At 33.8% G+C, this 144179-nt stretch overlaps 1 long non-coding RNA gene and 1 pseudogene across 1 annotated transcript; both read right to left on the reverse strand.

Moving 5' to 3' along the window:
* Window positions 1-22555: 22555 nt before the first annotated feature.
* LOC101726591 (spindle and kinetochore-associated protein 3-like) lies at window positions 22556-23906 on the reverse strand (annotated as a pseudogene).
* Window positions 23907-46736: 22830 nt separating this feature from the next.
* LOC147827615 (uncharacterized) lies at window positions 46737-119267 on the reverse strand. Its single transcript, XR_015451949.1, has 4 exons — window positions 118832-119267; window positions 94658-94736; window positions 62198-62281; window positions 46737-46916 (listed from the first exon to the last, which is right to left on the reverse strand). It is a non-coding gene; the product is annotated as an uncharacterized LOC147827615 (long non-coding RNA).
* Window positions 119268-144179: the final 24912 nt, after the last annotated feature.

Genomic DNA, 144179 nt, shown 5'->3' on the forward strand with positions numbered 1-144179 from the left:
AAATGATCAATGAAATAAAGTATTGATTCAGATACACAAAAATGACAAAATTTTGGATAGCCTATGAAAGAGAGAGAGAGAATATGAATTGAAGAAGATACTTAAAGCTGAAAATACCACCCACGTTCATGGACTTGTAAAATTAATATTGTTAAAACATGCATAGTACCCAAAGAAGTCAGCAGGTTAAAAGTGATTCCAGCAAACTACCACAGAACTTCAAAAAAACTAAAATTCACATGGAAGCACAAAAATCTATAATAGTCAAAGAAATATTGAGCAAAAAGATGAAATTTGGAGATATCATGATACCTGATTTTAAGTCATAAAGACCAAAGCAACATGGTATTGACATAAAATCAATGCACAAAACAGTGGAGTGGAATATAGAAATCAGAAATAAACCTATGTATCTACAGAGAACTGATTCCTGACAATGGTGCCAAAAACTTACATTGGAAAAAGGACAGCATCTTAGATAAATAGTGTTGGGAAATTCAGACATTCTCATGAAGATTAAAATCCTATCTGTAATCTAAAAATAATAAAAAATAATCAAAATCTTAATATAAGACCAAAACTTTGACTCTACTAGAAGAAAACTTGGAGGAACACTTCAAGATACTGTTACAGGCAATAATTTTCTGGGTAAAACTCCTAAAAGCACAGGAAACAAAAGGAAAAAATGACAAATGGAAAAGCTTCTGCATAGCAAATACTCAACAGAGGGAAGAGATACTATACTGAAAGCAAGAAAATATTTGCCAGCTATTCATCTGATAAATGTATAATATTCAAAATATAAAGAACTCAAAACACTTAACAAAACAAAAATATCTAATTCAAAAAAAATGGTCAAAAGATCTGAACACTTTTCAAAAGAAGAAACACAAGTGACCAATAAATACATGAAAGTCTGCTCAGTATTATTAGTCACCATTAGCCATCAGTGAATTGCAGATCAAAACTAGAATGAGCAACTATCCTTCCTCAGTTAGAATTGCTACTTACAAAACAAAAACAAAATTAAATGTCGTCAAAGATTTGAAGTAAAGGAAGTCTTACACATTGCTGGTGGGAATGTAAATTAGTAGAGCTAGTATGAAAAATGATAGGAAGTTTCCTCACTATCTAAAAATACAACTACCGGCCAGGGATGTAGTGCCACTGCACTTGGCTGGCAAGCCCAAGGCCCTGAGTTCAATTCCTGGTACAGAAAAAATAAAAGTACAACTACCATATATCCAGCTATCCCATTCCTGATTATATATACAAAAAACGTCAGCATACAAGAGATGGCTGTTTGTCCATTTTATTGCAGGATTATTCACAATAACTTTAATCTGGAGTCAGTCTTGGGGCCCATGATCGGATGGATAAAGGGAGCGTGGTACATACACATAGTGAAGGATTTTTCAGCTGCAATGAAGAATAGGATCTTTTTGTCTGCAGCATGATGGGAGGACTGGAATTAAAGGACATCATGTTAAGCAAAATAAGCTACATGCAGAGAGACCAGTACCACAAGTTTCTTACATGTGAAAACTGACCTGAAATAAGAATAGTAATTGCAAAGGACAAGAGAAGGTGCTGAGGATGTGGTAGATGGTAGAAAATGAATGGCTGGATGGACGTGATCAATGTGCATTGGATGCATGTTCGGTAATATCACAGTGAATCTCATTAATATGTTCAAGTAATGTTAATCAAAATAGATATAAAGAGAAGTTATAAAACATAAGTAATGAAAGCTTGATGGCCATAATCTGGATTTGCAGTCCAAATTTCTATTGCACGTAACATGAATTGTTTCCCTTTGAAAAGCATGGCAGGCTGAAGATCAAGTAATAAATTCATTTAGAAGTGATTCAAATTCCTTATCTTATAAAAATTAAAACCTAAAAGAACAGGTCACATTTATTTAGTTAAATGCTTAATTGTGAGAATGATTTTAGGCAAATAAAAACCAAAAGATAGGCACTGAAATAAAAAATATAAATACTGGCAAAATTATTATTGATAATCATTATAGCCATAGCCAAGTGGGAAAGTTAATATATCTGAGTCTCAATTTTGCCATTTTAATTTAGGAATTATAAGGTACTTTAGAGTTTATAGTAAAGATCAAATGACCTAATACATATAAAATACTTAAAATATTACCTGCAACATATTAAGAACATAATAAATAATATGTATGGTATTTATATCAATAACTTGCATTTATTAATTACCCTAGTGAAAAATACTTGAGTAATAAGAAAGTGTACAAATATTAAAGAAATGATATACAAATGTTTATAAATGAACCCTGAGAGCCCCTAAAAATAAGTGTGTGGATGTTATTCTTCGTTGTTTTACACTTCTGCTTCCAGCGATCTGGATCTGATCAATTTGAATGATTCAACAAACAGCAGAGAATCTCTTTTGTCATTTATAAAAAGGCACAATAAGCAGTATCCCAGGGATTTACTAAAATTATGACAATTTCCATTGGCTCTTGGTATTTGACTGTCACTACAAAACTTAAAGTCATTAGCATAAAAGTAAAAAAACATAACAAATTGACTCACAAAGCTGTTAGTTTACAAGAGCAAAGATTCTCCAACCTTTGGAACCCATAGGTTGTCCATAGAAATCCTTCCAGCAGACTCGTTCACTTTACCAAAGAAGAAAAGATGATGAATTCTGAGGAGACTACAGACTGCCCAAAGAAAGATCACTCATTTGTCTCTCGCACAACGTTTGCTTCTGAGGAATTTGGATAAAAGAAAAGGAAAGAAGTGGCAGAGCTGGTGGAGAGGGTCATAAGCAGAAATATGCATTCCCATTATGCGCTGCAACAGTAAGAGATTTTGTGGTGATTTTGTGTAACAGTATGGAGGGAGCCGACCTTGAAGCAGTGTGCTGACTAAGCTGCTTACTACCCTCCCTACCAGGACCACTCTGGGAATTGAAAATGCTGACTCATGGAAGCATTGTACATTGTCTGATAATAAATATTTATTGAATAAACTGGTAGATGAATACATTAAATGATGACCTACTATGCATTGGTGTTGGTATTAGACACATTTATCAATCTAATGCCCTATAAACGATATGCAGCAATATCTCAATAAATAGTTTCCAATTATGAAAGTTTTTAGGTTTCTTTTCTGGAGAGCTCATTGTTAGTTGTATAGAAATGATACTTATTACTGCATTTTGATTTGTTCTCCAAGTTTATTGAATTGTTCATTATCCCTAATAGTGCTTTGGGCAGTCTTTAGGTTTTTTATATATAAGTTCATATTATCTGAAAACAAACCATTTTTGTTCTCACTTGCTCAATTTGATGCCATTGATTTGTGTCCTGCTCAATTTCTCTGGTTTGGTCTTCCAGTACTGCATCTGCAGAAGTGGTAAGATTGGGCATTCTTGTCTCTCTCATGATCTTAGAGAAAAACTTTCAGGGTTTTATCATTGAATAGTATGTTGAGGTGCATTTCTTTCATATTCTTTCATTTCTTTTATTTAGAGAAATTTTATCATAAAAGGATGATGTTGGTCAAGTACTTTTTTCTGTATATTGAGATTGTCACATGATATTTAGTCTTTATTCTGTTAATGTGGTATACAACACTTATTCATTTGCACATGTTAAATCATACCTGCATTTCAGTGGTAAATCCCACTTCATTATGATGTAAAATACTTTTAATGTGCTTTGGAATTATTAGTTTGCAGATATTTTTGAAGATTGTTATAGCTATTTTCATAAAAGATATTGGCCTGTAATATTTTTTTCAACAGTGCCATTGTCAGAATTTGGCGTGAGGTTAATGCTGGTCTAATGAAATTAATCTAGCTATATTCTTTCTTCTTCAAATTTTTGGAAGAATTTGAGAAGAATTGGGGTTAATTCTTCCTTAAATAGATGGTGGAATTCACCCACAAAGCCATCAGATCCTGGAATTTTCTTTCTTGGGAGATTTTTGACTCCTGGTTCAATTTCATTACTCATTGTTCAGATTTTTCACTTCTTTAAAAATTAGCTTTTGTAGCTTTATGATTCTAAGAATTCATTAATTTCTTCTGTTAACAAATTTAGTACACTCATCTATTTGTTTTTCATGATCCCTTTTATTTTATTAAATTGAATACCTCTTTATTTTATGATTTTATTATTTTTTTCTTAGTCTGGCTAAAGTTTTATCAATTTTATTTACCTTTTCAAAATGTGTTCCATTAGGGTTGGTCTGGAACTTGGGATTTCAAAGTCTTGGGAGGCTCTTAAGTCTGGATCCATGGGATCCGATCTGGAGCCTGGGTTTGTTGTAGATAAATTGAAGATGGTGTCTAACCAGGGTTTGGGCTGCCACTGGAGCCTGGATCCATTGAAGATGACACACAACTAGGGTCAACCAGCTGGACCTAGACGTGAGTCTGCTGAGATGTGGGGCTGCTGGGAATGCTCAGAAGACTAGGGCTGCTGAGCCTGGCTGGCCTGGAACCTAGAGGTATGAAGACCACTGGGTGTAGAGTTCCACTGGGACAGACCAAGGGCTGGGATCCACAGCTAATCAGGTTATCACTTCAGTCCCCTGCCCTATGTGAAGCATCTCTCTCTCTCTCTGAACTACATTGCCCGAGGTTGGAAGACAGATTGTATGACTACTATAAAATCATCCTACCTATCCTCATTAGTCCATCTTTTCTTATTAATGTGCCATGCACAGATTCTGTAATCTGTTACATAGATTTCTCAGCTCTTGTGAAGGTATTTTTGTGCATGGATAGTTGCTCTGATTACATTAATTTGATGATAAATTTTTTATACTTAAAAATATAAGTATCACCTCAGAGAAAAGTCTAGCTTTGAGAAGGTCATATAATTCCCTCATACTCCAAAGTCAAGTACGTAATTCAGATTTATTTTATTAAAGTGATCATATTTCTAGTTTCTATTTATCCTTTTTTGTGTCAGTAATTTCAAGATTTTTATTATGAGCATGAACGACCACACCAGATTAAACTATAATTTCTTTTAAGAAAAAAAATGCTTCATCATTTGACCTTTGGAAATCTTTTAAGAATAACGTCATTGTTCTTTTATTCTGATTTTCATTCTGATTTTTTTCATCTGCAATATATAACGAGTTTGATGAAGGAAAGTATAATACTTCTAGACCTTAGCAGCTTTTAGAAACATTCAAATTAAAATAAATGAATAGATAAAAAATAAATGCTGTACTTAAAAACCCATGTTTAGATTTGAATTCAACATTTTCACTTTTACAGGCAGTTTGTTATAAGACCTAAAGTTTTCTGAGATTTGATTGTCTGATGCATAAAAATTTTGGTTTAATATTCATTCATCTTAGCACTAAAATATAATCAAATAAACATCATTCATTTTTACCATAAACTTTAAATAATACAAGGGTATTCATCAGATATATTTCATAGCAGTGCTGAAAATATGACAATTTTGCAAGTAAAATATAATGTTGCATATAAATTATATTACTGCTTATGTTTTACTTGAAATATTCATAATATTCATTTTGTAAATATAATATACAGTACAAGAAAATGACAATATTATAATTGAAGTTCTATGAAAAATCTTGCCTCTGAAAATTTTAGATGGAATCAATCTTCTCTGAATTTTACTGGAGGTTAGGAAGGAATACTTATTTGCTTATTTTCTTTATTATTTTGAGAAGTTCATTATAGGAAATTACTGTCATTTCTTGATTTCAATTTAATCAATAACCTGGGTTAATGGAATAGCACAAATATAAACAAATATCCTCTGCCATTAACATACCTCAACACACTAAAAATATGCTCATATAAACATACATATTATAATTTTTATTAGATTGTATATATTAAAGTTGTATTCTTAATAAAGTGGTTGTTACATATTTATAAAATCTTATGCTATGTCTTCAGAACTGATGTAAGCTATAATTTTTAAGAATGTCATTGTTATATAAATATGTCTGATCATTAATTACACTGTAAAAGAATGAAAGTGTACTCATTAATCACCTTTTTGTGAATAATAGACTGAAAAGATCCTTAGAAAACAAGCATGATTATAGCAAGCTGGCCATTTAAAGGGAGTCAAATTAAACAAGATTTTCTATAACTTCTTTCTCTGCTATTAACAATTCTTCTCAGTCAGTAAAACGTGACTTTTAGGTAATAAGTATGTAAAATTTATCTATACCTGATAGTGAACAGTCTGGTAAATTCATAATTATTTTCTTGACTTAACAACTTATATGATACTAACAATACAGATGCTTTGAACTTTCTTGCAGGATACAAAATAAAATCCTTTGAAAAAACACACACAAAGAAAGTTTAAAAAATATAGAGCCAAACTATATTATTAGAATATCTTAGTAAGTTTTCAAAATTATCAATATTGTTGATGTCCATAAATTTCTAATGTATTACAACTAAAATGTCTAGGTAATTAAATTGTTCTGCTGCCAAATATTTGAACTAATTTCTCCAAATAAGTGGAAATGTTGAAAGCACCTATTAATAATGATGAATATACTGTAAGAAACTTGAAAAGTAGAGAGACAGTATATCTTGTTTAGATTTTTGAACACAATGTTTTCATAACTTATGAGTAAAAGCATTATTATAGTACTCTTTTACCAAGCCACAAAAAGTATGAAACATGAAGTTATGAAATAGGAATACTGTACCTTATAATTGGACCTGAGATTGACTATGCTTTTTGAGAACAATGAGTTTAGTACTTTCATTGAGTTTGTTACCTTGAGAAGGTAAAAATAAAAGAACAATTAGCACATGTAATAGCAAATAAGATCATGGTCCAGATTTCTAAAACCAATCTTTATTTTTGTTAAGACCTGCAGTTCAAGAAAAAAGGAAAGAGGCTAGCTGCTCCAGCCACATTACCATGCCCTATCCTCCTGCCACACTGCCACAGGGGGGAACGAAGTAGTGGCTCTGGGTCCCAGAGGAAGGCCAGTTGGTGAGCCACTACAGAATCTTCCGGGACACCCTACAACCACTGCCAGTGCAGAGGAGCAGAGCTGCCCCCAGTGCAGAGGAGGTGAACCTTCCAGGCCACCTTCCCACCACCCCCAGCACCAAGGAGGTGAGCCATGTGGGAGTCAGTAGCACACATCTCTCCCTCCCCCACTGAAATGAGAAGACACTTAAATAAGCCTCAAAACCAGACTCCTAGATCACCTAAAGTAACCCCAAAGGAAAATGAGATGGAGCACTCTGATACTCAACCACCTGGACTCCCTCAACTGGTAACAAAAGAAGATCTGGAAAAAATGAAATCAGAAATAATTTCTCAGATGACAGCAGAGACTGTGCCCATAGTGCAAGACATAATAAATAAGTCTAGAGAGGACACAGATAAAAGAATAAAGGAGCTGAGGAACATGATGGAATCCCAACATAAGAAACAAACGGAATCTATTAAATGGGTGCAAATAGATTTCCAGGAGATTAAAAAGTACATTGAAAGTTTATGCAGCAGAATGAGCCAATGTGAGGAAAGAATTTCAGATATAGAAGATAAGATTGCAATTAGTGACCAGGGAAAGAAAACTTTCTTTAAAACAATAAGGGACCATGAGAAATCAATCAAGCAGCTGCTAGATGATGCAAAGAACAATAATGTAAGACTCATTGGAGTCAATGAAAAAACAGGAGAGAGTGCAGATGACATAAAAAACCTGTTCACAGAAGTGATGGCAGAAAACTTCCCAAGCAGGGGAAAAGAACTTGACATACAGATAAGTGAGGCATATAGAACTCCAAATAGCCTTGATCAAAAAAAATCTACACATAGGCATATAATAATTAAGATTCCAGAAACTCAACAGAAGAACAAAATTCTACAAGCAGTGAGAGAAAAGGAACAAATCACACACAAAGGAAAGCCCATGAGAATCACAGCAGACTTCTCAACACAAACCCTCAAGGCAAGAAGAGCTTGAAGTGACATATTCCAGGCCCTAAAGGACAAAAGCCTCCAACCCAGATTGATGTACCCAGTAAAACCATCTTTCAAAATTGATGGAGAAATCAGATACTTTCAAGACAAAGAGCACTTTAGGAACTTCATGAATACCAAACCAGCACTCCAAATATTTTAGATAATATCCTAGATACAAACAATGAGGATCACAACCCCAGGAAACACAGCAGAATGAATCTGTTAGGTGTGACAAGAAATTAAATGTAAAGGGGGAGAATCCAAGAAAAAGAAAAGTCATGACAATGATAAGTCAGTAGGTATCAGTTATAACCATCAATGTTAATGGTCTCAATTCACCAATCAAAAGAAATAGACTGGCAGAATGGGTCAAGAAGCAAGATCCAACAATATGCTGCATACAAGAAACACACTTAATTCAAAAAGAAACTCATAGACTGAAAGTTAGAGGGTGGAAAACAATAATCCATGTGATGGGAACCCGAAAAAAAGCAGGAGGAGCTATCCTCTTTGCAGATCAACAGGATTTCAAACCAACACTGATTAAGAAAGACAAAGAAGGACACTACATCCTTGTAAAGGAGGAGATGACAATCATAAATATCTACACACCAAACACTAGTGCACCCAACTGTATAAATCAAATACTAACAGACATGAAAAATCATATGAGCACTAATACAATAGTAGTGGGTGACCTTAATACCCCACTGTCACAAATGGATAGATCAACAAGACAAAAATAAACAACAAAATGCTAGAACTCAATCAAACTCTTGAACAAATAAACTTAACAAATGTTTACAGAGTATTCCACCCCACAAAAATAGAATACACATTCTTTTCAACTGCACATGGGTCGTTTTCCAAAAAAGACCACATACTCTCTCATAGAACATATTTGGGTAAGTGCAAAGGAATTGAAGTTATCCCCTGTATATTATCAGACCATAGTATGATGAAATTGGAGATCAATAGCAAAAGAAACTGCAAGAATTTCATAAACACATGGAAACTGCACAACATACTTCTGAATAACCAAAGGGTCACAGAGGAAATTAAAGAAGAAATCAGAAAGTTCCTGCAATTAAATGACAATGACAATACAGCATATCAGAATCTATGGGACACAATGAAAGCAGTCTTACGAGGGAAATTCATAGCAGTGAATACACATATTAGGAAAACAGAACGAGCCCAATTAAAGAGCCTGATGGTGAAACTCAAGCTTCTAGAAAAAGAAGAGCAGGACAACCCCAAAACTCATACAAGGGAGGAAATGATAAAGATCAGAGGAGAAATCAATGCAATGGAGACTAAGAGAATGATACAAAAAAATCAATGAAGCCAAGAGTTGGTTCTTCAAAAGAATATACAAAATTGACAAACCCTTAGCCAACCTTATCACAAATAGGAAGGAAAGACCCCAATCCATGCAATTAGGAATGAAAAGAATAAAATTACAATGGATCCAGACGAAATCCAGAGGATCATCAATACCTACTTCCAGAAGCTATAAGCCAAAAAGATGGAAAACACTGAAGAAATAGACAGATTCCTAGATAAGTATGAATTACCAAAGTTGAACGACGCTGATCTAAAAATTCTAAACAACTCAATATCAATCAATGAAATTGAAAACATAATTAAAAACTTATCAACTAAGAAAATTCCAGGCCCTGATGGCTTCACTGCTGAATTCTACAAGACATTTAGAAAGGAACTATTGCCACTACTGTTTAAACTTGCCAATGAAATCGAAAGGAAAGCAATACTCCCAAATTAATTCCTGGAAGCAAGCATCACCTTGACCCCTAAAGCCAAGAAAGACCCAACCAAAAAGCAAAATATAGGGAATCTCACTAATGAACATATGCAAATTCCTTAATATGATACTGGCAAATCGAATGCAGATCATCAAGAAGATCATACACCCTGACCAAGTGAGATTCATCTCAGGGATGCAGGGATGGTTCAACATCCGCAAATCAATAAATGAATTACACTATATCAATAGAGGCAAGGACAAAACATTTGACAATATCCAACATGCATTTATGATAAAACCATACAAAAAATAGGAATAGACTGTCTCCACCTTAATCTGATAGAAGCCATCTATGAAAATCCAACAGTCAATATCATACTAAATGGTCAAAAACTGAAATCCCTCACATTAAAATCAGGAACAAGACAAGGATGTTCACTATCACCACTCCTATTCCATATGATTTTGGAAACATTAGCCACAGCAATTAGACAAAAGAAAGAAATAAAAGGAATAGAGATAGGAAAAGAAGAAGTCAAATTGTCATTATTTGCAGATGACATGATACTCTATTTAGAAGACCTCAAGATATCCACCAAAAGTTTTCTAGACTTAACCAAATTCAGTAAAGTACATTCATACAAGGTCAACACACAAAAGTCAATAGCTTTCCTGTACACAAACAACAGACTCACCGAGACAGAAATCGGGCAAACAATTCCTTTCACGATAGCATCCAAAAAATTGAAATAACTAGGAATCAACCTAAAGGAAGAAATCATAGAACTCTTCTCTGAAAATTATAGCACTCTGAAAAGAGAGATTGAAGAGGATATCAGAAAATTGAAAGACATCCCTTGCTCCCGGGTAGGAAGAATCAACATAGTGAAAATGGGCATATTTCCAAACCTGCTGTCTAGATTCAAAGAAATCCCAATTGAAATTCCAGCAGCATACTTCATGGACCTTGGGAAAACAATCCAAAAATTCATTTGGAACAAGAAGAGACCCAGAATAGCAAAAGCAATCCTAGGCAACAGAGACGTAGCAGGGGGTATCACAACCCTCAACTTGAAACTATACTACAAAGCTACTGTGATAAAAACAGCATGATTCTGGCAAAGAAACAGAACTGAGAACCAGTGGAACAGATTAGAAGATGCGGAAACAACTCCAAACTCACTCAGTAACCTCATCTTCGACAAAGGACCCAAACACCCTCACTGGAGGAAAGATAGCCTCTTTAATAAATGGTGCAGGAAAAATTGGGCTTCAACTTGCCAAAGACTCAAACTAGACCTATATCTCTCACCATGCACTAAACTAAAATCAAAATGGATAAAAGATCTAAATATTAAAACAGAAATGCTGAACCTGCTGGATTAGAGGTTATGTAGAACTCTTGAAGACATTGGTGTAGGAAAAGATTTTATGAAGAAAACCTCAGTTGCTTGTGAACTAGCACAAACAATCAACAAGTGGGATCTCTTCTTATTAAAAAGCTTCTGCACAGCAAGAGAAACCACCAATAGTCTGAAGAGACAACCCACAATGTTGGAAAAAATTTTTACCTGCTCTTCCTCAGACAAAGGTCTATTATCTAGAATTTATAAAGAACATAAAAAAATCAGACCTCCTAAATTTAAAAATGCAAAGCAAAAATGGGCATCTGAAATGAAAAGACATTTCTCAGACAAAGAAGTAGAAATAGCAAATAAATACATGAAAAAATGTTCAACATCACTGGTCATTTGAGAGATGCAAATTAATACAAAGTTGAGATTCCACCTCACCCCAGAAAGAATGGCTGCTATCATGAAATCAACCAATAACAAATGCTGGCAGGGGTGTGGGGAGAAAGGAACCCTTCTCCATTGTTGGTGTGAGTGTAGACTGGTGCAACCACTGTGGAAATCAGTATGGAGATAACTCAAAGAAGTAGGACTGGAAGTCCCATTTGACCCAGCTATTCGCCTGCTGGGTATCATCTCCAAAGAATTAAAAGAATCATATCACAGTGATATATGTGTACCTATGTTCATAGCAGCACAGTTTGTAATAACTAAAACTTGGAAGCAGCCCAATTGCCCATCAACTGGAGACCGTATAAAGAAACTGTGGAATTTTTAATGGAGTACTAGTCAGCCATAAAAAATGAGAAATTACAGACATTTATAGCTAAATGGATGCACATTAAGGTGATACTCTTAAATGAAATAAATAGGACACACGTGTAAATACCAAATAGTTTCTCTGGTATGAGAAACTGAAAGTAAATAAGGATTAAAAGGTATAATAGATAATGTGATATAGGAAGAAAATGTCTAAAGAGGAAGGGGAAGTGGGAGGGGTAGGAGAAAGGAAAGAGGGGAATTGAATTAATATGGGAAAATGAAAAAATGGAAACAAAGTCTTTGTAAATTGGGAGGAATGTAGGGGTTGAAGGGAGGGTGGGGGAATGGGGAAAAAATAAGTACCAAGAGAGATTATGTAAAGGTGCAGATTTCCAATGATGAATGTCATTATATTGTATACCTAAAATGTACCAATAAAATTAATTTTAAAAAAGGAAAAAGGAAAAAAATGTAAATGAACTAGATTATGGAGTGACTTCCATAATCTAGTTCCTTAATACAAAAACATTATGGGCTGTCTTTATTATACATCTGGTCTGCCTCCTAGAATTTTTAGTAGTACTCAGGTAAGAGATACACAATATGGTACTCAGTGAGAAATGGTTAATAGATTATGCAAACATATGCTGCCAAACTTTATAAAAGCTATTTTGGTTCCTTTTTCTCATTGCTAAGAAAAAATATCTGACTGGAAAAAGTTAAAGGAAGACAGATTTCTGTTGGCTCACAGTTTGGAGAGGTTTCAGTCAGTCTACAGTTGTCTGGCTCCAAGGCAGGGTGGCCTGACAGAGGGGCATTGTGGAGGAAAATTAGTTCATGGTGGAAAGGAGGCAAGCCAGCACCAAGCACCAAGCACCAAGCAATCAGCAGCAAGTGACAAGCAGGGGACCTATTCTGACCTTTATATCTTATCCAGGCTACTTTCCCTTAGGGCAGGTAGTACTCACATCCAGGGTGAAGTACCCTTAATTTTACCCAGATCTATGCCAAACCAATCAGTCAACTAATTAGTAATCAAACACCCTTGATCCCAGCATTACACACCCTAGGTCCAGCAACCTCTGAAAAATCCCCACCTATGACCACATGAGGATTTGAGGAGAGATCTAGAAACAATTGATAATGAAAGCTATTCAAAAAAAGTTCCGTACACACAACTCACATTTGAAATGTTCAAGTTTTCCAGAAAAATGCCAATGTTTTATCATTTAATTAAGAATTTAAGACTTCTTTCTTTCATTAGTAACAAATAAAATATATGCGAATTATTCATCATTTATCTTCATTCTCTTCCACTGAGAACTTTAAATAACCAAATACCCTCATATAGTTTATTATTTCTCTGACATGCACTTCTTTGCATGTAGATTAAACCAAAATTAGGCTATTGAAATTTATAGTATCATAGAATGGTAATACAAGCAAGAAATGAGCTCATTATTTGAAGCACCTTATTTTTTTAACAGATGAGAAAATACATAATAAATAAATAATGCTAATAGTGCTTATGAAAGTAAACTGGTTTACCTGTAATGAATTTGTTTTTATTTAGCTATCAAATGGAATATAAAGTACTTATTAATATAATGGAGTCTTGAAGATAAATTTAAAAATCACTCCAATCTGTCTCATATTATTATGTTAAACATTGAATTGAAGAATTTTTTTTATTGAAAAAAGAAATTGATGTGAGTGGGAAAAAAACCCTCCTATTTTTGTATACATTACATATTGCTAGCTAATGAAATCAATTTATCATATGTTTACAATACACCAAAGGCAATATAATGTTTGAACATTTATTCCTTAAAAACAAACAACACTAACAGAACTGGTCATATTTGTTAACCTAATAAGCATAGCCAAGTGCAAAATATTTTATAAATAATATGTTTACTCATATATGTGGCTGACATTTAAGAATGTTTTCAGAGGGAGTAGAATTATTGTATTAAAATATATATTAAGAAAATGACTACTTTTAATCAACAATTAATAGATGAAAATTTCACTATTATTGAATCAAAATCTTGCCATCTTATAAATTTATTCCATGTTAAAAAAACCAATTCTTTGCTTAAGAATTTCCTCTCAATTTCATAAAACACTAAGTGTTCTGGTGAGCATAGGGACCAGAAAAATAAAAGATAATAACTCTGAATTAAAAGAGTATATATTATAGTGGAACAGAAAACATTAATTAATAATTAAACTAATGAGTATAATCATTTGTAAATGTGTGTGTGTGTGTGTGTGTGTAAATTGTTAAGAAAAACATCTGCTGCCATGAAATGGTATAACAGAAGTTAAGTTTCATTATGAGGGCAGGCAAAATAGATCTAAATGAGTTTTATCAGAAAAGAAATGGAGAAGGGCAGAAGGAGTAGAATTCCTAAAGAGAGATTCACAAGTGCAAAGTCTGTGAGTTGTGAGAAACTCTTTCACATTGAAAAACATATGAATATAGTTTGTGAAATAATTTCCTACCAGAAGCATTAAAAAGTAGTAGGGGAAATGGGGAAAAAAATAAGAACTAAGATACATCATGTACAGGTACAAGCACCCAATGATAAATTTAAACGTATTGTATACCTAAAATGTACCAATAAAAGAATTTTTAAAAGCGAGGGTGGGGGTGGGAGGGGTAGAGGAGGTGGGAGTGGAAGGGGAAAGGAAAGAAGGGAAAGGAAAAATTGTGAGAAAAGAAAAAAATGGGAATGAAGTATGTAAATAGGGAAGGGAGGAGGGGGTGAAAGGCGCACAGGTAATAGAAAAAAGAAAAGAACCAAGATACATCATGTACAGGTACAACCACTCAATCATAAATGTAAACATATTGTATACCTAAAATGTACCAATAAAAGAATTTAAGGAAAAAAATAGCAGAAAAGTAACATATGTGTTTGCATTTCTAAATAAATAAGGTATTATTCACCAGGTAAACTTGCATTGATTTATTACTTCACCTTTCCAATGTTTCCCCCTTTGGTTTGTTATTTCGTATTGATATGCATCAGAGTCAGACTTTAGAAAGTTTAGTTCATAGGAGTGGAAGTAGAACCTAGCTTCTCTGATAAGTGTGAGCACATGGCCTGATTATCCAAATTCTTTCTTTACAAGATTCTAAAAAGTTTTCTTTCCTGAAAATATAGTAAAACCCAATAAATATGCACAGAATCGATAGTTACATTTTCCATTTTCTTCTCCTTTTATTCAGAAAATATTATTTTGTCAGACATGGTATTCAGAAGAAAAAAGGAGGGCTAGATTACTTAAAATTTACTGATTTAATCATAAAATATGTTGCTTTCCTGTCCTCACTCTACTGACCATAAATATTCAAAGAGGAAATGGTCTATTAATCTCTATATTCTCCAGAACACAGCATAGTAGGCTTCAGAAAGTACATACTAAGAACAAGTAGAGAGAGCTTGCTTTGGTTTGTGGTCACGCAAGTGTGAGGCCACTAAGAAGGATGGGAATGGAAATTAACAAACCCTTGCTCCTGCTCCAAGGAAGGCTCTTGGAAATACTCTTTCAAGAATACAATCCAATGTGCATTTTACTCCTCTGGGAACAGGAATATCGTACCACACCAAGTGCTGGCATTGACCTCAAATCATTGTTCTAGTATCTTCGCCCATAGGTCTCTTCAGCAACTGTATGAAGGAGAGGGATTTGAAGCATACTCTCAAGTTCTGCCACAGCCTTGTCCTGGACTCATTTGTCAAATGCTTTCTTGTAAGACATAGTTTTTATACCCAGCTTCATTCTTTCACCCCTGTTACACATATTCTGTATTTACTAAATATTCCAAGGAATGGTATATACAGTTAATATCCATGAGAAGTAGAAATCTAATGATGAATAAAGAATCATGTTAGGGGAAAGATCCCATATGAATAAAGAAAAAGAATCAAGAGAGAAAAGTAGCATGATACACATTGGTAGGCTCATTTATTTTGCAAAGATTTTTGTCAAGCATTTATAAATCAGTCTGGGCCTTAAAAAAACACAAAGAATGAGGTCCATTATTTTCGTTTAAGTGTTTCTGAGAAAGACGAAAATATAAGCAAACAATTCCAACCCAATGTGTCATTTGCTATAAAAGAATATGCCTTCTGTGATTGTTACTTTAAGTATATTATACACTCAAACTCAGTTCCTTTCAGAATTTCAAAATAATGTAATAGAGATTATTCTCTTGATTTTTTTATGTTTCTTTTAGTAATTGCCATGCCAAAACTTTGGTGCCTGTCTAAAAACTGACCATGATGGCTCCTACCATACATTTCCACAGCAATAAAGATCAGAAAGTTGACTAGTTAGTACTACAACAAGGTGATGGCATCTCAAAGGCCATACAGGACTCTCCAACAAAAAATCCCTGGGTTGCTGCCTTCCATCTCGAGATGGTTCAGAGGAATGAAGGTTCTACTATTCCACAGATAGCAGACTTCTTCCCCTAGGTGTCTCCAAATTCTCTCAAAATGGGCCTTCAGTGGGTGTGTCATGTATTGTGTTGACTACATTTTTAATATGACCTTGAAGAAAGCCAGAAATTTGCACCCATCCCTTTGATTAAATGAATTCTTTTTATTATATTTTCTGTTTGGAGGCATCAATATATAAAGTAAAATGAACTCCATTATATTCAAAGAAAAAAACATAGTAAGTGGAATCTTTTTAAAGTAGATTAGATGTAAGTGGGAGTGGGTAACTGAAGTGACAGTACATAAAAACAAATGCATTGCTTGAGGTTTCACATAACTTTATTTCTATTTGTCTGTTGCTTCCATCCCATTCACAGGAATGCTTTGTTCTTGAATTGTTAAAGAAATAATGATAAACCTTCAATTTGAAAAAAGTCTTTCTTGTGATGTAATTTTAAGTGCAAGTGTCAATTTTTTCACTTACACACTTTTCAAAACTGAACACTATTTTTCAGGAGTCTTCGACCCATTATACAATGGAATATCACATTTTGTTTAAATTCATCCTGTTTGGAAAAGATTATATAAAGAACACGTGTATTTATACCCATGAGATAACAGTATACATTAGAATAAATCAGATTCTATGTTTATATAAATAATTAAGAAATAGTCAGAAAACATAAAAATGGAGAAAGCATATTTTGTTAAATAGATTCTAAACCTCATCATTTAGAAATTCCTCTATTATGCATATTATCACCCATCTGTTTTCTACCCTAGAAGTGTTTTCTTCCTACCTCTAAATATATATGTTGATATTTTTGGAATGGATACACAGACAAACACACTAGCTTCTTCTCTGTCTGCTAAGTATGAAACATAAATTATGAGGTTTATCCTATAGGTGACATACACAGCAGTTCAAGGGAAAATAACTTTTAATAAAGTTTTGAGCCCATACTTTTTTCCCAGGCACAATATAGCTGTTATTTATAGTTTCACTGAAAAAGCTACTGAAGAATTTTCAGCATTTCATGTAACTAGCAGCCTGCTTGGGAAGTCAACATTATATTCTAAAACCAGCTAAGAATTGGTCCCTGACAGCAAGATTTTAGAAAAGAAAAAGATCTTTTTTGAGAAATCCATAGTTAAACAATAGCAGAGCTGGTGTGAAGCCAATTGTAGTTATGTCAGATAAACGTTTTTACCATGACCACTAGGAGAGCTTATTTCTTTATAGTTGTGTAATATCTAGGCAACCCTAGACAGGTAAAATCTTCAATAAAATACTTTGTTAATGGCTATATGAGTCTCCTTCAAATACCAGATGAAACAATTTTTGCACAGCAGACCCAGGATATTCAAAAGCAGTCCCCATCATTTGATTTTATTTAGAGAGATACTACACCCAATCCCTTTAACTGTATTTCAAATATTATTCATTTGCCACCTGGACTATCTTACTTTTCTTTCTGCTCACGTACCATGTATGACTTGTCTTGGTGTCTAATTGAGAAGGCACTGACTCTCTGATAGAATATTCCAATCAATCACACTTCTCCATTAATGTGTCTTAGTTTGCACATAAGTCTTTTCAAACCTACCTGCAGGAGGTATTTATCAGCTATTATTCCCAAGACTCTACCTGATAGTTCTAACCACTTACTCTTAAAAACATACTGTTCTCTCCCCTTCTCTTATAGGGAGACCCTTTCTAGATCCTCTTTCTGTTTCTAGTTTTTCTTTCATAGGCAAATGCCTTCCTTAGTTGAGATGGCAACATCTCATTTTCACAACCATTCCCTCTCAATCATCTGTATAGTTATTCCACTAAAAGGATAATTTCAAAAGTCATAAAAGATGTCTTCTAATACTCAGTATTTTCTCCCTAAACTTGTAAAAAATTCCTCTGTATATGCTCCTCCATTTCTCCATAATAATAGAATCATTTATTTCTAGCTGTATCCATGGTAACTTAAAATAAAGTCATGCTCCAATCTTCTTTTAGTTAGAAGTGAACAAAGTACTCAGACCAATAGGAGTTAATTAGAAATTCCTCGACATATTTCTAAGAACCTTCCTTCAAAGGACAAGTTTTTGCCTTCCTCACCTTTTCAACATGATGTTGGTTGTAATGTACATATAATAATTAGATTTCCGCCACAAATTTTGGAACATGACTTGAAATTTACAAAATATACAGCTATTGGCCCGGGGATTTGGCTCAGTGGTTTCGCCTCCTGCTTCTCAAGTGCAAAGACCTGAGTTCGATCCCCGGTACCAAACAAAACAAAACAAAACAAAATATACAGCTATCTAATACAAGGAGGGTCAGCCCTTGAGAACTTGCCTAACATTTTACCTTAGAAGCATTATCTTCAAACTTCTTTGACGTGAAGTTTAAAATCAACCATTTTGCCAGTCAGCCAAATCTTCTTAAAAGAGTTGATCATGGAATTGATTCTCCTCTAAACCTTTTTAGTCTGGCATGGTCACATGATTGTTCCTTCCTATGATTTTTTTCCTACAGAAAATGAAGTCAGTGCAATGAAATAGTAAACCTGACACAAACATTTTATAATTTCACATACCTTCTCTCTTCTAAAAGGATCCAGGTAGCTATCCCTAAAACATATATTTTGCTTTTCTTTTTTACAGTATGATTTATATACTTTCCTTAACTGTTCAAAGCATATTTTTTCCAACTTTCCATAAATTAGAATTTTACAAATTGTTGAAAAACCATGTGAAAGGACACTTTTTATAGCACTTATTTCTCGAAGGATAATTGCTTAATAATGTCTCTTATTGAGCAGATGCTTAATATGATACTTACCATCTCATGCTTCATGTTATGAATTACCAGTTTCTAGATCACAAATAAGAATTATGATCTCTCACACAAAAGGGACAATGTCATCTAGTATGGATGATAAAATAACTTCACAAAAAGAAAAATATGACCATAAGGAAAACGTAAAGTGAACATGCAGCTCACATCAAGAAATTAGTATTTTCATTTTAAAAAGCAGAAAATCCAGGAAGACATGGCATTTGAACAGATTGGAAAGGGCTTTTACAATAAACCATGACACAGAGAATGGAAGAAACCAAGAGAAAATACTTAAAAACCTATCGCAGAAGAGGAATTTAAAGAAGTTGTTGGAAAAACAAAGAAGTCTTAGTTCATCTCTTTTATAGGCTACATATGAGGACTTACAGAGGAAAATATGTTAAATAATACTCTTGAAGATTTTAATTCCCAATAGAGATGCTAATTCTTAATCAGATTTATACTCAGTATAAAGCTTGAAAATCTATAGATGAGGGAAAGCATGTGATTGGAGCTTTGTTGAAGGAGAATTTATGTGGCAATAATGAGTAAGAACCTCAGAAAAGACTGAGGCCAGACATAGGGGAACTACCGAGAAACCTACTAGTAGATAGTCTCCTTTTTCCATAGCTAAGTTGTAACAACCTTAAAAGCAGGTATCATATTTCTAAACTACACCTCTGTTCCCACAGTATACTAAGGGACAGGTAGTAGTATTTCAATACATTTTCATTATTGAATTGAAGGAATTTCAGAGCTAATGGATACAACCTATTTGGGAAAACAAACAGCAGGATGCCAAATCCAAAATTGTTTAACTTCACCTATTCAAGAGCAGGACTTGAGACATTTGGGGTTTACTTTCTTATTCTTTCTAAAAACCAGATACCGGTATTTATAATCAAGAAATATTTTTATATGTGTGCTTATTTAAGCATACAGTCCATGCATTGGGGAAAAGGCAACATAAGAAATAGAAAAATTCACATACTTAGGAATTTGTTGTGGCTTAAGGGTAAGCAATACAAAGGAGGTATTCACTGAACTGCAAATGGGAATAATTTACAGAGCAATTGCACAGTTCAGTAAGTAAATGAAGGAAGAAGAAAATATGCTGCAATATAAAAAATTGAAAAGAGAAAATGACTAAGAGATCTTATGAAGTAAAGTGAGTCTATTTGTTTTCTCTATATTCAACTCATCAACATTCCTCAAGAGCAGGCATTTAGTATTTTCATTTTCCAGCCACTTTGACAAATCTTTCCCATTAAAATTTTCACTTGATATGATTTCAACAGTTCTCCTTGCTCAAAACTTTCTTTTCTTACTCTGACCCAAATGCTGCCAAGTTGTTTTTTCCTGATAAACCACTGCATGAGATGTTAAATTAAGATATGACCATATTTTGCAGTTTGTCATGATTTTGCCCTGTGATTACTAACTTTATGTCCCAGTCTTATTTTCTGAAAACAAAATACTATATTTTAAAATTAAATACATCTAAAAAATTAACTCATTGCCTTTAAAATATAATTAAATCTACTCATTTTCCCATTGGTCTAATTATGTGTTATTTAGTGGTACAAGTTTTTTATATATTTTTGTATTATTCTCTTATTGGTGATAGGATTTGCAGATAGGTTTGCTTGTTTCATGGGTGACCTTTAGATTTTGTCGATTGTGTTCTTCGTTGTCCCATTTTTAAATTTTTGTTCTTGATGCCTCTGCTTTCGGAGTCAAAGAAAAAAAATGGTGAAGAGCAATATCAAGAAAGGCTGTAGGTCTGTGTCAGGGGAGAAGTGCATTGGCAGGAGGGCATGGCAGAGGAAAACTGGCCAAAGATAGCCAGGAAGGAAGAGAGCAAGAGAGCCGTAGAAGTGATTGACCCTTCAGAGGCTGCCCCAGTGAACATCCTTCCTTCCGCTGGGCCCCACATTGCAATAATCTACACAGCTAGGAATTCATAAGTGTATTAACCTATTGATGGGGTTAGTGGGAAATGATATCAGCATCTGTCAAAAGCCCATTTCTGAACATGTGATCCTATAAGGGGATAATTTTTATCCAAACCATCACAATCATATATTTGTGAGCCATTTGAGAGTGGTAAGCATTTCTAATATTATAAATTATATTATATTTTCAAAATTTCATGTCATATACCACATACATATATACTTTTATTTGCCAATAATACTTCAAAGAAACCCTCAAACTGTAGTTCCAATTTTAGTACATGTGTTTACTAAGTGAGCATACAAAACATATTCATGTGCCCCGTAATTGTCAATGGTAATATGTCTCCAGAAACATACATCTTCATAGGTAGAGAATTCACTTTAATTTGTTAAGTCCCTGGAATTTCATTGTAATTCTATACATAAGCACCATCACCAAAACTGGAAATTGGCTCTTCACATCTTTTCCCCAGGCTAATTCATATGCCCCTTTTTCATTTTCACATTTCCTGCTATGCTTTGGTCCAGTTTACTAGCCCTTCACTCTTTCCGTAACTATCTAATACTTACAAATTATTTCTGTAGCTGCTTAGGACAATTGTATGGGGAAGCATAAAATGTAAAAATTCAAAAAAAAAAAAAAAAAGGATTCACGCAGATGAAAATATCTCTGGGATACCCTCAAGAATTAATATGTAAAATTGCTTATATTTGTCCTGCGTAACTCTTACTCTGAAATTACATTATGCCAGGGAGTTTGTACATGTATTGAAACGTACAAAGTTTGGTGCTCATATTGCATCCATTGACTGTTTTTTTTTTCTTCTTCTCATTTTTCATTCCTGAGGATGGAAGGGAAATTTCACGGAAGAAAAAAAGTAAATTAAAGAATTAGTGGATGGATCCTCTCCTTTCTCTCCATAGACTTATACCCATAACTCTAATAAGTGGACCTACAATTTTATCATATATAAAGACCACAGGTTACCAACTGATTAGTGTTTTCTAAATATTTGAGGAATTCACATATTCTGTAAAATAATAGCATTTTAACAACCAGTATTAGCATATATACTAAAATTATTTAGCTTACTGAACATTTTTACATTAATAACATACAATTAAGATTGCAATTCTCTTAAAATTACTAATCTGAAAAGTAGCAAATATTGTGCATGTGGGTGCACGCACACACATACACATCAAAATACAAAGAATGTTAGAATTCTTTTAACATTTTATTTTCCTTATTTGGAGATCAAATTAAGTCATAAATTTATATTCATTCATGTTCAATTAGATATTTTAGATTAAGGTTGCAGAAAAAATGTTTTGTGTTATCTCAAGAACTAGGCTTTATTTATTTATTTATTTATTTATTTGCAGACAAGCCAATACCTAAATCTTTATTGCCATCTAAAATAACCTTTCTGATCCTTATTCCTCCGTAATGGGAAAGGAATGTAAATAACAAATCCAGCTTTGCTTCATTCTTAGTCTGTTCAGTTTCTATAATGTATGGATCCAGTAGAATTTTTTTGTCAGTTTTCTTTGTTGCCAACCTCTGGGATGTTCCATCCTTCAGTTTTGAGGAGCCCTTTTCTGGGAGGCACTGCTTTCACTGCTACTGGAGTAGCTCAGTTTGAGTTGTATTTTGACAAAATCTGGAGAACATCTTCTGGAATAGCAGTTATCTCTGGAGGTGTGGGTGTTCTGAGCAGATTCTCATAAGACAAAATTGTAGGAGAGGAGGGGTCTACAAAATTCTCCAAGCACTGATCTGAATTTAAAACTAATGAAGTACAATCTTTAACTTCAAAATCATTTGATGAGCTGTGTGTTTCCGATAATGGATAGTTTGTGGGTACCAAAGCTGTATTGTTCTTTGTAGAAGGAACTTTCAAACCAGGAGTGCAGAATGTAGGTGTCAAAGGGGAATCTGTATACTTGGTATCTCTTTTTTCCAACTGCTGCATTATGGGGCCAGGAGTGGCAAAGCTATTATCACTGATCATGGGTTCTGTTTCTACAGCCACCTCACTTTTGATAGACTTCATATTTTTCATTCCTATTGTATAATCTTCAAATAGACACATAGTATATTCAGATACCAAAATGCTCTAATTTAGGAGTTACACGCTCAAAATCATCCATCTTTAGAGCACATTTTGGAGTTTTTAGTATTTTAACTACTGGCTGTCTGGTAGGTGGAGTTTCAATTATGGGCTCTTCCTTGTGGTTGCTTACAGCTTGTGGAGGGTTTGGTAGAACCTGAGATATCATATACCGCTCCAGTCCAAAATCTGCAAGCTGTGGACTACGCAGAGGCTCCTCAGAAACTGAACCACCTGGGACAGACGGATCAGACAGGCTGTCCTTCCCATGAGGCTTTTGAACATGATCACAGCTGGCCATCTTTGGGGTAAGAATCAGCGATTTCCTGTTCAGAGACGGAATTTTCCTTGACACGTGGATTATATCCATACTTCTGGAAAAACTCTTATTTTTATGATATCCGTTGCATTTTTTTTCATCAGTAGTTTTGTTGCCTTAATAAAAACAATGCTTTCATGACTTTCCAATCTTGCTTTATCAAGAAGAATATTAACATCATCCTTCAGAGCCCGGACTTCTGAATGAAGGTCATGTAAAATCCTCATTGGATCATCTTCAAATTCGCTGTCCTCTCCGTCCAGCACTTGCTGCAACCCGGCCGTCTCGCAGTCTAGCGTGCTGGCCAGGAACCGCAGCTTCCCGCAGAAGGCCTGGATTAGGTCCATGGATGAAGGCTACCGAACCAGCGCCAGTACTCAAAAAGTGGGCTTTATATGTATCACTAAACTGAGGACAGCTTATTCTCCAGGAAAATACTCAAAATCTCATGGTACTTGAAGAGATAATGTGAGTCACACCAGTGTCATGGCACATGCTTAATAAAGTAGCTCCTGATAGCATTATTAATGATTTAAACATTCTTAGAGTTTTTTGTCTCCTCAAACACATTTCTTTTAATAATGTCTAATTCTGTTCCTTCCTGTGACTAGCAGATAATCATAGCCATTTTTATTCAGTCGGTCACTTCTTGAATTGTTCTGGGTTGCCATGAGTATAAAAAAATCATGTAGAACACAATTCTCTTCAATAAGCATTTGCTCTTTTTTCCCCTAAGAAAAATTGGTTTGTAGAAATAAACCAGTTTGACTAAAGAGGTTTTTAGTGGACTGATGGATTCCAAAATTACTCTTTAGCTGTTTTACATATGCCCTGTATTGTATGGAAAGTAGATACAATTTAGTTGATGAATTTATTGGTTTTCCTTGGTAAAATTTCACCTGAGTTGCCATAGTCTCAAGCATTACATTACATTTTATCTGGCAGACTTGTGTATTGCATTCATTCTCTCTACATAGTCACAAAGACCTGACAATTTTGATATCTATACCTCTGGTGATTTTGGTTATCTTTGTATTTGGAATTATATATGGTAAAAAGAAAACAAAAGAGGCAAAGCAAATCAGTACTCTGTACCCTAAATACACACCCGAATATCCTTAGATTGAAAAGGAAAGCCATAAACATGGATTAGAAATGGCAGATGGCCAAGATCTGGCTTTTTCAATCACTATTAGTTTTTAAAATATCATAAAAAAGAGATTATATTACTGTATTTTAAAATTTGGAAACATTCTCATATCAGCTGGAAAGTAAATATGTAGATTTTAATTCAGTCTTTATCAATGAATACTTATTATATGTCTGCTCTGCAGCTTGTAGTTTGAGACTAAATTAAAAAACAGCCCAATCTTCTTTCTTTATGAAGCTTAACTACACTCAATAATTACATAATAATAGATTGTCCTAATTTTATGATAAAGGAGTATAGAGTCTCAACTGGAGCTCTTTTATATTAAAAATGTAAAATAGTGCAACAACTTTGGAAAAGTTTGCAATCTTCTCTGAATTTAATACATAATATATGACCAATCAATCACAATTTACCCAAGAGAATGAAAACTTATTTCCACAAAAAAAGGATGTATGACTAAAATTCCTAGTAATTTCATTAATAACATGCAAAAATTGAACACAATATAAATGTTACCCAGTTTGTGAATAGAAAAAGTAGTTGTGGTACATTGATAAAAGGGGGTGTTTTTTAACATTAGTAAAGAACAGATTGCTAATACATGCGAACATGGATGCATTGCAATGTAGTATGAAAGTATCCAGAAATAAAATATCATATTTCTATAAAGTTTTAGAAGAGAGAGTGATAATCTGTGGTGACAGAATGCAGCCTCAAGGCAGGGGAAAGAGTAGTAACATTCATTTAAATGAGGCATAAGGAAATTTTCAGATAAAGTTCTATGTGTTGATTTAGTGATGATTGTACAGGTGGATAAGGCTGTCAAAACTACCAGAACTGTGCCTCTAAAATGGGCAAATTTTATAGAGCATAAACTGCCTCTCAATAAAACCTACTTTTAAAATGCTTATGATAGCGAGAAAGTAACTAACAGACATATCTTAGTTTGTAGGATCAACAGATACCTTTCAGGTGACAAAGTTGTTAAAGAAAAAGAAATATGGAGAAACAGAGCTTCAAAATGTGCAGACATAAGAGGAGGCAGAGCTACCTTGGCGTAAGTGAAGAACATGGTGTATACATGGGCTTTAATCAGTGAATCCTAGACAATATTTCAGGAATTGGAAGAAACTTATAGTTGGAATTCAAAAACTGCAGGGGAGAATGAACTGATGCAGAATCAAGTGCTACCTTGGGCATGTGTGCCACTTGGGGGATTTCAGTGCATCTGCAAAAACATTTGTTTAGAAAGCACAGAATAAAATCAGAATCCCCTTTTCTCATGATGATTTCCTTTTGATGAACTCATTATCTATTACATGTGGTGCATAGAGTTCAACATCATTGTCCATTCTTTAGTGCTTTAGAGACTCCTGTCCTGTAATTTGTGTGTGTGTGTGTGTGTATTTTTTTTGGGGGGGGTATGGGGATTGAACTCAGGACCTTGAGCTTGTGAGGCAGGCAGTGGAACCACTGAGTTAAATCTCTGGCCCTGTATATCTTCAAATATATAGTATAGGAATTTGAAAACTACCCTGTACATTTATTCAGAAGTCATTGTGAAACAAAAAGCATATCCTGTATGCCAGATAGAATTTTGGATATTTTATGCTTCTGAGTTTTTAGGATGAAATTGCTGATTTGACTTTTGTTAGAAATAAGACAAAATTCAGTAAGAGAATAATTTTTTACTATATTCTTTCTGAAACAGTCCTTTTCTGAACACATGTTCTGTTCCACGTATTGTTCCTTCAGAGGGACAGTTAAATGACAACCTCAGAAATTTTTTGACATTGGTTGAACATTCATTTCAAATTAGGAATATACAAGATTTGTAAAGACATGGCATCAAAAATCATCTTTATCTTAATCACATCTTTATCTTTGAGTACTTTGCCAGAGAGGTTTTAAATTTTACCATTCCCTGTAACTATAATGAAAATAATACCTTCCTCATGAACTAAATAAAAACCCAAAGTACCTGAATTTTGCTAATTGTAATCTTTCCCAGGTTTTATCAACACTGATGTTACTTGGCTTATATAGGTCACTTTACTTTCCTAGTGTACTTCCTGTTACTGTATTAATAGAAAATGGATATTTTTATGAAGTACAAATCTATATTTGGTATATGTATATAGCATATATTATTTATATATATTTAACTTATATCAAGTTAGTTAACGTAGGTATCACAACATACATTTTGTAGGATAAACATTTAAAAATCTACTCTTACAGCAATTTTCAAATATATATTACATATTATTAACTATAGTCCTTGTGCAGTGGATCTCAAAACTAATTCATCCACTTTAACAGAAATGTTGTACCCTTTGACCAATACCTCCCCTTTCCTCCTGCCCACCATCCAACCCCTAATAACCACCATTCCACTCTCTACTTCAGTAAGTTTGAGTTTTTTATATTCTTCACATAAGTGAAATTCTGCAGTATTCTCCTTCTGTCATTTTGAGAATGGAGTACCTGATTAAGATAGCCTAATTTTAGTTTGCCTTAATTTCATTCTGAATGGCCTCTACCTACAAAAGTTTTGATAACCTTCTTTTAGCAATCTGGCTAATGTTAGAGGCTGAAATTTAGTGATGTCCATGTTTGTGTGTCAACCTTCTTTTTGCATATTATTTGTCACGACTAGCCCATAAATATACCATGTTTTAGGAAAACTGGGCTTCCTATTTATATCTCAACATATTCCATAATTTTAGTTCTATTTCTTAGAGCTGAATGCTTGTCTATGCCCTTCTTAAATATGTCTCTTTTTCTACCCTCATCCACTCTAACTTCTGTCCTATCACTTAATTTTTAGCAATCAAACTTGCCTATCTTTTGGTCTGCTTATTTTCTAAACTAGAAACACCTAGTATTATGAAGCCTGACACTACCAGAATGTTTATAGGAATGTACGCAGTAAAGGTTGTGCTGATGAGGCTTCAGAAGTGAATAGGACTCTACTGGGAAATGGGCTATAACCTACCCTTTTCTCACTATGGCAAAAAAAATTGGGTGCATTTTGTCGGTGTCCTGAAACTTTCTAGGAGGTTAATCTTAAAGGTGATAGACTAGTTTATCTGGCAGAGAAAATTTTAAGAGGCAAAACATTCATGCAGTGGCATGGGTACTACTGGCTACTTTTAGTCTGAGTTAATAGAAGCGTAAGGGGACAAAGAAATAAAATAGAACACAAAATTAAATTTGCAATTTGTTTCAAATATTTCAAAAGAAACCCAGGGAAGTCAGGCACTGTGCTTCAGGGTCAAAGTCTCTAAAAGCACTACTTGATAGAGCAAGGTGTGAAGCTTTGAGAATGAAGCCAAAGATGTGATGGAGAACCCCAGGAAGGCAGAGACGTGAACACCTGCGGAGTGAAAATGTAGGCAGTCAACAAAACCAGCTCAACAGAATAGCAATGCAGTCTCCCACAAGCAAAGCCAAAGAACTGGTGATGTGTAAGCATTTTGCAGCCCATCTGTTTGGTCTTGGTCTTGTTTTGATCCAATTCCTCCTTCTTGTTCCTGTCTTCCTCCCTTTTAGAAGGGGAGTGAATCTCCTGTGCCTGTCTTATCACTGCTAGATATGCTTACCTTGTGTTTTGATTCCATATAAGAGCTCATAACTGTTTGTCTTTGGGTCTCAGAGGATACGTTGTGCTCAGACTTTTGAGCGATATTGAAACAGGTATGACTTTGAGGACTCTTGGGTATGGACTAAATTCTTTTTGCACCATGAGATGGAAATGACCCTTTAGGGGCCAGGAGTAGAATCCTCTTTTGGGATGTGAATGTACCCCGAAGGCCTAAGTGGTAAATACTTGTCCTGCAGAGTGGTGCTATTGGGAGGTTGTAGAACCCTTACAAGGTGGGGCTTATTGAGAGGTCTTTGAATATTGGGGTTGTGCTCCTGATAGGGGATAGCTGGACTTCAGCCTCCTTTTCTCTCTTTCTCTTCATGTCCATGACTTGAGTAATTATGGTCTGCAACCATACGCAAAAGTAAAGGAATCAACTGATCACAGGCTGAAACCTCCAAACCTGAGGCAAAATAAACTTTTTTCTCTTAGGTTATCACAGGTATTTCTTACAGGGACAGTAAGCTAACTTACACTTACTTATATGATTGTGTGTTCAGAAAAAAAAGAAACTGAAAAACTACAAATTATATAAAATTAGCAGAAATTTCAATAAAATGACTGATGTATTTGGTTGAATAGTGTTCTCTCAATGCTCATGACCACCTACAACCTTACAATGTGAGCTTATTTTGAAATAATACCTTTGCAAACCTAATTCATTGAATCATAGTGGACTATAATGAGCCCTAAATCCAATAACTATGTTGTAAGAAGGTCAAGTGAAGGCACACGTATATGGGAAAGAAGGCAATAGGATGATGAAAGCAGAGATTGGAATGGTATCTATGGGCCAGAATTGCTCAGGGTCTTGGTTGAACTTAATTGTGTTTACTTGATTGGCTGAGCAGATTAGTAATTCACACTTCTGGTTATGTCTGAGTGGTTGTGGAAGCATGACCTTGGGTACTATAACTGTTCTGTTGTACCTTCCTCTCTGGCATGACTACCCTGATCTACTTCCAGGCTGCTGTGAACTAAGGATCCTTGATCTACTATGCACTTCTGCCATGATATTTCTGCCTTGAAGCCAGTTGACCATGGACTGAATGCCTTGCAACCATGAGCCAAGTAAAACCTCTTCCCTAATAAGTTGTAGATTTCGGGTATTGTGACCCAGTTATGGGGAAAGTTGACTAATACATTCAATACTGAGGCCATGCACCTAAGCTATTAGGGAGGTAAGGAACAGATCTCCTTTAGAGCCTCCTAAAGGAATCAGATGAGTTGGCATTAATTATGAACTCCCAACCTCATGATTTATGAGAGCATATATTTATGTGCTTTAATTTTTGCAAATTTGATCTAGCACCCATAGGAAACTAATACACCTAGTTTTAATCTCAAACACAAAAATCAATGATTTTTCTACACAAATACATAAAAATAAGTACAAAGTGTAAGTAAGAATATCATTCATAACAACATTTAAAAGTTAAAGTTTAAAATACAGTCAGTCAGCCATGTTCTTGGGTTGCATTTGTGGAGATTTCATCAACTGTAGAATGAAAATATTCAGGAAAAATTGTGTCTGTGCTAAATATATATACATATTTTTTCAAGACATTGTTCCCTAAACCACATAGTATATTAAGGATTTATGTAACATTTACATTGTATTAGGTACTGTGAGTAATGTAGAGATGATTTAAAGTTGTACAGAAAGATTGCACAGGTTGGATGCAAAAAAAATATACCATTTTGTATCAGACATGAAAGTATAGAGGTTTTGATGGGTTTCCTAAAAGCAATTCTCCTCACATACTGAAAAGCAACTATAATTAACTTGATTAAGAATTTATTTAAATATGTCCAGGATATGTTTAAATAAAACTTTAAAAGACTACTGGGGAAACTACACAACACTCATATCCTCAGAAATTTATAGCCCAGTTTTGGTCAGAAAGTTACAATTAAAAGCAGAAGGTAATTCAGTATAAATTAATGTATAAATTGAGTGTGATAATAATAAAAATAATGCATTGAGTTTTAAAAGGTTGTGGGAAATAAAAAATGATGTCAAGTATTTTTGCAAAAGTGGAAATGTAGGAAAAAAATCTTGATGTAAGATTAATAATTAGGAAAGGCTATAGTTCCACATGTAAAAATACATTTTGCATTTATTAGATACCTGATCCCTGAAGAAGAAATTGTGAGAGAGAATAGAGTTGTAAGTAACCAAAATACAGTAAGTTTATTACAAAAGGGTCACTTTAAATCAATGGAAGTAATTTAGTAGATTTCTTTTGAAAGATAGAATACCTGATAATTATATATTTCATGCAAAGATACCTGAAAATTTGCAGAAGAAAACCTAGTATGGATATTAGGTACTGATGCATTGGAAGAAATCTTATATAAAGTACTGGAATGAAAAGACAGAAAATCTAATTCATCATTACCAAGACTGACAAAAGCTAATGTCTTGGACTTTCAATAAAAATATTAAAAATAGTCTACCAGAGAAACAGCCAAGTTGAGTGAAAAGAATTATAAATATTAAGAAAGCATTAGAAAAATGTCATTTCTTATAATTTAAGGAATGCAAATGAAAATATGATATTTAATTTTTACCAACTAAATATGCAAATATTTGGTAATATTCAGAGCATATGAAAAATTGGAGAAATATACAATTTCAAATACTACTGCTGCCAAGCATTTGGAAGAAAATTGGCAATATCTATCCAAACTAAAGATACATAGCACAGCTGACATAGATCCCACTGGTAGAAATCTGTTCTACGTAAGTGATATTAATGCATTTACCACCATCCACATGTAATAGTGAGTTCCAACTCTGAATAAAGAGTATTCTGGGAGCTGATCAGAACTAGGGTGAAAAGGAACATCAGGTACTTAAATATAAAAGTGTAACTAGATGAGAATTCACATTCTAGTTAGAAGATAGTGTGACATGTATAGCAATGGTTATTGACAAAAAAGCAAGGTACTCTATATGGATGATCCATCAATATAGTTTTTAATTACTTACACATCCATTCAAAGATTATTGTGCAGCCATTTGCAAAAACTCTTACAGACATTTATGCTGCTATGAATGGATGGAAATTGTATTTAAATGTAAAAAGATGTGGCATAATACACCTAGTATGATTACTTTCATGGTTATAGAAATATTTATTTGAAAGATGCACATATGCAGGTGGTTAACAATTGTCATTTAGATAAGAGATAAAATGAGGAACACTTTATTATCTTTTTTGTGTGCATATTCTTTTTTTTCTTCATTGTCTTAGTACATTTTAGATATACATAACGGTAATATTCATCATAGGGAAATTGTAGCTATACATGTTGTATCTTGCTTTTTCTTTTTTTCCCCATTTTCCACTCCTCCTGTCAACCTCTCTTTCCTTCCTTATTTAAAAAAGTTTTGTTTCCATTTTTCCTACTATTCTCTTTTCCCTTCATTCTTACCCACTTTTGCTCCCTTGTTTCCCTTCCCATTTGAAATTTTTCTGCCCATTTCTCAATATATATTATACATTTGGGTCCTTATTTACACTTTTAGTTTCTCACACCAGAGAAACAATGTGGAATTTTATCATATGTATCTCATTTATTTCACTTAAGAGTATGATCTCAAGGTGCATCCATTTGCCTAGAAATGTCTCAAGTTTATCCTTTATGGTGGAGTAGTACTCCAATGTATAGAAATACTACATCTTTATCCATTCACCCAATGATCATCATTTGGGCTGTCTCCAAAATTTAGCTATTATAAATTGTGCTGCTATAAACCTCAGTGTGCATATATTGCTGTGGTATGATGATTTTGATACTCTTGGGAAGATACAAAGAAGGAGAATAGATGGATCAAGTGGAATATCTACTCCTAGGTTTTTTGAGGAATCCCCACATTGATTTCCATAGCAGTTGCACCATTCTACACTCTCTCCAACAGTGGATAAGGCTTCCTTTTTCCCCCCACCTCCCCACCAGCATTTGTTTTTGGTTGATTTCTTAATAGTCATTCTTTCTGGGGTAAGATGAAATCTCAGTGTAGTTTTAATTTGCATCTCTCAAATGACCACTGGTGTTGAACATTTTTTTCATATATTTGTTTGTCATTTGTACTTCTTCATCTGAGAAGTGTCTATTCATTTCAGACACCCATTTCTGGATTGGGTCTTTAAATTTGCAGGCCTCATCTATTTATTTATTTATTTATTATTTTTAGTTCTTTATATATTATAGATGTTAGCCTTTTGGGGAACAGCTGGCAAAGATTTTTTTCCCACTCTTGGTTGTCTCTTCACTCTTTTGGTAGGTTTTTTTTTTCTGCACAAAAGCTCTTAATAAGAGCTTGTTGATCATTTGTATTATTTCTACAAGAAATTTAGAGAAGATCTGATTCCACTACTCCACTACTCCTCAAACTTTTTAATGAAAGTGAAAGAGAAGCAATACTCCCTAACTCATTCTTGGAAGCAAGCATTAACCAAATACCAAAACAGAGAAAGTTCTAACTGAAAGAGGGAACTACAAGCCAATCTCCCTAATGAACATAGATGCAAAAGTTCTCAATAAGATACTGGTGAACAGAATTCCGCAAATCGTCAAGAAGATTATACACCATCATCAAGGAGGATTCATCCCAATGATGCAGGGATGGTTCAACATATGCAAATCCATAAATGTAATACACTATATTAACAGAGCCAAAGACAAAACCACATGATCCTCTCAATAGATTCAGAAAAAACATTTGACAAAGGCCAACACTCATTCATAATAAAAACCCTGCAAAAAATTAGAGTAGATGGTCTTTATCTCAATCTGATAAAAGACATCTATTACAAACCATCAGGCAACAATGTTAAAGGGTCAAAAACTGAAAGCCTTCAATTTAAAATCAGGAAAAGAAAAGGATGTTCATTATCACCTCTTCTATTCAATATACACTAGAGAAAGAAATTAAAGGAATAATGATAGGAAAGGAAGAAGTTAAATTATCATTATTTGCAGATGACTTGATGCTCTGTATAGAAAACCTCAAAAACTCCACCAAAAGACTTCTAGATTTAATATCCATATTCAACAACATGGCTGGATAAATAGTCAACACTCCAAAATCATAGCATTTCTGTACACAGATAACAAACTCACTGAGAGAGAAATTAACGAAACCACCACCTTCACAATAGCATTGGAAAAAATGAAGTACTTAGGGATCAATTTAAGGAAAGAAGAAAAAGATCTTTACATTGAAAACTACAGTACTCTGTAAAAAAGAGTTTGGAGAGGATATTAAAAAATGAAATGACATCCCTTGATCTTGGGTAGAAGAATCAAAACAGTGAAAATGGCCAGACTTGTGAAATTACCATACAGATTTAATGCAATCTCAATCAAAATACCAAGAGTGTACCTCACATAATTAGAGAAAACAATCCTAAAATTCACATGAAACTCCAAGAGACTTAAAACAGCAGAAGAAATTCTTGGGAACAAAGGCAAAGTAAGGGTCATCATAATCCCTGACTTGAAATTATCCTTTTATATCTGTCTGTGAAGTCTAAATTATTAGCCATTCAAAACAAAGTTGACAGAAGTGAGGAATTTAATGAGGAATTTAAAAGTTTCTTCTTCATATGCAATTATTTTTCAGCAATTAACAAGTTTACAAAAATAGAAGAAAAAGAAGAAAAACCTTTCTGAAGATATTACTGGGTGGAGAATCCCTTTATTTTCATAGTTTGAAAGATTGTACTCTTAAGTTTATTGTAAGAAGATAATAGCTTATCTTTCCATTTTTCTTAAAAAGCTGGACACAAAAAGTACATGTTAATTGAATGTAATTAGGAATCTAAAATGAATCTATGTCATGTTGTTCTTGTAAGAAACAGAAGCAGAAGTTCTGTAACTGCTGACAGTAAGTAGACTCTTCCTGGGCTAATGAGTTGGGCTATGGTGTCTTTCCCAGAAATGGTCATTTACTTATGCATTTTCTAAATATTACCCTGTTGACAGCCTTTGCCATTTGCACTACATAAATATTAATGATAAAACATCTTATCAATACATTTTAAAATGGATTCTTCTCTGCTCACCATCTCTGTAGTTATCTGGGAGATTATTCCTGCTTTGAATTTTTCTAGAGCCTCATTCATCTGTTTTGTTACTTCCTGTGCTATCAGTTTAGGGTGTCCAGGTAGTTGATTATCAGACTTTTCCACCTCATTTCACCCAGAGTTTGCCTTTTGTGTGGTGGAAGTCTGAGTTTGTGCCTTGCTTAAATGTCTTCTCATTTTTGTTTTTGGTATTGTCCTTGGTTTAGTTCCGGGGTCAATACTTTGAAGTTGCTTATTGTAAGTATCTTTGTTGATGTATTTAGAACCCTTATGGAATGATTGCTTCTCAGAGGTGTCTTCCAGATAGAAAGAAAAGGTCCAAAGGGGTAGGGGTTGTGGGAGGGGAAGGGAAAGGAAAGAAGGGAAAGGAAAAATTATGAGAAAAGAATAAAAAATGGAAACAAAGTCTATGTAACTAGGGAAGGGTGGAGGGGGTGAAGGGTGCACAGGTAATGGGGAAAAGAATAAGAAGAAAGATACATTGTGTTCAGGTACAAACACCCAATGATAAATGTAAATGTACTGTATACCTAAAATGTACCAATAAAAGAATTTAAGGAAAAAAAAGAAGCAACAAAAACAGATTTTGAAAAAGATCACTTTAATGGTCTAGTTTCTCTAAGGCTTTAGGTACTAGAAAATGTGCAACTTGCTTTTATAAATTAATCAAGAAATATAAATAAATAAATAAAATTTATCTCTAAGGATACTCTATCAAGACATGAATTTTGGTCACATTTATGTATTTTTTTCTAAATAAGATGTTTAAAGAGCCACTATCTCTGTCCTGTAGTTCATGAAAGGCAGATGTTATCTGCATTATTCACACAGTGTGCACCTTGGTTAGAGTCTGAAGTCAAAACAGTCCTATGACTAACCTTACATCTTCCATAAAAATCATGAATTGTGTAATGTACAGATCTCTCCACAATAACATCACCATTCCTGGCAAGCTAGTCAGCTATTTTTATTAAACGTTGCTCTTCTGCCATATGGACTCCTATTTTCAAATTAATTATAAAACAAGAATGAAGACATATTATATTTGTAATGTATCTTTCCAATTAAAAATATTTAAGGAGACCACAACATATCAAATGGCTTCTACTGAGATCCACACATTAAGAGCAAGTGTTCATTTTCCTAATTATACATTAAATGACACAAACTGCTAAAATGTTTTATTCAGGTGGAGTCACAAACTGTTGGCAATATATCATCACTTAAAATCAAAAAATTTCTGAATTCTGTATTGTACAGAGTGTATAGTACATTTGATAAGTGTCATCTTTAAATGATCACTCAAATTATTAAATATTTTATAGTTTGCAAATTAGGTTTTTTATTAAGATGGTACTCGTGTGAATTTTTTTATTTTAATGAGTGCAAAAATTCATGATTCGTTGCTTTTTGAATTGCAAACACTGTACTTATTTATCTCAAACCTTTATTTTTAACTGCATATATCCTCTGAGCTAATTGCCTTTATTATGCATAATTTTTCAGCTTCTACATATCTATAATACATTCCTACATTAGAATTGAGTCCATTTCTTCCTTAGAGATTGGTATTTTTTGACAAAACAATGATGATCTTTCCTACCATCCAATCCTCATGACAATTGACCTCTTTAAATACTAATTTGACTTTATTGTTTATATAGAATTAGTTAATTGCATTTTAGGTTGGTGAAGAGGAATACTATACTAATTTTATTAACATTTGGGTTAAATATTACATCTTTTTCTACCTTTTTCAGCTTTGAGAAGCATTAAATAGGAAATAAGTTGTCTTCTTCATTCTTTAATTGCTACCAATAAAAAAATGAATTAACCTACAAAGAAAAAAACTGAAGTCAAGTGGTGATTTTTCAGATGAGTCGCAAATTTTTCGACTTATAGTTAACTAGGATCTCTACTATTAAAGTCCTGTGTCCAGTTAACTTTATGTCTTAGGAACTGATATGTTTTACTTATTTAATTTTTTCAAATCAGAAAGTATTTAGTTAGTGCTATGGTATAGAAAGCATGGTGCTCCGGCCTTTGGAAGCCCCAAAATAGAAAAGATCATTTCTTACTTTCCATGAATTCTCAGTGGAAGGGTCAGAATTATTTTTAAGAAGTAAATAAATGTAAAGTTGAATGAGATATATGCTCTAATTGTGGTCCATTGTAATCTTCTCTTACTCTTAAAAAAAATTCCAAGTCATTTAATGCCTGAGCATCAAATATATTTGATTTCCAAGTCCATTATATGTGACTTTTAAAATACCGTGTCTCAAACACTAGTGGCATAATTTTCCTCCTGATATAAACACCTCCTAAATACCTCACTTCGCAACCCTGTTTCATGGACAATTTAATTTCATCGTGAATTTTGGAGATAATGTTCAAACTTTGCATGTGTGGAATGGATATCTCCATTCCTCATTTGGCTTGGCTATGTGACTATTGCCCCATCCAATCATTGACCCCAATTAATTGATTGTGATTTCCCACAATCAATCAACCATACCAGTCAAATTATTAGCTAAACTAGCCAGGTATTTTACTTGGAAATACAGGTCAATAAAGCAACAAATGAAGCAAGTTCTAAAAATACTTGAACACTTAAATCATTCTATTTTGAAATCTGTGTCAAAATATTGGGTAACTGGACTCTTAAGTTACTTTGGAAATAAGAATATAATTATATGTGGACATTTTAGCAGGCGGAGATCTACTTCAGTCTTCACCAAATCCTAGCCAGTTATTGTTTGTTTGCACAGTGGCCACTTAGAACCAAGAAGACAGGTACCATATGTTCCCACCTGGGAATCATGTAGAAGTAAACTAACTGATGAAATGTGTTAAAAATTTTTATTACTGTGAAAAACATTAAAGCATCTTTCTACACAAAACAGTTTTAAAAACTCTTTACAGAGAAAACATTTTATGGCTGGTTGAAATGGAGAAGTATGGAATGGATGAGAATTAGCCATCCAATTCTGATTTTGTAAATTTCATTTATCACAACTTTCTGAAATATATGTCTGCATGACCATTTACTATTAGCTCTTCTTTTCCCTATCTAGTGCTAGTTGCATGAATGGAAATCCTTGTATTAGTACCATAAATAATAAAAATTGAGTTATAGGCATGGGGATTTAGCTCAGAGGTTCTGCCACCTGCCTCACAAGCACAAGGTAACAAGTTTGATCCCCAGTACCAAAAAATAAAATAAAATAAAATAAAAATAAAAATTGAGTTATAAAAAGTGTATAAATCCCAAACCACCTATAATCCAATGAAAAAGGCAAGTATGTGTTAATTTCTTTAAAACTTAGTTCTTTAGGTGCTGAGTAAAAGGGTAGCCCATTATATTTTGAATGTAAGCAAAGTAAAGCATACTTATAACTTCGGATACAGGGAAGTATATATAGAAAAGTTTAAATTTGAATTAGGATTTGGAAAATAAAAATAATTAAATCTTGTGCATAACATTTTCCTCTCAAGCAACTTATTCCTCATAATCTCATAATAAGTTGAAAGTGATTTAAAAGTAATTTGATAATGAAAATATATTTAATTCATGTGATTATATATATGCATTAATTGGGGAATCTATTAATGGAGTATAAAAGTACCCATTAATATTAAAAAATAAAGATTGGAACAAAGATCATACATATAGAGATCATTCTCTATATGTAGCATAAAAATTTCATGAAACATTTGTATGTGTGTGCTTATGTATGTAAGTGAGTCACCATGCAAACTGTTCCTTATTATTGTCTTTAAAATGTTTAATCTGTACGTATGCCATGCGGATATTATACTATATGGGATGAGCTACATCTATACTGAAATAAATCATAGGCTTTAGATAATACAGAATACATTCATTAAGTCATCTCAATAGTGTAGTTCTTTGTGTTTGCTCTGTAGTTTTTTGTTGCTATGTTTTACCACAATGAACTAATATTATTATTTTGAAGTATTGATATTCATCTTGTCATGTGCTCAATTTGAGTACATGATGAGGTTTTCCACTGAAACATTATTATCTTAAGATGTGCTGTCAGCTGTTTTTTTCCTTTTCTTCTGTCTTCTGAAAATGCTTTGTCATATTGTTATAATAGTTTCATCCAAATATAGAATAGATAAAACAGGAAACATGAAAAGGAGACTGAAGAGTTACCAAAGTGGATAACTGAGAATTTCCATATGTATCAAACATCTTTTCTCTCAGGATGATTTTTTACTCTCCCGTTGCCATTATGTACTAATTCATTTGATACAACTTTTGTAACCCTCAGAAAATGTAGGCTTAAACCACACTAATTTTATTCCACATCAGAAAAATTTCCATTTACAAAATACTCTTGAAACTTGTTAAGGACAAATTTTACTTAGCATTTTACCCAACAATTTTCAAAGGGTCATGCAATGTTTATATTAGATAATCTTTGCAATATTTGCCTGTAGTAGTAGGACCTATCCAAACTCACATTTTACTCCATAGGCATTCACACATCTTCAGACTGTTGCCCTATGGATTTTTTTAAGGGGAGAGATACAGACAGAGAAAGCCTCAGGGCATTTGTGAATTGAAGTGGACTTTTCTGTCCCTTAATTCAGATGCAAAGCCCTTTATATCAGAGACTTCTATAACCTCATAGGGCAGTTTGAGGATTTAACACTGGTCCACAGCCTGATTCCTTTTCATAAGCAACGTTATTGAATATTCACAATTATAGTCCATATTTACACGTATTTGTACTCCAGGGAGCCTCCAATTCACTTTTTTCTCTCTAGAGATTTTAAATAATGAACACAAAAACACCCAGGAAAAAACTAGCAAATTGTATAATCTATAAGATATACTGTACTTTTTATTAAATGAGAATATTTAAATATTTTATTAGTCCAATAGGAAATTCACACAAAATTTGATATGGATATGGTTTAAATGCTATCTCATACTTAGAATTCTGACAATAACAATCACTGTATTCTAAATGCATATAATTATTACTATTATTATTATTATCTTATAAAGGCAATTACTTAAAATCATTTTCAATTTCAAAGTCTCCATGATAGAAGTAGAAATAAGTCTGGAAGTAGTTTAGGATTTTTTTTCAATCCCATTAAACTAGTGTGCTGGAGTCTGAGAAACAAAAATCTTGCAATAACTATACAAATGCTATTAAGTAAAAAATCAATCCTGCAAGTCAAAAATTTATTCAATTGTTGACTTGAACTTCTAATTCTCCTTGTATTTTATTGTTTTAAAAAAAGGAATGCCTACTAGCAAGAATCTCTGAGTCTGAAACTTAATTTTTAAAATCTACTTCTAATAACTTTAGCAGTCTGGGCCTTATTTTACTCATCAGTGAATTTTAAATATTAAATTTAATAATATTTAGTATTTTATGAAATATGGTGATTTTGAGGCTATAATCATGTATTTATTCTGAGTTATTCAATTTCATCTTCCTTTTGTATTGTAAGAAATCTACTAGAAATCATATTAAGGAAATTGGTGTTCTTATATTTTAATATTGACCTTCTAATACAGTAAATGCTTATATACTATATTCTTTATGAGCTAGTGCCTGGGGGAATTTCAGTTATTTTAAGTATTATGTTGACTTATTTTTGGATAGCTCACATTTTAAGATAAATTGTGCCAAAATATATATAAAATAAGATTTATCATCACAGCCATTTTTAAATATAGAGTTTAGTAGTATTAATTGTATTCACGATGCTGTGCAACCGATTATCAGATGTTTAGCATTGTAAAAAACCGAAACCTAAATAGATTAAACAACTCCAAGTGTATCCTTTTCTTCCAGCTCTGAGCAACCTCCATTCTACTTTCTTTTTCTTTGAGTTTGACAGCTCAACATAGCTCATACAAGTAGCGGAGTCATATAGTCTTGTCTTCATGAGATGGTCTTCTTTTACTTTGCAATAATGTCCTTAAAATTCATCCATATTGTATCACATGTCGGAACCACCTTCATTTTAAGGTCAAATAACATTCCATTGTCCCTACATGCCACAGTTTTTGAATCTGTTCATTTGTCAAGTGACATTTGTATTGCTTCCACCTTCTGGATCATGTTAGTGCCTCTTTGACAATTGGTACACAAATCTCTGAGGTCCTACTTTTAACATTTTTTTGATATTTAAAAATTGAATTATCCTCTGTTTCATTCAAACTCTCATCTTTCCAATAAACTGTGGTGTTCATGATTTAAGTGGGGGTTATTCATACTTAAAGTTATGGAACTTTCTTGGCTATTATAAATATACTGAATTAAGTCAGCATAAGCAGCAATGAATAATTTGATCAATTATTTATTACTATGAAAATAAATAAACAATAGGTGATAGAAAGTAAATAAATATGGAATTTTGATAGGATGAGAGAGTCTCTCGGTAGTTAATATATGAGCAGGGGATATATGAAACTTTTTACTTGTAACTGTCATAAGTCTCTAGAGATGGGTTAGGAATGGATGTCTGAATGACTTACCATTTTTATAAATGTACTTTCTTTATTTCCTATTAATGTGAAAGAGTTTTGAATACTATTCAAGATTTATAATTTAATTAGCAATATAAAACCTGCAAAATTTGGGATTTGTTTTTCATGATTTTTTAAAATGTTGAATATGTATTTGACCAGTACTAATTTATTTTTAAAACAATCAGCAGTTCTAAAATTTTACATATCTATGATAATTTCAGAGATCACATTAGCTAAAATATAACTAAATTTTATTTTTTATCAAGCTTACCCACTAATTAAGGAAATTTCAATATAACTTTGCATATATAATATTCAGAAGTTATTGTAAAAATGAATTGACCAGCAAGTAAGCATTTAATATTACTTCACTCCTTAAACATAGTCTCTCTCTGCCTCTGTATAAAGTGGCATCATCAATTGTATGATGAAATGTCCCATTTTCAATGACTCCTTATACTAAAATCAAAAGAGGTGAATGTCTATAAAATATTTGTCCTATTTGCCCTATTAACAGGAAAAAAATGTAATCCTTGGACATAAAAAAGGAAAGTAAATTTGTGCATTAATGCATTCCTCTCTGAAATAGCTCCTAAAATATTTGTCAATTGAATATTATATTATTAACAGATTCTAAATACATAATATATTACCAAAAATAAATTAATATGTGTAAGGAAAGACAGAACTTAAGGAGAAAACAATGAACGATTTTTGTAAAATTGTGTGCATTTCAAAGGGAAGTTTGATTCAGGAGAATTTTTAAGTGTTAAAAGGGATTTTGTAATCAACAACTCTAATGTTGATTAAAATGTATTCTATCAATTTATGTTTTATGGTTTTACATATGGCTGGTTATGATTACTTATGTGTGGGTCATAAAAACACAGTGTGTTTTCCAAGCAGTCAAATTGTCTGTCAGCTGCTAAAGGGCCAGAATTAATGAGAAACTTACTTTATAGTCTAAAGAATAGCAGCTGGAGTCTGTTTTAACAAGTCCCAGGAAACATACATGCAAGGGAGTTCCTTGCAGCCAGAATTGCAGCCAGCCTCATCTCTATAAAGTTCTCCTCATTGAGTTGGTCAGACAGACAAAAACCAAGGACATAGCAACAGTGCTACACATCACTGGTTGTTGATTTTTCAGTGTGGCAGGGAGCACCATGTTGTCCTCCTGATGTACAGCTGAGCCACATTGCTCAGCCTACTTTGCACCTATATGTGACCATAAAAATTAATTCTTGCCAGGAAATGTATGCTACTTCCAGTCCTTCCTGCACCATCTTTCTTGATTGTGATTGTGGTTTTTGCTTTATTCTTAATTCATGACATTCATGAACAGAAATAAATTGGAAAACTTGACAGGAAATGAAACAATAAAATAAAAGATCTTGGAATTATCATATAGACCACCTACTTGTACCATTATGTAAATTAGAAAGATTCTATGGTGTTGTCTCTGACATTTTTGGATTTAATGTTAACAATAGCTGGATGGTTCCTGAAAATAATGTACCAATTTACTTAACATGAGAACTCACTCAATGTGAATGATATCTAATAGTTCAACCCAGTATTCTCAAAGGATGATATTTGAAAGGAAAAAATTTACTACTATTTTACATACACCTTACGGTAGAAGATGACACTTAAATTTATGTATTTTGAGAGGGTTGAAAAATTAAAAGAATTTTACTAGTAAAGCATGATTAAAAAGATTTTAGATACTTCTGATCAAAGACCTAGCTTTAGGTATAAAGTGTAAAGAATTAGAAGGATATGGCATTTTAACATTCTACCAGCTCAAGGAATCTGTAAGGACGAAACACAGGGACATTTGATAGATTCTATTTATCAAAATCGACAAATTTGTTTCAGAATGTTGCTCTGACAGAACACCACTGTGCTTTTCCTACCTCTTGGATCTGCAATGACCTTGTAACTTGCTTTTACCAATGCAATGCAGTGGAAGTGTCACCGTGTAAATTCTGATCCTCAGCCTGGACATGCTTTGCATTTTCTTTTTAGAACAGTGCTTTCGTGAGTACAAACCTATTCTATTTTCCTTGAGGATGACAGATTATGTAGAGAAAGTCACTCAGCCTTGCTAGACACCCTAGCCATTAGCACCATGGTTTCTCTATGACAGAGATGTCCCAAATGAGCAAAACATAATTGTTGAGTCATAAAAATAATTATCACTTCAGGTGATTAATTTTAGGCAACTCATTTAAGGATTTGTTATCTCACAAGAGATAACTGATATAAATATTATTATAGAAGGCAAGTATTACATAGGTAAAAGATGTAGTAAATTAGATGCTCAAAGTTTATTTTAAATAAATTTTAAAATTTGAAGAATTAATATAAATCACATTATAAAGAATTGAAATAAATACGGTCTTTCATATTTCCTTAAGAAAACTAAGGTATAATATTGCTTACCAAGAATATGGTAGTTTGAGTTATGGGTCTCATAAATTTTACATCCTCTACGCACAGTGGTATACATGGCCTCATCCTCACCAGAGTCATTGTAGCCAATGTGCACTTCCCAGCTCTATGACTTTGACATAAACTTGTTATTCTCTGTGGGCAGTAGGATTTTAACATAAGTAAAGTATATAGAGACTTAAAATGGGCTTGTGTTATTAGGCTTGTCATCTTGGGCTTCTGCCATTGTCATGAGAAAAACATCTTATTTTCAGGCTGAGTCCTAAAATAAGCCATGTGAAGAAGTGTTGTTCTGGTCTATCCAAACTTCAGCATCCTGAGCAGACCTGTATGCAAACATCCTGGGTCTGATGCAACTCCAAAACAAAAGAATAAATATAAGTTACTAAGTTTGGTGATTTTATAACTGAGTACCATAGTAATGGGAACTGACTCCTACAAAGTCTGAGAGATACATCAAAACGCCAACAATAAATTCCAACAAAATCTTACAGATTTTGAACAACAGAAAAAAATCTGTATACCTTGTGGCATTATTAATGCACCATGCTTGTTTTTTTAAAATAGAGCCAGTTTGATGAAGAATCTGATCTAAAGCAATTATATTTTTATGACATTAAAACTGCATATTCTCCTTGGTAGAAAAATCTATTTTAATGTCATTGAAGCAAAAATGTTTCTAATATAAACACTTTATTTAAGTTCTTATACAAAGAGCACGTATAACATTCTCTGTATTTACTTAGAAAAAACTTGTGGATATGTTCTCAATTCCTTTTAAACTTTTTCTCTAACTTATACGAGAGAAAAATCATAACTTCATAAATGGCAATAATCATCTGTGTATTCTATATAATGAAGAGTGCAAAGTGAATTGTCTTCTAATAAATGTCTCTAAGTCAATGTTCTGTGAATTGTGGTCTGTGGACAGATGACATGAAGATCAGTGGATGATTCCAGAGCTGTATCCCAAATGTACTGGATGAGAATCTCGGGGATTGTACATGGCATTTGCATATCAATGAGTTTCAGACACTGAACTAAATATTTTTTAACAATTCACTTATGTCCTTTGCCTTTTTATCAGAAACACTTTCTTGATACTCTTTCACTCCACATATATTTTGCATATTCTAGTAAATAAGTACAAATTCATCTTTCAATCCACCACCAGGCCTAGCCTCATAGACAGATAAATGAACATGTCCTATCATTAAGTATCAAAATTTAATAAGAATGACTCATACGATTATAATCATTTATTTTTATTAATTTTATACATTCATTCACTCAATATTATATGAAGTAATAGATATTAGTTTAATATTTTAATTGGAATTTTTTGCAATAATTCTGATTTTACATAGAATGGTAAAAATAATAGACCTTTTTTTCAGTTTCTGACAATGGTAGCAGTTTTTCAAAATTACAAAAAGTATCACAACTAAAATATTGACTGTAATGGAAGCTATAAATTTAGAATTTTCTTAGTTATATATGTACTCATGTGTATGCAGATGTGTGTGATTATGTATATTTATTTCTTTACAGTTTTATTGCATGTCTATGTTCATGTATCCACCACCCTAATAAAAATTCTGAATAGTTTCAGGACCACAGGATATATCCAGTTGTCCTTTTAGAAATAAAACTAATGCCCTCCTATCCTTATTACATCCATAAAGCCTGACAATCATGAATATGTTCTTAGTGTCAAGTATTTTGTCAATTTAAGTGAATCATACTGTATGATTGACAATTGACACTAACTGCTTTCACTCAACACAATTCACTATTGCATTGATCAGTATTCATATCTGTTTACTGTTGAGTGTCCAATGTGTTAATCATTTATTAATTCTTTTTTATTCAGAGATTTCTAGGCTGTTTGGAATTTTGGGCTATTATAATAAAACTACTATGAGCCTTTCTATATAAGTTTTTCTGTGAAAATAAGTTTTCATTTCTCTGGGACACATACAACAAGTTCACAATTACGAGGACAAATGATAATTGAAAAGTTTGCTTTTGAAGCAACAGTCAGACTGCTTTTCCAAATTAGCTACGCATTTCTCATCTGATCAGTGGTGCATGAAGGATTCAGTTTCTTTGTCTCTCTCTCTCTTTTTTTTTTTTTTGGCACTGGGGGTCGAACTCAGGACCTTGTGCTTTCGAGGCAGGTGGTGGAACCACTGAGCTAAATCCCCAGCCCAGTTTCTTTGTCTCTTAACCATCATTTTATTGTATATTGATTTTTGAGTTGTGGGAAAATCTGATATGCATGTAAAGGTATCTTATTTTAGTTCTAATTTTTATGTTGAATGAATTTTAATGTGTATATTTAACATGTGTATATCCTTTTCTGTGAAGGGCCTATTTATGGATTGTGCACATTTTGGAATTGGATCATGGATTAACTGATTTTTGAGAGTTTTTTTATATACTCTATATACTATTCCTTGTTCAGATAGGCAGTTTGTAAATATTTTATATCAATCTATTATTTCTTAAATGAGGAATATAAAATATTTTATGTAATTCTAAGAAAATACAGTAACAGTTTTAATATAATATAAAATTTGTAACAAGGAAAAGAAAAAGAAAAAATAATAAAAGAAAAAAGAATGGCAAAAATATAAAAATTAAATACCCTCAATGGAAGCAATTACATTTTCTTTTAAAGCTTAGCAGTATTTTTGAGTTTGCCTCTACAGCCCAGAAATTAACATCTCTATAAGCATCAAGGGAAGATGAGGTCAATACTGTCTCAGCCACTTGGTTCTTATCCACTGCTCTTTTGCAGTACTTAAGGAGTTAAGGAGTCAAGAATAATCAGAGAACCTTTATTTTGATGAAGGGCACACAACATTTGGGAGAAAATATTTTTGATTAGATTTTTTCATCAAAAAATTCTCAGTCAAAACAAATGGCAACTAATAGGAAAATTTTTCCATTAATTACAGTTTTTATGTTTTCCTAATACACTTTTAAGTAAGAAATTATATCAAAGGATTTTTATAATGTGCCAGGAATTTTTCTCTGAAAATACTATTAAATATTGGTTAATTTTATATTAGGTGTTATCTAAAAGTTACAAGAACAGCTGATGAATATTTGGCAGGTTATACGTAATAGAGCCCAAACACCACATTTTTTTGGGGGGGTCTGATACTTATCACTAAATGATATGATTTTAATACAGTTTAAAAAAGAAATGTTAAAATTTTATGGATCCCTCTGTATAAATTTCAGAAAACAAACCAAAATGATATTAAGTATTTAAAAAATGCACAAAAGTTGCCAAACAAAACATACTTTATTACATGATAAAATAGCTGTTATTGAACATGAATGAATAAAATTTACAAAGTCAATAGTTTTAATAGTATTGTGACCAAGAGTATTTAGTGATGAAATAGCTATGAGTCCCAGCTTTGTGATGGGGGGCAATCTTCCTAATCTCCCCATGTATGAATTTCTCATCTGTAAAATAATACAAGTTCGGTAAGTGTGATATTTCTTTATTTTTGGTAATAATGTAATTTAGAAAGAAAAGAGGGATAGATAGTCAGAGATGAGCTATTTTTTTATTATAAACAGAATATGAGCAGAGCCTTGAGGAAGAAATTAAAATGAAAGTGAAATAAAGCAATCATGGGAATCTATTAAGTACAAATGACCAACAAACACATGAAAAAATATCCAACTCCAACATTGCTGGACATTGGAGAAATACAAGTTAAAACACTGAAATTCCATTTTATACAAGGAAGAATTGCTATCATCATGAAATCAAATAATAACAAATGCTGGCAATGCCACAAGGAAAAAGGAACCCTTCTATACCGTTGCTGCAAAGGTAAACTAGTACATCCACTATGGAAACCAGTATGGCGATTCCTCAAAATCTAAAACTAGAAATTCCACTTGACCCAGCTATTTCCTTCTAGGTATCTTCCAAAAAGAGTTAAAGACAGTATATTACCGTGATACAGATACATACATGTTTACAGTAGTAAAATTCGTAATAGCTATTTCTTGGAAGTGTCTTATAAACAGGTGAATGGAGAAAATGTGATATTAATACACAGTGGAGTACTACTCTGCCATAAATAAAGATAAACAAGTCACAGGGAGGAAAATGGATGCACCTTGGGACTATAATTTTAAGCAAAATAAATCAGGCACACAAAGTTAAATATTGCATGGTTTCTCTTCTACAAGAAATTCAAAATATAAATAAAGTACAAAATCAAAGATAATAGGAAGTAGGTATCTTTTTGCAATGGGAAGGGAATCAAGACATGGAGGTGGAGGGAGATGAAGAAACAGAGATTGAGAAAGAATTGAGTAGTGTTATGTACATGTACTACTGCCCCTCAAGGAATGTAGCAGTTATGCATTGCAAACATCTACTAATAAAAAATAAAAACTGGGAGAAATATTTGGGCGGTGAGGTGTGTCCTTAAAATTTTGCATAATAATCACATAAGGGAGCGAATTAACGGAGATACTTTAGACTTAGGAGCAGAAAACAATCATGTAGGACCCTTGGATAAAAGATTTCCAGTACCAGGCTGTGTACTTGGGATTCACTGAGTAGTAAGTCTGTTCTAAACATTTTTCAACAAGTTGTTACTTAGATAAATGCAAAGCTTTGGCAATGATGTCAGCAATGGACTGAAAAACGGCAATTTAAAAAAAAAATCAGAAAACATACTGTTATATCCCAGGTCAAGAGATGTAAGGGGTTAGGAGAAGAAAGAGCAAGTTTTTACCAGTTATTTGATGGCCTTCAGAGCCAACCAAGCTCAAACTCCATGAGCTCAAAAAGTTGACTACTTGATTAAGGGCACTTTTTATCTCAATATTTAGCACTTTAGCTGACAGGAGCCAGGATTGTAAACAGCAAGTTTAGTTCTACAGGATGAGCTATATATATAGAAAATAGAATTTCTTGAAGAAAGAAAAGTTGAGATTCACACTAGACTCTGTAAGAACAAACCATTAGAGTATAAGAATTTCAACAGGAAATGGAAAGGAAAATCCTCTCAAATATGTTTATCAGCAAATGACCTGATCAGCCATGATCCATCACAGGCAGATCATGCTCTATAAATCACTATATCCTAGGAAGCAAGTTTAAATGGATTTGAGATTACAGACACTTTTTATTAAAGTTGCCTCATAACTCAGGGAAAGAAAATATAATGCCCAAAATGTTGCACCTTTTAAATCTTCATAGGTTATCTTATTTAAAACAGAAAACTTTCTTATTTTAGGCTCCTTTATAAACAGCTTAAGCTACTAAAGTTTAAAAGCAGAGCTGACAGTTTTTAAACACCCTTCTTAAGGTTGTTTGCCATTTTTAGAGCACTGGATGTTTCTTTCCTATCACAAACTTGATCGGTCTCAGGCAGCTCAAACGATAGCCTCCTCGTCTACCAGACAGATGGTGTAATACGGCCACTCAAGACAAGCGAGTCAATGAGAATCACAGCCTGAAGCACACTGAAAATATACAGAGGCCTGTAACTGTAATATTAGGAAAATACAGTTGTTTTTATAGAGTCATCAGCTTAGAAGCCTTTGTCTTCAGGCAAGGCACTTAGAAAATGATCCCAGCTTCGGGAGAAATACTCTGGCCAAGTCAAATTTCTTAATTTGCAAATCTTATTTAACCTCAGTTCTTTGAATGACCTTAAATGTGAATCTTGAATACATCGTTTTCAGTTATATTAATTAGTTTTACATACTTGAGCAGTAAATGTAAATTTATGTAAATCAATGTTCTTTGTTATATGAATATGTGTGCCCTAGATTTCTTGAAGGAAATATTATTTCAAGGTTGTGTTTTTGTTTTTGTTTTTAATTTCAGAGGAACTTTCACTTTGGTTTTTCAATAAGAGTGGGAGTAAAATCACCTTTAATACTTATAAATAATCCTATAATGACTAATTCTAGGTCCTTCAGTAATTTTCACAGGAAGCATCTTTCAGTCTATGTTTTCTCAATATTAGCCTAGAATTTGATGCTTTGTTTTTATTAACTGGCTTTGATCATCTTTCTTGCCAGGTTTGCGACAGGCAGGAAGGTGATACTAGAAAGTTCAACTAAGATCAGAGAGAGTGATTGATGCACTTGTATTTCTTTATTATCAGGGTTCTTTTAATTTTTTTCCACAGAGTCAATCTTTATTGGTATATTAAACAAAATATCTTTTTGTCCATTAAACACAATCTTTTCAAGTATTAAGAAAAAAATGAGTTCAATAAAAATGTACAAATAGTCCTTTACTAGGAAAATCCTGATTTGTGTCTAAGTACTATTTACTGTAGTAAAGTGATATCTCATATACAAACTGTATTTTTTGTTGTCATCTTAGAGATTGAACCTAGGGCCTTTTCACTGGGCTACATTCCCAGACCTTATTTATTTTGAGACAGGGTATCCCTAGACTGCTATACTGGGCTGAAATTTATAATCTTTTTGCCTCAGCCTCCTATAATCCTGGAATGACAGACAATTGTCACCATTACTTGCTAAAAACAGCTTAGAAAAACATTTTATATTTATATTACATGGCACATCTAGAATAGTGCCTTATGCTGTGTCCATAGTGGTCACTTAATTCTTTTTTTGTTGTTTAATTTTTATTTTATTGGTACATTTTAGGTATATAATATAATGACATTCATCATTGGAAATTTGCACCTTTTCATAATCTCTCTTGGTTCTTATTTTTTCCCCATATCCTGCCCTCCCTTCAACCCCTCCACCCCTCCCTATTTACAAAGACTTTGTTTCCAGTTTTTCATTTTCTCATATTAATTCCATTCCCTTCTTTCCTTTCCCCTATCCCACTTTCCCTTCCCCTTTGCCCCTTTTCTTCCTATTTCACATTATCTATTATTACACTTTCAGTTTCTCACACTAGAGAAACTATTCAGTATTTACACGTGGGTCACTTAATTCTTGATTGGAGTGGGAAATTAGAGTTTATTCAGGCTTCACTATAACTGGAAGGACTTATAATGTTCTGGCAGAAAAGTATGTTAAATGTGCACACAAACACATAAATTATAGAATGACATACAGAAATAATAGAATTTGTTTCAGTATGAAAATACATAATCTAAAGAACTGTGCAGAATAATTCAGTAGTAACAGCAATCCTCATGCCATGAGAATGCTCAGGATCATGTTGCTAATGACAATCTCTGTCCCAGTCTCTGCTGGTTGGTTTTAATCTTGTCTTGTTACATTCTTAGCAACATTTGAGTGAATATTTTGTGATATATTGACTTTGGTTCTAACTAGAAAAACTTTTGAACCTCTTATTTTGCAATTAATTTTTGTCATATTGTTACATCTCTACTATCTGTTCCAGTGGGGGTGTACAGAAAAAGAATAACACAAAATAGAATTAAAATAATGTCTGTCTCAGCCACTGTTTTAACAGTGGAAGCTTATTCCTTTAGTTTTTTGTTACTATCATTAAATATTATTTCATACTTGGAAATAAGCAAAGAGTGGAATATATTTGTAATGTTAAACTGGTGCACTCTTTTACAAGCACGGGCAGAGATGAATTCTCCAGAAGCTGTCTGAGTTTGCTCTTGTTGTTTCACTAGTACAATAGAACTCACGTGCTGTGATGTTGCATGTTAGTTTTTACATTACTATGCATTCGATAATATAATCCCAAAATTTATGATTTTAATGCTTAGTAAATGGCTTTGAAGAAGTTATTTTGTGATTTAACAACTCTTTTAACATTGCTGTATAAATACACACTTCTAATGGCTTTTTGAAACCAAGTTCTGAAAGTCTTTTAAAACCAGGTATTATATTTCTGGTTCTCATTAACTAAGAAGTTCAATAAAATAAAATATACCCACTTTATGTTATATTTTATATTTATATTTAACACCTTGTAAGTACTTTTTTACACAATAATTAATTTCTTCTAAAATGGCCCAAATTACAAATTTTAAAATACTTCATTAGTATAAGAATGAATCTACTTTTAAAGAAATTCAAATATTCTAAAAAGTTCCTATTTAAGCCTAAATCCCCCTTCTCTATACTTACCTTACCCTACTACACCAAATCATGTACCAGATGAAATTATTGCTATTAGTTTGATGTTTATCCATTGCAAAATTTTCCATACATTTACACATATCAATGTATTATGCACCTACATTAATTTAAATAGTGGTAAACTGTAAAAAATAGACTACTGTATATATCTTGAAGATCTTTCCATTTATTTCTCATTCATAAGTGCTGGAGAAGAATATGTCATAACTTGTATAAGCATTCATCTCTAAAGAGACATTTTCTTTCAATGTTTCCTAATTATAAACAGTGCTAGAATGAATATTCTTGTAAATATTTTTTTGTCCATAGTTGCGTATTTCAGATTGTAATCAAGAATTGGACTTTTAGGAGAATTTGAAATTTTAAATAAGAAAGTATATTTCTGAAATGTCTTTCAGAAAGATTGATATTTTTACATTTGCAAAGGAGTTATTTCAATAATACTGACAATAAGAATATAGAAGTTTCTCAAACTCTTCTTCAGGATAGGTCAGTGATCTGTTTTTCAAGCGTGAGTTTCAAAAGTCAACAAGGAAGAATAAAATAGTAGAAAAATACCTATAAATATGTCTGGATCTGTATGTATATCTAAAAATACATTATAAACAGTTTCATCAGTTTTGCTAAGATTTCATTTATTACTTTTAAATGTAACAGCTAATTCTTAGAAGAAAATTAAGAAAAGTATACTTTATATTGTATTTTTTTACAATAATATTTGTCAGAAACATTTTATTTTAGTCCATCCAGGTCCCGGTAACAAAATAAGATAGAAAGTGTTGGTTATACACAAGAGACATTTATTTCTCACAGTTTAAGAGATTTGGAAGTCAAAGTTCAAGGAGCTGGCTGATTCTGCCTAGGAAAGGCAAATTTACCGAGCTATAGGTGGTAGCTTCTGGCTTGTCTTCACCTGGTAAAGGTGGGAACCAGATCATTTGGGCCCATTTTTACAAGACCACTAATCTCATTCACTCAAGTTTCACTTTTATGATTTATTCAATCCAAACAGCCCCACTACCTACTATCATCACCTGAGTATGGGGATTTTAACACAAGAATCTATGGGACACATACATTTAGACTCTAGCATATGGTATCTTTTGCATCAGGCACAATCTCATTACTCTAAATGATGGGTATTTAAATTTCCTTTCTATTTTTATAAACAACTATGGAAAAACTTTGTGGAGTTTTTATATGTTAAAATTGTTTTGTGAGATTCTGTGCTTCATTCAGCAGGTTCATCTTTCTGAAATAGAAATTAGATCATATTTCTCCAATCTTTTTGTAATGGCATTTGTTACCTACCACTATGATTTAGGATCCCTGGGGAGAGATAGTGAGACAGAACACACTCACTTACATACTTGAAAAGTGAATGAATTGCTGTTAATTGAATGAGCCAAAAATGGCTGGGCTGTCACTGTTTTGTTGATGCTTTGTAAAATGTGAAATCCTTGTCGTGAAACACTGCTTGGCCACCAAGCAGTGCAGACATCTTGTGATACAGGTGTGACAAAATACCTTGCTAAGGTTTTGAAGTTTCAATTTTATGTTGTCATTTCCTGAGATTTACAGACATTTTAAAGATTATTTCAGTTGCATGAAAGTTCATGGCAACTGCCTTCTTTGGGCGTATTTTTATTTCTCTAGATATTAATTATTTCTCTTTATAGCACTTAGAGGATTTGATTTTGTACTTTTTTGGTTTTTCCCCTGTTTTATCTGAACAATTTGATTTAAAACCATGAAAACTTTTAGTAAGTAGTCGTGTAGGTCAGCTTTCCATCCCTGAAACAAATACCTGAGATAATTAATTTAAAAGGGCAAAGGTTGATTTTACCTCTGTTTTAGAGGTTTCTGTCCGTGACTTCCTGGCCATGTTGCTTTGAGCCTGCAACAAGGCATCCCATCCTTTCAGGATCCAGTGGCAGAGCCAAACCTCTCACCTCATGACCAAAATAAAGAAGGCAAAGAGAAAGGAGCTGGAGTCCTTTACCCACTTCAGACTATGCCCAGGATGATCTAAGTTTTCTTACCACATCACCACCTCCCCAGTCCCACCCTCTGGGGATGAAACCTTTAGCATATGGACTTTGAGGGACACATAAAATCCAAATTATAGCAGCATCCATAGATATTCCAGCTCATATATACTCTATGTTTCCTGTTTGACACAACTTATGGCTTACTGTTCTAATATTTCTATCTTTTGATGAAAGAATCAGATGTTCTTTGTACTTATTTTCCAATCTAGTAGTTTTAATGGAATTATCTTTTTTACCTAACTCTCCTCATATAGTCCAAAATTCATGGCATACTTATTTAACTTTCATATCTCAAATATCAAATTAGTATTTGTATAATTAATTAGTATAAACAACTGTTTGCTAACAAGACAAGATATATAGAATATTTTTACTTAGTTTGGCTAAGACCATGGTGTACATTAAGTGGGAATTTCATTTCGTATCTTTTACATTTTTTATCTTTGCAATGAACCCTTATTTACTTTATATATAGGGCCACAATCTCTTTATAACACTTTTCCAGACATTGTGTTAATGGCTTAGTATATAAATTCACTGAGGTAAATCATAGGCATTATTTTTTTCTCTCTTCTACTGCATTTTTCTGAACATATTTGAGTTTTCTTTTTTTGACTTTTTTTTGTTTTGTTTTGTTTTAGTGTTAACTACAGATATGAGGAATCTTAGTTTTTCAAAACTAAAAAAACTTGGCCATTCCACTGCTCCCAGCCCAGAGGAAGGGGTTTCCAAGCCACTGTTTCACCACTCCCAGCACAGAGGAGGTGAGCCGCGCGGGTGCCAACAGCACCCCCACCCTTGCTGAAACGAGAAGACACATAAAAAAGTCTGAAAATCAGACTTCCAGAACACCTACAGGAACCCCAAAGGGAAATGAGATGGAACACTCTGATACTCAAAGACCTGGACTCCCTGAACTGGCAACAAATGAGGATCTGGAAAAAATGAAATCAGAAATAATTTATCAGATAACAGCTGTGGGAAATTGTAGAATTCAGCTATCTAGTTGTAAGAATAGATCACAAGAAGTTTGTTAACTGAGAAAATTAAGTCATTTCCAGGAAACTTCACAAGTCTGTTTGTTAAAAGAATGCCAGAAAACTTTAAGAGACATTGTAAAAGTCTCACGGGAGAAAAATAGGTTTTGCTAGTTTTCTTATTTACCATTTCCTGGGATCAGAAGACCAGACCGGACCGCGACCCAATGACTCTATGGGTGGTAAGAGAGATACTACTCACTATGCACATCTGTGATGTTTATGGTGGGTCGGTGGGCTTGATTTTGGCTGAAATCGTCCTGCTCTCTTGATACTATCTGATAAGAAGAGGGCTGTGGTGTGCTCTTTGATGTACGGGATTGGTGAATGGAAACGGGGGACTTGTGAATTTGCCAGTAGCTTTTATGAGTCACTTAAAGTCATTTGTCACCAGAGGTTAAAATCAGAAAGACGATAGCCAGAATAACTAAGTTGCTTTCCTACATGTATAAAAGCCTTACTTCTTCCCTTTGTGATTGTCGAATAGTGCCAGAGGAATTAAACTGCTGTTCATCCCCCAGGCTGTCTCCTTTTCTTTCTTTAAAAGTCAGTGCTTTCCGGGGTCTCAGGTCTCCTTCTAGAGAGACCACCATCAACAGCAGAGATTGTGCCCATAGTGCAAGACATGATTAATAAATCTAGAGAGGACACAGATTAAAAAAATAGAGGAGCTGAGGAACATGAAGGAATCCCAACATAGGAAACAAATGGAATCCACAAAACAGATACAAACAGATTTCCAGGAGACTAAAAACTCCACTAAAAGTCTACATAGCAGAATGAGCCAATGTGAAGACAGAATTTCAGATATAGAAGATAAGATTGCAATTAATGATCAGGAAAAGAAAAATTGCTTCAAGATTGTAAGGGACCACGAGAAATCAATCTAGCAGCTGCTAGATGATGCAGAGAAGAATAACATAAGACTGATTGGAGTCTTCATCTGCATCTCTTGAATGACCAGTGATGTTAAACATTTTTTCATATATTTATTTGCTGCTTTTACTTCTTTGTCTGAGAAATTTCTGTTCATTTCAGATGCCCATTTTTGAATTGGGTCTTTAAATTTGAGGGGTCTGCTTTTTTTTCAATTCTTTACATATTCTAGGTAGCAGCCTTTTGTCTGAGTTACAGCGGCTAAAATTTTTTCCCACATTGTAGGTTGTCTGATAGCTCTGTTGGCGGTTTCTTTTGCAGGGCAAAACCTTTTTAATAAGATGAGATCCCAGTTGTTGATACTTTGTGCTAGTTGCAGTGTCACTGAGGTTTTGTTCATAAAGTCTTTTCCTATGCCAGTATCTTTAAGAGTTCTATCTAACTTTTTTTCCAGCAAGTTTAGTGTTTCTGTCTTAATATCTAGATCGCTAATCTACTTCAATCTTAGTTTAGTGTATGGTGATAGGTATGGGTCTATTTTTAATCTTTGGCAGGTTGAAATCCAGTTTTTCCAACACCATCTATTAGATAGGCCACTTTCCTCCAACGATGGTGGGTTGGCTCCATTGTCAAAGATGAGGTGGCTGAGTATGTTTGGAGTTGCTTCTGCATCTTCTAATCTATTTCACTGATTCTCAGGTCTGTTCTTTTGCCAGTACCATGTTATTTTTATCACAGATGAAAACAACCCTGAGATTCCACCTCACCCCAGATAGAATTGGTGCTATCAAGAAATCAGCCAATAACAAACGCTGGTGGGAATCTGGGGAGAAAGGAACCATTCTCCATCACTGGTGGGAGTCCAGGCTGGTGTAACCACTGTGGAAATCAGTATGGAGATAACTCAAAGAACCAGGACTAGAGGTCCCATATGACCCAGTTATTTCTCTGTTGGGTATCTTCCCAAAAGAATTAAAATAATCATACCACAAAGATATATGTCCATCCATGTTTATAGCAGCACAGTTTGTAATACTTAAAGCTTGGAAGCAGCCCAAGTGCCCATCAACAGAAAACTGGATAAAGAAGCTGTGGTTTTTTGTTTTTTTTGTTTTTTTTTTATAAAATGGAGTACTACTCAGCCATAAAGAACAAGAAACTAGAGTCATTTATAGCTAAATGGATGCAAATCAAGGCCATACTCTTAAGTGAAATAGATAGGACATACATGTGTAAATACTGAATAGTTTCTCTAGTGTGAGAAACTGAAAGTGTAAATAAGGGTTAAAATGATTAAAATGAATAATTGATAATTTGAAATAGGAAAAAATGTCCAAAGAGGTAGGGGTGAAGGAAGGGGAATGGCAAAGGAAAGAAGGGAAAGCAAAAATTATGAGAAAAGAAAAAAAATGAAAATGATGTCTATGCAAATAGGGAAGTGAGGAGGGGATGAAGGGTGCACAAGTAATGGGGAAAAAATAAGAATCAAGATACATCATGTACAGGTACAATCACCCAATGATAAATTTAAATGTATTGTATACATAAAATGTACCAATAAAAGAACTTAAGGAAAAAAAAAAAAGACTGATTGGAGTCAACGAAGAAAAAGGAGAGAGTGCAGATGACATAAAAAAACTGTTCACAGAAGTAATGGCAGAAAACTTCCAAAGCAGGGGAAAAGAACTTGACATACAGTTAAGTGAGGCATGTAGGACTCCAAATAGCCTTGAGAAAAAAAAATATACACATAGGCATATAATTGTTAAGATTCCAGAAACCTAACAGAAGAACATAATTGTACAAGCAGTTAGAGAAAAGAAACAAATCACATACAAAGAAAAGCCCATCAGAATCACAGAAGACTTCTCAATGCAAACCCTCAAGGCAAGAAGAGCTTGGAGTGACATATTCCATGCCCTAAAGGAAAAAATACCTCCAACCCAGATTGATGTACCCAGTAAAACTATCTTTCAAAATTGATGGAGAAATAAGATACTTTCAAGACAAAGAGAACCATAGGAACTTCATGAATAACAAACCAGCACTCCAAAAAATTTTAGATAATATCCTAGGTACCGACAATGAGGATCACCACCCCAGGAAACCCAGAAGAATGAATCCACTGGGCCAGAGAAGAAATTAAATGTAAAGGGGGAGAATCCAAGAAAAAGAAAAAGTCATGACAATGATAAGTCAATATGTATCAGTTATAACCATCAAAGTTAATGGTCTTAATTCACCAATCAAAAGAAATAGACTGGCAGAATGGGTCAAGAAGCAAAATCCAACAACATGATGCATACAAGAACGACACGTAAGTCAAAAAGAAGCTCATAAATTGAAAGTTAAAGGGTGGAAAACAATACTTCATGTGACGGGAACTTGAAAGAAAAGCAGGAGTAGCTATCCTCTTTGCAGTTCAAGTGTATTTCAAACCAACACTGATTAAGAAAGACAAAGAAGGACATTACATCTTTGTAAAGGGAACAATCCAAGAAGAAGAGATGATGATCAAAAATATATATGCACCAAACACCAGTATGTCCAACTAAATAAAACAAATGCCAACAGACATGAAAAGTCATATCAACACTAATACAATAGTAGTGGGGGACCTCCATACCCCACTGTCACAAATAGATCAACTAGACAAAAAATAAGTAGTGAAGTACTAGAACTCAATCAAACTGTTGAGCAAATTAATTTATCAGGTATTTACAGAGTGTTCCACCTCACTAAGTCAGAATACACATTCTTTTCAGTTGCACAGGGATCTTTTTCCAAAACAGGCCACATATTCATGCATAGAACTTGTTTAAGTAAATGCAAAGGAATTGAAGTTATCCCCTGTATATTATCAGCCCATAGAGCAATGAAATTCGAGATCAATAGGAAAAGAAACCACAAAAATTTCATGAACACACGGAAATTGAACAACACACTTCTGAATGACCAATGGGTCACAGAGGAAATTAAAGAAGAAATCACACAGTTCATTCAATTAAATGACAATGACAATACAACATATCAGAATCTATGGGACACAATGAAAGCAGTCTTATGAGGGAAATTCATAGCAGTGAATACACATATTAGGAAAACAGAATGAGCCCAATTAAACAACCTGATGCTGAACCTCAAGCTTCTAGAAAAAGAAGAGCAGGACAATCCCAAAGCTCATACAAGGGAGGCAATTAAAAAGATCAGAGGAGAAATCAATGCAATGAAGACTGAGAGAAGGATACAAAACATCAATGAAGCCAAGAGTTGGTACTTTGAAAGAATAAACAAAATTGACAAACCCTTAGTCAACCTTATAAGAAAAAAGAAAGAAAAGGTCCAAATCCATGCAATTAGGAATGAGAAGGGTGAAATTACAACAGACCCAGCAAAAATTCAGAGGATCATCAATACCTGCTTCCAGAACCTATAAGCCAATAAGATGGAAAACACAGAAGAAATGGACAGATTCCTAGATTCATATGAATTACCAAAGTTGAATGAAGAAGACCTAAAATTTCTAAAAACCCAATATCAATCAAAGAAATTGAAAATGTAATTAAAAATTTACCAACTAAGGAAAACCCAGGTCCTGATGGCTGTACCACTAAATTCTACAAGACATTTAGAGAGGAACTTCTGCTACTACTCTTTAAACTCTACAATGAAATTGAAAGGGAAGCAGTACTCCTGAATTTATTTGTGGAAGCAATATCACCTTGATCACCAAAGCAGAGATAGACCCAAGTGAAAAAGAAAACTATAGGCCAATCTCACTAATGAACATAGATGCAAAAATCGTTAAAAAGATACTGGGAAATAGAATGCAAAGGATCATCAAGAAGATCTTATACCCTGACCAAGTGGGTTTCATCCCAGGAATGCAGGGATGGTTCAACATCCATAAATCAATCAATGTAATACACTACATCAATAGAGCCAAGGACAAAAACCATATGATTATCTCCATAGATGTGGAAAATGCATTTGACAAAATACAACAGGCATTTATGATAAAAACCCTACAAAAAATTGGAATAGATGGTCTCCACCTCAATCTGATAAAAGCCATCTATGAAAAACCAACAGTCAATATCATACTAAATAGTCAAAAACTGAAATCTTCACACTAAAATCAGGAACAAGACAAGGATTTCCACTATCAACACTCTTGTTCAATATAGTTTTGGAAATATTAGCCACAGCAAATAGACAAGAGAAAGAAATCAAAGGAATAAAGATAGGAAATAAAGAAGTTAAATTGTCATTATTTTCAGATGACATGATACCCTATATAGAAGACCCCAAGAACACCACCAAAAGTCTTCTAGATTTAATAACCAAATTCAGTAAAGTAGCTAGATACAAGGAAACACAAGAAAATCAATACCTTTCCTCTACACAAACAACAGACTCACTGAGACAGAAATAGGGCAAACAATTCCTTTCACAATAGCATCAAAAAAACTGAAACACCTAGGAATCAACCTAAAAAAAGAAATCAAAGACCTCTTCTCTGAAACCTAGAGCACTCTGAAAAGAGGGATTGCATATGATATCAGAAAATGGAAAGACATCCCCTGCTCCTGGATAGGAAGGATCAATATACTGAAAATGGCCATAATTCCAAAACTGCTATATAGATTCAATGCAGTCCCAAATGAAATTCCAGCAGCATACTTCATGGGCCTTGAGAAAACAATCCAAAAATTCATTTGAAACAAGGAGAGACCCAGAACAGCAAAAGCAATTCTAGGTAACAGAGACATGGCAGGGGTATCACAATCCCCAATCTGAAGCTATACTACAAAGGTACTGTGATAAAAACAGCATGGTGCTGGCAAAGAAACAGAACTGAGGACTAGTGGAACACATTAGAAGATGCTGAAACAACTCCATACACACTCAGCCATCTCATCTTCGATAAAAAACAAGTCAAACACCCTCACTGGAGGAAAGATAGCCTCTTTAATAAATGGTGCTGGAAAAATGGGTTTCAACTTGCCAAAGATTCAAACTAGTCCTATATCTCTCGCCATCCACTAAACTAAAATTGAAATGGATGAAAGATCTAAATAGTAAAACAGAAATGCTGAATTTGCTACAACAGAGGTTAGGTAGAACTCTTGAAGACATTGGTGTAGGAAAAGATTTTGTGAACAAAACCTCAGTTGCCCATGAACTGGCACAAACAATCAAAAAGTGGGATATCTTCTTATTAAAAAGCTTCTGCACAGCAAGTGAAACCACCAGCAGTGTGAAGAGACAACCTACAATATGGGAAAAAATCTTCACCTGGTGTTCCTCAGAAAAATTCTACTATCTCAAATCCATAAAGAACTTTAAAACATCAGACCCCCAAATTTAAAGACCCAGTCTGAAAATGGGCATCTGAAATGAACAGACATTTCTCAGACAAAGAAGTAGGAATAGCAAATAAATATATGAAACAGTGCTCAACATCACTGGTCATTCAAGAGATGCAAACGAAAATAAAGCTGAGATTCCACCTCACTCCAGAAGGAATGGCTGCTATCATGAAATCAACCAATAACAAATGCTGGTGGGGTTGTAGGGAAAGAGGAACCCTGCTCCACTGCTGGTGAGAGTGTAGACTGGTGCAACCAATGTGGAAACCAGTATGGAGATACCTCAAAGAACTAGGACTGGAGGTCCCATTTGATCCAGCTGTTCCCCTGCTGCATATCTTCCCCAAAGAATTAAAAGAATCATACCACAGTGATATATGTGCACCCATGTTCATAGCAGCACAGTTTGTATATAGCTAAAACTTGGAAGCAGCCCAAGTGCCCATCAACTGGAGATTGGATAAAGAAAATACGTTTTTTAAAAAAATAAAATGGAGTATCACTCAGCCATAAAAAATGAGAAATTAGAGACATTTATAGCTAAATGGATGCACATTGAGGTGATACTCTTCAGTAACATAAACAGGACACACATGTGTAAATACTGAATAGTTTCTCTAGTGTGAGAAACTGAAAGTGTAAATAAGGACTAAAAAAGTATAACAGATAACGTGAAATAGGGAGAAGAGGGGCAAAGAGGAAACGAAAGTGGGAGGAGTAGGGAAAAGGGAAGAAGGGAATGGAATTAATATGAGAAAATGGAAAAATGGAAACAAAGTCTTTGTAAATAGGGAGGAATGGAGGGGTTGAAGGGAGGGCAGGGTAAGGGAGAAAAATAAGAACCAAGAGTGATTATGTAAAGGTGCAAATTTCCAGTGATGAATGTCATTATATTGTATACCTAAAATGTACCAATAAAATAATATTAAAAAAATCTAAAAAAACAATTGAGTCACAAATCTCTATGTGAATCTTTTTCTCTAACAGAGGTCTAAATGGCCAGAGATGTTGCACCCCTGCACAAATTAGTGTATTGCAAATTTAACAGTAGAACCTCACAGTCTCTATTGAAGACAGTTGTTTCATAGTTCATTTCAGGTCCATTTGCCTTAGAAACTAGAATAGTTTCTTTATCCAAAAATATTCTAACTTTTCTACATACATACCTTTTCTTTTGCTTTGTCCTAAGTCTGTCATCATAGGTTCAATGAAAAAAAAATTGGTTTGGGTATTTCAAGGGAAGAAATAATTAGGACTCAAAATTGTTGAAAAGAAGTGACATTATTCAGAAACTGTGGGAAACTATAGGTCCTAGTACTTACATAGGTACTCCTCTTCATTTAACAGTTATAAAATCCACATCTGTCTCCCTTGTGGGACCCTTTCAGGGTCCAAACTGGGCTTTCCTACAAAAAACAAAAAACAAAAAATAAAGTAGAAACCCCTTTGTCTTCTAATTTCATCTGAATGTCTCTTAATGACAAAATCTAAACCACAACTAAGATGGCAAAATCATCTGAGAAATGCAGTTCCTCAAATTATAGCTTCTGAAATACAGACACATTTTTTTAAAAAGTCATAAATGACCACCACAGAAAATTTTGCTTATCCAAAAAGTAGAGGACATAGTTTTTTATATCTCTTCCAGTCCTTATTTTATTTCTCCTTGCTTTCATATTAAAGGGCTCTTGTTTCATGAAGTTGAGTGCTATGTTCTTAATATTATGCAAATTCAATAATCTTTAAACTTCCTACAGTGAGATATGTATCTCATGTTTTACTTAGATTTTCTTCTACTATAATGGTTCAACTAGCTTCTTGTCTTTTCTCTCAGTACTCTGATTTGGTATGAAAAATCTTATCTCTAGCATATGATTTAAAGTGAAGATAAAAAACATGCAGATTAAACTCCTTTTGCTTTATACTTTTTTAAAGTGGGTTTACATAAAATCATTTATAATGATTCATTAAAGGAATGATTTTGTGACTTTCTCTTTTTCAGAACCTAATTGAGATGTTCCATTGACTATTATCTACCAAGTCAGATCATTCCATTAGACATCAGGTTTTCAGATCAGGACATTTTGCCATGGTGTTTTTCATTGACAAGATCTGTAAATTAGCACTAAGCCAGAAACTAATCACATGAAGATGGTTTATTTGAATATGGCTTTTTTGAGTATTTTGTGAAGGAAAGTGTTACATGGGCAAGATATAGTGACATAAATTTTGAAGTCAGAGAAATTAATCAGTCATCACAGTAAACTTAGCAATTTATTATAGTTCTCTATGATCTCTTTTCTATCTAAACTATGAAAAAAATAATTGGGAAATGAATGAAGTAAGATACATAAAAGTATTTTGCAAGTTATCTCACAACTTTCCCATTACTTGTATAACTATTAGTATTACCTTTTAACATGTATTAATTTCTTCTTATGTGCCAGGCACAGCGTACGATTCTAACATCATTAACTCATTTAAGCCTTGAAACAACTTTATAACCTAAGTTGTACTTTATTGCCATTTTATAAACAAAACTTGGAGAGTGCAAGTTACTTGTTTGAAATTCCACAGGACATTGATGGTAGAGCCATAGCACAACCACATTTCTCATGACCACAGATGTCTAATCATTCTCCTATGCATCAGAGTAGAAATCCTCTGTCCCAAAGTAGCAGGGACAGAAAATGGTAAAGTAATTGAAAGATGGGTTCATGAAATAGGAACCATAAAGTTATATTTAATGCTCTAACGTTTAAGTTTATATTTTGATAATTATTAATAAAAAATGTACCCTCATTTTTTAGCTTACAATGGAGAAATCTTATTCACATACAGTTTTTAGTCTTAATTTATTTAACTTGAAGTAAATAATTACACAATTATACATTTAGCATCATGTTGAATTTTTATTTGGTTGTCCAATAGAACTTTCTGTAATGATGGACATGTTTTATATCTGTGCTGTTAAATTTGGTAACCATGAGCTATATAGCCATCCATAACAGATCAACTTAGGAACTGAATTTTACTGTTTTTTTGCTGTTAATTTGAATTTCACAAGGGCAGAATGTGGCTAATACAATACAGGTGTAAGTCTATATATTCTCAATTCATCCTTATCTCCTCTCACAAATAATTTGCCATTTCATTTTTGCATTCATATACAATAATGTTTTAGAGTTACAATTTGATTACTTATTGGGCTGTTCCAATGGACTTGAATTTTTTAAGAGCCAAATTGCAAACCACAATGCACTCTTTTTTAGCAGCTTATGCAAAAATTAGTAAGTTTACTTAATTGTATAGAAAGTTCTAATAGTATTAAAGGTTGTGGAACAATACTTCTGACTTATAGAAGGCATGCAAAGGTACAGTTGGAAGGGAGCAGACACAGTAGACGCGATGCAGTTATTACAGATATTTGGTGTATTGTGAGCATCTAGAAGTGTGCTTGATATTACATGAATGGATTGAATGGTGACCAAGTACAGCCAGCCTCATTGCACTGCCATTGTTGTTCAATTCAGAGCCTCAACAAAAATCAAATAAACAAATGGATAGACGAAGTATTCTAAAAGAAAATAACAAGGTGGTACAAATATCATTTTCTCACCCCAAAAAATAAATTCACATACAATAAAGTTAGTAAAAAGCATAAACTCAAAGTACTACAAACAAACAAAAAAATTTTACAAATTCTCTTAAAATGGCTGTTCTCTTAGTTATAGGTATCTTATTTGAAAAATATACTACGCAAGGCCCTCACACCCTAACTGAACCCATGCTGATATGAAAGAGAAAATTCTCATGATGTGCTTCATGAAAAATTCCCCAAAGCTGCCTGCTCTATTGCTGGGAGGAAATGACTGGCTCAAAATGAATCCCAGGTAGCTCTTTCCCTCCATCCCGAAAGCGCCCTCTCTCAGTTACTATACCTGCAGAATCAGGTGACACCAGGTTATAAAAGGCAGCTTGATTGGTTCCGTGCCCAATCAAAGTACAGTGTACATTCGAAATAGAAAAATGTCTGGAAAATAGGAGGTTTAAATGAATGTGGCCCTGGGGGCAGTAATAACAGATGTGCTGACAATTTATGAATATTTTACTGTAAATGCTCTCTTGTTCTTCTATTAAGTAAGAAATTATGTGGTGCCAGACACCACATCACAGTACCTGAAGCTAACTAGTATAACCTGTAAAAGCTAAAATTCTCTGACAAATAACACTGAGGAATGTGTATTTACTCAACTGAATATGTTCATTTAAAAAGAAATGTTTATGTATTCACAGAAAGATGCACACATCCACTAAATTGGTATATTTAAAACAAAATTTTAATAAATGTCAAGCCATTCACATGGCATGCATACTCATGAACGATTAGAGTGAGGATATTGCTTTTGGTGGTCTGTTGGCCTTTTTTTAAAAATCATTTCATATATTTGGTGAAGAGTGAGTTTCACAAAGCTTAGGAAAGTTAGATTGCTAACATTTGCTTCAGACCAAGACCAGACAGGTATTTAAGCTTTTCCATAGATCTGAACAACTTACATTGTGCTTTTACATCTAGGACAGCATATAACTAAGCCATAACATGACAGAGTCCAGAACTGCTTTTGTATCTTCACACTTTTTCACTAATACAAATCAAATCTGAATATGAAATTGATACAACCAGGAGTATCATTTTATCAATTTATTTATACCCACTGAGGTACTACCCTGCCATAAAGATACACTTGAATCATTTGTTGGAAAATGGATGCACCTTCAGGTTATAATGTTAAGTTTAGTAAATCAGATGCAAAGCTTTAAATACTGCATGGTTTCTATTGTATAAAAAATCCAAATGATGAATAAAGAGCAAACAGAAGATAGCTAATAGAAAGTAGGGAGACAGATCTATCTCAAATGGGAAGGGGATCAACAGATAGAAGGAGGTAAGAGAGGGAAGAGAAATGTGAAGGTGTGTTATGTGCATGTACCACCTCCTCACAATGAATGTAAACATTATATAATGCAAACATATACTAATTAAATCATTAACACAGCAGAATGATACTCAGATTTTTCTGACATAGGTGTTTGCTGCACTAAACTGTGGAAGGTCAAAAGAAGTCTTTTCAAAACACTCATGAAATGGATCATAATGGATTTAAAGAAAATAACATGGACCATTACATTCTTAAAAGTAGCAGGCTCATCAAACCCTGTTCAATGACAGGAGGGGACCTTTGGACATGACATGAACTTCAACAATTACAATTCAATTCAACCATAAGGTTACTACATTTACTAAAAAGACTCTGATGTGCAAAATATTTTTTATGAAGCATCACTCATGTGTCCTTTTCTTAAAGGAGAGAAAAGACTGCATTGTTGAGAGTGAGGATCGAATTTCCCACAGATGATAGTATCCAAGTGGCCCTTTATCATGAATCATAGTTTTCTATGTTGACTATGACTGGAAGAAATGAAGAAAGTTATGAACAAAATGCAACATCTTGATATTAAAATTAGAGTTAGAATTATAAAAGAGCAGAACCAAGGTTGAAATTTCACTGTCATCACGGACTGCAGTGATATGATCTAATTTTGAATAATCTATTATTAGTTTGTGCAATAATCTCTTTTAAATGTAGATTTTCCTTTTCTTTTTGTAAAAAAAATGATTATCTAGCTAAAAGACAGACTATAGAAGGTTAAACACCATTAAAGAAATGCTTGCTGTAGTGGATATTTATATCTGCTATAGAATATTAATCCACTCAAAACCATCAAATTTCCTTCTTTTTCAAATCCAGTGCCAATCCAGCTCCAGTACTCTGGAGTGGTAAGAATTTATTTTGGCATTTTATGGGAAAGATTATTATTTTTTAGAGGATTTACCTAAATAAGCATATTGTCAAAAGTCCATTCTCTACACTTAATGGAAACAACTATTTCTAATCACTGCTCTCCAATTACTTACTCCCCACCAAAAATAGTCTAATAAGTAAAAGCCAACTTTATTATTCATAACAACAACAATGGCAAAAACACCCAAATATACATTTTGCTCAAAGGTATTTCCCCAAGATTAAGTTACATTATTCATTACTTTTACGTTTTTTGTTTCTATCCTATTTTATTTACAATAGAAGTTTCGCAGCTTGATAAATTACATGTCAGAGTAGGTTTTTACTTATTGTTCAAAGTCCTGGAAGTTTATTTGAAAGGTCTGTACTTTTAGTTATTTTATTGTCATCTGGATATGCTGATAGGAAACCAAACACATGAGAGTTTTTTGGTCAATTTATGACACACGATGTCATCATTTAAAAATTTAATAGTATTTCCTAGATTGCTCTATATTATTATAAAATAATACCAAAGAAATATTTTCTAAACTTGCTTTTAAAGAAAACACATTTTTGCCATTGGAAATGATTTTCTATGTCTTTAGTATCAAAAGTATAGGTAGCTCTCAGGGTAAATGATATTTAAGAAATAAGCTTGAAGTTAAAATGAGAATGGACACATATTAAACATAGCACTAACCTCAAACTGTACTTTTTGAAAAACTTTCAAGTTAATTAAGCATGCTTTATTGATTTATTAACTATTCCTACCACCTCTCTCCAGGTTTTTAAAATATGATAGTTGAATATGTCAAACTGTGTGTGTAAGGGGCAGAAAGATCAAATCAGAAGTGTAAGCTGTCAGTTCTCTGGTCATAATGAACCTATGAATAGTGGAATTAACTGAGTGGTAGAAAAAAAATAAACAATGTAAAGAAAACTTTCATTTCTCTATGAAAGAGAGCTTGTATAAAAGAAGGTAATTTGTCTTCTATTATAATATTAATTAGGCATAGGAATGGTCTGAACTTCTCTAGTTGTAGAGAAAAGCAATCATCATTATGCTAATAACTACCACTAAAATAGTGGAAAATATCGATATGAGTGATTTGGTAGAAAACAAACTCATTTGTAGCCAAACTGTAATGAAACTAATAAAGTTTTGATGGCTATTATTGAATTATAGGCCATTTATGAAATTGCAGAAATATGTTTCAAAACCTACATAGCACACTTTTTGTTCTAGCCATATGTATATAATGACCACTTTTTCCTCTATAGCTTTCATTTTGAAGCCCTAGGGGAAAAATGACAGAGTGGGAACCAGATGCCTCATTGACATTATAGAGTAGGTAAATTGCAGCTTGCAGCAATAGTTACGGTTGAGCTTATGCAGTTGTCATTTTAATTCAACACATAAGAGTTTGTGTTTTTTAGGTGCCCAGTACTGTGCAGGATAAATTAAATTAAAATGGAAATAGAAACTCTGTGAATAATACATATATTCACATACAAACTCTAGGCTACCATTTGGGCAAAAAGTCTAATTTGTTGTTAGAATTTTCTATTACTTCATGACATAGGTCATTTTTGTTTTCATTACTATTGGGTCACATTGGTTGGTTTTGAAATAGCCAGAGACACTGATTCAGAGTCTGATTTCAAGAGACTTAAAGTCTCTGTTTTCTTTTCAATGCTTTGACTAATAATAAATTGAAATTTTCTTATTCCTAAATATTACTATTACCAATTCAAACACCATCCAGTAAGTGTTTATCTGCTCTAAGTGAAAGAGGCTATGTGGGATGGAGAGGTTGAGCTTTGAATGAGACAGATATGACCTTGGACTTTAGGGAGCTGAATACTCTATATCTGAAAGCCAATAATGGCTAAACCTCTTAATTCAATACATTGGTTTCACTTTAAAATTCTGTTTATTTAAAAACATATACTATCAGTAAGAATGTATAAGCCAGAATAATTTTAAATCCTGGCATAGTCTAAATTTTATAATTTTTTCATCTAAAGCATTCGAAAATATAATATATACAGTGCATGCATTCGATGTTATGGAGAACACAAAATAAAATCTTTCTTTTTCAATTTCCAAAGCCTCAGTTTGTCCTACTAACAATCTGCAGTTTACAGATAGAAATATTGAACCGCATAATAGTTTGAATGAAACCTATAATTGCTATAAATTTCGGTGAAACGTTTTCATTTCTATTTCTTTCTTATCATTAGCCTCCAGTCAAATCCTCTTTCAGTTCTCCCTTTTACTAGCTCCTTTCTTTCATCTGTCCACATCTTTATTTATTCGGAGCACTATAATGAAAATACCCTAAAGTGGGTGCTTGTAAACAACAGAAATTTAGTTCTCACACTTCTGGAGGCTATGTTCAAGACTTGGTGTGTTAATGGCCCATTTCTATGTTCGTACACATTCCTTTGTGTCCTCACATGGTGGAAGAGGAAAGGGATCCTCGGGGCCTTCCTTAGAAGAGTAATAGCCTCCCACTCATCCACCTTAGCTGGGCATGTTGACATTTCCCCACAAGGTGAGGCAGGAAGACAGCAAGTCTAAGAACTGCCTGCACAGGTTAGGGACTCAGGAAGTCACTGTCCCCAAATAAAAAGTAGAAGGAGGCTAGGGATGTAGCTCAGTGTGAAGCCCCTGGTTTTGATTCCCAGCACCATAACAAACAAGCAATAATCCCATTCGGAACACTCAGAATGTAATGAGTCTGCAAAGGTCCCATGTGCTAATGGCATCACCTTGGGGATTAGGATTGAGCATAAAGGTTTCCAAAGGCACAAACATTATGGCTGTAGCAGACTTCAATACTGAATCCCTGTACTGTGTACTTGACTTTCCTGGAGTTGATGGTAGTGTGCTTGGTAGGTTTAAAAATTTGTGTTAGTCAAATTTCTAAAACCTTGATAAAATACCTGTGATAATCAGCTTCAAAAGAGGACTTATTTTGGCTTATAATTTCAGAGGTTCCAGTCTATTACTGATTGACTATATTGGTTCAGGCAATTGGCAAGTCAGGATATCACAGCAGGAAGTTCATGGTGGAACAAACCGATCATATCAAAATAGCTGGGAAGCAAAGAGAAAAAAGTAGAGAACACTGGCCCATAATATGCTTCAAGGGCACATCCTCAATGACCTAAGACTTCCCACTAGGTCCAACCTTGTACAGTGCTGCCCTTTCCCTATAAAAGTGTCTACTGGGCATTAAGCCTTTCAACACAAGGGCATTGGAGGGGCATTTATCCAAACCAGAGCATCGCATCTTGTTTGTCCACTGTGCAGTGGTAGTGTTCCATTACCTCTTGCCTTAATACCCTGTGTTCTCCTGTTTAATTGAATTGGAGTGCTTTGATCCTAGGGCTATCCTTGGGATAAGAACTTTTCCCATGTAATGATACTAAAACTACAAAAGAAACAGATTTATCCCTCCCTTTACTTCCTTAGTAGCTCTTCCGTGAGACTCAGGTCTGCATTAATGACTAATCACAGGATGAGAGTTGGTTATGAGTGTCAAAAACAAAATTGCAACAAATTTAATTGGAAGAACTAATTGGCTTTTACTCGACATCCTAGAATTAGGCAACATCGCCTTTTATAAAATAGAACGCGTGCTCAAATGAGGTCCGCAGAAGTTGGTATTCCAGGTAGAAGAGGGGTAAAGAAAGCACTAACAGGGTGCAGGAAACGGATCGATTGGTCTCTGCTTGTTTCAGGTCACTTTCATCTCAAGGTTAAAGCGAGGGGTCTTCCTTAGCATGCCAGCTACAATGTGCCTGTTTTGAGATTTGGCTCTGATTTTTCTTTCTCCTGATTTCTCTGACGATTGGATAAACAATAACTTTTGGTGATGTGAAACATTAGCACGAAGGACTCCGTTTTGATTTTGTTTGTCGGGACCCAGAGTAAGAACTCATTTCAGACCGATGATCTGCTGTACCCATTATTTTACACCGGTCTCATTAATAGCATACAACTTATGTGTGCTGCAGTGGGAAAAGACTCTTGTGTGTGCCTTTACTTGTGAGATTTTTACATTAAAATATTTTTTTACCACATACTCTCTTTAAAATGGGTAACTACTGTTGAATAATTATGGTTGTCTATGTTGGACAAATAGGCATCCATCCTTTCTGTTCCACTCTAGTTTTCTGCTATGCTATCAAAGAATTGGGTTTATTCAGTATAGGGATTCCTCAAAAAAGTAAAAATAGAAATTCCATTTGACCCAGGTATATTTCTACTCGGTATATCCAAATAAGTAAAAGCATCATACTCCAGGTATATATGCACAGCCATGCTCATAGCAGTATAATTCACACTAGTTAAGCTCTGGAAACAGCATAAATGCTATCATCAGACGAACGGATGAAGAAAATGTGGTGTGCTTACACAATGTGATAATAATTGGCCACAGAGAAAAATGAAATCATGTCATTTGCAGGAAATTGTATGGATCTTGGGGTCACAATATAAATTGAAGTCAGACAGAAGAAGTTAAATGTAACATGATTTCTCTTATATGATAACTCAATATATAAATTAATTAAAAGGTAAAATAAAGGAGAGATAGTAAGAAACAGGGAGGCCCATTTTGGGAAAGATAAATCTAAAGAAAGTTTCCCATAGTAATACAGTCAGCACATGATAGATTTCAGACCTAGGTATTCCTGACCTGAACTTCCATGCTAGTTCAGCGAGGCCGCTCTGCCTTGGGACAAATAGTGGAATGACAGACACTTTGAATTCAAGACTTGTAATCCATTTCTACTTTATTAATCTATGAAAAATCACTTAATCTCATGTATGCCTCAGTTTCCTCAGTCTTAGAATGCAGATAACATTCCTCACTCTGACTTTCTCATGGTGTTTAAAAAACTCACATATGGAAGGGTAAACAGGAGGACTTCGGAAACTGTGTCTTACTTAAATGCATATGGTTATTATTGGTTACCAGTATTGAAATTTATACTGAAGAGCAGCAGCAATTTGCAGGAAGAAAGAACAGAGGATAATGGATATAGAAGGTGAATTGTACATTTTTTAACAAATAACAATAAATATCAGGGAAGAAATATACCGAACTACTTTTTTCCTAAACAAGCCAATAATTTTGAAGAAGTTAATGAAAATATTTTGTCAGTTTGAAACAGCATGGCTTTATTTTATCCAAAACATCAAGTAAAAATGAACAGCCTGAGTATAATCAAAGGCTCCACAAAATTTTATAAAGTTAATTGTGTTGAACAAAAATTTCAAGAAAGAATTTAACTAAGGCTTTTAGCTTTTTTCCCCGTACCATGTTTGAAATAATAAAAGTGAGAATACAAGCACAACAGTTTTAAGATGAAATAAGATCTCTGTCAGCAAAAGACCAGAAACAAATGGGCATTACACTTTCTCCCAGGCTCTTTCAGCAGAAGCACCAAAAAGACCTGTAATCACTGGGCCTCAAGGCCAGGATCTGGTGCAGCCTGGGACAGGCACAGGCCCAGCTGCAGGTTGGGAGCCCCAGAAGATTGCTGTAATGTGTGCAGCTGCAGCACTTGGGGCCATAGACTCAGCTACAAAACCCTTGGGAGTTGCTTTTCCCTGTCTGGCCCTGGGCTCAAAAGTGGCTTTCTCCACATTAATAACCCAGGAAGAGGAGGCAGCAGCCACACAAGATAAGGTGCCAGCTGCAAGAGTCACCAGCCTACACTAGGGCTCAAATATGTATTGTTACCAATGATCCAGGAGCTGCTAACACCCTCTGTTTGCTATGCCCATCATTGCTGAATGATACCAGCCATGTATTAGGGCTCCCTCTCTGGATGTAGTGAAAGTTTGTCCTACATTGAGATGAAAACTCCAGATATACAGAATTTCACCTGAATTCAGTTCAGTGTTAGGTATAGTAGTGTTATGCAGACAAACTTTCAGTATATGTGTTTGGTATTCTACTAATAACAACTAGCATTCTTTAAGTCCCTAACAACAGAGTCTGGGGCTTGACCACTACTTCTCAGTGGCCCTTTCTTTATCCCTGAAAACTGGCAAATGATTAGAAAATTATACCCACTAAACTAATGATGAGGAAATGGCCCTGTACTGAGAAAATATTAAGTGGATATGTCTCTGTGTATTGCTCATTCTGAATTATCTTCCTTTACTGAAGGTCTGCTGAGTAAGATAAGAACTTGCTAAGAGCATATGTCAAAAGTAGGCAACAAAGTATGAATTTTTGTAAGAATATTGTATGTGTGCATATATATACAAAATCTTACATTCAAGGTATAAAGTAATCACTTTGGCAAATCCTAGAACTTTGTTGGACAGTCATATCAATCATATAATTTTGCAATCTGTCTGTTTTGAATTATATGGTATGGGCTCCACTATATTTTTTTTTGTACAATGTATGGAGTTTGTGTCCCTTAAACTAAATTTTACCAAATTCAAGTTTCTAGTGATTGTTAAAAAACAGCAGACATAATTCCCTTTTTCTCCTTTAAACATCAGCATGCCAGTTTCTATATGACACTAATTTGCTTTTGTATGCTCTGGTATTACTAGGAAAGGATGTTTTTTACTCTATATCGTTTATGAAATTCACAGAAAAATAGCATGCATAGAAAAAAATGAACTCTATATTCTATATTGTTATATTGTTACTGCTTGTGATTTTTCCAACATAAAAATGTAATTTGGTTAAAATAATGAACACAGATGACAATTTCAGGATTTTAATGACTTCTTGGGAAAATCCTAGAGTTTTGCAAAGGCTGAGGCTAAGAAAGCTGTATCAGTCAGTAATCTTCAGGAAATGTTCTGCAAATGAAGTCATAACTGCATCTCAGAAAGTGCATACTTTTAGGCTTATTTCAAAATGATAAATTGTGTTCATGGTTGATGCCATTTTAATTGTTGGTCCAAAATTTGGAGAATTAATGCAAATCCATTGGCCAATCACATCGATCAAGTTGCTGTTTGAGGTTTTTTTTTTTTTTTGACCTGTAATCATTTGCTAGAATTATTCATCAAAATTCCAAGAAAGACAAAGGGTAATTAGACACAGTATTTGTTAAAATAAAACCCTGAAAAAATAACTATCATTTTCTGTTTGAAGAAGACAGCTGATTCAATTGAATTCTACATGCTATTGAGTTAAAAAGTACTGTAATGAACATTTGAGATGTTCTTTCCCCAAGTTTTCCTAGTTAGTAAACTCTAATGTGTCCATCTGAAAGTCACTGGGAACTTATTTTAAATATCTAACATGTTAAGTATTGTTAATGATACTTTATTTGCCATGAAGCTTTTTAGGATTTTTTTTGTCAACCACTGATCAATGTTTTGAAACATTTAATTTATCTTTGATGATGAAAGTTATTAGGGTATCAACAAATAAATAATCAGATCAAGACTCCAACTTACTCTTCTTTAAGAATTATTTGGGATAGAAAACACATTCCCTTCCCATGTTATCCCTCATTGCTCTGTTTTATGATAGTCATTGCTTCATAGTTTGAATGTTAATTTTCACCTATGTCTTGATTTAGAAAAGTTGTGCTTATAAATGTCTGTGAAACGGAGATAAGATAAAAATTTTATTTGTTTCTTAATGTGAATCAGTTCCCAGTACCATTCTTTGTACATAGTATATCTTTAAAGTACATTTTATTTCAAGTAAATGTCAGCATTGTGCTTTTATAATTTCTACTGCAATAAATGATATTTCTATCGGTATTCTTTAAATTTGAGATGGATTATTAAAATAAGTTAAAAACTAACAAAATCTTATTGTATTATTTCAGATCTTCCTCGACCATACCTATCTCAAACTAAAGTAGTGTTTCTGTGCTGTCAATGGCCTCTTGGCTGCTATCAGCTCATATGAAAAAAAGGCCAAGAGGAGTTTTTTGTTTCAGTCTGGATCTGCCACAGAGAACATTAATGTGCAGAAATTGGTGATCCCCTACACATGGCACCTGTGAAATCAACATTTTCTACTAAATAGGACCCTAAAATGTGTATGTCCTTATTGATTTTACAGTCCATCCCTATGGGAATGGTGTACACATTAGGAAAAGGGAAGAAATTATTCAAAACCAGAATGTGCTCTTTTCAAATTGTATGAAACACATTTTTTTAAAGTTCTTACAAAAAGAGAAAGAGGGTGATAAGTCAAATTCTAGTAGGTTTTGATGTATTAGTCAGAATGTAATACATAAATTATATACTTTACATGGTTTAAGAATATTGACTCAAGGACCATTTTAGTTACTTTCATAAAGCATGCATTTGGTTTTTCCCAGCATAATAATTTTTATGAGTACGGAAAAGGGGATTTAGATGTCAAGTGCAGCAATAAGAGCAACAAGGGAATGAATCGGTAAGAAAACTGAAGTGTGAGATGAGAAACAGCTGGAATGTGCATTATGCTGGGACAACTCTTTGATGCAATTAGTTTGCGAGAACTACAAACATCCTGCGAGGGAGAAAACACTTTAAAAGTATGTAGAAAATATATGGCTCATCTGTCTCTAATTTACTTATGCAGTGGGCCATGTAGATTCATACATGTATTTTGAAATCGTGTGCATCCCACCAGATAAGAAGAGATTCAGTGATAATTTTGTCTTCATGATAATTTATTTAAAATAATTTTTATGATATGAAGAATACCTTTAAGAATATATTTAATTTACATTACACTCCTCCTAGAATACTTTGATGTATTTATAGTGCATTTATAAAAAATTCTGTTATTTTTATTTCTACAAAAAAGGACCAATTACAAAAAATATTAGGTATGTGAATAAAAACAAGTCTTATGCAAAAAGTAGTGAGAGCAAGTTACCAAAAGAAAGGAATATAGGAAAAAAGAAAGAGGGAGGAGAGAAAGTTTTTCACCACAGTATGATTTTCAAACATCCGTTCTAAATGTTACATTCTTCAGCAATGTTAAACAACATTTAAACTGTCTAGGTCGTCATTTTTATTAGCAATTACTTATGTATTGGATAGTCAGAATTTGTTCTTAAGGTTCTATAATTTATAAGTCTTTATCCTCTATTTTTTCTTAATTACATAACTTTGTGTAGGTTTATAGAGAGATATAGCCTATACATTCCATAGGATTCATAAAAATATACTAAAGCATTCACTGGGAAATATGTTTCCATTCAGTTCTTCTGAAGACAATGTGTACAGGAGTATAATACTATATGTAAATACATACAACATGCGATCAAAAAGTATGAGGGATGTTTGAATTAAAATGCATTACAGTAAAAGACACACTGCCATTAATCCCCTTCAAAATATTCCTTATTGCTTTGAACACACTTATCCTATTGTTCCAGGCAATGTGCCTTTTACTGTAATAAGTATTTATCTAAACATTCAATATATATTTTGATTACCACTTGAATATATAATATAATTTATAAATATATAATCTGTATTACACTTATTTCTGCACAATACATACTCAATCCCAAGGTCAATAAAAAAATCAAGCCTATAGGATACATACAAGATGTACTTTTTTTACATGGAGTGAAAGAATGGATTTCAATTTTGTAAATTTATTATCCAGTTTAACTGAGTCCTTCCACATTGTTATTCCATTTCTAGGCTTCACATTTCTTCCCATGTTTTAAATAGGAAGTTAAAAAAATTACCTGGAATTTTTGAGTGTCCTTAAATGAATTCATAAATGTCAGCATAAGCATAGGAAAAGATTTTACTAATGAGAGTTGCTGTCAAAAATTTTTGAGTGATTATCCTTACGTGACCCACCAGCCCTTCAAGCTAATTTTCAGCAGGATGGGTACCAACCCTCTGTCGATTTCACTTTAGCAGTACTGAGAGCTGCTTTCATGCACACACAAAAAGAGCTTATTCTTAATGTGACCTCCTTTGTCCGGAGCCTTTGTTTATCTAACTCTGTTTTAAAGTTTCTTCTCCATAGAGTTGCCACTGGCTGCAGTCATAGAGTCTTCAGATTTAGTCAAAGGCGACCCCCCAGGAGAAAGTGCTATTTCTTCAGGGACTGGGCAAGCAGAAGCCCTCAAGTGGTTGGTGTCAATAAGCCAAGCCCCTCTGACAGCTGCTATTCATGAATCCATTTTCTGCAAATGGAAAAAGTGGAACTTAAGAGACAATGCGGCCTTTATTATTTGTATTTAATTATGCTCCCCTGGGAAATAACGACTTTAGATTATTTTCGTTTAATGGCCAATTTTAGGCATTTTGTAGCATGCAGGCTCAGATCGGCTTCCTGACAAAATCCAATTTTGCTGCCTCAGGGTAAATGCTCAATTTTCCTAATATTAATTTAGACAGTTGCAGTTTCCCATCTAAATAATTAGTCTCCGTATGAAACTTGGGTAATAAACTAAGTTTAAAATAAATAATAAATGAACCCCTTAAGTCAATAACATTGATCTAGCACTCCCTTAAAATCAAATTGTGCAACAGCAATTTCTTTTGATTGGAATTATAGTATACAGCTAGAAAACATGATTGACATTTTATAGTTTTGGTCAGTTATTGAATAGAAAGCTAATTTTAAGGCTTTTCTATATGTGCTTTAATTATTTTTAAAATGCTATATGAAATGTGCTCCTACTTATGATTTTCAGCAAATACAGAACCAGATGAATGTGCTAAAGTCTATGTAAGTGCAGATCCTCAAAATATCATAACTGTATTTTATCAACGGGGAAGGAGGCCAAGGATGTAGCTCAGTGGTTTCGCCGCCTGCTGTACAAGTGCAAGGACCTTAGTTCAATCCCCGGTACCAAAAAAAAAAAAAAAAAAGAGGAAGGGGAAGTGAGGGGGGGGAGAAGGGAATGGAATTAATATGAGCAAATGAAAAAATGGAAACAAAGTCTTTGTAAATAGGGAGGGATGGAGGGGTTGAAGGGAGGGCAGGGGAATGGGGAAAAATAAGAACCAAGAGAGATTATGTAAAGATGCAAATTTCCAATGATGAATGTTATCATATTGTATACCTAAAATGTACCAGTAATATTAATTTACAAATATCATAACTGTATTTTATAAAGAAATAAACTTTAAACTGTCTTTTTGCAATATAATGCTTTTCAGGCTTCCATATACTAAGGAGTTAGGATGAGGACATGTGCTGCTCTGGATATCATGAACAGTCAAAGATCCTGAGCTCTTGGTTGAAATAACAGTACCATTGTCATTCTTTCCCCTTTTCTGTTTCATTTAAAAGAGGCATTCTATCTTTCAATGCTGTAGAACTGTTTCCTGTGCGAAATGATATTGAAATGGGGTTTAGAGTTACCTGTTTGCATTTGATAGAGTTCACTACTTTAGTAATCTGAGTCCTTTCTTTTATAACTTTTCTGAAGTTGTGACAGTAGGATTGTGCTCATTAGCATTAAAATGCTTTATGTCTCTAATGCTCAGGTGGTTTCTGAGATTCTAAACTGTGGAGCCTCCTTCACATGAACCTGATTAATACACCAACAAGAACCCCCAAGGCAGCATAGCTTCTTTTTGATCAGTGGCAGATGACCCGTGATGAAGAGTTTGCTAAAGGACAGACATTTAGAAAACCTTTTGCTATGGGAAAAACTAGCACCAACATAGGTCACTATCAGGGAACCCAATTCATCTCTTTTGACTAGCCCTATGATTATGCAAATGAGGCAATCTGTCCAGCCCTTAGTTTCATCCTCTGCTGGTTCCAGGCACTCTGGGAATGTCCTGCCATCCCATCTTCCCGGATGCCATTGTCCATGGTCCCTTACTCATGTCTTTTCCTTGCTTTCCTGCAGATTTCTCCACCCAGAAAGGAAAGCAGTGGACTTTTGCCTTTTTTCCCTTTTACATTTAGAATCTATTTCCTAATCTGTGAAATTGGGATAAACTATTCAAAACACTTAGTGATTTCTGTGGGTTCTTTTTTTCCCTGGAAGACTTCTACTCTGCTCTCATCTCACAATGAACATGTTGTTCTTCCTGTGCCTCTCCTGGTTCTTATTTTCTTTTGCTTTTGTACTTAACATCGGAGCACCAATTTGCATGCCCATCTCTACTCTAGTCACATGTGCTCTGTCTTTCATTTAATTTCCAAAGCTTTTATTATTTCCAGCAATAAATAATTCCTTGTATTTATTATATTAAATTATTCACAAACACATCTTATTTTTCTCACTAAATTGAAACATCTCTGAAGGAAGGAGATATGCTAAATAAATTATCCTCCTTGTATAGCACAGGACACCGTGACCCTTACAGTACACAGTAACTATTTTAGGAAGATTGGCTGTTGGAAATTCAGCTTTGCAGTATATTTAATAGTTTTGTCTGTCCACGTCTTGGTTCTCTATTTTAGTTATAAGTTGCTACGGTTTGAATGTGTCCCTCCAAAAGCAAGTATCGGACACTGTGGTGGACTGACTAATGGTCTACTTGTAATCCCCAGCTGAACTGAATCAGCGTGGTCTGGGCATGGAGTATCCATCTGAGGATTGTTGTCAATATCCATAAAAAGAAAACTGGAGGGGAAGATCTTGGACTGTTGATTTTCTAGAAGCTCGCTGCAGATGGTTTTCCTGATGCAAACTAGGCTGTTCTTATCTGAGGAGCTCAGGGCCTCGCTGTTGCTGGGAATGACTGCTGTTTTCATCAGGGGAGCTCTAATATTTATTGTGAGCATCACTTCCTAGCTCCAGTGTGGATCCCTCAGCTTGGTGGCACAAATCCTTCATCTCACCAGTGTAGGTTTTCTGGTTTCCACCACTGGCCTTTGGGGCTTCCAGGTGCAGATCCTCAATACGGACAAGCATGAGACATGGCCGTGGGCTCTAGGCCACTGGCTGGACTGGTAGAGGACACTGTCTTGGACTCTAATCCTTTAGCTGAACTCGTGTGGGACGTTGCTGGGATAAAGGCCCATGGCTGGATTCTTTGGCCCTCTAGTGTGCGGTTAATCTCCTGCACTCCTTTGCATTTGACTTTTTGGGTAATTATCATAAAATAATCCTATAAACTATGTGTCCTATAGTAAATGTATTATCTTACCAGAACCCTGACTACAACAGACACTTAATCCCCAAAGCAATCTTGTTTGATGGTAAGAGATAAAGAGAGTTGATGAGACCACACCACCTCCGTGAATGGATTTAGGCTATTATGACAGGAGTGAGGTCCTTAGAAAAGGATGATTTTGCTCCTTGTTGGTCTCTGTTCTGTTCCTTGCTTTCTGTTATGAGTTGATGCACCAAAAAGTCCCTCACTGTTTTCCAGGCCCTTGATCTTGGATTTCCTAACCTCCAAAACCACGAGGTCATACAACTCTGCTCAATATAAAGTACATGCTCTGTGACATCCTGTTACAGCAGCACAACACAGACTACACCGTAAGTTTCTGCAGGATAAACACCTGATTGTCAGAAGGCTCAGGTGAAATGCAAGCTTATATGACATTGTCTCTCTCTTCCTCATTTGTACGCTTTCTATACTCAGGTTCTTAATGCTCTTTCTTACCAATGAGATTTTTTCCTACAGGACACTCTTTGCAGTTCCTTGTATTTGTAGTGCATTATTTTCACCAGTTGTTTTGATTTTTGAACTTGCCCATTATTTTGGATTAGCAGGTTTATTCTTTTGTACTTAACATTTTTGTTTTGCTTTAGATTTTTTTTTCCTTTTTCAGATGCTGGCAGTTAAAACCAGAGACTTCACACATGCTAGGCAAGTGCTGTACCTATACATTTAGGTCCCTTTGTTCTTGTTTTACAAATGCATAGTATATTTGATAAGACAGTGGGCTCTTTAATCAGACTGTGATTTAGAATGCAGCCTGAGAACTCGTAGCACTTTGGCATTTGACAAATTATTTTATTTCTAGTATGTTTTTATCATTTCCATTGAAATGCAGCTAGTATTAATATGAGTTTCACAAGGCTGTTATGAGTATTGACAAACTGGAAATAAAATGCTTACGCCAGTGATTGACATGTAGTGTATACTTAATAAATTTTAGTTAATGACTATTGATAAAAAGCACTAGATACCAATTGCAAGAAAATAAGGCAGCAGCATGAGCTTTCAGTCTCTGAACACATGCAGGAAATCAAATAGACATTAAAGCCAAGATCCTTGAGCAATCCAGTTCATAACAAAACTAGATGGCAATGGATTCCAGTGGATCCCCCATAGTGTGAGGAAATCCTCAATGGCTCCATAATCTACCTGTTACTGGTATCTACTCAGGAAGAAAAAAGAGTCAGGCTCCAACTGAATATATGAGGATATGAGAGCCCCAAATAACTAAAATTTATTTAACTGTAAATCACAACAGACAAAGATGAGAAGAGCAGTCAAAATTAGGGAACAGTGGGAATTGACCAAGCTAAATAGCAGGTTAGTGCTAATGTCCTGGCAAACAATCCTAACGGGTTGGAACATTCCAACCCTATGACTCTTCCCCCCACCCAGTGAAAATATAAGGCTTTCTTACATGTCAAATCTGTATCCTGAGAGAAAACCTTCTTCTCGGGTAATCAATATTAGGCAATACAGGACAACAAGGATGATAAAGATATCAATAGAAAGGAAAGAGGAGAACTTGGAAAACTAAGGAAAAAATGTAAACCACATATGGAAACTCGATAAAGAGGAGCTTGCTTGTGAAAATGAAAAGATAAATTCTATCAATTCACTTCAGGAGTTGATGAAAAATACTTAAATGTAATATGAAGCCAAATAATATCTTTAAAAATAAAGAAAAGTAATCCTTTTGAGGGTGGAATAGATCAAGCCTATAATCAAGTATTCTTTAACCATCTAGCAGAGATAGTAAATGGTTTAGTATTGGTTTCCTAAGGTTGCCAAAGTAAATTCTACAAACAGGTGCCTTAAAGCAACACAAATTTATTTTTATAGTTTTGAAGATTAGAAGTTCAAACTCAAGATATATTCAGGGCCATGATCTTTCAAAGAAAGAAACCCTTCTTTGCCTCTCCTCGGTTCTGGGGGTTAGTTAGTGGTTCTCCTTGGCTTGTAAATACGTCATTTTAGTTCCAGCCTCGATCTTTACCTGTCATTATATATGTTTTACACAGAATCTGTATCTCTCTGAATTCACATAGGGCTCTGTGAACAAATTTATCCAATCTAAAAAGAGCATCAGTCATTGGATTAAAGTATACCCTAATTCAGAACGACTTCATTTTATTTTCATTGTATATACAAACAGCTTATTCTTAACCGAGGGAACATCCACAGATAAACAAGAGGTTAGGAATTTAACATATCTTTGAGGCAGATAAAACTCAAACCACTGAAATATGAAAGGCATGAATATACGAGGATAATGACATTATTGTAATTATATAAACCAGAAACATGATGATATAATTCAGAAAATAATTAGAAAAGAAGGAAAATCAGTGATTTTGGAAACTCTGACTAAATTAGAAGGAATGATTGGAATTAACCCCACAGATTGTGCACTAAGGTATATATCAAATAAAACTAATAAAAGGAAATGCAAATACAAAGGAAAAGGAAGAAAAACAGGTTTCAAAAGATTTGAAAATGAAATGGTAAATACTAAATATGGCTAATGAAGATACAAAATATTGCTAAAAGAGTGAATCCCTTAAAAATAAAACAAAATTGAGGATTTAAAATAAATTCTAAGTCACATTTGAAGTGAACTTTCCTGAGATTAAAAAGAAAAGAAACATAGATTGAAGGAGACCTAAAGCATGTTATTTTTATTAAATGAGCAAGTCTAAGCTATAGTGCCTCAGCCAGAAAATTTGTGTCATAAAGCTACAAAATAATACAAGGAACTTATTATTGTAAGTGTTAGCATGGTGATTATTTAGGGTAGGAGTTTTAAGGCCCATTGCAATTGTAACCACTTATTTGGAAGGGGCATGTAGCTAGCTGCCACAGTTCTATTGTTGATCTGGGTAGTAGATGAAAGATTTTCAATGTATAAGTGATACACTTAATATTGTATATTTCTGAATCTGCATTTTATATTACAGTAAAAATATTTTCAAAAGATCTGGGGTAGTAACAAGTACAAGGGAAAAGATACTATTACCATTTCCAAAGATAAGTTTGAGATAAATGATTACACATTTTTTAGATATTAGGTCAACCTGTGTAGTTCATAACCTATACTGTGTCTATTTTAAATAGAAAATCATCCATGACCAACATATCCTGAGGCTTCTCAGGACATAATCTGCCTTCATCATTCTATGAAATAACTTACATTCCAGTAGTTAAAATATTCTCATCTAGCTAACTGAAAAAGAGTAATGAGACTTTCTATCATGTAAAATTTCTCCATGAAAATGACTACTTAAAAAAAAAAATCTCATCACTATCCAATGATGTCTAATTCATACATTTAACTTGAACATTTATAAGTATATAGAATAAAAGAATATCTTCCTGATAGAAATCCCTTTGGGCTCACCTCATGCATTAAATTAACTAAAAATAAAAAAAATATAATTCTATACACCCATCTAGGTTCATTTTCTGTACCTCTTTGTCAGCTTACTGGACATACGGATGGATTACCAGACCTTAAGATAATTAAAATACCCTAAGACACATCTGATGACTCATAGGAGGCTGGAACAGCACCCAGGAATTTGAGTTCACCCAGCCTCACAAGTGACCATTTAAAAATTACCACACAGTGAGGTACCTTTCCATTATTCTTTAATTAACTGTCTCTTCATTTACTTTTGGACATTCTAAATAAACACATTCTGATTATTTAAAAATTCAGAGGAAAAATTGGAAAATAAGCACAAAGCTATAACTCTAGGGAATCTAAGACTGCCCAGGATATGAAATTGAGAGTTGTCATTCTTTCCTTCTCAAAGCCATATTGTTAGATGTTTTACAGGACAACACTGGTATTTAAAACTGTATTCTTGATGGCTAAGCAAATTTAAGTTTTAATATATATTTTTTTGGTACCAGGGATCGGACTCGGGTCCTTGCGCTTGCGCAGCAGGCGGCGAAACCACTGAGCTAAATCCCTGGCAAGTTTCAATATTTTTAAGACATCTACCTTCACTTACTAATGTGTTTTTGCTCCTGTGTAAAGATTTGTGGTTTTCATTATTTTTACCATACATATCTTTAAATTAATTTCATACTAATTTGTTTTATATAACTAAATTATTGGAAATTGGATTTGGGGCCTTTGGTTTTGTTGTATTTATTAGCTGGTTCTTGAAAGAGATGAAACCTGTTGAATATGATTTGTTTTAAAATCAGTTATCTTGCTAAAACAGTAACATACTCTAAGTTTAAGACATTATACATTTAAAGTGCATTATTAATTTAACAACTACTGTCATGAAAATCACTTAAAATGAAGAAAGCAAAAGGCAGAAGTCTTACTCCACCAAAATTACACAGAAATTTTTAAACATATTCCAATTTTGGAATCATCTGAAAAAACTTTGCATCTCAGAATTGAGAACAGCTATGTAGCATTTTATTTTCAAGGTGGATGTCATGGTTACTATTAAGGAGACTATACCATCACCAAATAGTTATGTATCCTCTTTTACACTTTTCAATTTCTTTTGCAAAGCGCATCATCAAGAGTTTTTAGAAACATATTAAGAGAACAAATTGATAGTGAGTGGTGTTATCTTGTTTCTGAGATTGGCAAAAATATTTCTAAGGATGTCCTCTTAGATTTGAAGTACTTTCTTAGTGTACATATAAATGTGTTTCTGTCACACACATACATATCAATATGTATGTTCTATATACACTTGTATACACATGTATGTATGGAAAACATGTTGGCATACATATGTAAAAGGAAAAGGTACAATTACCATTTCCAAAAATAAATATATGTATGTCTCTCTATATAAGCTGTACATATATATCCAGATAATTTATAGTGATTTTTACACAATTTTCCACTTTTACTTCAATCATCTTGTTAATCACAGCAGTAGTTCATTTATTTATCCAACAAGTCCTTATTGGATAAATCTTAGGTGCCAAAAACCAGTTATTTTTAAGGGATATAATGTGATTTTATATTTAGAGTGGGGGAGGTTGATCAAATAATCACAATAATGAATGTGCAATTGCAAATGGTAGCCCATGCTCACTCTCTAGGGTGCCTCTGTGTGTGTGTGTGTGTGTGTGTGTGTGTGCATGCGCGAGCACACACGTTTAAATGGATAGCTCAAACATACTGTGTTTCAGGCACTTCAGTAAATGTTTTGAACAGTTTATCTTATTTAATTTCCGAAACAAGTCAGTACTATTAGCATTCAGAAAGATAGAAGGAACTTCCCCAAAAGGTGACTGTATAGTATCCCAGGGACAGTAGTCTTTTTAAGAAGAAAAGAGTTGTGTCAGACTCTACTGACAGGCCGAGGAAGGTGTGGAAGATGTGAGGTGCTAAACGTCCATTGAGCGGTATGTGGGAAGTTCCTGAAGAGTCAGAGTTGTTTCGAATTATGAAGCGGAATTCACATAAGAGTATGCTGGCTTGTAAAGGAGAGAAAAGGCAAGGAATATACTGAGTAATGGCAACTCTTTTAAAATGTTGGATCTGAAGGGAAAGAAAACTGAAATAGCACATCCTTCTGGCCTTGTCAAGTAATACTAAAATATCCTTAAGTACGATTGTACTTATAGGTGTCATAATATAATATGTTATATACAAAATGTGTAAAATTAATAGACAGCATTAATGATATGTAAACTTAAATTACTGGAGAATGGTGAACATCTTTTTCATTTTTATGTGTCCTTTTTTTCTGACACAGTTACCTGAAGAAAAGTAGACAAAAAATAAATATTCATATGTATGAATGAAGCTCAGTATTCTGTTTATGGCTTAAGAGTAGACACCACATCTTAAAAGTTCCTGACTTTCAGTAGCTTGAATTATTTCTAATTAGAAATTATTTTACCAGTCTTCTATTTGATTTTCACAGAAACTTTCAAGTAATTCTATGAACAAAATGTAAAATATCATCTAGCAATCTTTATTATTTGAAAAGAAAACATATAGTCAAAGTTGAAATTTGCAGAGCACTTACCTTAAATAAAATGTACCATCATTGGTGTAAAGAAATCTTCAAGGGTTTGGGGCTAAGTAACTAAATGAGTATTCATAGACTCTATAACATGGCTTAAAACATTCATAAATATATATTTCCCAGTAAACTTGAACTGTTCAAATAAACAAAATGATTCTTTAAAAACTTATAAATATGTATAACCACATAAAAATGTACAAATATATGTAATATATAAAAACTGCTTAAATAATCCAGAGTATTTACTGGATCGCTCAGAATAGCACCACCATGGAATACTTCATGAATACTCCCATCCAACATGGTGACAGGTTACCAGGCTGCTGCTGAACAAATCCAATATTTTGAGGCTCAGTTAGGAATATGAAATGGCTCCAAAAAGTTATTAAAGGCATAGCAAAGGGAATTAATGGACCTTCTGGTTAACATACAAACATAGTAACAACACCTTTAAGATCAACTTATAAAGGCATAAAAACAAAAGACTTAATGCAGCCTCCCACAGTATGGTACCTTTATATTATTCAGTTCTAGAATGAATTTAACAACTCCTCACGTGGACATGCATTACTTGTGGTGTCCACAAAATGCAAGATATAGTAGCAGTCATTATAAGAAAAATTCCCTGAGTTCTCCAAATCAAAGCTGATATAGAGTTCTGTGTTTAAGGAAATATGTACATTTAAAATACAATTTTAAATAAGTTCATTTAAGGTAACTTTAAAAATATAACAGAAATGACATATCTGAGCACTATAATCCCAAAGAAAAATTAGTTGTATTTCTGTTTGCAAATATTAGAGAGAAATAAAACAGCATTTCGGATTATGTTTAAGAATTTTGCAGACCACTTTAACCCATGCCTCTTAAAGTTCTCCAAATATTGTCTAATTAATCAGTTGATATTGAGGCTATAGATTTCTTTCTGGCAAAAGATTATAAAAGTCCTGCAATTACCGACATTTGAAGTTTATTTGGTCAGTCTTCATCAATTAAAGTATCATTTATTCAGAAGGTACCCTGTGTATGAGTGTCTTTCTGAGATATGAAAGACATTTTCTAAAGTTATAAGTGTTTATTGTATGGCACCTGCTTTTGAGGATCATCCAAATTTTTTTTTGTTTTTTTGGTACTGGGTATTGAACTCGGGACCTTGAACTTGCAAGGCAGGTGGCAGAACCACTGAGCTAAATCCTCAGGCCTTGATCATCCACATTTTGATAATAATAAAGGCTTGCATAAAATTGACAAATGTAAGAAAACCATATTATGAGGTAATAAAGTTTCATTCTTACCAGTAAATGTCTTAAGAAAGAGATATGATTCTTGAACACTTACTATTCAGAAACTAGGAACTGAGTTTTTAGTATCCCATTAGTTTTCTCTTTTGAAAATTATTTTCAAGTTAGCACTAATATTACATTTTAAAATATATGAGTGTGATGTATACAAATGCACATATATTATAGTTAATATATTATTCCAACTTTGTGAAATTCTGGGAATAAAATGTTTCAGTAAGTATTTCGAATAGTCCATAAATATGTTATAGAGAATAACAATATTAAATGGAAAGTACTGTTTATAAAGACAAATGTAAACATATCATAGGTTTTTCTGGATTGAGTTACTGATAATAACTTAAGCCTATCAACCAAATTAATGATAGTTATTTTGTTTAATTAGGTTTACCTATTATATAAGATTGGCTTTGATTGAGATGTAAAATGAATTTAATGAAAATATGTGTTAGTAAAAATTGTTGATCACTACTATATAGGTTGCTTCTGAAAAGGTCTTCATTTATTTTTTTTCTTTAATTTTATATGCAAAAAGTTGGGTTTGTAGTAAGGACTAGACATAAAGTATAATTGGATATCACGACAGTCAGTCATTTCAGATCTATAAGAAGAAACAAGACTCTTGAATGGGGAGAAGCAATGTCTCCTTGTGCCCCTACAGGTAAATCATCAATGATTTATCTTTCTCTACCCCTGCTAAGACAGAAGGAGTCTCCAGGTCTCCTCTGAACTCTGACATTTCAGAGAAGTGGAAGATACATCGCAGAAAAGATCAAAGTAATGAATGTGCATAAATTCTTATCATACCCTAATGGAAATTCATTTGTGGATTTTGCTGTAGCTAGTTTCACTATCTCACTTTATTTCTGATAATTAATCTCACAATTATTTTATGTTTCCAGGTTTCTTTTAGTGATTAGCACATTTTATGGCTGTGTTGTTTTCATAAGTACATTTCATTAGGTGGTGTTCATCACTGAACTTTGTTGGATAACCACCACTACCCCCTTAACTGTTGTACTTCATATTTTTCTTAATAATTCTCCTCACCTGATGCTGCCTAGAAGGCCCAGAACTGCTTGCCATTTATAGGAATCTTAACTCTTTCGAGTCACTAGAGGAAAGCAATTTATTAAATGGATTCTGGGTACTTGAAACAAGCTAATGCTGTTTCAAAGAAGAGATTTGTTTCTATCTCACTCAAAGGATCAGGTCAAATAGCCTTTCTTCCTTCCATTTCCTACAATTGCTAAAGATATAATTTGGATTCCATTTTAAACTAAATCCTTGGCTGGGGTGGGATATGAGATGTCCTAACCCAGTTCTCACTCCGTTTATTGCTTGTGTTTTATAAAACACAGGGTTATAGCATCCTGCTCCTAGGGTTAAGCTCTCAAGATGGGGGAAAGCTTTTTCTATCAGAGACCTGAGATTTTAAACTCTTACTCTACTCAGACACACCTCATGCTCAATATGAAAGCATTTAGAAGGGGATGCAGAAGTTATTTTCACACTTAAGAACTCCTCTGTCAGCCAAAGAGGCTAGGGGAAGGTCACTTTTTGCTTCACTCTTCTTTGAATTTCACATAGCTTAAATGGTAAGAAATATATCTCTTTTCTTTCATGTTTTTTACTTTAATAGATTCCTGGAATTTTCTTGTGAACAGCGAAGTAGCAATATCTCTACCAAGCAAAGATCATATGCCTGTGTAATTAAACTGCTATGTAATTATAAGTTCCGTAGGAGATTGACAGGAATTTTCCTTTATATGTAAATGTCTGAATCATTATATTGTTTTTCATTTACTTTCTTTTCTAGGTCCTTTTGCATAATGAATACGTTTTATTGGTTCGCTCATTAATTAAATTATTCAGCCTCAATTATTTTCTATGAGGTTGTGGGTACTACCACAATGAAACATTTTTATTTCTTAACTGAGTAGCTTATGATAGAGCAGATGAGTTATTCCAGTTCATCTTCACAGGAATGAAAAAATTCAGGGCCTGGAGTGTGACAGGGAAGTGAAGCACAGGTTGGTTGACTGTCATCAGGACCGGCTAAAGGACTGCCAACAGTTTCACAAGTGGGTGCTTATGCCAAAATCGTGTAGGGATCTCTGACCCAGAGAGGTCAGAAAGCAGAGTGTCATGTGTCGTAGTTGTTAGCTCTACAGTAATGAATTTTGACAACTGAGCTTTCTCCTCCTTTTGCACCAGACTTACACTAAAAGCCAAAAATTCAGAGGACAATGGCAGGAAAAATGACACGGGACATATTACAGGGAGAGCATTAGGAATAATCAACTATGTCCAACTTCATGTTGCCCACAACACAGGCCATCTGCTGGCATCAGTGGCTTTCCCCTGTAATACATCTGCCCTCACCTGAGCCAGGTGTTCCTAATTACTGATTTACTCATCAGTAGACACTATACAAAATCTGTGAGCTTCTGGCCAAATAGAAAATTAAGCATAAATAATCTTTTCTGAGTTTAAAGATACTTTCTTGTTAAAGAAGTTGAATGTCTGTTGTCCTTTTTTAATAGCTTTCCTGGGGTTCTTATGACATTTTATAGGACATTCTGTCCTATAGGACAGATCAGTGAGGTGGAAAATGGGATTGTAGTAAACAGTGGAGCTGAGTTTGAGGTCTCAGTATAGGTAGTAGTGACAATAACTATTATAACAGCATACCTGACACAGTTCTTAACCTTTGTTAAGCTATTTGTTTGTTCCATCTCTATTAATTCTCCAGTTCCTCACCATCTCCATTATATGTCCTTTTACACAGATCAGAATAAACAAAACACAGAGAGCTTAAATGGGGAAAAAATATTTCCTGAACATAGGCATGGATACAGTCAGTCAATATGGATATTATTGAGCACCTTGATGTAGTTCTCCTCTTTGTGGAAACTTTGGTCTATTAGAGAGAGAGAGAGAGAGAGAGAGAGAGAGAGAGAGAGAGAGAGAGAGAGAGAGAATGAACATTAAGTTCTGGCAGCAGGTACAGGGCTTAAAGTAGAGCAAGTACCTTTGCCCTAGGCAGATTGAATACTGAATCTGTTGGAGTAGGAAAAAGCAAAACAGAGTTGTGGAAGTCAAATGGGAAAGGAGATTTTCAAGCAAGAAATAGATGAGTACAGATTCTCTTACAAGGATGTTTGATCTCAGACGCATTTTATAACACCTACTGCTTGTGGCTGGCTCCAGGGTAATTGTGGCCAGAAGGGACCCTGCAGGCTTTAGGTAAGTCCTTCCTGGAAGACAGGCCAGAGCCAAAAATGCTGGAAATAATTCATATTTCTAAGAGGTCTTTTCTCTTTTCTTTTCCTTTCTTTTCTCTCTCTTCTTTCTTTCTTTCTTTCTTTCTTTCTTTCTTTCTTTCTTTCTTTCTTTCTTTCTTTCTTTCTCTTTCTTTCTTTCTTTCTCTCTCTCTCTCTCTCTCTCTCTCTCTCTCTCTCTCTCTCTCTCTCTCTCTCTCTCTCTTTCTTTCTTTCTCTTTCTTTCTTCAGTTGAAACTTTCTACCTTGTTCCATATACTCTGAAATTCATGTCTTCCTGTGTCTTGTCTATCTTTTGCTTTTGGCTTTTTTTTTTTTTTTTCATCCTAGCTCTCTTTTCTTGTGTCAAGAACTGAGTAGTAAATCAGAGTTTTCCTAGTTATTTTGCTAAGTGGTAATTGCTTCCATCAAGAATCTTATTAAAAAGTCTTGCCTTGATTACTAGCCCTTGGGGTTCCTTTTCACCAGTACTTATCTACTTTTTTAGAACCATGTGACTGAGCAGTATTTGTCATTTTCTCTAGTTTTAGAGCTGACAATTATGTTCTAGTAGAGAATGATTTCTAGGATTACTTCTGTGACTTACATTCTGTGACTAATCTGTTCACATTGTTCAAATAATTCAGTGCTTTTCAGCACCTGGCATATAGAAATGAAAAGACTGGTTCTTCTTTCACCTGGGAAAAAGGAAGGATTAAAAAAAATAGCCCTGGCCTTGCATCCATCTTTGATACTAGGATCAAGACCCTCACGTCGTGGCACTGTTCCTTCCTAGGCAGTCTGGGCCGGGAGTCATTGGCCCCTGAATGTGCTCAGCGATGCATTTCCTACCCCCAGGGAGATGCAGGTCTGAATCATCACAGGACAAGATTCTAATAAAACATGGGGAAGTAAAACCACAGAAATAGAGCACAGAGCTTTTCCAGTTTTCTCTTTTCTTCTCCCATCTTCTATCCATCAAAGAAAACCAATACAAGACTGTTAGGTCTTTGTAGCTTCCAAATCCCAACTGGAGTGGAGACACAATTATTTCTCCACTGTTTACTTTCACCCAAGTTTCCAGGAAAGAAAGGGGATTTCATTATTGATTATAAATATGACTTTATCTAACTTAGGAGGATATGTATAATAAATATAACTTATTTTACTGGCAGCATGTAATTAACATTTCATTCATGACATATTTTAGGCAAATCCCACTTAAACATAGATCTTTGATCAAATTAATGATACTTTTTCCATTATTTTGAAAGGTAAAAATTCCTGCTATTTAGATATCAGTGGCCCTTTATTCACTCTTTAGATTTTTGAAAATGGAAATCATAGCCAAACCTATTTCAAATGATTTGGGGGAAGATTAAATAAGCTTATTTATGTAAAACACTTAGAAAATTCTGGTACACAATAGATTTTAGATGATTTTTTCCCTCATACTAACTTTTATTTTGCACATACAAATGATTTTTTTCAAAATTTAAAAAATATCCTAAATACTTTCTGACATTTTTCTTAAATATTTTTCTATAACATTTTTCTTGCAGTAAAGTTTTGGAGTCAAAAGAATCTAGATTAATGTTTCACATCTGTTTTTTACCAGAAGACTCGCTAGGTAAAGTATTATCCTCTCTAAATTTCAGGTATTTTGTATTTAAAAGAAATATGTTTATTTCTCATTGAAAAGGTTGTTATAAAGAGAATATGTAGCACTGAGGATATATAGCAAAGTTTCAATATATGTCAGCCATTATTGTCACTCACAGAATTCTTTGATGTGATACAGGCAAGATAATTCAAAATGTCTGCAAAATTCCTCTCTGTTAGATAAAACTGAACTAGTTCCTGAATAACTCAAGTATCCAACTCCAGAAAGGTCTAGTTAAATGTGCAAGTCTTTGGAACTTCAGTGGAGCAGGCTCAAGACCAAAGTTAGGCTTGCAACAGTTTCTTCATTCATATGCTCATTGTGTCCAAGAAATCTCCTGATCTCATTGCAATCTCATGGATGCCTTATTAGTACTCTGTTTGTTGCAATCATCATAGATTATGAATATAAATATTGAATGACAACTAGAGAGGCCACCTTGCTCCAGTAAATGAAGTGAGGTTTCCCTCTGTGTCAATTTCCCTATTTGTCCCTGCATATTTCTTCCTACCATGACTCCCCTCCCACTCACTGTCATGCATACATTCACACACACTATGTATGCAATGCTTGTTCAATGTTATTTCACAGAAATATGGGTCTCTTTTGAATTCTTCCCTACAAAATTCACTTAGTTAAAACATAAAAGGGAAATGTATTCAATAACACTGAGATAGGAGTAATCTACTGAGAATGACCTATACTGGAATAGAGGAGCAAATAGCTCTTTTCTGATTAGATGTGTAAATGTGAACGTGTGAAAATTATGTAAATCTTTGGGACGTGTAATAGGAGATGGTAATATTTCATAAATAAGAATAGTAGTGTCATTTTGTTTTCCATCATAGTTAGAATAAGACTTATTCCAATAAACATATGGTGCAGAGATAGACTGTAGTGTAATTCTAAAAGTTTTTGCTTCTTTGGCTAAGTGGTTGACCTGGGAGGCATTGTAAGTTCATTGTTGACATGCATGTGTCATACTCACTTAAAACCACTGCTTTGAATATTCTGAAAAAAGAATTTAAAATATTTCAGGAAATTTTTTCCTCTCTGCTTTAAGAAGACTCAGTGCTCCCCACAAGTGTTTTTGTAAACTTTGGACTCAATTTTTGTAGTTTAGGGGTTCCAAATGGAAATCTCTGCACCTAGCAAAAGGTGACAGGTAGAATGGGAAGAAAGCATGGAGGTGGTTATTGAACTTCAGATCCTCAAAACCATGGACAGAGCTGGTGTTATTGACACTGGCTTCCTCAGAGCAATCATATCGTGAAGATGAATCTACTAAGTCATGGACTGAGAAATGCTGAACACAGTAAAGAGGAAAGAACAGAGATGAGGATTTTGCCATGCGATATTAACAAACATGTCATGTGTCCTGAAGCTATTCACTTCAAAAGCAAAAGTGAATCAAATATTTGAGAATTTAAGACAATGTAGACAGAGAGGATAGTGCTATGTTCTCTTCTTTCAATTATAACTTTTTTAAACCACAAATAATTTGAAAATGTCATTAAAATTCACAGAAACATGGACCCTTGTATTATAGTTTGTGATTCTGTTAACACTTGTAGGAGTGCCTCTACACCATATACTGGATTCCAAAGACACTAAATATTTTTGAATAAGAGGTATGTACTGGAATAAATTTTAATACCCTTGGTTATCATAACATTTCCATGTTATGATGTTTAATTAAATGATTATTTAATGAAATGGTTATTTAATTCAATGATTGAAAGCATGCTTGTCATACATGAAGCCTTGAGTTCAATCACCAGTACCTTCTCAGCACAAAATAACAACAAATACTATCTAGAAAATATAAAGAACTTAAAATAATCAGACCTTCCAAATTTAAAGACCCAATCCAAAAATGGGCATTAAAATATTTTTGTACTATCTTACTGGTTATTACCTATTCTATTAGCTTACTTAGATGATTTTATTTCCTTATTTTTAAATTTTTATTAGTACATTTGCAGTATATAATGATTAAATTCATTGTAAGGAATTTGTACATGTACATACACATCTCAGTTGTTTCCCATTCTCTCCACCCTTTTTTATTTTGCCAGTATCAGATTTATTTATTTATAAGTCTGTATAAAGTTATTCAGGCCAGATGTGGTGGAGCAACCCTATAATCCCAGCACTTGGGAGGCTGAGGCAAGAGGATGGCCACAAGTTCAAGGCCTACCTGGGCTACATAGTGAATTCAAGGCCTGCCTGAACTACATAGTGAGACCCTGTCTCAATAAGTAAATAAATAAATAAAGTCAATCATATATCCAGATTAGCAACAAGGCTAATAGGCCAAATCACATCTGAAAAACATAAGGCAACTATACTAAATCAAGGTACACTTTTAGGTACATTGTCCATGTTGGATAACAATAACTTTTTTCTCTCTCTTTTCTTATTATCTGTCTTTTATTTATACATTGAGTTTTTCATATGAGAGAAAACATGAGATAATTAAGCTTGTGTACTTGATTTACTACACTTAACCTTATGGTCTCTGGGGGAATCAATTACTTAAATATTTTAATTTTTAGAGATGTGCAAAAGTCAGTTCCAATACCTGCTTCCGTTTGGACCAGTGTTCCTTCAGGGCCCCTGTCTTGAGGCTGGATCACCAGCCTGTTTGCTGTTAGAAGGTCCTGGAAAATTAAAGAGATGGGCTTTAGTTGGAAGTCTTCCAGCCTGATGGGCCATGCTGTTGAAGGGGAAGTCACAGCCCTGCTTCCTCCTCCTTCTCTTCCTCCTACCCCTCCTCCTCCTTTCTCTGTCTTCCATTCCCAGCTTTCCTGAAGCAGGCTCCTGCACCATCCACTTTCATCATGATGTACTGCCTTACAATAAGCCCAAAAGCAATGGGCCAGTTGATCATGCACTGAAGTCTCCAAACTGTCAGCCAAAATAAAACTTTCACTTTGTAAGCTGATTTAACTCAAGCATTTGTTAGAGCAGTGTAAATCTGAATAACTCAATAGGAAAGCCAGGCAAAACCCAGAATGTGTGACCAAATTACTGACTGTGTGAAAAATAAATTTTCTTTTGTTTTCTCTGTGTACCTAATAGTAAATGTTCATTATGGAATAACAGTTTGATTGCTAAATTTTTGCTATTCAATCAAAGTGGTTTAAAATAAATTTTGTAATTCTTGCGGTATTGATTTTGGTATGCACGAGACATTCTTTTGTCATAATTGTTAGGATGAAGGCCAGTACTACTGGTATTTAGAGAGTAGAGGATGGGGCTGTGGTCCCATATTCAAAGAATTAACTGACTCAAAGTCAGTAGTACTAAAGCTGAAAAGCCCCAAAGCAGTCAATCACAGCTTAAGCAAAAAGAAGAGGGAAAAATCAAGTTTGATCTAGGAAAAATGGCTAAAATCAGAGTCAAAGTATGAGTCTGAGGACATTGTTGGGTAGAACATCAAGTTTAATCAATGTTTTTATTTCAATTGCTCCGATGTCTATCTTTCTTAATATGTACCTCCATTGGAAATTTAATTTATTGAATTATCTTATTTTTTTTTAGTTTCTTTGTATTATTTACATATATATTTTCTTATTGGTCTCCTTTTTTTCAATCTCTATTTATACAATAGTGGAATATATATGTGTGTGTGTGTATATATATATATATATATGCCAAAGAATACATAAAAATGTAACACAGTTGTACTGTCAGTGTACACTTTTAGATACATTGCCTACACTTTGTTACCTTTTCTCTCTCTCTTTTATTTTGTTCTATCTATCTACCTACCTATCTATTGATCTATAATCTATCGAGTTTTTCATATAAGAGAACCATAGGATACTTAAGCTTGAGTGTTTGAGTTACTTCATTTAACATGGTCTCAAAGTACATATATTTTTCTACAAATGACTCGAGTTTACCCTTTTTTATGGCAAAGTAGTACCCTATTGTATATAATAAATATCACATTTTCTTTATCCATTCATCTGTGGATGGACATTTATGCCATTGCTAAGATTTAGTTGTTATGAATTACACTGCTATAAACATAGGTATACTTGCATCACTGTAGTATGGTGTCTTTCACTCTTCTGGGGAGATACCTAAAAAGAGAATAGCTGGGTCAAATGGAATTTCTAGGTTTTTAGAGGTCTCTATACTGATTTTCACAATGGTTGTATCAGTTTACACTCCCATCAACAGTGGAGAAGGGTTCTTTTTTCCCACAGCTTTGCCAGCATTTGTTATTGTTTGATTTTTTGATGATAGCCATTCTTTCTGGAGTGAGATGGAATCCCAGTGTTTTGTTTTTTGTTTTTTTTCATTAAGTTTACTGGTACATTTTAGGTACACAATACAGCTACATTCATCATTGGGATCTTGTACCTTTACATAATATATCTTGGTTTTTATTTTTAACCCATTCCCCTGCCCTCCCTTCACCCCCTCCACCCTTCCCTATTTACAAAGACTTTGTTTCCATTTTTTCCTTTTCTCATAATTTTTCCTTTCCCTTCTTTCCTTTCCCCTTCCCTGCCTGCTTCCCCTACTCCTTTAGACCTTTTCTTCCTATTTCACAATATCAGTTTTATATTTTGATCCTTATTTACACTTTTAGTTTTTCACACCAGAGAAACTATTTGGTATTTACACATGTGGTTCCTATTTATTTCACTTAAGAGTATGGCCTCAATGTCCATCCACTTAGCTATAAATATCTCTAGTTTCTCTTTTTTTATGGCTGAGTAGTACTCCATTTTATAAAAAATAAAACCCACATCTTCTTTATCCCGTCTCCAGTTGATGGGCAATTGGGCTGTTTCCAAGTTTTAGCTATTACAAACTGTGCTGCTATAAACATGGGTGAGGATATATCACTGCGGTATGATTCAGTGTTCTTTTAATTTGCATTTCTTGAATGGCCAGTGATGTTGAACATTTTTTCATATATTTATAAGCCATGTATATTTCTTAATCTAGGAAGTATCTATTTATTCCAGCTGCCCATTTTTAAATTAGGTCTTTAAATTTGGGACATCTAAGTTTTTTGAGTTCTTTATACATTCTAGATATAAATCCTTTGTCTGAGGAGTAGCTGGCAAATTTTTTTCCACTCTGTACTTTGTCTCGCACTCTAAGTAGTTTCCTTTTCTGCAAAAAAATTTAACTTGATATGAGTCCATTTGTTTATTGTTGATATTATTTCTTGTGCCACTGGGGTTTTGTTCAGAAAGTCTTTGGCTACACAGATGTCTCCAAGAATTTTACCTATTTTGTCTTCCAGCAGATTGTTTCTGTTGTGATGTTGAGATCTTTGACCCATTTTTATTTTAGTTTAGTTCATTATGAGATATGAGAAATACAGTTCTAAATTCAACCTTCTGCATGTGGGTGGCCAGTTTTTCCAGCACCATTATTAAAGAGGCTCTGTATCCTCCACCAAAGTTATTTGGCTTCTTCACCAAAGATATCGTAGCTGAGTGTCCTTGCAGTTGTATCTGTGTCTTTTATTCTCATCCATTGATACATGAGTCTGTTTTTATTTTTTGCTGTACCATGCTGTTTTTATAACTGTAGCTTAGTAGTATGTCTTGAAGTTTGAGATTGTGATGCCACCTGTCTTGCTCTTGTTGCCCAGAATTGCTTTTGCTGTTCTAGGTCCATTTTCTGATATCCTTTTCAATCTTCTTTTTCAAAGTACTATAGTTTTCATTGTTGAGGTCTTTAACTTCCTTGGTTAGGTTAATTCCCAAGTACTTCAATTTTCTTGATGCTATTGTGAAGGGTATTTTTTCCCTAATTTCCATCTTGTTGAGTATGTTATTGCTATATAGGAACACTATTGATTTTTGAGTGTTGACTTTGTATCCTGCTATGCTACCAAAATTTGGATATTAGTTTTATGAAACTTTTGGTGGAGTTTTGGGGGTTTCTGTGTAGAAGATCATGTCATTAGCAAATAATTATAATTTTACTTATTCCTTCCCTATCTCTATCCCTTTTATTTCTTTCTCTTATCTTAATGTTGTAGCTAATGTTGCCAGAATGCTATTAAACAGAAGTGGTGATAGTGGAAGTCCTTATCTTGTTCCTGATTTTAGAGGAAAAGCTTTCAGCTTCTCTTCATTTAGTATAATTGTTGCTCATTGGTTTGTCATAGATGGCTTTTATTTGAACTACTGCTTCATTTTTGCAGAAAAAATGATTTCAGGCATAGTGTGAATTTTCATCGGATTAAGGACATGCACACTGGCACCACATAGACCTCAAATAAACGTCTTTGCCACTCATCAGCTGTTTGACTTGGGGAAAACAATTTAACTTACCTCAATCAAGTTTTTAAATTGGTAAAATGAGACTAATAATGTTTATCTCATAAGATCACCTGCATTGAGGATATAAATTGTATTATATATTGCTTAGACATAAGCACCTAAATAGATGGTTTTAAATTTTTTATTGAATGCATATATGTAAAAATATCCCACCCATCACTACCATCCCATTTGTGTGTTTACTCATTCTTGAATCATAAATATGATGTAAAATTGCCAGGGAGATTACAGATGAAACATCTTTATTCGACTTCCTTAATTACTTAGATTTGATTGTGTTTCCCTCTAGTCTCCATGGAAGCACCAGAGTAGCTTTCTAAGTGCTTGAATGACATACATTCCTTCCTCCAAACATCACTGTAATAGTATTTTCTTTTTCACCCACATATCTAATATGAATTTGTAAAATTCTCTAATGCATTTAGAAATATTTTAGCTGATAGCTACATGCACCAAGATTGAGAATCCATTACAAAGTGGTAAATTGATGATATTTCCTTTGGAATATTACACAAAATATATTTTCAAGTACACCTTTTCTAAAAAAAGAAAAGAAAGGAAAAAGAAAAAGATTCTTCCTGCAAGAATTTGTTTCATGGGCCGGGGATTTAGAGCTCAGTGCTTCCACTGCCTACCTTGCAAGCACAAGGACCCGAGTTCGATCCCCAGTAGCAAAAAAAACAACAAAAAAGAATTTGTTTCAGAGTTAATAGTTCAAATTTTATCTTCTTATCTTTTTTTCAGGTGAACCTAGTGATATTTCTTGAAGATAACAGTAGACATACATAAAGAAAAAAGAAAAAATTCATTAGTGAGAAAAGTTACTACAGTTTGATTAACCCTAATTCAAAATTTTTAATGTTCCAAAATTTGAAACTTTTGACACCAACATGGCATCACAGTGGAAAGTTGCATATTTGACCCAATGTAACTAGTTGCAGTGAAAAATACAGATCCAGATTGGTATATAAGATTATGTGATATATAATTAAACTTTGTATTTAGACTTGAATTTCTCTTTATGTATGTACAAATATTCCAAATATCAGGAAATCTGAAGTATTTCTGATCTTCATATAAGGGATACCTAATCTGTATATACATACATATATATATATATATATATATATATATATACATGTGTGTACCTATATATATTATATTTAAGTGACTCAGAGAACTTAGAAAGTAAATAAGTTTGCAGAGTATTTTTTTGTATTTATACAACATAAATTAGGAAATTAAACAGTAAAATTGAAATAATTTCACCATTAAGCCATATTAGGCAGGTATTTTAAGTGAAAATTCTTTTTTTAAATTTATTTTTTATTAATTATATTGGTACATTTAAGGTGTACAATATAATGACATTCATCATTGGAAATTTGCACCTTTACATAATCTATATTGATTATATTTTCCCCATTCCCCTGCCCTCCCTTCAGTCCTCCAACCCTCCCTATCTATAAAGATTTTGTTTCCATTTTTTCTTTGTCTCATATTAATTCCATTCCCTTCTTTCTTTTCCCCTACCCTTCCCATTTCCCCTTCCCCGTTGCCCCTTTTCTTCCTATTTCACATTATCTATTATATCTTTTAGTCCTTATTTACATTTTCAGGTTCTCACACTAGAGAAACTATTTAGTATTTACACATGTGTGTGCTATTTCACTTAAGAATATCACCTCAATGTGCATCCATTTAGCTATAAATGTCTCTAGTTTCTCATTCTTTCTGGCTGAGTAATACTTCATTTTATATTTAAAATACCCCACATTTTCTTTATCCAGTCTCCAGTTGATGGGCAATTTGATAAAAACCCTACAAAAGGGCCAGAGATTTAGCTTAGTGATTTTGCTGCCTGCTGCTCAAGCAGAAGGACCCAAGTTTGATCCCAGGTACCAAAAAAAATAAAAACCTGGGCCGGGGATTTAGCTCAGTGGTTTTGCCACCTGCTTTGCAAGTGCAAGGACCCGAGTTCGATCCCCTGGTACCAAAAAGAAAAAAAAAAAAAACCCACAAAACACTGGAATAGATGGACTCTACCTCAATCTGATAAAAGCTATCTATGAAAAACCAACAGCCAATATCATATTAAATGGTCAAAAACTGAAATCTGTCACACTAAAATCAGGAACAAACAAGGATGTTCATTATCACCACTCCTGTTAAACATAGCTTTGGAAACATTAGCCACAGCAATTAGACAAGAGAAAGAAATAAAAGGAATAAAGATAGAAAACAAAGAAGTCAAATTGGCATTATTTGCAGATGACATAATACTCTATATAGAAGACCCCAAGAACTCCACCAAAAGTCTTCTAGACTTAGTAACCAAATTCAGTAAAGTAGCTGGACATAAGGCCAACACACAAAAATCAATATCTTTTCTGTACGGAAAAAAACAGACTCACTGAAAGTCTCAATTCCTTTCACAATAGCATCCAAAAGATGGAAATACCTAGGAATCAACCTAACAAAAGAAAACAAAGACCTCTACTCTGAAAACTGTAGCATTCTGAAAAAAGAGTTTGAAAATTCTCTTGATTAAAAAATTTTAGACCACTGATTCAATTTATCCACATAAAAAAGTCCAAAGAATAATTAGTCAATAATTAAAGTTGCATTTGAGTAAAAGTTCATTATATTACTCCCTACCACTCTAATTATATTTTATTAAAGGAGTTTTATTAAAGGAATATTTTTTGACTGTAGTATTTTAAATAATTACTAAACCTTCAATCTATGGCTTAACTGTTAGTATGAGGAAAACTTTCATGATACTTATGAATTAGAATGCGGTTTTGCATTTTAACCAACTGTTGTTGCATAGATATCAATCAATGAGGCAATAGTACTGACTAATGGGTGCTGGGGAAAATACTAATATAACCAGACTAGTGAACACATTTACTAGTATCCCTATGTGTCAAATCCATTTACAAGGCTGCATATCAGTCCATACTTAATACACATGGATATTAGTATATTCATATTTTGCCTACACTATCATTTTCAAAATTTTGAAAGAATATTACAAAGTTCCTTAGTTTTTGCTGGTACATGTCTCCTAGAGCCAGAAGAAAAAAATTAGTTAAATGTCAAAGCAGTGAAGTTTATTGTATGGAAGGAATGTAATTCAGAGCTTAACCAGAAGATTCTTTCTTATTATCGTTATTCTATTTTAATTAGAAGTTACACAAATGTCAGACATTAAATCTAAGACAAATGTCAAATGGAACCCCTTATCTGTACAGTAACATCCCAAGCATCCACATATATTTTAGCTGATCATTAGCGATTAGTAGCATTTCTCTGTCCATCTAATTGCTCTTCTGGTCATTCCCCAGTGATTTTTGATTCCCTGAATGCATGGGTTTGGAGTTCAAGTTCTATTGGCTTTTCATCTTGCAGCCATTTCATTAGGATTGTAGCATGGCTGAGCCCATTAAAATCATTGCTGCACATTTTGCCTCTGTTTATCCATGTGAAGTAAAGTGGTGCACAGGGCAGCCATTCATAATTCAGGCCTAAGAAACTCTTTTGCCTGAAATATTTGAATAGTTGAGACTAAGTGTTTTCTCTGCTTGAATTACAAGAATTACTTCAGTTCTCCACTTCAGTTTAAGTGAAGCAGTCTGAGCCTATTTGAACAAGTTGAATCATCTATCTTAGCAAGAAGCATTTCCTACATCTGTTGTAAAAAGAAGAAGCAAGGATGTCCTTTTTAGTTCTTATGTGTGTCTGTACTGTGTCACTTTTGTGTATCAATCAGATAAGGCAAGGGCATTTTACAAAGATTTAGTATATCAGTCTTGTAGGATGGGTCTGGGGATCATCTACAGAGGTGGGACTTTAACCTAAAGCCTCCCAATCCCAGGGCCATATACCTGTGAGTATCCTGCTCTGCCATTAGGACTAAGGCCAAAGGAGTGAAAAAGGCGAGATTTCAGATCATGGGTGGCTCACTAGCATTGGTCCTTTACCACGGAATCAACAGAACCCACTTTCTCGGTCCACTGCTATCTGAACACACTATAGAAAAGTGCTTTCTGCACTATCACAAGCAACTGAATCAGCTTCACAGTGTCATATTCAGGTACTAGTGATTAGTGCCAAGTGTCACGGCAGCAAAGTGAAGGGCCAAGCAGAGACAAATGTCTAGAATAAGATGCAAACTCTTCCAATAAATAATACCTGTAATTACGTTTTCAGGCAAAATTAATGATATTAAAATGTCTTTAAGACAAAATGGATTACCTTCATTTGTATTTTATACATACTGCCTAAACCATAGCCATAGTCATTTATCCCCACTTCACAATGGTTTCCTCTTGCCAACAGTTCTCAAATAATGTTAAAAGTTGAGACAGTTTTGGCACCTAAGAGGTATAACAGCATCATGCAACCTTAAGTGGAAATATACTAAATTCAGGTTTGTTTCTCTATCTCAAAACTTATAAAAACCTAGAAATTGTTTGAGTTTGAGAAGTGAATAATTTATGGATATTGAATATTAGGTGATTAGATCTGTAAGTGTATATATGTGTGCTTATGCATGTAGATGTGTGTGCTATTTTACTTGTATAGATTTTTCCTACCAATAATAGCAAACTTTAATAAAACCCTATTACTTACCAGGCACTGAATGTAAACACTGTAGTTATAGCAACCATTTAATTCAATGCAACTCTCTATGGTATTAATATCTACATATGACAGCTAAGCAATTTGAAGTTAAGAAAAGATAAGTAATGTACTTAAAGGTCCTCAGACTAGGAAAAGGCAGAACGGGGGTTGGAACTCAGATAATTGATCACAGCCTATATTGATTAAGTGTTTTATGTGGTACTATTATAATGAAATAAAGAAATTTCTATTTATCCTTTGAACTCAATCTCCATTGTCTCCTTCATAAAGAATTTTCATTTCCAAATGAACTTTAGAAAGAATAAAAGGACAAAAAGTAATTTCATCTGATTTAACTTATGTGTGACATTTTTAACTTTGGGAAAACATGAAGATATTGAGGAATTATCACTTATTAAAATAAAGTGAATTTTTAATATTTGACCACAATGGTACATTGAAATATATTTAAAGAAGTTTTCATGTAGCATATCAACTTCGGTTTCTGAAACAATGTGAAACAGTACAAATTCCAGGTTTTTTATCTGAATCTTGTATAGTCCACCTGTGCTCTTGCCCTTGATCTTTCATGAAGTCACTTGTTTGGCAGCATGAAACAGTTTTATTCAGATATTTAGTAAAAGGCGAAAGATTTATACGATCTGAAGGGAAATCAGAGTATATTCAGATATTTAGTAAATCCATCATATGTTTTAAAATATTTTCTAGTATATCATAAAATTTAAATTTTTATAATCTCAGCTAGCATGAGTAGATATTACAAAAATATTGTTGTTTTCTTTTCCCTCCAAAAACATGAACTTTATCAGCCTAACATGGGTAAGACATCCTTTTGCAAATACTGTGGTTGTAATTATGTTTCCATATGTGAAACATATATGTGGTCTCCATTTTCAAAAGATTGTGGTAAGTAGTAATATATCATGAGATTACCGCATGATGGGATCTGGGTAATGTATGCTTCCCTCTCTTAAGGACTCCTGGTGGATCCTACATTCCTTTCTCATAAGCCTGGGAACCATGGAAGAGAACTCTGGAGGGAATTCTACTACTGCAGCACTAACCAATTAGAATTGGCATGGACTTTTTATCCTTGTATTAAGTAAATAATAATAACAACAATACTATTACAAGCCCAGACAACAAAAAGTAAACCAAAACATTTTCTAGGAAATAGATTATGGACAAGGAAGAAGGCTATGCTGTAACACCAACAGGAAATGTGTAACTGCTCTAAGCTAAAAGTCACTTCCCTTTTCCATGTTGGGAAAGCTGAAAGTCTAGCTTTTTACTAGAAACATAATCTTCTAGGTAGGATAATTGTGCAAGTATATTCGATGATTTTTAACACTTGTAAATTTTTGCTCTGGATTTAAATTTTTGTTTACCAACTTGTATTAATAACTGCATGTCTTTTGATTCTTCACAACTGCCCTCTACTATATATTATTATTTGCAATTCATGATTAATGAAAATCTTTGAATCAGCGATTCTCTGGGCATTATATCTTTCTTGATCAATATTAAAGTGCTTTGTTTGCTATAAAGATCTTTACTGAAATATTAATAAATGTAAGTGACTAGACCTTAGCTCAATTCTAAATATCAGTTTATAGGTGGACAAGTACATGAATTCTGACCCTTTTGAATTCTAATGACATCTATAACAGATGCCAAACTGCATTAATCAGTTTCATCTCTCATCAGACAGGTCTGATTTTAATCTTTCTATCGTACGACCTGGTTAAATGTCAAAATTTCAATCTCATCCGCTTATGTTGCAGTTAACTTGATGGTAAATTCTATTGTTAATGGTTGAGTTAATAGAGAAAACTTTTACAAAGGGGATTTGATATTCAGCTAATGATTGACATATGTCAGGTTGGTAATTGATGTACTCTTAATATACTGAAACATCTTAAATATGACATAAATTTCATATTGTATTTTCAATATGTTGCTATGATATGCTCTCACTTTTCATAGCACCTCTAGATTTAATTCTTTCAAAAATATATTCTACAGATGGAGACCTTTTAAATAGCTTTAGCAATTAGTCATCTACCTTCCATATTTCCATAACCTCAAGCATACTAAAGCCATGCCACAACTTTATTTTTATCTTTATTTTCTTTTTAAAGCATTTCTGAGAACCAGTTTTCTCAAAAAGATTAATACAAAAGGAGCTTATTGGTCACTGAAATTGTTTTCAAAGCTTGAGTTTTTCCTTTTTTATTTTCATTTCCTTCAAAATTTTTAGGGTGGGTATATCTTCTTACTGGTAACTTAAACAATGAGAAGAAATATGTAAACAAATTCATTATGGTATTGTTAAACTGTGCCTTGTGTATCTCTCCTTTCAACTGCCATGCATTATTCTCCCAAATCTTTTTGTTGTTTGAGATAAGGTCTCATTATGTAGGCCAAGATGGCCCTGAATTCAAGATTGTCTTGCTCAGCCTCCTGAATGCAGAAATTATAGACATATGACACCACATCCAGTCAACCTTTTCTTTTATAGACTTTTTCTGCCATAAAGTGTTCCACATCTCTTTGGATATTTTAGTTGGATGGTCCTTAGTTTTGAGACATGAGCTAAAATGCCAAATCAAGAAAAAAGTCTGCTTAGCATCTTGTTACATAAGCAATAAAAGAAAGACCAAGGAAATGTAAACATGTAAAATTAATGAGGTAGCTCTAGAATGGCACTATTTTTTGGTTCTAAATATCCAATGGCAAAGCATAGCACAGGTCACTTTGAGTGCTGCTACAGTTTGGATGTTAAATGTCCCCAGAAGTCCATGTGTTAAGGGTTTGATCTACAGGTCACACTATGGGTGGAACGCTCAAGAGTTGGGGCCTAATAGGGGAGGGTTGAGGTCATTGAGGCCGTGCCCCTAAAGGAGATCAAGGGAACCCTTGTTTTTCCTCTCCTTTGCACCCTGCCTTTTGACATGAGCAATTTTGCTCTGCTCTACTTTCACTAGGGATTTTTGCCTTGCTACCAAACCAAAGGCACCAGATCAAACAATCATGGACAACAACCTCCAAAACCCTGAGCCAAAACAAATCTTTTCTCTTCATAGGTTGATTTATCACAGGTATTTCTTACAGCACTGATAAAATACATAAAGGACCAGATAATAAATCTGGAAGGAATATCAGCAATAACAAATATTTGACCAATGTTGTTCACAGAGGTCAAACTTTTGTCAAACGGGTTTATATTGATTGTATCTATCCATAGGATGATGAACACATTGTATCATGAGGTTAAGTTGCCCATATCTAAAGAAAGTTATATAATAGGAAATGCCAAAATTTACTCTAACATGAGTATAATTCTAACCATAATGAGCCCAGTAACTCATTCAGAAAGAGCCTTGTGCAACTTAGAATGGTAGTATGCTTCTTGTGGGAGCTACATGTGATAGTGAAAAGTGTCATTATCTTTAACAATAAGCCACTGATGATAGAATAGCATAGTCTTTTCTATCTGACAGCTGACTGTGGCATAGTGAGTGCAGGTGGCAGAGGGCATCATAACAGGAAGAGGTGGAGAAGGTTGGCTAAAAGGAACAATAGGGGATTTTGCTGTAAAATAATTTGAAGAGCATGCCAAAATATTCAATCCATTAATATTTCAAAATGTTAAAACATACTGTTTAAGAAATAAAATGGAGGCCAGGGATTTAGTTCAGTGGTTCCAGCAAGGTCCAGAGTTCAATCCCGGTACCACAAAAAAATAAAATAAATGAAATGATTTACATATATAAAATTTAAATAACAACTTTGTCATTGTTATAGATGTAATAGTCTTATGTATAGCATTGGTTCAGGGTTTTTTGCTTCAGTGAAACCTTACTAATCCATTCACATAAATATATATGTATGTATATATATATATTTTGTATTATGTATACATATAAATTTTGTTATAGATAATTTAAACTATATGCATGTTAGACAAAATAATATATAGAACTCATATGTACCTGTTACCCATTTAATGAATCAACATCTGTCAATTCTGTTTCATGCATACCTTCCTATATTCCTGACCTCCTCATTTGATAATTTTACGTATGCTGAAATACTTGAAAAGATTTTACTTCAGTGGAACTGATATCCAAAATTATGAATGTTCTCAATAAGATATTTTTGATATAAATAGCAGTTAATAAGCTTTACCCTGGCTTGCAATTCCAATTCAACTTCTTTGGACAAATCAAAAAACTTATTTGATCCTCGGACAATAAATTTAATAAAACTTATTGTTTGGAGCCAATTTTGAATGTTGACTGAGACTGTCAGAAGTAACAAATAATCTTCTTTATATAGCTTGATGCTGAGTAGGCTTAAACAGCCTCTGCCTCTTGAATGCAATGTAATTATAAGACATGATTACAACTGATTATAATCAATCAGCATAGTCTTAAGTGTAATTTATATTGCTGCAGCTGTGGTTAGATTAAATCATCACATAGGATACAATTTCTAGTAGATATGTGGAATTTGAACAAACCCAAATACAGTAAACTCATAATACTATAAATGCATAGTAAATTTTGTCAATTTTCTAATACTTTAGAACTCTTTTTATTACAAAATAAGTTTTCCCTCTGCAGAAGTTAGTCTTGATTTGAAAGGAAAAAAAGCTCGTTTCACCATATTTGGCAGATATGACTTCTGGCTGTTGATTTTGCCATTGCTAATATTTTTCATGTAATATATTATTAAATGCAAAGAAAAAAAGAATATTTCACTACAGTTATGAAGATACTCCCCCATAGTGATGACGAATCAAATAGGAGATTGTTAACTTGTTTTCAATCTCTATGATGTAATTTTAATCTTCATCTTAGAGTTGAAACTCAGATTCATCAAACATATCTCTGCAGAAGTAAAGGAGATTTAGATTCAGTCCTTCTCTTAATCAACCCACAGCGTGGATGGGACTTTGAGACAACAAAGGGTATACATTTAGACAGTGTGAATCAGTTTTCCTTCACTATAACACACATACGACATATCAGCTTATGAAGAGGAAAGGTCTACCTGGGATCTCAGTTTGAAGGCTTTAGTCAGTGACTGATTTGTCCCATTCCTCTGGTGCCTATCATGAGGCAGCCCATTAGGAAGGGAACACGAGGCATGAGGTGCATCAAAGTCACTCACTTCTGGGTGGTAGGGATTTGAGAACAGAACAAGAGGAAGAAGGGCAGACCCTAGTTCCACTGCTTCATTTGAAGACGTGCCCCAGTGATCTGAAGACCTCTCGATGGGCCCCGTTTCTGACTTTTTTTCACCACTTCTCAGTAGCTTCAAGCTGAGAACACCTGGGCCTTCAGTGGACATTGCAGAGCAGGTGTACAGCAGATATAATACTTTAAACCCAGCACAATTAGAAAGATGAAAGTAGCTTGTTGAGTGCTGAGTAGAAAAGGGGAAAAACATGAATATCTCTTTTACCATTCACCTGTCCCATTTATTGGTATTTATTTGTAAAGTTGACTTCTGTGAGATTTAATCATAGAGATGAAAGAGGACAAACAATTACACTTTTTCCAGTATAGGGCTGCTGTGAGGATCAAAAGATAGGGTTAATATAAGTTCTTTGAACTACATTAAAAAGTACTAATGACATTCTAAAATGATGATTATAATATAATTGATTCAAATTTTTCCTTGAGCTAAGTGTTCCCATAAAACAAATTATGTCTTAAAATTTCAACACACAGTATTTTCTCCACGTAATATGTCTTCTTAGAATAATACAATTAACATAACCCTGACCATTTTTTAATCAGTCTCTAGAAAGTATTTTTTTTTCATGTAATTGAGCCAAATAACCTGAAAGTGTGCAAAGTAGCTCTGGCAGGCTGGAGATGCAGATGCTTGGCTGGAATACAAGTTCACAACCAAGTAAGAAAATATAATGATGTAAAGTCTCAAAAAATATGCATTCAGCTTCCAAAGTTAAAATTCTGCACTATTTTGTGCAGACTTACAAAGCATTGTTAAAATCAAAGTAAATACTCAGCTATTTTTTCTTTTAAATTCTTGTCATTGAAAAAGTAGCTTCAACTATCAAAAAAGATGAGGTTATATCATTGAAAATTTATAGCAATCAGATCTACTTTCAGCATCAGTAGTTTCTAGTGTATATTTAAGTTGTTCGTGTGCTTGTCTTAATGTTTCAAATGGAACAATATTTTTTTCTGAATAATAATGCATCAGCTTTTTCTGAATATAAAAATGTAGTCTTAAAAAGAATAGTGATATTGATTTTGACACTGATTACATTTTAAAAATCAAAAAAAAAAATAATAACTCTCACTAAGCTACAACACATGGATTCTTGTTGAAAATCAAACTCATGAACTATTGATATACTCCCAGGTAAACACTAGGTTGTTTGGAAAGAAGATTGGTGGGAGCAATACAAAGGTCATAAATACAAAATCTACAGAGGCCATCTGTCAGGAGATATTAAAAAATTACCTGCATTTTCATAAATATTTCATCTGTGCTACTTCATTGAAGTATTATGTTCTTTAAATAAAGATTACCAAATAATTCCACTCAAGTCTGTACTATTTTGTAATAGTGAACTCAACAATAAATTACTTTTCAGAAGGTTCTTGCCCACACTTTTGTTTTAAAATGTGGAAGTATAAAAATACTGAGTAGTGGCTCTTTCTTCCTGGGTGAGTTTCAGAGAAGTTCACATTGTCCCTGGGTAAGCAGGAGGTGGTAGGAATACATGCCAAGGTCGCCCACATGCTGTGGTGGTTGCCTTGGACTCCTCCAGGCTAGGCTCCTCATCTCACGAAAGCTTTATAGACTGAAGGTAGTATGCAGATGCAAACACCAGAGAAAGCAGATAATTCAACCCCAAACCAGCCTCTGGGGAGTCCCCTGGCCCTCGTAGTCACCTAGGTAAAATTTCAAGGATGATGAGTGGGAAGAGTTAGAATCTGAAAGATTGATAAGTTCTCAGCATACCCTGTGCTATCCAAAATGAAAAGGAAAAATGAGATACTCCTTACTTTCTAGTCATTATCTAGTTACTACTTAATACCCGAGGAATACAAAAGGAAGTTCAAATCAGTTATGGCAAATAATAAAGCAGTATTTGTATACATTTTTGGCAGCACAGTTTACACTTTTCTGAAATTTTATTACTCTTCCATAACATATTTATTTTCCCCTTATAAAACAAGGGTTCTTTCCTGCCTATCTCTCTTCTCCAGCCTTTATTCTTCCCTTCCCTACCTCCCCAGTTCCTCCTCCGCTATACGAGCCTCTCACTCTACCCAATTTTTCCTTCTGCCTGGCTCAACAAATGCTTGTTGATTTCACAGGTATAGCAAAGGAAAAATAATAGATGCTAGTCAGATCTGAATTTTGAAAGGGAACATGAATGAGTTTTTTAATGTAAATATTGCATGGGAAATACACTAAATATTGTATGGGAAATATAATAAAAGCCAATTCATTGTTTATCTGCAATTCAAATTTAACTGGACACCATGAATTTTATCTGACAACTTTCCATTACTTCCTTTTTGTATTCACTTTGAGATATTTTTTTCTCCTTGTCTTATTCTAGCTACTAAAAGGAACATTGACTTTTGTGGAATATACATTATTTTATTTTATTTTTAAATTATCCTAATAAGACAACATAAAAGGCCTTTAAATATGTTAACCTCTGGATTCAAACACACAAGCAGGACACTTTTTCAATGCCTGTGAAATTAAGATTCACACTTTAATTTTCTATACAAAAGCTAGGTCAGTAGGCCTCCCTGTGGCTATTTCACAAACATAATACTAACTCAACTCCAATTAAGATAAGAAGAATTTCTTTGATAGAAGTTCAGGCTAGATTTTAAAAGTCTAGAAATCTATTATATGTTTCATCACTCTTACTTGAGGTGAACATAAAGGTCACTCTTGTGTCAACCTCAGTATCCACTCCATTTCAGCCCGGCCTAATTATCATACTTCACATCAAAACCCAAGCTAAGTTAATGATACAGTATTTTAGTTATCTGCTCCTCCATAGTAAACCACCCCAAAACTTAGTGGTTCAAAAGGCCAGATATCTTATTTTCTCACAATCCTAAAATCTGAGTCAGCCTCAGCTGAGCAGCTGTTTTGCTCATTGGCTGACTGGTAATCTATGGGATGGACTTATTCACATGGGAGAATGGTGAGTGTCTAGCTTTGTTTGCACCTGGGGACAGATGCATTTTTCTTGCCACATGTCTTTTGGAAACCGTTTTCCTTAATCTGACCCCTTTACGTGCAACTGTAGGTGTATTCCCAGCAAAGCAGCTGGCATTCTTGGTTACTCAGAATTCTTAAGCATGCAGAACTGGAGGCCTTTATAAAGCAAAACTAAACTCCTACTTGAGCGAATGCCATTACCACACATTCTGTTGCATAAAGCAAATCCTAGGCCTAATGAAAGTCAAAGGGAATTCCTGAAATTATAGCTTATTTGGAGCAATCAGTGTTAACAGACAGCCACATACGGTTTTGGTCACAGATCAGGTCCAGAAAAAATAAATTAGTCAAGTTTTGATTGTGCTATTATTTAAATATTTTACATCACTTATCATTTCTTCATTTTCTAATTAAATATCTAAACATAAGCAACAGATGAAGCAACTTCAGGGTCAGGTACACCATGTGGTTAAACTCTAGATTCCTGTTGTTTAGATATTGGGTATGTGTACTTAGTTATTTTATTGTGGTATAAGTCACATACAGACAATCACACAAATGTTAGTGGCCTAAACCCATGGATTCTACGTGTGTACATTATTGTATATGGACTAACTATACGAAAAAGTGGCATATTTATAGCATTGTAGGGGGCTCCCTGTGCTCCTCCTCTTTCAACTTCCCTAAAGTAACTGCTATTATGATGTTAACACCATTGATGAATTTTGCCTATTTTGGCTGAAAATATTTGTCTATTTTGATAAGTGTCCATAAGGACATGAAAATAATGTGCATTGTACAATTATTAATTGTAGATTTTTGTATAGGTCAATCAGGTAGAATTGGTTAATAATACTTCTCAAAACATGGATACACTTACAATTTGTTCTGCTTGTTTCATAAGTTATTTACAGGAGTGAATTAACATGTCCGAGTATGTTTGTACATTTGTGTATGTATTCTTTTACTCCCATTAACTTTGCTCTATAAATTTTGAAGTTATTTTATTAAGTAAATGCATACGGTTTGGAGATGCTTTAATTACTTCTTTGCTGAATCTTTTATTCTACCTTTCTTTAACTACAGTGAGTAAAATGTGCTAGGTAAAACAACTTTGTGTTGCTAGAACAAACATTAGAATCACCTGGAGCATTTTATGTTATAAAATTGGAAATGTGGATGTTTCCCTACTTGTACAGTTTAAGTACCCTGTAAGATGACAAATGCATGATATAGCTTCTGAAGTACCAAAACTAAACAAATTGCTCTTCCTTTCACTTTGGATGCTTTTCAGTTGTACAGCTGTGGCTACACTTCAGCACTGATCACAGGTGTTCCATACCATCTTGTCTCTAAACAAGTAAATGGTAGCCATTTCCAGCTTATTTCAAAGCCAACTTAAACATCCCCTGGGTTCCTCACATGAGCAGATGTACAGTTCCCTACAAAATTCAGCTCAAGTGAAAGGGATTTTTACATATAAATGGTGAAATATCCAAGTGTCATTTGCTGGAAGATTTTTTCTTACACTTTTCTGACCACAATGCCAATAAATCATCTTACGTATAGATTAACATAATCACCATCAAGTAAGCATGGGATGTATTTTCTTAGAAGTGTTCAGTAAAATTAAATATAATGACTCAGTTAATTGTAGAGAATACATTTTACTCATATATGTTGATAATTGCAATTTGCTATTTTTAAGAGTGTTAAAATATGAAACTTCAAAATGTTATTGGTACAAATTTTATAAGAAAAGGAATGGTACCTTCACATTTGGAATGATTATAACATTTCATGATTTAATAAAATTACAGTAATTGTAAATTTTATTCAAGAAAAAGATGGGTGTTAGGCTGTATGAAATCTGGTCAGAGTTCTGCCATTATCCTTATGAATATCTAGTGAAGCAATTGACTTCTTGGAGATATGATTATCACTTAATGCCATGGACATGTGTCCTTAAATATAAAATGTGAGACTACGATAATGTTTTTATTAGTCACAGTAACAAAAATTGAAAAAGAACAACCCTTGAAAAAAATACTAACCTTCGTGACGTAATGGAGATGTGATGTGAGAAAAAAATGACTTTTTTGAAATTCAAAATTTTATTTATAATTCATAGGAAATAGAATCATAGTGTACATGAAAGAAAACTCTTAGAAAATAATGTCAAGTTAAACTAGTGAGGTGAGAAATATAAGCATCCTAAGATCATCATTACTTATGAAAGGAAGTCAATAGATATTATGAATAGAGACAAATAATTAAATTACCCTGTGAAGTTATACTTATGAAGATAATCCCTAAAACAAAAATGTAAATCTCCCAAATTAAAAAACACACAAACGTAGAGAAAAAGAAGCAGAAATAAAGAAAAAGTAGATGAAAAACAAAATACTAAATGAAACTTGAAGGCATTAAAAATGTGAATTTGACTATATTTATACATAGTTTAATTTCAAAGTTGTAAGAGAAAAATAACTTGGCCCTTTAGTAAGAGAAACATGGCTTACAAAGTCCTTACATGGAAGCACAGCGTGATGATTTCAATCACAATTTGGGTTAATTAACTGGTCCTATAGTACTTTGTAAAGGTTAACTGTAAGGAAAATGTAACTAGTAATTTTAAATTCCTTTGCTCATCTATTCGCTAGTTCTCTGAAGTGAAATAATATCAAGGTGGAAAAATGTAGGCCACTGAATAAGGGAGGTCCTCTCTTCTATTTTATCCATGATCATCTATGGAAACATGACTACTGCCTGACATTTGGAGAAAGAAATTGCTTAAAAAGCTGCAAGCACTACTTAGGAGTCAGTTAGTTGTTCCTGACAATGCAATAGCAAACTAGCATCATGCCCTGGAATTAGCAGGGTTCTCAGGCCCAGTTCTGACCTTCCATTGCCCCAGTGGCCCTCCTGTTGATTAGTTCTGCCTATCTCCAGAATGCAAGTTTCTGTGAAAACTGAGAAATTTTTTCTGACTGCTCTAAGGAGAAAGAAATCAACTTCATATAGGTATGTTTAAGCCTGTTTAAAGAACAGTCTTTTCTAATGTATACCAAATAATGTAGTGGATTTTTGTTTGCTTACCAAAGATTTACACTTAACAAAGTGTGTATACATGATGTGAGATTTGTTTAGTTCAAAAATTATTTACTAAATGCTTCCTGATATACTAGATAGGTTCCACGTGGGAGTATAAAAGGACTAGTGGGTGGCTTCAACATTCAACTTTTTGCAGTATAGCTTGTCTTCTAATTGTTTATACTCCTTTTGTACAAGATGTGATTGAAAAACATAGTGGTTGTCTAAATTTAAAAATGTTATTACAGTAAAAGACACATAGCCACTAATCATCTTCAAAATACTCACACTTCCAAAACACTTATCCCATCATTCTTGTCACTTTCTGAAGCAGTTCTGGAAGACTTCTTTCATGAATGTCTTTAGTTGCACCATTTAGTCTGCCTCAATGGCATGAATCAATTCAAAACATTTACCTTTCATGGTTATTTTGTCTTTGGGGAAAACGCCAGATAAGGCAAGGTGCCAGATCCAGTGAAGAAGGTAAATGAGGATACTCTTAATTTACTTTCCACTGGATGGTATTCAGTAGGAACATTCACCACATTTTGTATCACAACTCATATTAATAGTTGCAGAAGAGAAAGTCCAGAAATGTACTAATAAAAGAATTTAAGCAAAAAATAAAATAAAATAAAAAAATAAAGCAACAGAAGGAGGAAAAAAAAAGTCGCAAGAAAGATGAGTAATGATAAGTATGTTCAAAGAGAAAGGGAGTGTTTTGAGAGATTAATGGCAATATGTCTTACACTACAACAAAAATTTTTATTTAATTATTCATCATATATTTTAATTATATTGCATATATGACCTGTCTTACTTAAATATCTTCTTTTCTAAATATTGGTAGGTGTATCCAATTAGTTTAATTTCATTTTATACAAACATGCATATTACTTATTAACATAGATAATAATTATCATAACAACTGCATGTGTTTAACGTTGTGCTGGGCTTGTTTAAAGAAAAGAAAATCTCATTCATTCATCAAAACTATCTCCTTGATAAATCTGAGGAAAGTGAATAATCCTAGATGACTCAGGTATAATGTATGAGACAGGTTTACAATCTTTAGGATTTCAAGTTTTACGTTCTTTCTCTATTTTGTAACTTTATTGCAGACTATGGATGACTGTGAGTTTCTAGAATGTTTTAGTAAGAAAATATCCCTGAGTAACTATAACACTAAAATTTGAATCTTGAATTCAAATTTGGCTCTGCAATGTTCATACTAGGTGATCTCAGACAAACCACTTAAGATTTCTGTACTTTAGATTTCTCAATAATAGAAAGTGTTTATCTCATAGTATTCTGATTAGCTATTATTTGTACATTTAGTATAAAAAGGTCTTACTAAATTCATTACACACTAACTCTAATTAATACTAAATAAAAATAAACTTTGATAGAACCTCAGTTTGATTATGAGGGGATTTCACAGTTTTCTTGTAAAGATTAAATAATACTACCAAGACGAAATGCTTAGATTAGTGCCAATAAACAGAGGTGTTATAGTATTCCAGTATAACACACACCATGGTATTAATCTCATAACGTGGCTCATATAGAAACCAAATATTTTTGGGGTATTTTCCTTAGACTTATTTCAAAGCATAACACTATTCTGTCCACACACAATGATAGAGAAATAGGAAGAATACTTTTGGAGACAAAACTGATCTGAGTAGCTTTGTTAAATGGAGTTTGTTAAACAAATTATAATTTAAAACCAAAGACAAATCATCTCTGCCAAGTATATGAAAAGATGGTAATATTCAAGGGGCACTTTTCTTAATCAGCAAATAAAGAATGTTGAATTAGCTTATTTGTAAGGTCCAACTAAATTCAACTGTTTTTTTCCTAGTCACATTGATCAGTCTACATTGTTAATAGTAAAATACTCAAATTTCCAGAATTTAGAAGCAGGAGATGTACTTGGAATACATAGGCACAGGGCTAGAAATTTCTAGATGGCTTGTCTTGAACTGTGTTTGCACAGGAGACACAAACTAGGATTCATGCAGATTGAATGAAGTTGAAGTCTGTAGAAATCTAACATCTTTTAAATCATCTCCCAGCACTGATAATATAGTACAATTAAATATATCTTTGATTACACTCTGCTGTATGTATGCTTTAAAATAAAATATTGACTATTTCATAATAATTTATAACTACTAATTTGTTACTAAAACATAGAGAAATGGCAATGAAGGTTAGAGAGAAACAATATTCAGCCACAATGTGCACACTGATATGTTAGGTGCTACCAGTAAAGTCACTGAATTGCTTTCTCCTCAAATTTTCAGCTATATAATGATAGACATGTACAGACAAATCTCTGAGGCCCAATCTACTCTAACCTTTCACCCGAAATTTCAGATTCATTTATACATATATACTCTATTCATAAATGTAATTTATACTACTCATTCTATTTTTATTAACTGAACAATTTTATATTTAGCAAAGAAACTAATTAAATATCACACATTTTATTATCAGTCCTAAATGAAAAAAAAAAGACTATAAGAGGCATAAGCATATTGGTTAAAAATAATTTATCATTCCTCAAAATGGTCCTTTGGTATATTTTTGTGCCCTTAAATGAGACATTTTAGATCATAGATCAAAGCTAAATCTTCATTCCCCTTTCATTGAAATTGTGTTGTTATCTCCTATCTGCATTACAGCAGACCAATGATAGTTTTTTATGAGTATATGTTTAGATCCTTACACTTATGATTAAATAAAATGTGTCTGTGACTAAAGAGATATTGTATATCCTGAGGAAATAACTATCTGCACACATAAAGCAGCAAGAGAGAGCATATTATGTTCAATTGAACATTTGCTTTATTGAACCAGAAAAGCATGTAGGACCCTGAAAACAATAAGATAATATTCTGGTTAATTAGAACTAAAGAAAGAGCTTCTCCGTTGTATTCTTATAACTCACATGTGTATGGTACTAATATTTAACTTGTCAGTCTAGATATTTGACAAAACAATCATATTAATGAGTCTTGGGCACTAATGAAAGAATGTGCCTGGCATACTTCCTCATGAAACCTTCTAGAGGTGTTCACAGTCTACGTTATCATATTAGCGATAATGTACATGTTGCTCTAAATAAATCGTGGCCATTTTAGTTCTAATTACCAATGTAAACTTGGCTAAATGTAAAGAAAAATATGCAAGTAGGATAAAATATATCTATGAAAATCCTATGATAATTAATTATAAGAGACTTTTAGGTCAAACATTGATTTTCTATAAATTCTTCACTCTTATCAAAGAACTGGTATATAGTAGAGACTAGATCAATAGTTACTGAAATGTGAAATAATTTAGCTAATTTCATACCAATCCATAAAGAATACAGTGAGGTGAGAAAAATCAAACATTTTCAAGCATCTTCAAAATTGACAGTTGGCAGAGTAGTATAACGAAGTGTGAAATATGTGAAGATTGTATGATATATCATGTAGTTATCATTATTGATTAACTTGAAGATTTATAGTGCCAAACTATCAATTTTCTTTAAAGCATATTCTTTCATTTTACAGTGCCAATTTTTCTATTCTGAATTGATTTTGTTTTGACATAATTCTGTGGTTATTTTGGCTTTATATAACTGAATTTTTCATTTATCTTTTTTTTTTTTTTTCATTTTCCAGCTAACTTCCCATTCTTTGCCAGGAAAGGCATGTGACCCTTTCAGGGGAAGAAATGGGAACAGCTGTCCTACCCAGTTTTATTGCCAATTTGAGTCTTTTTAGGCCAATTCAGGCTAGTGATGCTCTGGACAGCTCATGCACCAAAATTGAAAAGGTTTTTTGGTGTCATTTCTTAATATTTTTAAGAAAATGTATTTTATATATACATATATAATATATAAAATCTTCATTTTTTTCATGCTAAGCTTCATAGAACTGAAAATTTACAACAAGCGAGAGTTGCTGTCTGAAAAGTGTACTTTCTTCTCTATGCCACACTACTAGAGCTATTTTTCCACTGCAGTTTTCTCTTCTGAAGCTGAACAGCAGCTAGGTGAGTAATTATTAGAAGCACAGCAAGTTCCTGGATGCAGCAGCTTGGTGAAGAGCTTATTCTAAGGCATGCGAATGCATGTAGAGAGGAAAAAGGATTTCCAAAGCAAGCAGACCCCTTTGAAGAGTTGATACCCCTAAAGTGATCCCAAAGTGACACATTTAGCTGCCTGTGCTTCTCTTTGGAAAGTGCAATATGGTCTGTTCTAAAGCATATGATATAATAGCCACTTATTCAAAGGAATGGCTAAATGTAAAGACTCGAGTTCCCAAGAGAAATAAAATATTTTTCCAGTTATACACAGAACATTAGCTTGAGCTACAGCTATAATCAAAACTTTCTTTCTGAATTACAGTTAAGGAAAAAATTCATAAAACAAAGAAGCATGCATCACTTACCCAGAACTTCGCTACACTTCTCTTAAAGAGCATTTATGGATTCATTGCATTTTCTTCTTCCTCGCCCCAAGTGGCCATTGCTGTGCTATGCACTGGTGGGAAGGCAACCTTAAAAGGTGAGGGTTGTGCGAAAGTGACTTGTCTCAGTCTGCATTATTATACCCGAAGACCAAAATATTAGCGGTGCTTACATCCAGACCTCATCTACCCTCAAGTACTTAGGTTATAGAACTATGTATTGTAGAAAACAACAAGAAACTGGACTATAAAAGGGCACAGTGCTTTCTCAAACGTAATTACTTGTGGTCAGGGTGATTTACTCACTTTCATATTTACTTTTCCAAGGCTTTAGTCACAGGAGTACTTACTATTTTTCTAGGTCATGAGATTTAATTGCCATTTGCACCTTAGCATTAGCACGTAATTTTAGACTGTTAGTTTTTACACCACATGACCTTGAAGACATAGATGAATGCCGTTTGAAGATACTGAATGCCTAAAAAAATGATGTAGAGTTTTTGATACGAAGAACTGAAAGAAGTAGTTTGATTGAGGAATATTATTACCAACACTAAGAAGGGATACAGTGACTAATATGATACTGCGTTTCCCTGATGGCATAGTCTTTATTTCACAATTGTATTTTCTAATCTATTGCCTCACTGCCCTCTCCTGGGAGGAGGGTTACAAAATCAAGAGTGATTTGTTTGCACTGCAATGTTGAAATTTGGAACCACCATATTTGGGGATAGACTGGAAGTGGACTAAGGATTGGCTCCACTGGAATACAGAATATTGTCCCCTGAGGTAGACAAAATATTACGAGTGATAACATTAACTTTTGCCTCAAACTATATTCTAAAATGTTTTATCATAGGACCAGAGAAATGTGAAAGAATATTCTGGGACTAGTGTTCAGTAAAATAGGTGTGGAATAGGTGAGTGAGAGTGAGTGTGTTTCAGGTAGATATATTTTTATGAATACCAAAGGGAAAAAACAAACAATGCTGCTGAGATTCACTTAACTAACTACTGGATGTCAGTATTGCTCCATTATATAAAAATCTGAAGAAAACACCAATAAATCTGAATTTTTTTACAATAAAATAAATATATTAGAATTTTTATTTTTAGAAAGGATACAATAAAGACTTATTAAAAGAACTTTGTATCCAGCTTGTTTACTTCATCGTAGACTCAAAGTAGTAATAAGATTTTAAAATAAATCTGTTCTGGTACTTTAATTCACACATTGCAAAACAGTAAAACTAGGTGAGGAGAGAAGCAATGCTGTTAAACAATTGACTATTTACTCTATAAAGTATCTCAGAGCACAGTTTCCTAAAGTTATTTTTGAAGGTATTAAATTTCAAGTTATCTTATTAAAGAAAACAACTAAAATATATCATGAAAAGGACTCAAATAAATATATATATATACATATATATATATATATATATATATGTATGTATGTATTATTTTCACTCAAATGTTTTGATTTAATAATTACTTTTTTAGGGGCCGGGGATTTAGCTCAGTGGTTCTGCTGCCTGCCTCGCAGGCACAAGGTCCTGAGTTTGATCCCCAGTACCAAAAAAAAAAATTACTTTTTTATAGAATGACAAAATCTTTAATGTACTCTTTAATGTTTAGCATCATTTTCTCATTGTCTCTAAGAAGAAATGAGCAAGACTCAGAGGAGATATTAATCACTAAAGAAAAACAATTAATGTGAAAGTTAGGTCTGAGCTATAGAGGCTTAAAACATTGTAATATCTAAGGTATTTTTTAAAATGTCATTTAATTTTATCTTTTGCTCTATCAGTCTCCAGGCCAATTTTGTCACCTTAAGCTTAATACTACTTCACTGAAAATTCATTGTCAACTGATGATTACATTCCCATTGCCCCATGAAAAATACGGTTCTTTTCACAAGTCTTATCATTTCTTTTGTATTCAAAATTATTATTACATATTGAAACACAATTTCTTTTGGTATTTTTGTTTTCTAAGGCTAATTTGATGCAATTGGAATATAAGATTTAAATGATTTATTGATTGCTATTTAACAAGCATTTTACTTATTTCAATAGATTATATTCAAAATGTTTTGATTTAGCCTCTTCAAATCTTCCATGAAATAAAAGCATTCAGGCATATGTCCATAGACATGTAAAAAACACTCTAAAATATTTGTTTTTAAAAATAAAGTTCCTGCTTTGTTGCATTGCTCTCCCCCCTCCAAACATTTTTTTCCTCCTTAAATTGTATGGGTATGCTGTCTAAAAGTCATACATAATATATTCTCGTCAGTGAATGTATCTAGGCTTGATTTCCACAGCACTGTACCTCCATCTGTGTTCCTATTAGCACGTATTTCCTTTTCTAGCATGAACCATTTTAAGAAAGGGAAATCTGCTATATTTTGAAACAAATTACACTTGTAAATGAAGTAAAACTCCTCAAGGAGTTCTGACTTCAAAGTGTCTAAAGGCCAAAAGTGGTATTGGATTACTGGTTATATCTTTTTTTAAAAAAAGTAGCTGCTACATACACAAATGGTTTAGAAGCAAATATATTTTTTAAAAGAGATACAACTCACTGAATCTGGCTTCATATAGTAAATCACTTCCTATAAATAAAATGCTTTCACATAAAAATATAGAAGGATAAATATTTAATTCTTTTCAAATAAAATTTTCTTTATTTCCTGTTATTAGAAAATTTCCAACATATAAAATATTGTGAATAGTTTAAAGGAAAAGCATATTCAAAACTAAAAAAAAAACTATCTTGCTTGAAATGCATCATTTATAAGTCATATTCTCAATAAGCTACACAGTAATACTCTTAACTGAACATAAGCCTGAAAGCTGATTCTCAAAACTACTCAACATGCTGTATTAGTCATATTTCTCATGGCTGGGAAAATTGACACCCACAAGTTAAAGGAAAAGGATTTACTTTAGCACATAGTTTCAGATGCTTCAGTCCATGATTGTTTGGCTCCAAGGCAGAGCATCATTGCAGAGGAGAATTGTTAGAGCAAAGCCACTCACTTCATGGTGATTGGGAAGCAGACCAAGGGAACAATAACAGAGAAGAAATGACCAGAGACCAATTATCTATTCAAAGGTCACATTTCCATATCCCACTGAGACACCAGTAAGTGTGTTTTACTAATTCCTGAGGCACTCCAAAACCAATCAAGTTGACAAATATATTTAACAGCCACATTCCATTGTTTATAACTTGACATCCAAATATGTTTCCTTTAACTATAGTTAGTCTCCAAATAAAGACACTAACGAGTTCATAATTCTGCTTAGCATGATACAACTATCCTAAATACAACTCAAAATGCAACAAACAATTCATTCCCTGAAGTCTTTAACAGATCCAGCATTGCTCAGAAGTCCAAATCAAAGTCTCTTTTAAGACTCAAGGCAAGCTCTTAGCTGGGAAACTCTGTAAATCAAAGAGCAAATTACTGTTCCAAAAATACAACACAGGGTAGACATTTCCATTCCAAAAGAGAGGAATGGGATGATACAAAAAGAATAGGGCCAAAAGAAATACAGAAATGTAGCAGGGCAAATATTCTCTTGTAAGTTCATGCCTGGCATTCACAGGACAGTGCTGAGTTGTGGGTTCCAGAGGGCTTTAGTAACTCCATCTCTCTAGCCCTGCCAGTTCTAGGTTACACAGACTCTCTTGCTGGCTGGTTTTGCTCCCTGCCTGCTGGCTTTCCATGGCGGATGTTCCACATTCTTGACATCTCTGATTTCATAAAGTCTACTCTGCAACTTTGGTTTTATTCCCAAAGCTTCATACACCCACCCCTCTCAGGGACACATTGCCTGGCCTTCTAGGTCTACTTTTGAAATCTAGCTGTGGAAGCCTCCATTACCCCGTAAGACTTGGATCCTGCCAACTGGTAGCACTAGCATCATATGGACAATGTCAAGGTCTGCCCCTGGCTATAACAGTAGCCAGGACACCTTGTACCATGTATATAACAGCCTCTGCATTCCTGGATGGTTAATCACAGTGAAATTAATTCCAGAGCATCTGGGTGTCCTCTCTGGAGCCGGAGGTTAAAGGTTTTCCTTCTCAAAGGCAAGAGTTATACACCCTTGAGTTTTATACCCGAGCCTGCCATGGATGGGAATCTTACTAATACCTGAATTTTCCCCAAGGGATCTTCCTTTTTTTCCATTTTTTAATGAAACTAGTCTCTTCTGTAATCCTAGTCTTTGGCCTCATCTTTACATGTGGTCCTTTTCAGGCCAAAATTTAATTTTTAAATACTTTTGCTCTGCTTTTTTGGTCCCCATTCTTATTATAAATCTTACTAAAACCAGCCGAATGTACCCATGCTAAAACTTGACTGTTGTGCTACCTTGAATTTTTTTCTGCTAGCCAATTAGTACACAACTTTAAATTCAGCTTCCTACAAGTTTCAGGACTTGGGCAGAATGTAGACTTTTTTGCCAGAGTGTAACTTGCATAGCCTCTAGTGTAATTCCCAAAAGAGTTCTCTATCCCAATTTAAAACTCTTGAGCCTGGCTTTTACTGTCCACATTTCTATCAGCATTCTGGTCTTTGATTCTGGTCAGAATCACCCATCATGTTCTGCCTACATCATTCTATGGCTTCTTCAGTCCATATCTCCAAACTTTTCCAAACTCCTCCCTCCAGTCACTTCCAAAGGCTTCTAAAGCACATAGACCCTACTTCTCTGGTACCAATTATTTGGATTAGTAGTCAGCTTTCCCATCCCTAGGACACAATACCTGATACCCAAAACTTAAATGAGGAGAGGTTTAATTTGGTTCACAGTTTCAGAGGTTTCAGTACAGGTTTCAGAGGATATCCAGCTTCAAGGCAAGAGTAGCATGTATAGGGAGGGGTGTGGCAAACAGAGCTTCTGAGTTTTAGGCAGGAGGAAGCATCTCAGAGGATCAGGGAGGAGGAGGCAGAGACCAGATATATACACCTAGGTCACGTCTCTGTGACACACCAAGACACACCCAGATCTGTGCTCGACTAATATGTTAGGCAGTTCCCAAGCCAATCAACTTGATGAACCTAACCATCACATTTGCTTATATAATTACATGCACAGCTATGAAGCTGCATAAGTAGCTTAAAATTGTTTATAAGTTTAGCTATTTGAGAGCCAGGATAGAAACAGTTAAAGTATCAAGGTCTTGATTATATATGATAGGTGATGGAAAACATAATTAAGACTGAAAAATAACACGATAGATTCATAAACTCTACATGTTTAATTTTGTAGCAAATGTAATCTTATAAAGACATTTACAGGAGACAATTTTCCATGACTCTTTCACAGTTTTGCACATCTTGTGAGAAGGATTACTGACACATTCAGTACTATCTTGTCGAAGATATTTGTAGGGCAAACAGTCTTTACACACATACTGAGCAATTGCCGGGTAGCTTACTGTCCAGTATAACAAAGATAATATCTCCTTTTATGGTGATGGTCAAATAAACTTACTTCATTTAAGAAGATTAGATTTGGCACATGATCATGACAGTAGGTATCACCTGGCTTCCTTACATCATCTTGTAGAAAGTGGGTTTCTGAGTACTGGTACAACTGTTCAAACACCTGCTGTTATTTCTGTGAATAAGTAGTAAGGACCTTTGCCTCTGACACAGAAGTTTGTCTTCTGTCAGTCTTCACAGTACTTGTTATACGGAATGAAGGGCAAAACTTCAGAATCTTCACAGTTCTCCAGAGTCACATCCCTATTTAAATGTTTTCGATAGCTGGCTCACAAGTTTGAGAAAAATATGAGAATATTCAATAACCCAAGAAGCCTTGCATGTCTAACTCCTAATTTAATTCTCAAGCTCTACTTTTTTCACACTTTTTCCATATTGTTTTTGCAATTGTACTAATCTTCCTGTTTATTCCTCACTATGGGGCAGAATTTTCTCAAGTCCTCTGAAGGAGTTGAAGATGCTGGAAACCCTGCTTTTTACATTTAACACTTATTCATGTTTTATGTTTAGTTTTCTAAAGAAATTTCAGCTGAATCTAAGATAGAAACAAGTATTTCAGCTATACCCCTAAATAACTTCTAACTTTCCTTTCCCATCATTATATATTTAAATTACCTTTGATTACAGTTTTATTAATGTTGCCTCCTTTATTAGATATCTCAGCTTCAAACAGGGCACAAACATTGTCTCTCTGCTGACATTTGTCACATATAAGATGCCAAAGGGATGTCACACATATAATCTCACTACGTATTGGATGAGTGACACAATATTTATTGAGTGTTTAATATGGGATAAGAATTGTTATTATTACATGAGATATGGCAATAAACAAATGATAGCTTACAATATCATGAGCTTCTTACATTTGTGGAAGCAGGCATATCATCTGCTGATTAAATTTTCTGTTCTGAGGACTCATTGTCTGGATATAGTCCTACTTCTGTCACTTACACAGTGAACAAGCAAGATTTTTGTAATTTTTACTCTGACACATAATAAGATACTTTATGAATTGCTATTATTATGTCTTTATGATACGTAAAGTGTCTGAGATATGATATGTAGTTGTCTACAAACAGTTAAAAAAATTTTTCTCACTCTTCAACAAAATAGTAAGCTACCACTGAAAAACCCAAATGAGAAAGAGAAAGAAAGCAAGTTTAGGCTGCTCCAAGAGGTTGTGGCATGAACTGACACAATATACACTTCCCTTAAATAAATGTTCTTTTTAACCAAATTTTGATTAAAACTTCAGAATATACAGTACCAGAGAAGCCACTATAAAGTTAAATATGAAAGAGATATTCAAAAGGGTCAAGTTTTGCTGAATAAAATTCAAAATAAAATCATGGGGCTAGAAGTTAATTACATGTTATTATCAAAAATCAATTTATCCAAGCACAGAACAGAAATAGCTCACTAAATGGATGCAATGAGAAAAACTATATACTTTATCATGGCAACTGAATTTGAATAGGAGAATTTGAAACAGAAAAGTAGATTCTCTTCCTACTTCTCTAAGTAAATGCTAAATAAAATAAAATAAAACCCACTAAGTTTTGAAAAAAAATACTTCAGGTATTTTGTTCAGTGAAACTAGAAAACCTGGGCTCAGACTCATGCTGCCTATCTCTGTATGAGAGATTTAAAGCAAGGGAAATGAAAATAAGAGTGTGTTGCTGAATATGGATGGTTGTTTCCAGAGGACTAGATTAGGCCACCAGATTCATGGAGGTCTCCATTTCTACCTCTCTCTACCTTAACTCAAGGCCAATGTTGAAGACCTACAATCCCTCAATGAAATCCAAATCAAAAGAGCTACTATTAAACCATATTTCCAAAGTCTGTGACAAACTCATATACTGTCAAAAAGTGAGTATGTGACTATGCATAATTTTGGTGAAGGAATGGTAATGTGTTAAGTTAAAAGTCACTGGTCAAAGCCTATATCATATGCGCTTACTACCTTTGGAAGAGTAGCAGACCAAGCACCTTAGTGTATATGATATATTGCTCATAAAATTTTAGATATTCTAAAACCAGAAAATAATTTTTCCCTATGGTTCTACTTTAACTTTGGTGTTCACTTAACTACAGTCATGAAGCACAGAGAGAAAAGTTGTATTTTTCCCTCTGAAAACTTAATTTGCATGCTGCATGTATTTGGGCAGGAGTAAAAGAAGGAAAGAATCAGAGAAAATTACTTATCATAAAAATAGATAAAGGCCTTTGCCCTTTGAAAGGAAGGGAAATAAGAAAGGGAATTCATTTTGTGTTTTTTCGGATTCTTGTCTTTGTTTAGGATTATTCAGTACATAGTAGTCCTATTTTGCAGTAGCAAAGAAATAAATGCAATAAATATCTTGACATAATTCCTCCTTCAGATGTTAACTAATAACTATTAACTAACTTAATATGTGGTTAATTTACCATGATCCTAAGAAGCTAATGTGCCAGTCTTATAAGATGGAAAATTTTTTCCATTGGTTATTATGGAAGGTTACAATAATAAAACACAGAAAACACTTTGAAAACAATAAAGTAAGTGAGTATGATGTTGTTAAGTAAATGATGGTTGTTTAATCCAGTATACATTTTTTTAAGTGAGCAGATGTTGCTGTTTATTAATACAACTTAATTTGGGAGACTTCTTTCTTATCTTTCAATCAGAAGATCTTTTAGGCAAAGGATCAGGTCATGCTCATTTATAATTTTGTCGTTGCCTTTTAAATTATGATCTTCTACAGATCACAGTGAATATACAGAAATTTCTCGTTTAATGACCAAGTTCTGGTCCTATGACTAGGTCATTAAATGAATTGGTTGCTAAATGAGGAATTGTACATAGTATGTATATTAAAATTACAGAACAAAGAAAAGATCAAAGAACACTCCAACTTGATGACTTTGCTTTGATTTGCATAACTCTTACATGTAGTACTGCAACGCATAACAAAACAAAACTGCTGTACTGTACAGTACAATCAGCAAAAATTACAGTACTGTACTCTAAAACAAGCCACCATCAGGCAGCACTGCCCTACACGTTCCTGCATTGTGAGTCCGAATGTGGATCCCAGGTCCCAGTAGTAGGTAATAAGTCCAAACAGTTGTTATGCTGATAAGTCTCTAAATGAAGAACATTATCTGTATGCAGATTATCCTGTTTTGTTTTGTTTGTTTCTTTTGGTACAGGGGATCGAACTCAGGACCTTGCATTTGCAAGGCAAACATTGTGCCACTGAGGTAAATCCCCAGCCCAGTACTGTTATTTTTAATATTAGGGAAGTTGAGTGTTTGAAAAGGAATCTATCATAGAAAAACATTTTTAAAGTACTTTTATTAAATTATTTAAAAGAAGAGAACTTTTTAGAGTTATTTTAATTTTGAAGAGATAAAGACCAGAAATAAGTAGTTGGATATATATGAGTAGAAGAAAATAAATACAATAAAAATATTAGCCTAAGTAAAAGATGATTCTTTTAAAAATTTACCTTAGTGACTAAATCCAAACAACTGTGTATGTATATATGCCTCAACCAATTTGAGAAATATGATTTAAAATGGACCACAAGTACTGATATAAGAGGACAATAACTATAGTACTCATATGAGGGTATTACATTTTTGGTAAGGTACTATAAGAAAGTTAATATTTTTGTCTTTATAACAAGAAATAGCTGAGGAAACATGGATCTATATCTTAGAATAATAATTAATACTTATTACTAGTAAATGAAATAAAGAACAGGTATTCAACACTGAGTCTATTGAAAACTAAAAAGATGTTTATTTTGAAGAGTATCAAAGAACAATAACAGTTTTGAATGTAGTCAACATTGCCGACAGAATACTCGTGCTTGTACTCACATACTATCTTCATACCAAAACTGTAGTGGTGATGACTCAAATCCTAACTCTATTGATGAAAAATAAAACTAAGAGAAGTTTTGAAATAATTCCAGAGTCATAAAGCTAATAACTCTGTAGTGAAGATTCCAAAATTTGTCTTAATAATTTTCACAATTTTACAATAATCTCATACAATCTGTGGTGGGGATGATTCTAATTACTGTGTCAATCGATAACAAGGCAGTATTGTAATCAAGGCTTATGATTGCAAGTCAGCCTGTCAAGTTTCAATTTTGGACCTATTGCTACTTAGTGTGTGATCTTAGGTAAGTTGCTTTACTGTGCTAAGCTTGTGATCTTCATGTACAAAATGGGAATATTAATAACCTTGTCCTGTGGAGTTCTCTGCATATAAGTCTGTATACCAAAGGAGGAAGAGGCAGCAGAAGCAATCAGTGGTTGTTTTAATGGATAAATACAATAATGCATCTTTTTAAAGGAGAAAAACACCATAATATCTGTTAATAGTTTGAATGAAAGTTTACTTTCATCATAAATGCTATCAACTACTATTATGTTCCAAGTTTTTATGATATAGTTAAAGAATACAATATAGAGAGAAAAGTAAGAAGAGTCAAGGCAGAAATCCAGACACTTATATTTGTCTAAATGGAGGATAGATGTATATCCAGAGAGAGAGAGAGAGAGAGAGAGAGAGAGAGAGAATATGAGAATGAATATCGGAGACTGGGAAGGATTTTGAGGAGATGGTGTAGTGGAGGTTAAAAAAAGCCTAGCAGGAAGCAGCGGTGGGCCTGAGAAAGATACAATGGAAAATGCGACACCTGGTAACTGAGGTATAAATGTATTTGTGTAAGACTGACCTAATCCAGTATGAAAGAATTTATAAAGTGAATCTGAACAGCTCTTATCCATTTTGGTAAGTCTCTTCTTGTGTGGTTTAAATCCAAATATTTTTATAACAATAGCAGAATGAAGTAGTTAATATGCAAGAAAATATGGCAGCAATGGCTCATACTCCTACTGGCAGCATGATTAAAATGAATCTATCACATTTGGCTTAAATGATAGTATTTTAAAAAATCTTTATAAGCATTTCTTAACAGCGATGACATTATTTACCGCCACTTACCTCCTGAACATTCAGCCTTGTGAGATTGTTTTTGTAAGACACTTATGTTTTTATATTCTTTCTTTTTCAAAATCTTTGCACTTACTATCTATCCCTTCTGTTTGAAATCTTTTTTATGCAACCTATGTATTCTTTTGGTCTTTAAAGCTCAACTGAAGTATCAAGTCCTCAACAGTCTTTATGGCACAATCCTCCAGATCAGTTTTTTTTCTAGTTCCAATACATTGTGTCCTATATATTTGTTTTTTGTGCAGCCCATTTGTTAGTAAAATTAAAATTCTATAATTTTTTAGTGTTGTCACTTCATTTAGAATATAAGCTTCACAAGTGTAGGTGGGAAAATGTCTGGCTTATTCTCCACTGAAATCTCAGTTATTTGCATATATTACTATCTGTAGAGAAGTAGATAAAGAAATTCCCAATAGATTGGAGGAGCTTGCATCACATTGCCCCTCTAGGTTATCACATGATGTTTAGTGTAGAGTAGATCATACACAACTGAAGAATTTACTCATAAACTGATGAGTCCTACCTCCCATGCCTTTAACGTTCCATGGTTGCTTACAGTCACTAGTGTTTGGTAGCACGTACTCCGCTGAATAGCACAAATTAAGCCTCTGTACTACAGGAGTTCAGAATCTAACTGAGCAAAATATGAAACCCTAAATGGAACAAAACAAGTAATCAAAATTTTAAAAAGCAAAGAAAACAATTTATATTTCACCACTTGGGAGGTTAAAACCTCCTACTTATTTTGTCTCTGAGCATGATGCACTTTTCCAAAGAAGCTATCAAAATATCTCTATAGGCAAGTATGCTAAGGTATAGGAACATGCTGCTTTTGAATCTCTTGCCTGGAGTCAGGTCAGGAATACCAGCTGTGATAAATTGTAAAGTAAGTATGTACAATTTGACAAGCCAGGCAAGGATTCGCTTATTGGAGAGTTCTAAATCTTTTGTTCTTAGATTTGTCCCTTAAATTGTTCAAAGGTAGCCAAACAGCATGCAAGATTGGGAGCAGGCCGTGCAGCAATTGCAGAGCCTATGTGTTTTTCACTTCATTGGTGCATTGTTCTCATCATCAGTTTGCATTGCATTCTCTCTCATATTTACAAACACTTTTTGCTCTCCCTCAGAGCCATGCCTACCTACTCTAAAATACAATGTTCACTGAAGTGAACACAGTGACTCTACATGGAGACATCAAATCCACTCAGCTTTGCAACAGTCACCAGCAATGGAAAAACACAAGAGTAAGGGCAGAAAAGCTAGGAGAACATAGGGGAAAAAAATTGAGTATGTAGAGTTTAACTAAGAACAGGCTCAAAAGCCAACAGTCACAAAAAAAAAATCTACCTATTTACAAATGAACCCTAACAATCTGAATTCATCCTACAATTTCTAGGATCTCAGGGTAATGTAACTAATAGGATAAGAATTCATTATTGAGTGTACTAAAATTCTTCTTGATGCTATAAGGAAAACAGTTCACAGTATGTCTATTATTAAAATTTCATCAGAATATGTTTTAAATAAAGAAACCAAACCAACAAGATTGTTTCCTAAATTCACCAGCATCTGCTCTTCCCAGTACTCATGATACTTGCTAGAATCTGAATAGGGAAAATGAGTTCTTACCCTCATTAATAAAATTCATATTTATGGAAAACTGTTTATTTCCTTGCTAAATTGTCACCAGCTATGGCCCTTTGGATCTTGTGGTGTGAATTTTTCTTTCTCACACATATGTATTTATTTTCACTGAAAAAGGTCTTCTTTAAGGTTTAACATCTTTTCAATATTCACAGGATTAATCCTTCCCTGGTTCTGATTCTTGTGCAGATGAAGCTACAGTACTCTACGTGTCAGGTCCTATGTCTCTAACAAGGTCATTGGTCATGTAATAAAGAATAAGTTTACAGTTCTTTTGAAATTCAAAAAAATTAAATGTACTGTTTCATCATCGACCTTGAACAAATAAGGATCAGGGTCAATAACAGGAAAGAAAAACTGGGAACTTATTTCATAATATAAACTCTTATAAAACAATTTAGCTGCCAGTTCCTATTTGCTATTTCAAAACTATTTCATAATTTCTGTCATGTGAGAAACCCAAATTATAAATAAAGAACAAAATAAAAGATAGATAAGAGGAAGTAGGGAGATAGATCTTTCTCAAATGGGAAGGGGGTCAAACTATCTTTCTGGTTTTCTTTTTCATAGAGAAACTGCCACTTAGCTGGGCTTGGCAAGTAGACACAGTAGCCCTGACATAACTTGCATGCATTTTAAGATGAGATTTCAGGGATATTTTTGTATACAATTGCCTCTAAAGGTCTTGCTCTTGCTTCAGACCTCAGCAGTAGAAATTTGCTATTCTCTGCTCTTGATAAATTAGGAAGTTATTGGTGGAAATTTTACAGAAAGAATGGACATGGTAACAACCAAGAGGAGAGCGTAGTATCAGAATGGCTTTTGTAGTGAAGCTGTGAATATTTATAACTACTAAGCAAGAAAAATGAAGATTGACCCAGATCCTTGCAAGTTTTGTACTTTAGGATTGAGCAGCTTGATATAATTTTTCAAACATCACAAATGCATCAGTGTATTTTTCAGTAAATATATCTGTTAAAATTACCTTCTAATCATTGGTGTTGTCGCAGGTATTGTTTTTACATGTTTGACTTCTAATCATAAAGCACTACCAGGTGGTAATGCATGTAAACATACATAGCTTCAAATACCAGTATAGCATTAAAAGCCTAATGATAACATATGGATATGACCTGAATCTCACTCTGAATTCTGCATTGTATGTGCTATTGCCAGCGTAAATCCTCAAATCAAATGCATTCACTTTCATAAAAATCAAGATCTCCAAAAGCAAAAATATCATTAGTAATCACAGAAATATTTTTCTTTCAAAATCCTTAAGATTGGGCAGAGAAGGTGAGCCAATCCCTGTGCCCGGGAAGAGGCTCCTACCCCTCCATTCCATGCTCCTAGGGCAGAGAAGGTGAGCCGAGCTGGCTCCAGAAGCAACTCCCCCCCCACAGTGGAAATGAGAAGACAAGTAAACAAGCCTCAAAAACAGACTTCCAGATCCCCTACAGCAACCTCAAAGGGATATGAGACGGAACAATCTGATACTCAACCAGCTGGACTCCCTGAACTGGCAACAAAAGAGGATCTGGAAAAAATGAAATCAGAAATAATTTCTCAGATAACAGCAAAGATTGTTCCCATAGATATGATTAATAAATCTAGAGAGGACATAGATAAAAAAAATAGAGGATCTGAGGAACATGATGGAATACCAACATAGGAAACAAGTGGAATCCATAAAACAGATGCAAACGGATTTCCAGGGGATTAAAATCTCCATCGAAAGTCTACGCAGCAGAATGAACCAATGTGAGGACAGAATTTCAGTTATAGGAGATAAGATTGCAATTAGTGACCAAGAAAAGAAAAATTGCTTCAAAATTGTAAGGGATCATGAGAAATCAGTCCAGCAGCTACTAGATGATGTGAAGAAGAATAACATAAGACTGATTGGAGTCAATGAAGAAACAGGAGAGAGAGTAGATGACATAAAAAAGCTGGTCACAGAAATGATGGCAGGAAACTTCGCAAGCAGGGAAAAGAATTTGACATACAGATAAGTGAGGCATATAGGACTCCAACTAGCCTTGGTCAAAAAAACTCTACACATAGACATATAATAGGATTCCAGAAACCCACCAGAAGAACAAATTTCTACAAACAGTGAGAGAAAAGAAACAAATCACATACAAAGGAAAGCCCATCAGAATCACAGCAGACTTCTCAACACAAACCCTCAAGGCAAGAAGAGCTTGGAATGATGATGTATTTCAAGCCCTAAAGGAAAACAGCCTCCAACCCAGATTGATGTACCCTGCAAAACTATCTTTCAAAATTGATGGAGAAAGAAGATACTGTCATGATAAAGAACACCTTAGGAACTTCATGAATACCAAACCAGCACTCCAAAAAATTTTAGACAATATACTAGGAAAAGACAATGAGGATCACAACCCCAGGAAGCCCAGCAGAATTAATCCATTGGGCATGACAAGAAATTAAATGCAAAGGGGGAGAATCCAACAAAAAGAAAAAGTCATGACAAGGCTTTTAAAACTTTCAACTTCATCTCCCTAATGAGTATATAATTCAATCTTGTTATTGCTCAAGATTAGTATTTTTCTGATTCTAGTGTTGCACACCTTTCCTTGTGCTGTACTGGCTATTTCTCATCTTCTTGTGTCTACTTTTTAATTGCGTTGTCTATTAATGAGCTGTAAGAGTTATTTATATATTCTGGTCATAGGCTATATGTATTGTAAATATGGTCTGTTAAAGGACTACTTTTCATTTCAACGATGTCATTTAAAGTTCTAAATTTTGATGGAATCTCATTTATCAATTTTTTTCTTTTATACATCATGTTTTTTGTATCCTAGGAAGTTCTTGCCTACCCAAACTTCATAAACATTTTCCCATAAAATTTCTTCTTAAAGTTTTATACTTTTAGGCTTTCATATTTAGGTTCATATATCCTTTCAAGCTATTTTTATGTATGGAAATAAAGGCTTGAGGTTAACTTTTTATATACGGATACCAGGTGTTCTAGTGCCATTTGCTGAAAATGCTATCTTTTTCTCGGCTCTTGTATTGAGTTTATATTCTATAAAATGTTAATGTTAAGTAATCTTTCAAAACTCGGTGGACCATATATGTATGGTTCTATTTCTAGATTCTCTGTTTTATTCCAATGATCTATATGTCCTTCCTTACACCAACACTGCCTTGATTACTGTAGCTTTAAAGGAAGTCTTAAAAGTCTTAAAATTAGGTGCTAAACATCTTCCAACACTGTTTTTTTTTCTAGGTCCTTTGTACTCCTACATAACTTTTACATTTCAATATCCAATTCTTCTTTTATAGCAAGTATACATAGACCTGAATTTTTATATATACCTTGTGTTTTCTAATCCTGCTAAATTCAAATACAAGTTCCTGGGGCTCCTAGACAGGATCATATGGCTTTTTCCTTTCCTTTGTTAAAATGACGACTTTTGGGGGTGGATCTTCCAATGCTGAACCAACACTGCCATCCCTATAATAAAACCACTTTCTACATACTGCCAGATCTGACTTCTAATAGTTTGTTTTGTTAAACAAATTTCTATCTAGCTTCATACCTTTTTCTTCTATTATCTTTATCCAGTTTTAGGATTAGTACAATGTCGATTTCCTAAAATGAGGGGAGAAGTGTTCCTTTTTTTTCTACTTCAAATGTTTGATATAATTTATCAGTTAAAATGTTTATTAGCCTGTTGTTGTCATATAGGTAGGTTTTCAAGATAGGGATATACTGTCTTTAATAGGAGCTATTCAAATTTTATATTTCCTCCAGAGTTAGTTTCATTAATTTGTCTTCCAAGGTACTTCTTAGAAGTTGTCAAATTTATTTCAAAACAGATTTTTGAAATATGCTTTCTATATCATTTTAAATTCTGTAAAAATCTGTGATAATGTTTTCTAGATCTTGATATTGTAATTTTAAAAATGTATAATTGATATTGGGTAATAGGATGTAAATGTCTAAAGGAGCAGGGAAAGTGGGAGGGGTAGTGGAAAGGAAAGAAGGGAAAAGAAGAAATATGAAAAAAGGAAAAAAATGGAAACAAAGTTCTTGTAAATAGGGAAGGGTGGGCAGGGGAAGGGGAAAAAAATTAGAACCAAGATACTCATGTAATGGTACAAGATCCCAATGATATATGTAAATCTATTTTATACCTAAGATGTACCAATAAACTTAATGGGGGGGAGAAAAAAATCCTTTTGATTTTATTGTTTTAATTAATAGTCACAGGTCATAGAAATTGGAAATTATTTCATACCCTCCCATTCTATACTGTGCCATTATGGTCTCTTTCATTCCATACTTTTAATTTTAACTCAGTTCCAATAATATTTGTTTTCTGTTTACTTTTGCCACTAGAGATCAAAATTTATTGACTCAGTATTTTACTTGAAAGGCAAAAATATATAGATTAGACATATGCTTTATAAAAAAGAACAAATATTATTAATTAGCACATACTAAGTAAAAGGTTACAAATGAATTTGGAAATTTAGGAATTGAACTAAAGAGTTTCCAAGACTTCTCCATAATCTTACTTTTGACATACTTTTATATGTGTGTGTGTGTGGGGGGGTGTTGAGCCTAGGGCCTTCACACTGAAGTACATCTCCAGTCCTTTTTAAGTTTATGTTATTTACTTTTATTCTGAGACAGGTTATTACTATGTCTCCACGTTTCCCAGGCTGGTCTCGAGCTTGCCATCCTCTGGCCTTAGTCTCCCATGGTGCTGGCATTACAGGCATGAGCCACTGGGCATGGTTGATATATTTCTTATTTTATTGAAATGTGGGGCAAAAACCAAGGCTTCCATGTTCACATCAACTCCCTAACATCATTTATGTACATATTACCTGCCTTCCTCTTGAAAGTTTATTTTATTTTACTGTTATCTGTCCTGCTGAGGAATCAACCTAGAGTCTCATTCATATTAAGCACACACTGTACCCCTTACTTTAATCCTGGCATGGTCTTGCTGCCTGGTACAAGCCACTTATTTCTAAGGCCAGATACCATACTTATATATTAGGATACCTTTCCTGAAACCTACTCAAAGATTCTCTTGAATGATTGTTTTGGTCTCTTTAGTGTCACTGAGATCTCTCTCTATAGAGTGATGTCACAAGAAGGCAACTCTTACACAGAATTTTCAGGTTTGTGGTCACAGCCTGTGTGCAGAGATACTGGACACTTCCTGTCTGTTAATGTGCCAGTGTTGCCTCAGAAGAATACTCTCTTTCCTTGGGGATCCTGGACTAGCTCCTGAAAGGCCCAAGAAATGGAATCGGAGCTTTGGCCAGTGATTAACCCTCTCATTGAGGCTTAAGTGTGGGCCCCCAGAGTCACTGAGACCTGATTGGCACAAGGTACATTCTTCAGAATCCTTGAGGGATCAATCAATCAGTAGTTGTTAGGAACTATGGCCTTTGGGTGGTTGAATAAGTCTAGCACCATTCAACCAAAATAAATGCAGGAGGTAGAACAGAAGAGTTATAAATATGCTAGAAATTAATCATGTGTTTATTAAGCAATCTAGAAGTTCTGAGATAAAGCACAGCATTAGGCAAATCACAAAAGGGTATTGGAAGTTTAAGAGATCATCTAAATTTTCTCCATATATTGCCCAATGTGATTGCCTTGCCAAGGCATAAAGGGAAGAAAGAAAAGATTCCAGGCCATGATTTCTTTGCCAATGGTAAAGGCAGTGGCAGTGGAAAGCACTGAGTGGTTTTGACTGTTATTTTAAAAATTAAAAAGAGAATGAGATCAATGATTAGATGTGGTCTTTGAGAAATTCTGTACTTATGGAACAGCATGGGAGGTGTTGTCACCAGCTAAAGTAGTAACAATGGATCTTGGACACACATGGAAGATAAATTTGTCTAAGTTATGGACATTTGAGGCTGATATTCCTTTAGGACAAGAAATTAGTCAAAATGCCATGAAGGTATTTGGATGTAATGATCAAGGGAGAGAATTGGGCTGGAAATTTATATTTGAGGGTCATTACCATGTAGAAAAAGTTCTAAGAATAATTAAGATTGCTGTGGGGGTTGTATAGACCAGTAATGGCAAACCTATGGCACACACGCTGCAGCAGGCTGTTTGTTATCATTGAAAGCTCTAAAGGGTTCACCATCACTGGTATAGAAAATGGGAAAATTAGCCTGAAGGAGGATAATGTTTACAAGATGGAGAGACATAAGCCTATAAGTGAATATGGTTTATGAGATTCCATCTTAAAGCAGTTGAGTAAAGATAGACTCTATTAATATGTGGAGTTGGGACAGCTGAAAAGGTATATGGAGAAATGAAAAAAATAATTGAAATATAGAGATCATACAAATAACAGAATAAGCCCAAATATATCAAAGGTCTAAATTTAAAAATAAGCATAGTAAAGAAAGAAAATAAAAAGAAACCATAGAAGTTTAAGTAAGCTTGTTAGCTGAAAGTAAACTATGATGGAAACTATGCTGGATGACAAATTTTCAGACAGAGGGAGCCTATATTCTATTATAGAAAAGGAGAAAAATAATTTAAACAGCCTATCCAAAATCTCAAGCTAATTTCCCCAAATGTCAATAAACACTCTAAAATAGCAATAAAACAATCCTCCAAGGACTTTTGCACAACATAAAGTGTTTAAAATATCAATTACCTAATAATTTAACACTTAATGAACTCATTAGTTGGTGTGTTTGTGTTTAATATGCAAGGATATTCTGTTATTCAAAACAAATTATATTTTATTTCTACACTACAGTGAACATAAAATGTAACAGAAATAAACTCCTTTCAGTATTTTGTTATAATTACACAGAAATCCAAAAAATGCTTAGCAAAATAAACAAAAAAGATAATTTTAAAAGTCATAGTTGCTTATCACTTGGAGAAATGATTGCGATTTCACGGCAAGATGAGATACAGAATCTGCAGGCACCGTTGCTAAGGTGGCAAGGGCAGGTTACTGAGGGGTAGAAGATAGAAGCATGTCTGGCAGGGGGCTGCCACCATGGAGCTCGGTGCCAGCACAACTGCACTGCATCCAGCATTCTCTGAACAAGCTTCTGCTAAATGTTTTGTTATGCCACATCCATAAATTCACCACAGCGGATTTTCAACTCACAAATCTTTGGACTGTCAAATTTGAAGCATTACATTTTTGAGACTCAGCACCAAAATTTTTTAAAAAGAAAATACAAATAGCTAACGGAAGAAAGATATTTGCCACCTAATTTAGCACAGACTAATATGTCCTTAATAAAGAGACTTTTAATAACTGATAAGAGTAAGATAAAAAACAAATAGAAAAATGGCAAAAACACAAATAGTTCACAGAAAAAATACATATATAAAGGATCTTTCAAAGCATGAAATGTTGTTCAACCTCCCTCATATAAAAGAAACACAAATTAAAATTGAATTATATATACAAAGTGGATGACATCAAATAACTGGTGGCAAGATTATGAGAATATTTTTCCATACATTGTTGTTCTTGTTGTAAGAGAGAAATTGGTCTAAAACTCTCTGGAAAAATATTTGAACATTTTTCATGATTACAAATATGCATAACCATTGATACAGCAATTTCAATATGATGAATCTAATTATGCCGTACACATACACCCAAATAAATATGAAATTATGTAATTCCAACCCTTTTTATGGTAGCATTATTTATTTTAGTACATATCCAGTAGTACACTGACTGGTTTGTGATAACACAATAGGCCGATAAGTCGCTTTAAAAAGGAAGGTACATGGTGGGCCAGGCATATAGCTCAGTGGCACTGTGCCTGCTTGGCAACTAAAAGGTCCTGAGTTTAATCCATTACCCCCCCAAAAAGTTTAAAAAGTAAGGTACAAATGTGAAGCGAATTCCAGGAGATACTGCAAACTTAAGAAGGCAAGGCATAGAATCTTATATATCATACATTAACTTTTGAGTAAGGGAGGGCTATAATACATATGCTGTTTTATTTAAATTGTCAGTATATATCTACACACACACACAAACCATAAAGATAATTATTAACCTAATCAATATAAGAGAAAGGAAAGAAACATAAGATGGAAGAATGACAATGCAAAAAGGCTTTTGGACACATATTTTGCTAAACTGCTTTAATTTTTAATTGTGGATAGGCATCAATATTTTTAAATCTCACAAGTAATATCAAAAGAAACAGATGAATCTAAATATATAAAAAATCAATAATAAATTCACAAACAACTATATTTCAAGAAATGACAAATGTAAACAAAATGGATGACGTTATCAGTGGAATGCATTCTAAATAAATTAACTATATAAATGAATTAATACATTCAAACTATATACAAGAAAGCAAACAAAAGAGATGTCATTATAAAATCAATCCAAGGTTAAGATTGAATTGAAAATACCAAAATATAAATTTATCATCTTATTAAACATGATAATTCTTGCTATTTGATTAAATTTACTGGATGTTTTACCCTTCCATAGAAATGAACATCTTTGAGAAACAGTGTCTTCTGTTATTCTACCACTTATTTAAAGAACTATGAATATCTCCTGTGGAAATTGCTTACTCTTATTTTGGGGCCAGAAAGATACATGGCAAGCCTAAGTCAATTTTTTCTCTACCGAAGAGCCAGGAAATGTTTCAGATTAATACTATGATGTCAAAAAATGTATTGGACTTAGCAGGAAATTGATTCCCACACTCATGGTGTGACAACCAGGAATCAAAAGCCCTCATAAATGAAGAGTGCTGAAATACATCAAATCCACAAAAACTGATGAGCTCAAAGAGAAAATGAAATGTAAAGAAACAAACCAAGCAAAAATGTCACTAAGCCTAAGAATTCTCTAGGTGGTGTTGGACAGAGCCAGTTCTGCCTTCTTTCTTGATGGTGATTTTTTAAGAATAAATGTAGAATGTACTTGAAATGTAACATCCTAAGGTAAGAGGGTTGTAAAACCAAACTCTTTCTGAGCTCCCTCATTAGAGGTACAAGTGAGGCATGTGAAGCTTTGCCTCACATTCCCATTCACTCAGGGTAGCTTTACTGAACCTTGGGGAATGAGCCCACAAGGAATGCTAGCCTTCTGCTCTGCCTACCTTCAATCTGAACATAACAAACTTGCTTCGTGTAAGTTGTGGATGTGGATGTTCTGTTTCACCATAATCTGACAAGCTGATGACCAATGTATAGTGAATTGGTTTCACACTGCCTTTTCCACTACCTTTCCCACAGCTACCTTTTCCACAGCTGCAGTAATAATAAAGCAACTCCCAGTTTTGATCATGTGTAATTATTCCTTGACATACCTTTTCATGAGAAATCAAATTTCCAAATAATCTAACAAATCCATCTGAGAACAGTGATAGATACCACAAGAATGGTAGCTAATGAATGTAACTGACCCTAAAGAATTTTTTAAAATAGTCTCATTATTTTACAAACCTAAAGAAAATGACAAATGAACTCCATTGTTTTTATATCCATTACCTAAATGGATGAAAAGACTTCATATTTGTATAATATGAAAAAAATATGAAAATTGCTTTCTAGTTGTGGTAAGAAAATGCAACAAAAATGGAAAGGTTACACTGTCATTAGCTTTAAATAGTGGTCAATCTTACCATCATTCATGTTGGGCTAATCAGATATTATACTGCTTCTGATATAATGCAACTTAAAATTTATATCATCTATCTTCTATTTCAGCCAAAACTGCTTAACTTGTATCCATTAGTCTTTTTAGATATACATTTCAAATGCTTGTCAGTCCACTTATGAATCTATATGCATATGTATGTATGTATCTAGCTATCAATCTATCTATGAGTCTGTGGTAAAAAAGTAAGTCCCATGACCATTAGAAAATGATCAGGAAGCTATCTATAGGTAAACACTGTAAGATAGTGGGATCAGCTCTACAATGAGTCACTATTTAAAAAAAGAAAGAAAGGTATTTGGGACAAAAGGAAAAAAACCAAAAAATCAAAATGCTCAATGAACATTATAGCAATGTGCAACATGTGATCTTTAATAAAACACTAGTTTTGTTTTTTTTTTGTACCGGGGATCAAACTTGGGTCCTTGCGCTTGCACAGCAGGCGGTGAAACCACTGAGCTTAATCCCCAGCTCAACACTAGTTTTGACAAATCAATTTTAAAGAACATATAGTATTTGGAATGACTAAGAGAATTCAAAGATTATCTAGACATTAGATGATATAAAAATGTAATAAATAGGTGGGTATTATTTGCCAAAATGGTAGTTGTGATATGATGCATAGAATAAGTTTTTATTTTGCAAATATCTACATATATCTATGTTCATATATAGATGTTCTTATGGTATAGTCCCACATGCAATAAATATTTACATTGAAAATATATAAGTATATGATAATCTTTGGAGAGTACAAATATGATGTATTTATTTCCTCATGGTCTATATTTCCTCTTACCTCTATTTAAATTTTCTCTATATATGTTGTTTCCATATCCATATTAATAAATTGTTAAATCAGAGAATTGAGAGATAAGAGCAAAGGGAAAAGTTAAGAGAGAAACAGGAGAGAAGAAAAAAAGAGATAATTGAAGAGAGGAGTCATTAAACCTGTATTAACATTCATAGACAGCTAGAATTCTTGTTATTGAGAAAAATGAATTGCAGCTATCCCACTGAGCTCAATTTTCTTTTGTTTACAATTTAAACACTCATTACTCACTTGCATTCAATGAATTATCTCCATAGTTTTTACAGTATTAATTTAGGGAAATCAAATTATTCAATCTATAAGAATAACTGTTACAGCTTCTGTCAAGATGTCTCCCCAAAGCTTCATGTGATCATAGGTAGGGTTTTTTCAGAGGTAGCTGGATCTACAGTGTGTGAGGCTGGAACTGTTTTGTGATTCAATGCTAGTATCAAGGGCAATAGGATTAAGGGTGTGAGTGCAACCAATCCTAACTAGTCTGTATAGGACATAAAAGATAGAAAAAGCTGTGGTCATCTCTTGCTTGCTTTGCTTCCTTCTGCCCACCATGAAATGTTTCTCCTCTGCAGTGCCTGTCTCCCATGGGACCCTGCCTTGGAGCCAGGCGATTATGGACTGAAACTTCTGTACACTGTGAGCTAAATAAACCTTTCCCCCTTTTACTTTGGCTGTCAGGTCTTTTGTCTCAACAATGAGAAAAGTAACTAAGACAATAATTTAAAAAAGATATTTTTCTCTTTAAATGGCAATTAGGTACATAGGTAATCTTGGTTTATAAATTGCTTTCCTTTTGCTAAAAGAGAATAAAATTTACATTTACATAATGACACATAGAGTTCATACTAATATCACATGAGACTTGAAAAATTTTGCATAATGTAGTTGAACTATGAATAAAACTATTTTCACTAAAAAATATATGCACTGTACAATACCATTAAAAGAAAGTAAACTGCATGTGCTGTGGGTGATTCAAAGCATAATAATGATGGCAAAGATAAGCATAAAAACAGATCTCAATCTACCCTTTCTAAATTTGGAAAAGAGGACAATTGATCAAACACAGGCACATATATCAGCAAATTATGCAGGAGTGTATGTGTGTATTAAATAGCACAAAGACATTGTACTATATTTAATTTATTCCATGCATGTTTTTTCATTCCGCATTTCTTACCATAAATGGAAATTTTTTTCTGCTAAAAAAAAAATATTAAATTTAGCTACACTATTGATTTAATAGTTATTTTGGGGGTAATATAACAAAAATATTAAAAAAATAGTATGTGTTTGCTATATTGTCTTGAAACTATAAGATAGCCATTAAAAATTCTGTAAGTTAACCTAATTGTGTTAGTCAATCAACTTTTCTGATGAAGAATAGAGTAACTGAATAACTCTGCCAAATCATCTGAGATTACAAAATAAATGGAAATTTTGTTTCAAAACAATGACTGGAACATCTCAACAAAATAACATCACCATTGTAAAAGCCAATGTGATTTCTATAAAGAATATTCATTTAATTCTTCAGATGGTCTATATATGTTTACTTTTGAGAAACAAATAATGGAAGTTTCATTACCACAAAGTCAATTTATTGTTCAATGAATAAAGTTTTCTGACATCCCGAGTAGAAGCCAACATTTGTAACTGACAGTGAGAGTAACATTGGTGCCTTAATTTGAAAACATTCTTAAGTCATATTGTGTAACATATTTAGCTGAGTTTAAATGATTCTGGGACTGTCCACATCTCACTTTAAAATTTTCATCTGGAGTTCATTTGAAACTTTCAGAATTCCTAATTCTGGAAGCAAGTTCCTGCCTTACGCTAGGTATAAATAATCATGAAGAAGAAAGTTTCTCTAAATCTTCTCTGAAATATATCTTCTCATTGTACCATAATTTCGAACTGTGAGAATCTTAAGTAAAAGCTTAGTTTACTACTATAGATAATTCATAAAATACCAATATCATAATGAAAAAAGGTCAACCTTAATTGCTTATTCTTGTAAAACAAAAAGAAAACTCACTCTTAAAAGCTACACCAGAGTCTAATGTGTAGTATCCACTAATTAATGGAGCAGATATTTGGAATATCTACTAAGTACAAGGTGCTTTACTGTGCAAGCAAAATATCCAAGGTCATTGTTCTTGAGGAAATTTTACTTCTTGAGAGGAGATAGATAATAGATATGCAATAAATCTACAACATGGATTTTGGTGATGCAAAATGGAAGAACAATGGGCCAGGATAACAGGACAGAGTGGGACTGTGTGTGCCACACTGCTGTATTTGACAAAGTGTTGGGGTGGGCCCTACTCTGGCAACACTAAAGTAGACACTTGGATGAAGTGAAGCAGTCCAGCTACGTAGATACCTGGAGGATGAGTTTTTGAGATCTAGGGAAGAGCATTTGAAGGCCCTGAGACAAGGGCATTGTAATATCCTTGAAGATCCTACAGAGATCAGAGTGGTTGAATCAGTATGAACTGGAACCATTAAAAATTAGAGATGATGTCAATTTGAATAAGAAATGGCCCAACAAATTGGGTCAGCATAGTTCTGGGTGTAGTTGAAAGGATTTACTGAAGACGGAAGACCCCTGGGAGCCACCCAAGTGT

This window comes from Heterocephalus glaber, unplaced genomic scaffold (genome assembly GCF_053883595.1).
Source record: "Heterocephalus glaber isolate CG9 unplaced genomic scaffold, H.glaber_assembly_v1.0 deba00001442, whole genome shotgun sequence".
Taxonomy (NCBI): Eukaryota; Metazoa; Chordata; class Mammalia; order Rodentia; family Bathyergidae; genus Heterocephalus; species Heterocephalus glaber.